We start from the raw sequence: 144,179 nt of genomic DNA on the forward strand, positions 1-144,179 counted from the left end.
AGCTGGTGCGAGACGAGATGAAATGCGTGCGAGACGAAATATGTGAGAGATCCAAAAGTGTGAGAGATGTGTAAACACGCTACTGTCCCCTTATGAACTGTCCAAATCGGTTCCTAAACACCACAGAATATTTCATACCAGGTCACGGTAAACCGGAAGTTTACACACAAAACTAGTATCTAAATATAGTAGCTTCCTGACGACTGCTTAGATGAAATAGTACTACATTCCTGAGGACTATCACTTCCGAAATATATTGTAATTAGCGGCTACCGAATCTCTACAGAAACGAGGTAAAACCACTGTTAAACAACAAAATAAACTGCAATATAACAGCGTGATGAACCAAACTACATAAGATTTGTAAGATGTAAATGATGCAAGCACCGTTTCGTGTCCCGACATACTCAGGTAACCGCGACACTGCTGTCAGTGTAAAAGCCGCTTTGAAAAAAGAATTTTTTGGCAGTGTTAATGAATGAACAAGACTGAATGAGCAGATTCCCCGAACAGAACATTTTGGATAAAGCCTCAGGAGTCTGACTGCCGAACGCCGTCACCCACCCAACTACACTCTACTAAAGTCACACCATGTTCCTCAGGAGTCTGACTGCCGAACGCCGTCACCCACCCAACTACACTCTACTAACGTCACACCATGTTCCTCATGTGTCAGGCTGCCGAGCGCTGTCACCCACCCAACTACACTCTACTAACGATACACCATGTTCCTCAGGAGTCAGGCTGCCGAACGCCGTCATCCACTCAACTACACTCTACTAAAGATACACCATGTCCCTCAGGTGTCAGCCTGCCAAACGCAGTCACCCACTCAACTACACTCTACTAACGTCAATCCATGTCCCTCGGGAGTCGGGCTGCCGAACGCCGTCACCCACCCAACTACACTCTACTAACGTTACACCATGTCCCTCAGGTGTCAGGCTGCCGCACGCAGTCACCCATCCAACTACACTCTTCTAACGTTACACCATGTCCCTCAGGTGTCAGGCTGCCGCACGCAGTCACCCATCCAACTACACTCTTCTAACGATACACCATGTCCCTCAGGTGTCAGGCTGCCGAACGCGGTCACCCATCCAACTACACTCTTCTAACGATACACCATGTCCCTCGGATGTCAGGCTGTCGAACGCGGTCACCCATCCAAATACACTGCGCAACTAACGTTGCTTACTTTCACCTGGTTTGTACCTATGTGCTGTACACAGGACCACAGGGTTCCTCCACGTCCAGAATGTATTCCTCTGAACCACATTGAGGAGAAGATGAGGAACTCGGGCTCCCGCTGCCAAGGACATATCCCTATACAGAAGAAGTACCCGGTCCGTGATAGCGTTGTTCACAGACATCAGTCTAACAGTAGACAGAACAGTAAAGTGTATCCACTCGTCTCTCAGGAAGTTCTCTGTAAGCACGATAACAATCTTCCAGCTTCTCGGCAAAGTATCAATGGTCACTTCAGCCTGGGAACACCCTACAGGGTCATGTTAGTCGGGCAGGTACAGTTTTATACCAGGGGAGACTTTTTGGAGCTGCTTGAAGAGATAATGACATGGCCATTGATACTCAGCACTTTCATAGCATATGTAGGTATCATAATCGAAATCCTCCCTTTGTGGTCGGCGTCCTGGATTAAAACTAAGCATGTGTAATACGTGGTGTTCTATTTTGGGGAAATATTTCTTGAAGAGAAATCGAACCCGGGTCTTTGGCGTGACGAGCGAACGCTTCAACCACTAGGCTACCCAATCGCCCCGCCCCTTGTTAAGAAGTTATCGTATGACACATGATATCACGTACCAGTAGATTTGGCCTAATAACGTGCAGATAAATGAAAACAAACCTGCTTCGGTGCTTGTTGTTTTAGAATTCAATTATATCAAATTTTGACAAGATATATCATTGTTTCTACAATAACAACCACGTCAAAAGCATGCAACATTGTAAGAAGTTGTCTTCTTGTTAAACTCCATTCAAATATCAACGTATATCTTAAATTTGCTTCATACACACCAGACGTTGAAGGCCGCATTCTCGGTTTGCTGTTTGTAAACATTTTAATTCTAAGCATTTTGTTTCTTCCTTTTTGTTGAATAAAGTCACGTAATACCAAATCGTCTTCCTGCTTGAATACGCCATTGTCAATAACCCACTAGTTTGTATACCCCCGGGAATACAAGTTTCAGTTAGACGGTGAAGTAGTGGCTCATGTAAAATTAATGACATGAATCTGTTTAAAACACATGGAAGGAATCCCACTCTGTCTGAAGCTTTGTGAGAACCTGTTCGGTGTCTACCATTAAAGCAATGTCCAGAGCAGACACCCAGAAGACCATGTCTCTATACAAATGATGTCAGGCGACATACGGTTGCCGTCTGTGCTATGTAAGCTGAGCGTTTATTGGCCGCTGAAACCAGGTCTTTGTTTGATGACTTTGGCAACAGAGGAGTTACAGCATCAGTTCGCGGGTGATCGAGGAATGAAGGGCATTCAACCTCCTAAAGTATTGGCAGGATAGAATTTCCCTTGTGTACTCAATATATGAGTGAATACACCAATTAGAGCTTACACTCACCAATCATTTTAATTTACAGGAAGAATACCAGGAGATCGAAAAAGGGGGAAGCGTTTCTAAATTGGTTCCACTGTTTGTGTGCGACGCAAGCTTATCGCTTTTAACCAACAGGCGGTGGCTGAAAAATGGTTCAAATCTGTACCATGTCCGGTTACGAGTGAGCAAGAGTAGCGTCCTTGTATCACTTTCAACATCACTACGCAATCTATCCATTTGTTTGTGGAGATAATAAGTACAGCAACCTCCTCTGCTGATGCTACTTGTTGCGAGAGCTATTTTACCATCACAAACAAACTAAATATAGATATTAGCAACAGATCATGTCCGCATTCAAAAGAAACCTCTGCCAAAAGCAGGTTCGATTAAGACGCATTTTGTTTACTTTCAGTAGCTCTAACTGAGGATAAACCAGCACTTTCTGTAGCCAACGTTGTGAGTGACGTTTAATTATTAAGAACTTGACATCCATATCTTCTCTTCCTTAACTATGATCTACATGAAATCTACTTATCATCCCATTTTGGATACCATAAGAACACTCAGAACACTAGAGATGAATCAGTGCATTCTCATCTCCCTGATGAGTATACAACCAAAGTTGACTGAGGAGCTTGAAGGTTAACAGTTATATTAAGGTTAACATTACCATCTCATTCTACCGGAGACCCATTCACTGCTGGATGAAAAAGGCATGTGAACCAAGACACACTTGCCTAAGCCTGCACAATGTACTTCAGGAGTCAAGCTGCCGAGCGCAATCACCCATCCAACTACTCTCCGCCACCAACGTTGCTTAACTTCAGTTGATTTGTGACCTGTACGCTGTCCACAATACCACGTGCCACCTTAATATGTTGTATGTTCGTCGCGGTTATCCATTCTTATTTCGACCGTGACGTTGCTCTATTGTTTGAAGCCGTCACTGACACAATATCCAAGCAGAATTTGCTTGTTTGGCACTTCATAGGTACAGTGTCATACATTTTATATGAATTTCCTTGGCGACCACAGTGATCTCTTTGTTAACAAAAACGGTAAGTTCAGGATTAAATTTTGCAGAAAGGTTAAGAAAACTGAACGATGTTGATTGTAAAACGTTTATTTAAGTGTCACATGCACAACATGTACAATATAAAATTGACGCATAGCACAAAAGGTGTATGGAGTGCGTCCATCCAGACAAAGACACTTTATACAACATAAACAAATTATATACATACATACAATGTGAGAGGTGGGAAATTTAGCTACGAATTCAGAAGACTCACAGGACAATAAAGAACGAGAGAGCAATTAAATAATCATGGTGACAACTGTCGTCTCTTAAACATTTTCAAAAGCGTTGCGGCAAGCAACTTTGGTAAAACGTTTGAATTCATAAAATGAATAAATTTCTCTTCTTCGCATATCACATTAAACTTCAGGTTTTTTTTTCAGCTGGGCAGTATAAATCATACCGTAAATCTTCATAAAACAGCTTTGTAGTTAAAAGTGACATTTATCTCCCACCAAATCACAATCGCAATATTTACATAACCTTTCCGATAATTGTATAGAAGGTTTGGAACATCTACCTGTCTCAACAAACAAAGGTAAAATTGAACATCTAAACTTGGCTAAAAGACGGCGGTGGTCTCTATACACAATATTTTTAACATAGAAATCAACAGCAGGTGTAAACTTATATTTTCTGTAAGTACGTAACTTATTTCCATTTACATTACACTTAACATTCCAAAACGAAGTGTGAAAATTAACTACGTCATCCTGAAATAAAACGTTTTTAATATACCCAACACAGCATTTAACACCCAATCTGATTTCGAGTAAGAAGTGGTAAAACATCCAAAGAATCGGTGAATAATATCAGGCAGAAGCTCTTGCTGCATAGATATAAGTCTGAAACATTCTGTTTTCTGAGTAAACGTAACTGAGCACCAGCCCATATTCCCTCTACTTGCAAGAACAGGTGCACGTTTACTTAAACCAAGAAACATTCAGGCAGCCTTATTTTGCACAACTTCAGCTTCTTTAAAACTATGAAAGACCCATATACTGGCACCATAAAACAAAACTGGTTGTACCAGCGATTTATACAACTTCGTAAAAACATAATGTGACATTCCAACAGCATAAATATACTTAGTGTACAGAGCAGTTAACTCTCTACTAGCGGACTAACAAAGCTCTTTCAAAGGCTTGTGCATGTCTAAATATTCTTTTAGACACAATCCTAAATGACGATAAGCGCTGTCATAAGAAATGTGAGTATTGTAACAAGAAGACATATAACAAGATCTAAAAATAGATCCCCCCCCGAAAACAGACAATTTCGATTTTTCTCATTAATACTAATACACCATTTTAAACACCAAGTACATACAATATCTAACATATGTTGCAGATATTTTGTATTTTGAGCTAACAACGCATTATCATCAGCGTATAACAAAAATGGGTAACATTTCATTATCCAATGGTACACCCATTTGAGAGTCGTTATCAGCTTGGCAACATCATTTATATATAGAGAAAATAGAGTTGGTGACAATTTGCAACCTTGCTTAGTACCCATGGAAACGTTAAAAGAGTCTGTTATGTAGTCAATCACGCGTACTGCAACCTCACATCTTGATGTAGGGCTTCATTCACTCCTCAGGGGTTGTGCAATGTTCAGTATAAATATCCCTATGTTTACGAGAGTCTTTCAGCGTAGATTTAGCCTTCATAACTTCAGCTTTTGCTTCCAAAGAATCCATAGTTGCTCTGACTAAACGTGGGTTTATTTCCTCTAGGCCTCTTCCTTTTATTTTAACATTGTTTGCGTAGTTCCTGATCGTCAGGCAGAAGCGCCAACACCTTGTTCTTTGTCACTCGCGAATCCTTATCCTCGTGCGTGTGAACATTCAGGTTCTTTATGACTAAAGAATTATCAACAGCATTATACATTTGTTTCCTTTTTATAACCCCTCAGTATATTTGTTGGAAATCTTGTACCTTTCTTTCATATGCTTCGAACTTTCAGTCAATTTCATCATGAACAGAACTCATCTCACTTTTGACATTCTCGTAAAGATATTAAATATATTGTATTAAACATCAAATGTTAAGTTTTAGAATAAGGCTGCGGGATCAGCGTTGAGGATACGCTGACACAGATGTGTCCAGAACTGGGGGTGTTCCTCCACGTCCAGAATGTGTTCCTCTGAAACCACGTTGAGGAGAAAATGAGGAACTCGAGCTCTCGCTGCCAAGGACATATCCCTGTACAGAAGCAGGACCCGGTCCGTGATTGCGTTGTTCACGGACATCAGTTTGACAATAGACAGGACAGTAAAGTGTATCCATTCGTCTCTCAGGAAGTTCTCTGTAAGCACGATAACAATCTTCCAACTTCTCGACAAAGCATCAATGGTCGCTTCAGCATGGGAATACCCTACAGGTTCATGTACGTCGGGCAGGTACAGTCTTATACCAGGGGGGACCTTTTGGAGCTCCTTGAAGAGACAATGACATGGCCAATGATACTCAGCACTTTCATAGCATATGTAGGCATCATAATCAAAATCCTCCCTTTGTGGTCGGCGTCTTGGGTTATAACCAAGGATATCCAATTCGCGGTATTCTATTATGGGGAAATATTTCTTGAAAAGAAAAGCTACAAGTAAAGACAACAGTGCAATTAAGTTTCCAACTATGGCCATCGCCAACCAGAACTGACCAACACATGTTCTCCACTGTAATGTCCTGCTTGCATAAAAGGTAGCTGTATCAGACAACGTTCCATCACCAAGGATGCAGCTGTAGTTACCATGGTGATCTAAAGTGACATCAGTTTCAAGTAACCATTGTATGAAGTGAAGAGTTCCACAGCTACAGCTGAAGATGTTGCCTGTTAGGTAGAGGTAGAACGAACCGTTATTCACAACAAAGTCATCGAGCATTGTCTGTTGCTGTTTACTGATGACTGACAGGGAATTCGATGTCATATCCAAATGTTTGAGCCTAGCCATCATCAGGATTTCTTCTGGTACGTCATCCAGTCGATTTCGTGCAAGAGAAAGGTTTTCCAATTTGTTAAAGTTTCTCAATGTATTTTTGTTGATAAGCTGTAGATTATTGCCTGACAAATCGAGTCTTGTTAGTTTGGGCATGACATGGAAAAAAGGTTCAGATGGGGACACAAACATGTCTTCATCTGACGTCACATCATGAACAAGCAATGTTTGGAGATTCGTCACCATGTTGGTGTTGTTGAATACATTCTGACTGATCTTCATATGGGATATGTCCAAGAGTTTCAGGTTTTTACAGCATTCTAAATATGACGGAATGTCTAAAAGATCATTTCTAGAGAAATCTAACACAGATAGAGGATCGCTTTGTGTCAGTGTTAAACTGATATACAAATGGTAAGAACTGGAACATCTGCTGAGGTTTAAATAACTTAGATTAGGAGGTATGGGAAAATACACCCCTCCTCGTTTTGTGGTATTATATTTGTTACTGAGAGAAAAGATCAATTTTGTACCCCGAGACAAATCCAGATATTTCAGATTTACCATCATGTACATATTTTTTGCAGCAGGGGGCAATTTATCATTCAACAAGTTTTGAGACAAGTCTAGATATTCGATACATCTGAAGAAAGTCGAATTGGTTATGGCATTATCATTAATTTGTGTAATCTTATTATGAGACATGTCTAGCTTTTTCACACATATATCTGCAAGATAACCGAACATCTCCTCTGTTAGAGTCACACTGCTTTCTCCTGTGGTAACAACTCGAGACAGTATTATTTCCTCCATATGTCTTCCAGCCAAACACTGAAGAGCTCTTGTTATGGAGACGAACTTGGTCGTGCTTCCATGCGAGAGGCCAATTAGCAAATTGGTTAGGTTCTTAAAAGGACAAAATGCTCCTGCTTCTATATTTCTAACAACACCGTTGAAATTTAATATTTTAAGTGGAATATCACGCAAAGCTTGAAAGGTTGTGTTTCCAATAACAGGTATACCTATGGTATTGATATTCAGAAGTGTGAGGGTGTCTTTCAACTGTTCTAGTTGAGGCCATTTTCCGTCTTTAGGCCAGGAGTTAATACGGATCTCTTCTAGACTTTTTAGACCTTGGACGATATCAGTAGGGAATTGTCCTTCGTTATTTATACTTCCTAACAGAACCAATTGCCTCAGACTAACCAAATACTGGAACAGTCCATCTGGGTATGTTGTCGTGTCCAATGAAAGCGTGTCACAAGACATTTCCAAGACTTCCAGTTTACCAAGACCTTTGAAAGCATCTCTCTGCAGTATCTTTAGCGGATTGGCACTCAGATAAAGGAATCTGAGGTTACTTAAAGTGCTAAAACTGTTGTTGGATATTCGGGTGAGAAGATTATCTTGTAAATCCAAACCTACAATGTCCTTTGGAAGATCTGATGGCACTTGAGTGAGATTCTGTCTTTGACAGTCGGTGACGTTACCCTGGTAGGCTGCACTAAAACTGGTGTGACAGCCACTGACAGAGATGCATGTTGCATCCGTCATCAGCAGGAGAAACATAAACATTTCCACGTGCATTATTTCTGAAACACAATGACAGCACATCAAGAGGAAGAAAGTTAACTGTATGGACACATTTATTATGGATTAATGAATTAATTTGACTTTAGATCACGTTAAACTTGCATGTTAAGGGAGTGAGCGAGTTGGGTTTAAGGCCCCTTTGAACAGTCTTACAGCTATATAATGGCGTGTCAGCTTGATGTGGGGATTGGAACCCATGATCATTGTTTTTGTAGGTGTTTTTGTTTGTTTGTTGCTTAGCACCGCACTCAGCAATAGACCAGCTATAGTCCAGCTATATGATGTCGGTCTGTAAATAATCGAGTCGGGACCAGACAACCCTGTGATTGTTTTGGGGTGTCACAAAGGGACTCAATTCAATTGCGGTGCCTCAGACGACTGCATGTTACATGTTGCGCGTTACATGTTGTGCGTTGCATGTTAAGAAGTTACATGATCACATAAAATACCAATCAAAACAAATAACATTAAACTGAGCTTGTGAAAAACTTGCAGATAAACGAAAACAAATTTTGTCAGTGATTGTTTTCTAAAATTTAATGATTTAAAATTCTGACAAGAAATACCATTATTACAAAATTGTTAAAATTCAAAAAAAAAACCCACACAAACATTACACGTTGTTAGGATTCGCCTACTGATTTTAACGTATTTCCAAAATCAACGAATATATCTAAAATTTACTTCGTGCTAAACAAACTTAGTTTTTATTTGATATTCACATTCTTTTAATTCTATATGTTTCGGTATCCTTTTTGTTTAATAAAGTCAAACGTTATAAAATTGCCTTCCTTCTGGAACCACTTCACCATCAATACACCACTGGTTTGTATGACCTGTTAAAATCCGGTGTGTCTTTATATAATTCAAGGGAATTCAAAACATAAACGCTTGAGAAGATATTCTACAAATGCTGTCAAGCGAGAAACATTTCTCTTTTGCTATGTAAGTTGAGCGCCCATTGTTCGCACCTGAAACCAGGTCACATAACAACTTGACGGGTGCTCGATGAATGTTGCCCATACAAAACTCTTAAGAGTTGTATGAATAGATCTTCTCAAGGCATGCTGGTCAACTCATGTGTTTTCCCCGCAATGCAACAAAATATACTAGCGTGACCTTCAATATACTTGAGAAAATACACCAGTTCAAACCTAGGATCACCAATCATTCTAAATTGACAAGAGTTCGTAAAATATTAGAGCATGTCCAGTATTTCTGTCTATCTCCGTCACTCAGTGTATCTGTCTTCCTGACTCTGTGTCTCTCTGTACCTACATGTGGCTGTCTCCCACTTCAAATATTTCGTACGATCTATTATGTTGCTTTATAACATGTTACGTATATTACGTTACGAGCCGATGTTCATCACACTGATCATGATGTACTACGCAATTAGGGCACATATATTTGACACAGACACATGCATATACACTCACTGATACAGCGTACAGGTAACTGGCTATTTAGCTCTCTTTGTCTACCTATTAATGAATAATAAGTTTTTGTAAAAATCGTGACCTTTTACTTAATATCTATATCATCATTACCAAAACATGTTTAAATGATTTTTCATATAAATATCGTTTAGATGAGCAAACACTAACCTAATGTTTAGTAAATATATCATTTGTCTACTTACCAAACTTGTCCAGTATTTCAGACCGATAATTATCATGATAATAGGCATCACTAGGTGATCATGGTTCCAGGAATGCTGACTTATTTGTCTGATTGGCTAATGATGTCGGCTAAAGAATATCACGCTGAAAATAACACCACAATGCTTGACGTCATGCTTGGAGACAGGATAGACAGGATAGACACGAGTCTCGTCAACTGGCTCGGCTAATATACAATGAAATGTTTGAAAGGGATGACTGGAGCTGCTACACTGTGTGTGAAGGAAATACCTGTAGTAAGTAGATATTTTATCGTTTGTTGAATGTCGATATGACATGGACTTGGCTGATGTGTAACAATGACGGTGTATGTGTTGGTGGTCATGAACGTATGTACACGATATTTAAGGGTGGAGCCCGAGACAAATATAACACCCGACACTATAATTAAGACATCGGAGAAGATATTTGGAACAACAACTTTACCCAAGACCAGATAATCCAGTGATTAATATCATGAGCATCAATCCACGCAATTGGGATTGATGACATGCATCGACCAAGTCAGCAAGCCTGACCACCCGATCCCAGTAGTCGCGTCTTACGACAAGCATAGTCGCCTTTTACAGCAAGCATGGGTTGCTGAAGACCTGTTCTTCCCCGGATCTTCACGGGTCAAGACGAAAATGAAGGGATATTTAAAGCGAAAGGGTATCCCCTGTCTCCCTTAATTAGACCAAAGCTTCCTGTCCTGGACGTGTGATTCGTACTCTCATTATCTCTACCTGGATGAACTACAAGATCTTGTCAGTGATTATAACCACATTACACGTTAGTCGCACCTTCGCCGTTGTAGGGGATTTATTCTTGAATATCTAAAGGGTCATGGTAACAGTTTATGTGGATTTTCATCAGACGATTTCACATTAAAGGAAACTGACAGACTGCGAATGAACCAAAACAAATATATCCAGGAGAAGGCGGCTGTTTCAAATGTCATAGTCAGCTACCGTAAGATTCAAACATTAGTTCCCTGAGAATGGGAATTGTAATATTAGGATTTCCCGACATTCCGTAGTAATAAAGTAGTACGCCTCGGTGGGCATGGCTTAGTATTTCACATTCATTGGGAAATGAATGCAATAACACGTGACCAAATCAGCTTATCAGAATGCAGGATTTACTATGAACACAATTTTTTTTTAATATTAGCACATTACAACCTACAGATGACAATGCTTCTGGCTCTGATAATGCCATAGCGGAGTTTACTTTGTAAATGATAAGCAGCCATGCTATATTGTGAACTTATTTTCTATATTCTGTTTGAAAGATCCTATTTTCTTGGGAATTTGATGACTGGTTTTCTTGTTTCGATTTACAAACAGGTGGCCGCAAATGTTGTAAATAGTTGTAGTGGAATAACTCTTCTTACCATATTTTGTAAATTATTTACAGACATCGTCAAGAAGAGGTTTGTAGTCTAGGCAGATACCTTCGAAAATATAAGTGTGTCACAAGCTGGGTTTTGAAAGGGTATTTTACAAATGGCGACGGTTTAATCCTAACCCTACTAAAATACAGAGATATTTATCAGTAAAGGGAAATAATGTAGTTGACTCTGTGAAAAGAATCAATATGTGATTACTTTATCAAAGACATTTTGGAAAATAGGATTCTTTTGTATGCGTATAATAATGAGAGGTTAGGTTTTCGAAGTGTATCAGAAATGTTTACAGGCAACATCGGTGTCCGCCAGGGATGTATACTATGTCTTTTTCTATTTCCATTTTTCATGACTGATTTAGTATATCAAATTCATAGTAATTGCATAGATAGTAATTAATAACACCCCGAAGCTATTATATTATTTTGCCTCTCCTTTCTGATGGCATAGCATATGGTCTCGAGCACGATACCTTGTTTACAAAGGTAAATACATGCATTAGAGCGTTATTGTGAAGAAGCGAAAACTACTGTCCATACAGAAAGAAACCAATGTAGAAGTCCTTGAAAGTGGTGCTAACTCATATAGAAAGAGAAAGGGTGTTGTGGAGGGCCACCTTTGGAAAAATAAGTCCTCGTATTTTTAAATACCTCGGACATTTGAGACTTAGACAATTTTGATGTTATTGAAAATAGGTACACTTATTCACAAGTGAAAAAAGGTTTTGACTGTGAAACCTAGAACTCAAATAACAATGGTACATGGCAAGTGTGGAAGGTTGTTGATGTATGAATGAAGTTACATTACATACTGGGTCAACATATTAAATGTGTTACCTAGAAGATATTCATATGTCATAAAATAAATATTATGTTTAATTATTATGAATGACAGAACAATGTACTAGGCCCTCGCTCTCATCAATGTCAGGAATAAATATTGACTGTAAATTACGACTGTCTGTTATTAATCGAGTCTGGAACAAACAGTCCATTGATTGACATTATGAACATCGATCTACGCTTTTGGAATACGATGTCAGCGAGCTTGATCACCCGATTCCGTTTGTATGCTCTTAGGACAAGCATGGCGATTTTAACCCGGATCTTCACGTGGTTCAATGACAATATTTACTCATCATGAACTTTATTCCTTGAATATGTATCTGGGGCCAAGTATCACAGCAAATTAAGTGTCACGTGAGATCTGACCTTCTTATGCCTGACCAATCAATTGAATAGGTTTTGTGGTCCATAAAAAATCTGTAGTCAGTATAGTTACAGGATCGTTGATCCACATAATATGAACAGTTTGTGATAGATTTGTGATTTCAAACCTTTATTCTTATTTCCATTCCAATGTATATTTGTCAGAGTTATTGGCTCAAAAGTAGTGGAGTCACATTGGAATTTGATTAGGTATTGTGTGCAGTTAAAATTAGCGGAATCAGTGGTTGGTTATCCAATGTACAGGTTCAATGCCATCGGTCTGATATTTAGTTCATATTACATGTAAAAACCGTGAAAGGACAGCATTGCGACGCGAATGAGGTTAAATCTCACATCAAACATCATCGACGTTCTTCTCGTGGAAGGTGGACCACTTAATAGGGCACATGGGAGGCAGGTAAGCAGGATTAGTGGGGGATTTCAGCTGGAGGGGTTAGGACGCTCGGAAGCTTGATTCCAAGAGATTCCAGGTTCCGGTCGACAGAAAACACAGCTTCACAGTTTACAAAACGCTTCTGTTCACACATCGGCGTATGGGTACCCGGAAGGATGATATTGTCAACTGATTGATGTCTGCCATACATCGTTGGTTGTAGACTTATGTGGAAGCAAGAGAAGAAATTTGTATTCTCACTGACCCACTGATGCGTCGACAGAAGTAATAACCCTTTGTGCTATATTAACAGTAGATAGAAAGTAATACCTTCCGGACAAAAGCATTCCTGTGGAGCGTGGAGTACCAACAAAAGCATTCCTGTGGAGCATAGAATTTCCAACAAATTCCTGTGGAGCATAGACTTTCCAACAAAAGCATTCCTGGGGAGCATAGAATTTCCAACAAAAGCATTCCTGTTACCTTCCGGACAAAAGCATTCCTGTGGAGCGTGGAATTTCCAACAAAAGCATTCCTGTGGAGCGTGGAATTTCCAACAAAAGCATTCCTGTTGAGCGTCGAATTTCCAACAAAAGCATTCCTGTGGAGCAGCATTTCTATGGAGCGTAGAGTAAAAAAACAAACAAAAGCATTCTTGTGAAGCATACCACAGTGGCCAGTCAATACCTTTCACACAATAGAAGTTAACAATAACATTCCAGGATCAACGTTTCAACCACTAATAAAATGTATGTTGCGACGATTACTCAGTAACCAATGAAACGCTAAAGGAAGTCAAAGTACACTAATGAAATTCAACTTTATAGAAGTTAAGCAGTGTTTAACTGTTGAAGCTTTCATTCGAGCTTAAACAGCGATCTTGTCAACAAGACGAAATCTTCACGCCAGTATACATCTTGAATCTGATCATGGGAACCCGAACAACTGACAAGTTTGTATTTTTTTACACCAGAACTTCAGTGTTTAGTCAACATTTTTCTACTGAGATTGTTATCCAAGGAATAGCATTTAACTGTGCTGAGCAGTATTACATGTATAAAAAAGCTTGTATGTTCAGAGATTGGGAAACTGCGCATACGATTTTAAAGTGTGTTTCTGCCACCGAACAAAAACGTTTAGGTAGAAGTGTGAGATGTTTTAATCAACGCCAATGGGATGCTGTGAGTTCCAGTGTGGTGTATGCAGCGTCTTCAGCTAAATTCACACCGTCTGTTTTTCTGAAGAAACAACTGTTAGACACGAGTCCGTATGATCGTGTGTGGGGTGTGGGTCTATCACTGCATGACCCTAATATTCTTAATCCATCTAAATGGAAAGGCAGTAATAGACTTGGTCAGATCTTAATGATGGTTAGAAATGAAATAATGAACACAGAGCCAAGTGAAAACTTATGACTTTAAATGTGTTACAGTGATGTAACTTGCTATTTTGAACAGAGGCAAGAAAACTACATTCTACTCGTGGAAGCAGGTCATGCGGATGCCACACACTCTAAATGAGCCAGTCATAACAAGATCACCTGAGTGGTTAGGGAAGAATGCGCGAAAGATACAAAGAGAAAATTTAAAGACGCTGATAAAGTGGATATGGCTACAAAACTGAAACATGCAGAGGATCTTCTCACGTTGAGTTACTCTTTAGAAGTGAGTAAAACGATCAGCCAGCTCGTGTGTGTAATGTGTATTCCTTGTCTGTTTAATGAAGAAGGTGATCCAATCTTTTTGGGAGAACATTCTTGTCGCATGACGGAGCAGGAGCAGGTGGATAAATACTTCAACGCGGCACTTGAGGATGCGGACAATGAACTGGTAATAGGAAAATGGATGAAACTTGTGACTGATGCTCCAGATCTGTGCACAATGGCTGCTTTCCATTTAGTACCTTACCAGTGTAAGGACTATCGTGACAATACATTCAAATCACCCGAATGGGTGAATGGTTTGAAGCAATGCGTTGTAAAAATGTTGAAGTTGCAAAAACGCTTGTAGACTGTTTCCATGTCATATTATTCTATCAGTACCAAATGAAATGTGTGTGTGTACGTTAGCAATGTCCATACTATGAATAAAACATAAATTATGCTTACATCTTTGTTTGTCTTCTTTTGATAGTTATCAAATGGTTGTTCTTTAATAGGTGTCTGTTGTCGGAGCTTCTCTCATTTCAACATGAAGCCACAACAGAGAAAGGTGGTAACAAAGAAACAGGAGAAGATGTTAGAAAGTTACTATTTTAACCCGCTTGAACCGTGGGCTTTTTATGGTCCTGAGAAACTTCATAGCGTTCTGAAATAAGCTCGTCAGCCAGATCTCAGACCGAGCACTGTGAAACGTTTTCTGAACAAACAGGACGCCTACAGTTTACACAAGCCACCCAAACAGAGATTCAAGAGGCTGAGAGTTCGGGTGAATTCTATAAATGAAATGTTTGATGTAGATTTGACCGACATGACTCGTTACAGCAAGGAGAATAATGGTGTGCGCTATTTACTGGTGGCTATTGACATACTGAGTAGGTTTGCTTTCGCCCTGCCTTTAACAAATAAGAGACAGAGACAATACTGAAAGCTTTCAAAGAAATAATTCAGGAACGAAATCCAATGGAATTGCGTGTGGATGGTGGTTCAGAGTTTAAAGGAGTATTTAAAGATTTTTTAGAAAAACACAATATCACTCTGACTGTTGCACATAACGAAAATATCAAAAGTAATTATGTGGAACGATTCAACAGAACACTGAAATCACTTATTACGCGTTACTTGACCCGTAATAACACCAAGTATTATTTAGATGCACTGCCCAAATTGATGGACAATTATAATAACACCTTACATTCTTCTTTGCCCAACCTTTCTCCAGTTCAAGTCAAGAAGAAGAATGAACTGAAAGTATGGGAACATTTGTATGTGAAGCCGTTGTTACTTAAAAAAAGCTCCAAGCACAACAGGTCAAAGTCATTTGTATTTAAAGTAGGGGACCTTGTTCGCATTCCATACCTCCGGAGACCTTTCAGTAAGGAACTTGATCTGAAGTGGACTCAGGAGCTGTTTAAGGTGGCTAGGCGATACAAGAGACAAGAGATAGCACAGTATAAGATCCAAGACTTTCCCGATAAACTGATAGAAGGTATGTTTTATGCCAACGAGCTACAAAAGGTGGAGAAAAAGGAAACTGTCTTGTGGCAGGTAGAGAAGATTTTAAAGAGAAAACGTGTGAAAGGGAAGACCTATCTGTTAGTGAGGTGGTTGGGCTGGCAGAGTTCCTTCGATTCTTATGTGGAGGAAAGTGAACTAAAAGATATCTGATTGAAAGGTACATATTTATCAAAAACTCAGACTCCAAACAATCTTATTTTAACGAGAATACGCCTTATCATTTTCGTGTCAAACTATATCAAAGGTTGATTTTTGATGGATTCTGGGTTGTGTCTTTAACGGAGATTAATTTTGGTAAACTTGACATCACCCACCTGAATGATCCATATGTGAACGTGTTATGCAATCTGTGTGATAGTTCTTTGGCAGGTGAACAGCAGTTGCCTTTATTGAGACGGCTTGATCTCAGACAAGGTCCTTACTATAGCTTTGCCCATGATTACAATATTCCGATTAAAGTCAAAGAATCTCCACACATAGAGGTGCGTATAAAGGCCAGTAACGGCATGTCACCCTCATTTCTAAAGGAAGTGACATATGTGACAATGCACTTGAGACGGTATCCCTTCGTTGATTAACCATGGAGTCCACACCTTTGTATGTTCCCGATTATGTCAAATGGACCCACTATTTCAAGAAACACATGAAAGGAACATCTGCCTTAGTGAATGGTAAACCAAAGGTGAAAGTGATCCCGACACGACTTCAAGTGAAGACCGAAGAACCCAAGATCAAACTGGAAGTGACATCAGAGATGCAGAATATTGTTGAGAGAGCCAATGCCAAAGAAAAGCGACGGAAATCTTTAAAACGAGCTGCAGGTGATCGAATCACCACTTCAAAGAAGATCCGTCAGACAGATAACATTCCATCCAAGACCGCTAAGGTTCTCCAGTGTATCCCTGTTTGAGAAAACAACGTTTTCAGTTAATCATGTCACTATTGAATGATAAAGACTTTGAGGAACTGATACCGCCCTCTCTCAATCTGTTTATTTTATCACCATACGAGACCAGCATCCATCAACATTATTTTGATGAAGTGCGACCACTCAGCCAAATCAATGATTCTTCACCGTTGGAATTTCAAGTAACGAATGCTGGAAGTGATTACATTGACCTGAACCGTACCCGCCTACATGTGAAGCTCAAGGTGAAACATGCAGATGGCACTGATCTTGTTGACAAGGAACATATTGTCCCTGTCAACTTGTTTCTGCAGGCCCTCTTTTCCCAGGTGTCAGTGTACCTGCAGAATCAGTTGGTATCTTCTACAAACAACCATTATGCTTACAAGAGCTTGATAAAAACTCTACTCAACTATGGAACAGAAGCAAAAACTTCACAGCTGTCATCTCAACTCTTCTACAAAGATGTGTCTGAATCCAACAATGATGTGGAATCGACTGATCCCTACACTGGTCTCAATACAGGAGTGCAATCTCGTGGCGGTTTCATTAATACTAGTAAAGTCTTGACCATGTCGGGGCCATTGTATGAAGATATCTTTCACATGAACAGACATTTGGTCAATGGAGTGGATTTGACAATGAAGCTGTACCGCTCCTCGCCCCAGTTCTGTTTGATGAGTGGCAAAACAGGTCAAGATTACAAGGTGGAAATTCTGGATACCTACCTGAAGGTGTGTAAACTGAAAGTCAATCCAGCTCTTATTTTGGCACACAACACCTTGTTTCAAGACAGCAATGCTTTGTATCCTTACACCAAAAGTGAGGGTCAAGGTGACAAGCATCCCCACCACTCAACTGACACATACCATTGACAATCTGTCGAATCCTATTGCTAATCGTTACATCGTAGGCTTTGTACTCAGCAACAGCTTGAATGGATCTTACACTGGTAACCCCTACAACTTCCAATCTAGTATGGTGAAAAACATCAGCCTGTACATCAATGGTGCCAGTGTCCCCGGACGCCCCATGCAGGCAGATGACGTTGAGTCCTATGTGCAGATGTTCGATGGGATGTGTCTGTGGAAAGAAAATACAGGAAACGGAATCACTCGGAGCGACTTTTTGCTCGGGAGTGCCCTGTTCGTCTTCGACATTGATAAAGTATGCAGTGAATCCGACTATCTGAATCTGTTGAAATCCGGTAGCACCCGACTAGAAATCGAGTTCAAATCCGCCCTCACCGAAACACTCAGTTGTGTTGTTCTGAGTGAAAGAAGTTCCCTCATCGAAATTGACAAGACCAGGAACGTGTTTGTGAAGTAAAAAACATGAAAGCCTCTGACCTTGCATGTGCTATTCAAAGCGACTCCATCTTAAAGTACCATGTCTTAGGTGTGTTTGCCAAAGATACCTCACCTGTGCTAACTAGAGTCATGCTTGCACGTGGAGTGGGTCTCATTGTCAATACTGAACCATCTGGAAGACCGGGTCGTCACTGGGTGGCTATGTACTTCAAAGGAAATACAGGGGAACTGTTTGACAGTCTGGGTTAGCCAGTGAATTCCGTTTTTGATTTGTACTTAAAAACCTATGTCAATCAATACCAGCACAACGGAAGACAGTTACAGTCCTCATCATCCAACCTTTGTGGTCATTATTGTTTATATTATTTGTTGTATAAATGCAAAACAGATCTTACCCTTCAAACCCTTGTGCAGATATTTGATGTGCAAGTCCGTTTTAACAATGATGAGCATGTGTCAAAGTTTATCTGTAATTATTTTAGATATTGTTTGTAATCTTGTCATACCTGTGTCATGTAATATACTACTGTACTTGTGTAACCCATTAAAAAAATGAAATAAAAAAATTAGAGTAGTCATTCGAGTTTGTATTGTCACAGTTGAATTATTGTGCTCAGAGTGAGATCATGGAACGTAAGTGTCTCTTACCAATACAAACACCTACCAACATATCTGTGATTGGTGGATCTTCCTCAGGGAAAACAGTTTGGGTGAAAAGGTTGTTAGAGCAAGCTAATCTGATGTTTGACAAACCTCCCAACCTTATTGTGTACTGCTATGCCGTATGGCAAGACATCTACAGTGACATGCAGCAAAACATTTCTAACATTCTTTTTATGGATTCCCTTCCAACTGAGAATGATTTGAAAATGTGGTCTGAGCAATCTGAAAAGAACATGGTGTTGGTCATGGATGACTTGATGATGAATATATGTAAAAGTCCACTGATGTTAAATCTCTATCTATACTACATTGTCTCATCATTGGGGAATCAGTGTTATAAATATTCAACAGTCTGCTTATCCTAAGGGGGATTGTAACCGAACTATTTCCTTGAATACACACTACTTCATTTTGCTATCTAACCTACGTTCTGCACATGAATATAAAATCTTGGCATCTCAAATATTTCCAGGACAAGTCAAATATTTTACTGAATCATTTCGTGATGCAGTGGAGGGAAAGAAATTTCAATATTTAATGATTGACGTATCACCCTATTCCGATCCTCAGTATGGGCGTCTGCGCAGTGGTGTCTTTCCAGATGAAGTATGTATTGTGTACCAACCCAAATAAAAGCTACTGCTGAAAGTTATACCCACCAGTTGCCCGTATTACCAATGAACAGATCAGTTGCTGAATGAGGTCATCATGGATGTTTGCGGACGATTTAAAGATATTGCTAACGATTGTTCAGTGATTTCAACCAATGCTGAAGTGTATGGGGATAGATTTTGTGAGAGATTAAAGTCCTTCGCCAGTTGGCCCGTGCAAATGAAACAGTCTCTGAAGACTATGGCAAAAGCAGGATTCATTTACACGGGTCAATCAGATAAAGTCTACTGTTTCATGTGTCGATTGCGTGTAAATAAATGGATGCCAGAAGATGAACCACTAACTGAACATTTCAGGTTATCACCTCAGTGTAGTTACATAAACATGATAGCTTCTAATACCAAATGAGAGACATCGGCTATGGTGTATGAGGAATATTAGGGTCTAAGCATACATATATAAAAGTCACAATAACCTAGTTAGATCATTTCACATCGTGATCTCTTCACATCAATATGGGTGATTTACTGGAAAAATATCTGTCTTTTCTTCAGACACTACTGCAGGCTAATGTGAAGCAGGGAAAAGCTTTACTTCAATATGTGTCATGTGAACAAATGCATGCTATTAATACCATGATGTTAAACATTTTGAAAGGGAATATTCCGCTCTCACTGATGGATAAAACTCGCTTGCACCGTCATAGGTTTCACATTAGAACAGTGGCTGCCAAAGAAGGTTTTCCCAATCGGATTAAAAAGGAGGTGTTGATAAGACATCCTTCGATCTTGCCTATTTGCATTGCTGCACTGTTAGATTACCTACATCATGAGCAGACCTATGGTTCTCCTGAACAGGAACACATACCAACGCCTGATAGACAACCAGGAAAAGGAGAAAACAGCGACTCAGGAACAACACAACAACAACAACAGATAATGACAGTGACTCCGGATCGGGAGACGAGTCCTCTGAGACTGAATGAGACCCCTGAAGAAATCACCCATGATGAAGCACAGATTAAAGCAAATGCGAACTTGAATCTGGATCTACTTCTTAAGGATGTGTCATTAACTAAAAAGATTGGCAAACTCACCAAACTATGGTACTTTATCAGGGATCAGATCAGAAACGCTCACTTCAGACTGAATGATCAGTTAGAAATTGTGTTAGATAATGAGAATGTGTGGATCGGAACTAACGTTATTGACCTCATTCGTTTTACTGTGATGCATCGTGGGGCTGTTCCTACAGGCTACCGCGACTTTCTCAAACTTTTAAAAATGCTCCATGTACCAAAGCGGCTTTTGTATAAGCCAGATGCAAAGAAACAGAACGACAAAATAAAGAAGGCAAAATCATCTTTATATCTAAAACGACAAGCACAACATGGTGTGCCCGGTGCTAACACTACTGCAAAATTAAGAAAAGTAGAGTCTTTCTAACTGTACATGCACATTCATTCATTCATGACATGTATTCTATGTAACTTTCTGATTGTAAAGCAATAAAATAATGCTAACACATGCGTCTTTAATTATTACTATCTTCCATGTTCATGAGGACTCTGAGCTGCATCTCAAGTCTTTCTTTTCTGTCATCACAGAAGAAATGCCTATGCATATAATCAGAGTCACTGTAACGCACAGTGTGCTGGTCCTGAAACTCTAGCCCAAGGCTTACCCTCTGTTGCTTGGGTTTTTCCAAGATGGTATGAAGGGGCAGCTCATTCACTGCACAATCAAAGTATTGAGTAATACACTCGTCACAAACTGTACATTTTGGAGCTCTATAGAAATATAAGTTCAAACTTAAGTGCAAACAGCTGCACACAATGAACATGAGTGGTGTGGCTGCTATTCAAAACAGTTTCAGATTGCTTCAAGACAGATGTATCAAGCGGGTGTATAATAGGGTAGTACTAAGAACTGCTGAATCACCTTGACCGAGTACACAAGCTATACAATATTTTTGAGAAAATGTTTACCATGGGATGGTACTGAAAACGTGACACTTTAAAAGCACATGTGTTCCATTATGAAAGACTACATAAAAGGGATACACTTAATGAAAGAGCCGTATAGAGAGGTGGTGAGGTGAGGTGAAATTGGGTTTAACGTCGCGTCCAAGATTATTGCACTTATATAGCGACGTGCATGCACGTGTGTGTGTGTGTGTGTGTGTGTGTGTGTGTGGCTGCTTGTACTAGTCCGGACTGATGCCGATTTATAGTGCTAGCTCACTGAGATACCATGCCCCAGTTTAACATGAATACCCCACTCAGACACAGTATACTGACTCAGAGCCGACCAGATTTACACTTTATTACACCGAACAAGCACGTCACACACTTCAATTTCGCTATGCATCTCACTGTGTTTTCTAAAATAAAAGCATATTTTTAATCAGAATGTGTGTATGTTTTATGTTTCAATTCGCAGTTATTCGCTCTCTTGGTCTATCAATGTGATATGAGCCACTAGTGTGATACGAGTTACCTCCCTTGGATCACGAGGGCAGGCCGCTCGCTTCACCCGTCTTTCGGTGTATGTATTCATGCCAACCAGCGTTCATTGTTTCCTCACTGTCAATAGTGTATTACCTCCCTTACACCGGTAAGCCTTTCGTTTACAGGCATCTGGTGTAGCCGAACGGTTTGACCGTTGTTTTTCCAGCTAAGTTTACTACATGATGATATATAAGAAGAAATTAAATCCAGCCATGTACAATTGATGGAATAAATATGATTAAACCAAATATGAACTGAGCGAATGGTTAATTCAAACGGAATATATGGAGGAATGATTAATGAAACAGTGTTGTACAGTCATAAGGTAAGTTCACTTATTTTCATTATTACTATTACATCAATTAGTTATATGTCATAAAGCAGAAAACATACGAATTACACATCTGCAGATGGGTATAATGTATACTTTCTACTCAAGTTCTAATATAATGGCGAAAACAAGTAACAGCGATATTATCTAGTTGGTGATCGTCTAAAAGCAACATTTAACCCTTAATGTTACGTTAGCACACTGAAACAGATAAAAAGTTAAAGAGTGATAGAAATGTTAATAGATAAAGGTTGATAGATAAAGGTTAATGAATACCGCTATGAACAATAACATAATATTTTAACACTTAGTGAAACGTGAATGCAGTAGAGAAAAATGTTTATAAATGAATTGACATCGTTTAAAGGGTTAACAGGTTTAGCGGCTAAAACCCACACACGAATAGATTCACTCTTGCGTGTAAAGAGTGGGTGAGAGAGAGCTACCCCTAGTGTATTGATACTAATGTGCGGTGACATAGTTACATGTTTGAACAGAGCGAATATATACAGAGCCAGCCTTACTGCTAGTCTCCTTTAGCAAAATTTGCTTCTATTGTGTGACTTGACTGGCCTCTGTGGTATGCTCCACAAGAATGCTTTTGTTTGTTTCTTTACTCTACGCTCCATAGGAATGCTTTTGTTTGTTTCTTTACTCTACGCTCCACAGAAATGCTTTTGTTAGAAATTCCACGCTCCACAGGAATGCTTTTGATGGAAATTCCATGCTCCACAGGAATTTGTTGAAATTCTATGCTCCACAGGAATGCTTTTGTTGGTACTCCACGCTCCACAGGAATGCTTTTGTCCGGAAGGTACTACTTTCTATCTACTATTAACCACAAGGTGTAAGGGACAGATGGTGAAATGATCAATGTGTTCACTTCATTTAAATTGATGAGTGCATATCTAAAAGGTCAGGTCGGTACTTTGTTTTCATTTATAAAAAAATCAGAGACTTCTTCGTGACTTACACTTCATTACACCGAACAAGCACGTCACACACTTCAATTTCGCTATGCATTCTGTATTAGTCATATTAACTGCAGACACACTACACAATCGAACTATATGCATGTGCTATGTACAGATACAGTTATGTCAACAGCTATAACGGTATAAGGTATAAAGGTCCATTGGTCATGGAAGGTCTATGAGCACTGTTACGTGTCTATTCCCAAATTGAAACGATAGGCTAATCCAGAAATCTGAATCTAAAACATCTTAGTGTGAAACCAACAAACAACTAACAAGTGGTATTCAATCAACGAATGAATTATACTATTAACTTAGTTAACAAATCAATATAAATTACAGCACAGCAATTACAATGGCAGAAAACAAAAGAGTGGTTGTACAATATTCAATGGCAATAACTAATACGATGGCAGTGGTCAGAATCAAATAGAAAATTACAGTGGTGATGGAAAAAGTCAGTGATACTAATATATATTCACCCAGCGGCCACGGTGGTCAAGTTTCCAAGATGGGCTAGGCAGGGAATCGGGGATAATGAGCGATCCTCACATGAAAGCTGATGCGAGACGAGATGAAATGCGTGCGAGACGAAATATGTGAGAGATCCAAAAGTGTGAGAGATGTGTAAAGACGCTACTGTCCCCTTATGAACTGTCCAAATCGCTTCCTAAACACCACAGAATATTTCATACCAGGTCACGGTAAACCGGAAGTTTACACACAAAACTAGTATCTAAATATAGTAGCTTCCTGACGACTGCTTAGATGAAATAGTACTACATTCCTGAGGACTAATCACTTCCGAAATACATTGTAATTAGCGGCTACCGAATCTCTACAGAAACGAGGTAAAACCACTGTTAAACAACAAAATAAACTGCAATATAACAGCGTGATGAACCAAACTACATAAGATTTGTAAGATGTAAATGATGCAAGCACCGTTTCGTGTCCCGAGATACTCAGGTAACCGCGACACTGCTGTCAGTGTAAAAGCCGCTTTTAAAACAATTTTTTGGCAGTGTTAATGAATGAACAAGACTAAATGAGCAGATTCCCCGAACAGAACATTTTGGATAAAGCCTCAGGAGTCTGACTGCCGAACGCAGTCACCCACCCAACCACACTCTACTAACGTTACACCATGTTCCACAGGAGTCGGGCTGCCGAACGCCGTCACCCACTCAACTACACTCTACTAACGTTACACCATGTTTCTCGGGTGTCAGGCTGCCGAACGCAGTCACCCATCCAACTACACTCTACTAACGTTACACCATGTTCCTCAGGTGTCAGGCTGCCGAACGCAGTCACCAATCCAACTACACTCTACTAACGATACACCATGTCCCTCAGGTGTCAGGCTGCCGAACGCCGTCACCCACCCAACTACACTCCACTAACGTTACACCATGTTTCTCGGGTGTCAGGCTGCCGAACGCAGTCACCCATCCAACTACACTCTACTAACGTCAATCCATGTTCCTCAGGTGTCAGGCTGCCGAACGCTGTCACCCATCCAACTGCACTCTACTAACGTTACACCATGTTCCTCAGGTGTCAGGCTGCCGAACGCCGTCACCCATCCAACTACACTCTACTAACGTTACACCATGTTTCTCGGGTGTCAGACTGCCGAACGCAGTCACCCATCCAACTACACTCTACTAACGTTACACCATGTTTTTCGGGTGTCAGGCTGGCGAACGCAGTCACCCATCCAACTACACTCTACTAACGTTACACCATGTTTCTCGGGTGTCAGGCTGCCGAACGCAGTCACCCATCCAACTACACTCTACTAACGTTACACCATGTTCCTCAGGTGTCGGGCTGCCGAACGCAGTCACCAATCCAACTACACTCTACTAACGATACACCATGTCCCTCATGTGTCAGGCTGCCGAACGCGGTCACCCACCCAACTACACTCCACTAACGTTACACCCTGTTACTCGGGTGTCAGGCTGCCGAACGCAGTCACCCATCCAACTACACTCTACTAACGTCAATCCATGTTCCTCAGGTGTCAGGCTGCCGAACGCTGTCACCCATCCAACTGCACTCTACTAACGTTACACCATGTTCCTCAGGTGTCAGGCTGCCGAACGCCGTCACCCATCCAACTACACTCTACTAACGTTACACCATGTTTCTCGGGTGTCAGACTGCCGAACGCAGTCACCCATCCAACTACACTCTACTAACGTTACACCATGTTTTTCGGGTGTCAGGCTGGCGAACGCAGTCACCCATCCAACTACACTCTACTAACGTTACACCATGTTTCTCGGGTGTCAGGCTGCCGAACGCAGTCACCCATCCAACTACACTCTACTAACGTTACACCATGTTCCTCAGGTGTCGGGCTGCCGAACGCAGTCACCAATCCAACTACACTCTACTAACGATACACCATGTCCCTCATGTGTCAGGCTGCCGAACGCCGTCACCCACCCAACTACACTCCACTAACGTTACACAATGTTTCTCGGGTGTCAGGCTGCCGAACGCAGTCACCCATCCAACTACACTCTACTAACGTCAATCCATGTTCCTCAGGTGTCAGGCTGCCGAACGCCGTCACCCATCCAACTGCACTCTACTAACGTTACACCATGTTCCTCAGGTGTCAGGCTGCCGAACGCCGTCACCCATCCAACTACACTCTACTAACGTTACACCATGTTTCTCGGGTGTCAGGCTGCCGAACGCAGTCACCCATCCAACTACACTCTACTAACGTTACACCATGTTCCTCAGGTGTCAGGCTGCCGAACGCCGTCACCCATCCAACTACACTCTACTAACGTTACACCATGTTTTTCGGGTGTCAGGCTGGCGAACGCAGTCACCCATCCAACTACACTCTACTAACGTTACACCATGTTTCTCGGGTGTCAGGCTGCCGAACGCAGTCACCCATCCAACTACACTCTACTAACGTTACACCATGTTCCTCAGGAGTCGGGCTGCCGAACGCAGTCACCCACCCAACTACACTCTACTAACGATACACCATGTTCCTCAGGAGTCGGGCTGCCGAACGCCGTCACCCACCCAACTTCACTCTACTAACGTTACACCGTGTTCCTCAGGAGTCAGGCTGCCGAACGCGGTCACTCACCCAACTACACTCTACTAACGATACACCATGTCCCTCAGGTGTCGGGCTGCCGAACGCAGTCACCCATCCAATTACACTCTACTAACGATACACCATGTCCCTCAGGTGTCAGGCTGCCGAACGCCGTCACCCATCTAAATACACTGCGCAACTAACGTTGCTTACTTTCACCTGGTTTGTACCTATGTGCTGTACACAAGACCACGTTCCACCATAATATGTTGTATGTTCGTCGCGGTTAACCACAATAATTATGACAGTGATATTATCCTAGTGTTTGAATCCGCCACTGACACAATATCCAATCAATATTTGTATGTTTGCACTTCGTAGGTACAGTGATACATTTAACTTAAATTTTCTTGGCGATCAGGGTGATTTCTCCACAAAAAGACCTGGTAAGGACGAGATTAATGTATGCAGATAAATCAAGGAAACTAAAAGATTTGGATTGATGTTGTCTGTGAAACAGTCTAGGTATTCCATCGCCAGTTCATTTTCAAATGGGATACGTATGCTACAACAAATAACTCCCAGGTCACATAAAAGGCAATGAATTGACATGTATTTGTATTAACAATAAGAGCATTGTTACACGTCAGAATAAGGCTGCGGGATCAGCGTTGAGGATAAGCTGACACAGACGTGTCCAGAACTGGGTGTGTTCCTCAACGTCCAGAATGTATTCCTCTGAACCACATTGAGGAGAAGATGAGGAACTGGGGCTCCCGCTGCAAAGGACATATCCCTGTACAGAAGAAGGACCCGGTCCGTGATAGCGTTGTTCACAGACATCAGTCTGACAGTAGACAGAACAGTAAAGTGTATCCATTCGTCTCTCAGGAAGTTCTCTGTAAGCACGATAACAATCTTCCAGCTTCTCGGCAAAGTATCAATGGTCACTTCAGCCTGGGAACACCCTACAGGGTCATGTAAGTCGGGCAGGTACAGTTTTATACCAGAGGAGACTTTTTGGAGCTGCTTGAAGAGATAATGACATGGCCATTGATACACAGCACTTTCATAGCATATGTAGGTATCATAATCGAAATCCTCCCTTTGTGGTCGGCGTCCTGGATTAAAACTAAGCATGTGTAATACGTGGGGTTTCTATTTTGGGGAAATATTTCTTGAAGAGAAATCGAACCCGGGTCTTTGGCGTGACGAGCGAACGCTTCAACCACTAGGCTACCCAATCGCCCCGCCCCTTGTTAAGAAGTTATCGTATGACACATGATATCACGTACCAGTAGATTTGGCCTAATAACGTGCAGATAAATGAAAACAAACCTGCTTCGGTGCTTGTTGTTTTAGAATTCAATTATATCAAATTTTGACAAGATATATCATTGTTTCTACAATAACAACCACGTCAAAAGCATGCAACATTGTAAGAAGTTGTCTTTTTGTTAAACTCCATTCAAATATCAACGTATATCTTAAATTTGCTTCATACACACCAAACGTTGAAGGCCGTATTTTCGGTTTGCTGTTTGTAATTTTTTTAATTCTAAGCATTTTGTTTCTTCCTTTTTGTTGAATAAAGTCACGTAATACCAAATCGTCTTCCTGCTTGAACACGCCATTCTCAATAACCCACTAGTTTGTATACCCCCGGGAATACAAGTGTTAGTTAGACGGTGAAGTAGTGGCTCATGTAAAATTAATGACATGAATCTGTTTAAAACACATGGAAGGAATCCCACTCTGTCTGAAGCTTTGTGAGAACCTGTTCGGTGTCTACCATTAAAGCAATGTCCAGAGCAGACACCCAGAAGACCATGTCTCTATACAAATGATGTCAGGCGACATACGGTTGCCGTCTGTGCTATGTAAGCTGAGCTCTTATTGGCCGCTGAAACCAGGTCTTTGTTTGATGACTTTGGCAACAGAGGAGTTACAGCATCAGTTCGCGGGTAATCGAGGAATGTAGCGCATACAACCTCCTAAAGTATTGGCAGGATAGAATTTCCCTTGTGTACTCAATATATGAGTGAATACACCAATTAGAGCTTACACTCACCAATCATTTTAATTTACAGGAAGAATACCAGGAGATCGAAAAAGGGGGAAGCGTTTCTAAATTGGTTCCACTGTTTGTGTGCGACGCAAGCTTATCGCTTTTAACCAACAGGCGGTGGCTGAAAAATGGTTCAAATCTGTACCATGTCCGGTTACGAGTGAGCAAGAGTAGCGTCCTTGTATCACTTTCAACATCACTATGCAAGCTATCTATTTGTCGTGGAGATAATAAGTATAGCAACCTTCTCTGCTGATGCTACTTGTTGCGAGAGCTATTTTACCATCACAAACAAACTAAATATAGATATAAACAACAGATCATGTCCGCATTCAAAAGTAACCTCTGCCAAAAGCAGATTCGATTAAGACGCATTTTGTTTACTTTCAGTAGCTCTAATTGAGGATAAACCAGCACTTTCTGTAGCCAACGTTGTGAGTGACGTTTAATTATTAAGAACTTGACATCCATATATTCTCTTCCTTAACTATGATCTACATGAAATCTCCTTATCATCCCATTTTGGATACCATAAGTACACTCAGAACACTAGAGATGAATCAGTGCATTCTCATCTCCCTGATGAGTATACAACCTAAGTTGACTGAGGAGCTTGAAAGTTAACAGTTATATTAAGGTTAACATTACCATCTCATTCTACCGGAGACCCATTAACTGCTGGATGAAAAAGGCATGTGAATCAAGACACACTTGCCTAAGCCTGCACAATGTACTTCAGGAGTCAAGCTGCCGAACGCAATCACCCATCCAACTACTCTCCGCCACCAACGTTGCTTAACTTCAGTTGGTTTGTGACCTGTACGCTGTCCACAAGACCATGTGCCACCTTAATGCATTGTATGTTCGTCGCGGTTATCAATTCTTATTTCGACCGTGACGTTGCTCTATTGTTTGAAGCCGTCACTGACACAATATCCAAGCAGAATTTGCTTGTTTTGCACTTCGTAGGTACAGTGATGCATTTTATAAGAATTTCCTTTGCGACCACAGTGATCTCTCTGTTAAGAAAAACGGTAAGGTCAGGATTAAATTTTACAGAACGGTTAAGAGTGAGTGAGTGAGTGAGTATGGTTTTACGCCGCTTTTAGCAATATTCCAGCAATATCACGGCGGGGGACACCAGAAATGGGCTTCAAGAAAGGTTAAGAAAACTGAACGATGTTGATTGTAAAACGTTTATTAAAGTGTCACATGTACAACATGTACAATATAAAATTGACGCATAGCACAAAAGGTGTATGGAGTGCGTCCAGCCAGACAAAGACACTATATACAACATAAACAAAATATATACATACATATAATGTGAGAGGTTGAAAATCTAGCTACGAATTCAGAAGACTCACAGGACACAATAAAGAACGAGAGAGCAAATTAAATAATCATGGTGACAACTGTCGTCTCTTAAACATTTTCAAAGGCGTTGCGGCAAGCAACTTTGGTAAAACGTTTGAATTCATTAAATGAATAAATTTCTCTTCTTCGCATATCACATTAAACTTCAGGTGTTTTTTTTCATCTGCGCAATATAAATCATACCGGAAATGATCATAAAACTGCTTTGTAGTAAAAAGTGACATTTATCTCCCACCAAATCACAATCGCAATATTTACATAACCTTTTCGATAGAAGGTTTGGAACATCGACCTGTCTCAACAAACAAAGTGAGTGAGTGAGTGAGTTGGGTTTAACGCCGCTTTTAACAGTATTCCAGTTATATCACGGCGTGTCAGCTTAATGTGGGAGGAAAGCCCGAAGTGATGCAGGTCTCAGACGTTTTCCACTTTGGTGAAATCCTCGAGCACGGGTATGGTGCTGACAAACCTAGAAAAACATAATTTGGGCGAACCCGGATTCGAACCCTCAATCATAGGTTTCTGGCGTGCCCAAGGGACGCAACTCTGCACAGCGAATCGCGGCGCCTTTGACGACTTGGCCACCCGTGCCCCCCTCAACAAACAAAGGTAAAATTCACCATCTAAACTTGGCTAAAAGACGGCGGTGGTCTCTATACATAATATTTTTAACATAGAATTCAACAACAGGTGTAAACTTAAATTTTCTGCAAGTACTTAACTTATTTCCATTTACATTACACTTAACATTCCAAAACGAAGTGTGAAAATTAACTACGTCATCCTGAAATAAAACGTTTTTAATATACCAAAAAACAGCATTTAACACCCAATCTGATGTCGAGTAAGAAGTGGTAAAACATCCAAACAATCGGTGAATAATATCAGGCAGAAGCTCTTGCTCCATAGATATAAGTCTGAAACATTCTGTTTTCTGAGTAACAGTAACTGAGCACCAGCCCATATCCCCTCTACTTGCAAGAACAGGTGCATGTTTACTTAAACCAAGATACATTCAGGCAGCCTTATTTTGCACAACGTCAGCTTCTTCAAAACTATGAAAGACCTATATAATGGCACCATAAAACAAAACTGGTTGTACCAGCGATTTATACAACTTCGTAAAAACATAATGTGACATTCCAACACCATAAATATACTTAGTGTACAGAGCAGATAACGCTCTACTAGCACACTAACAAAGCTCTTTCAAAAGCTTGTGCATGTCTAAATATTCTTTTAAACACAATCCTAAATGACGACGAGCGCTGTCATAAGAAATGTGAGTATTGTAACAAGAAGACATACAACAAGATCTAAAAATAGATTTTTTTCCCCGAAAACAGACAATTTCGATTTTTCTCATTAATACTAATACACCATTTTAAACACCAAGTACTTACAATATCTAACATATGTTGCAGATATTTTTTATTTTGAGCTAACAACGCATTATCATCAGCGTATAACAAAAATGGGTAACATTTCATTATCCAATGGTACACCCCATTTGAGAGTCGTTATCAACTTGGCAACATCATTTATATAGAGAGAAAATAGAGTTGGTGACAATTTGCAACCTTGCTCAGTACCCATGGAAACGTTAAAATAGTCTGTTATGTAGTCAATCACGCGTACTGCAACCTCACATCTTGATGTAGGGCTTCATTCACTCCTCAGGTATTGTGCAATGTTCAGTATAATAACCCTATGTTTACGAGAGTCTTTCAGCGTAGATTTAGCCTTCATAACTTCAGCTTTTGCTTCCAAAGAATCCATAGTTGCTCTGACCAAATGTCTAGGCCTCTTCCTTTCATTTTAACATTGTTTGCGTAGTTCCAGATCGTCAGGCAGAAGCTCCAACACCTTGTTTTTTGTCACTCGCGAATCCTTTTCCTCGTGCGTGTGAACATTCAGGTTCTTTATGACTACAGAATTGTCAACAGCATTATACATTTGTTTTCCTTTTATAACCCTCAGTATATTTGTTGGAAATCTTGTACCTTTTTTTCATATGCTTCGAACTTTCAGTCAATTTCCTCATGAACAGAACTAATCTCACTTTTGACATTCTCGTAAAGATATAAAATATATTGTATTAAACATGAAATGTTCAACTTTAGAATAAGGCTGCGGGATCAGCGTTGTGGATACGCTGACACAGATGTGTCCAGAACTGGGGGTGTTCCTCCACGTCCAGAATGAGTTCCTCTGAAACCACGTTGAGGAGAAGACGAGGAACTCGAGCTCTCGCTGCCAAGGACATATCCCTGTACAGAAGCAGGACCCGGTCCGCGATTGCGTTGTTCACGGACATCAGTCTGACAGTAGACAGAACAGTAAAGTGTATCCATTCGTCTCTCAGGAAGTTCTCTGTCAGCACGATAACAATCTTCCAGCTTCTCGACAAAGCATCAATGGTCACTTCAGCCTGGGAACACCCTGCAGGGTCATGTAAGTCGGGCAGGTACAGTCTTATACCAGGGGAGACTTTGGGGAGCTCCTTGAAGAGACAGTGACATGGCCATTGATACTCAGCATTTTCATAGCATATGTAGGCATCATAATCAAAATCCTCCCTTTGTGGTCGGCGTCTTGGGTTATAACCAAGCATATCCAATACATGGTGTTCTATTTTGGGGAAATATTTCTTGAAAAGAAATGCTACAAGTAAAGACAACAGTGCAATCAAGTTCCCAACTATGGCCACCGCCAACCAGAACTGACCAACACATGTTCTCCAATGAAATGTCCTGCTTGCATAAAAGGTAGCTGTATCAGACAACGTTCCATCACCAAGGATGCAGCTGTAGTTACCATGGTGATCTAAAGTGACATCAGTTTCCAGTAACCATTGTATAAAGTGGAGAGTTCCACAGCTGCAGCTGAAGATGTTGCCTGTTAGGTAGAGGTAGAACGAACCGTTATTCACAACAAAGTCATCGAGCATTGTCTGTTGCTGTTTACTGATGACTGACAGGGAATTCGATGTCATATCCAAATGTTTGAGCCTAGCCATCATCAGGATTTCTTCTGGTACGTCATCCAGTCGATTTCGTGCAAGAGAAAGGTTTTCCAATTTGTTAAAGTTTCTCAATGTATTTTGTTGATAAGCTGTAGATTATTGCCTGACAAATCGAGTCTTGTTAGTTTTGGCATGACATGGAAAAAAGGTTCAGATGGGGACACAAACATGTCTTCATCTGACGTCACATCGTGAACAAGCAATATTTGGAGATTCGTCACCATGTTGGTGTTGTTGAATACATTCTGACTGATCTTCATATGGGATATGTCCAAGAGTTTCAGGTTTTTACAGCATTCTAAATATGACGGAATGTCTAAAAGATCATTTCTAGAGAAATCTAACACAGATAGATGATCGCTTTGTGTCAGTGTTAAACTGATATACAAATAGTTAGAACTGAAACATCTGCTGAGGTTTAAATAACTTAGATTAGGAGGTATGGGAAAATACACACCTCCTCGTTTTGTGGTATTATATTTGTTACTGTGAGAAAAGCTCAATTTTGTACCCCGAGACAAATCCAGATATTTCAGATTTACCATCATGTACATATTTTTTGCAGCAGGGGGCAATTTCCCATTCAACAAGTTTTGAGACAAGTCTAGATATTCGATACATCTGAAGAAAGTCGAATTGGTTATGGCATTATCATTAACTTGTGTAATCTTATTATGAGACATGTCTAGCTTTTTCACACATATATCTGCAAGATAACCGAACATCTCCTCTGTTAGAGTCACACTGCTTTCTCCTGTGGTAACAACTCGAGACAGTATTATTTCCTCCATATGTCTTCCAGCCAAACACTGAAGAGCTCTTGTTATGGAGACGAACTTGGTCGTGCTTCCATGCGGGAGGCCAATTAGCAAATTGGTTAGGTTCTTAAAAGGTCAAAATGCTCCTGCTTCTATATTTCTAACAACACCGTTGAAATTTAATATTTTAAGTGGAATATCACGCAAAGCTTGAAAGGTTGTGTTTCCAATAACAGGTATACCTATGGTATTGATATTCAGAAGTGTGAGGGTGTCTTTCAACTGTTCTAGTTGAGGCCATTTTCCGTCTTTAGGCCAGGAGTTAATACGAAGCTCTTCTAGACTTTTTAGACCTTGGACGATATCAGTAGGGAATTGTCCTTCGTTATTTATACTTCCTAACAGAACCAATTGCCTCAGACTAACCAAATACTGGAACAGTCCATCTGGGTATGTTGTCGTGTCCAATGAAAGCGTGTCACAAGACATTTCCAAGACTTCCAGTTTACCAAGACCTTTGAAAGCATTTCTCTGCAGTATCTTTAGCGGATTGGCACTCAGATAAAGGAATCTGAGGTTACTTAAAGTGCTAAAACTGTTGTTATATATTCGGGTGAGAAGATTATCTTGTAAATCCAAACCTACAATGTCCTTTGGAAGATCTGATGGCATTTGAGTGAGATTCTGTCTTTGACAGTCGGTGACGTTACCCTGGTAGGCTGCACTATAACTGGTGTGACAGCCACTGACAGAGATGCATGTTGCATCCGTCATCAGCAGGAGAAACATAAACATTTCCACGTGCATTATTTCTGAAACACAATGACAGCACATCAAGAGGAAGAAAGTTAACTGTATAGACACATTTATTATGGATTAATGATTAATTTGACTTAAGATCACGTTAAAACTTGCATGTTAAGGGAGTGAGCGAGTTGGGTTTAAGGCCGCTTTGAACAGTCTTACAGCTATATAATGGCGTGTCAGCTTGATGTGGTGATTGGAACCCATGATCATTGTTTTTGTAGGTGTTTTTGTTTGTTTGTTGCTTAGCACCGCACTCAGAAATAGTCCAGCTATAGTCCAGCTATATGATGTCGGTCTGTAAATAATCGAGTCGGGACCAGACAACCCTGTGATTGTTTTGGGGTGTCACAAAGGGACTCAACTCAATTGCGATGCCTCAGACGACTGCATGTTACATGTTGCACGTTGCATGTTAAGAAGTTACATGATCACATAAAATACCAATCAAAACAAATAACATTGAACTGAGCTTGTGAAAAACTTGCAGATAAACGAAAACAAATTTTGTCAGTGATTGTTTTCTAAAATTTAATGATTTAAAATTCTGACAAGAAATACCATTATTACAAAATTGTTAAAATTTAAAAAAAATCACACAAACATTACACGTTGTTAGGATTCGCCTACTGATTTTAACGTATTTCCAATATCAACGAATATATCTAAAATTTACTTCGTGCTAAACAAACTTAGTTTTTATTTGATATTCACATTCTTTTAATTCTATATGTTTCGGTATCCTTTTTGTTTAATAAAGTCAAACGTTATAAAATTGCCTTCCTTCTGGAACCGCTTCACCATCAATACACCACTGGTTTGTATGACCTGTTAAAATCCGGTGTGTCTTTATATAATTCAAGGGAATTCAAAACATAAACGCTTGAGAAGATATTCTACAAATGCTGTCAAGCGAGAAACATTTCTCTTTTGCTATGTAAGTTGAGCGCCCATCGTTCGCACCTGAAACCAGGTCACATAACAACTTGACGGGTGCTCGATTAATGTTGCCCATACAAAACTCTTAAGAGTTGTAAGAATAGATCTTCTCAAGGCATGCTGGTCAACTCATGTGTTTTCCCCGCAATACACCAAAATATACTAGCGTGACCTTCAATATACTTGAGAAAATACACCAATTCAAACCTAGGATCACCAATCATTCTAAATTGACAGGAGTTCGTAAAATATTAGAGCATGTCCAGTATTTCTGTCTATCTCCGTCACTCAGTGTATCTGTCTTCCTGACTCTGTGTCTCTCTGTACCTACATGTGGCTGTCTCTCACTTCAAATATTTCGTACGATCTCTTATGTTGCTTTATAACATGTTACGTATATTACGTTACGAGCTGATGTTCATCACACTGATGTACTACGCAATTAGGGCACATATATTTGACACAGACACATGCATATACACTCACTGATACAGCGTACAGGTAACTGGCTATTTAGCTCTCTTTGTCTACCTATTAATGAATAATGAGTTTTGGTAAAAATCGTGACCTTTTACTTAATATCTATATCATCATTACCAAAACATGTTCAAATGATTTTTCATATAAATATCGTTTAGATGAGCAAACACTAACCTAATGTTTAGTAAATATATCATTTGTCTACTTACCAAACTTGTCCAGTATTTCAGACGGATAATTATCATGATAATAGGCATCACTAGGTGATCATGGTTCCAGGAATGCTGACTTGTTTGTCTGATTGGCTAATGATGTCGGCTAAAGAATATCACGCTGAAAATAACACCACAATGTTTGAGGTCATGCTTGGAGACAGGATAGACAGGATAGACACGAGTCTCGTCAACTGGCTCGGCTAATATACAATGAAATGTTTGAAAGGGTGTGTGAAGGAAATACGATCTGTACCTGTAGTAAGTAGATATTTTATCGTTTGTTGAATGTCGATATGACATGGACTTAGCTTATGTGTAACAATGACGGTGTATGTGTTGGTGGTCATGAATGTATGTACACGATATTTAAGGGTGGAGCCCGTGACAAATATAACACCCGACACTATAATTAAGACACCGGAGAAGATATTTGGAACAACAACTTTACCCAAGACCAGATAATCCAGTGATTAATATCATGAGCATCGATCCACGCAATTGGGATTGATGACATGCATCGACCAAGTCAGCAAGCCTGACCACCCGATCTCAGTAGTCGCGTCTTACGACAAGCATAGTCGCCTTTTACAGCGAGCATGGTTGCTGAAGACCTGTTCTTCCCCGGATCTTCACGGGTCAAGACGAAAATGAAGGGATATTTAAAGCGAAAGGGTATCCCCTGTCTCCCTTAATTAGACCAAGGCTTCCTGTGCTGGACGTGTGATTCGTACTCTCACTATCTCTACCTGAATGAACTACAAGATCTGGTCAGTGATTATAACCACATTATACGTTAGTCGAACCTTCGCCTCCTGATATTAATAAAAACAAAAGCGAGAAAAAGAAAAATGAAGTTGTATGGAAAAGACAGTAAATTGATCTTTTCGTGAAATCTAAAACTCTGAAGCCAAAAGCTAAGCAAAGAAGAAAGTAGACAAATCAGTTGAAACTATGTGGAGGATGGAGAATATTCTGGCATGGACACGCTTTGCCCTTTTGTGAATATCTAGTGACATCACTGATTTTCAGTGATTCATTCATGTAATGTTCACCTTTCTTTTGCCTTGATGCCAAATGGAATCTATTTAGGTGGGTAATATTGAGACTGGTTATTCTCTGGCGTGGTCATTTTAATTTGTGTAGTGATTGGAGATTTGAATGCAAGATATTTGGACTGATCCAGCCGTTGTAGAGGATTTATTCTTGAATATCTAAACGGTCTTGGTAACAGTTTATGTGGATTTTCATCAGACGATTTCACATTAAAGGAAACTGACAGACTGCGAATGAACCAGAACAAATAGATCCAGGAGAAGGCGGCTGTTTCAAATGCCATAGTCAACTACCGTAAGATTCAAACATTAGTTCCCTGAGAATGGTAATTGTAATATTAGGATTTCCCGACATTCCGCAGTAATAAAGTAGTATGCCTCGGCTTAATATTTCACATTCATGAAATGAATGCAATAACACGTGACCAAATCTAGCTAATCAGAATGCAGAAATTACTAGGAACACAACAAAAAATTAATATTAGCACATTACAACCTACAGATGACAATGCTTCTGGCTCTGATAATGTCATAGCGGAGTTTACTTTGTAAATGTTAAGCAGCCATGCTATATTGTGAACTTATTTTCAATATTCTGTTTTGAAAGATCCTATTTTCTTGGGAATTTGATGACTGGTTCTTGTTTCGATTTACAAACAGGTGGCCGCAAATGTTGTAAATAGTTATTGTGGAATAACTCTTCTTACAATGTTTAGTAAATTATTTACAGACATCGTCAAGAAGAGGTTTGTAGTCCAGGCAGATACCTTCGAAAATATGTGTGTCACAAGCTGGGTTTTGAAAGGGTATTCTACAAATGGCGACGGTATAATCCTAACCCTACTAAAATACAGAGATATTTATCAGTAAAGGGAAATAATGTAGTTGACTCTGTGAAAAGAATCAATATGTGATAACTTTATCAAAGACATTTTGGAAAATAAATTATTTTGTATGTGTGAAATAATGAGAGGCTAGGTTTTCGAAGTATATCAGAAATGTTTATAGGCAACATCGGTGTCCGCCAGTGATGTATACTATGTCCTTTCTATTTCCATTTTTCATGAATGAATTAGAATATCAAATTCATAGTAATTGCATAGATAGTAATTAATAACACCTCGAAGCTATTATATTGTTTTGCCTCTCCTTTCGGGTGGCATAGGATATGGTCTCGAGCACGATACCTTGTTTACAAAGGTAAATACATGCATGAGAACGTTATAGTGAAGAAGCGAAACCTACTGTCCATACAGAAAGAAACCAATGTAGTAGTCCTTGAAAGTGGTGCTAACTCATATAGAAAGAGAAATGGTAATCTATTTTGGAGCGTCAACTTTGGAAATTGTTGTATATACCTGGACATTTGGGACTTAGACAGTTTTGATGTTATTGAAAATAGGTACGCTTATTCACAAGTATAAAAGGGTTTGACTGTTAAACCTAGTACTCAAATTGCAGTGGTAGATGGCAAATGTGGAAGGTTGTCGATGTATGCATGAGGTTGTTTACACTACATACTGGGTCAACATATTAAATGTACAAGATATTCATATGTCATAAAACAAAGATTATGTGTGGTGAATTGCAACACATTGTACCAGGCCTTCGCCCTCATCAAAAACACGAAAACATATTGACTGTCAATGACGGCCGTCTGTAAATAATCGAGTCTGGAACAAACAATCCATTGATTGACATTATGAGCATCGATCTACGCTTTTGGAATACGATGACATGCATCACGTCAGCGAGCTTGACCACCCGATACTGTTCGTATGCTCTTAGGACACGCATGTGTTGCTGAAGATTTTAACCCGGATCTTCATGGGGTTCAATGACAATATTTACTCATAATGTCAGGTGAGATCTGACCTTCTTATGCCTGACCAATCAACTGAATACGTTTTGTGGTCCATAACAAATCTGTAGTCAGTTTGATTATAGTTACAGGATCGTTGGTCCCCATAATATGATCAGTTTGTGACGTCATGCCTATATTCTTATTTCCATTCCATTATTTGTCAGAGTTATTGTCTCAAAAGTAGCGCAGTCACATTGAAATTCGGATCGGTATTGTTTGAAGTTAAAATTAGAGAAATCAGTGGTTTGTTATCCAATGCACAGGTTCAATGCCAACGGTCTGATATTACGTTCATATTACATGTAAAACCCGTGACAGGACAGCATTACGACGCCAGCGAGGTTCAACCTCTCGTGAAACATCATCGACGTTCTTCTTGCAGAAGATGGACCACTTAATAGGGCACATGGGAGGAAGGTAAGCAGTATGAGCGGGAGATTTCAGCTGGAGGGGTTAGGACGCTCGGAAGCTTGATTCCAAGAAATTCCAGGTTCCGGTCGACAGAAAACACAGCTTCACAGTTTACAAAAATCATTTTGTTCACACATCGGCGTATGGGTACCCGGAAGGATGATATTGTCAACTGATTGATGTCTGCCATACAGCGTTGGTTGTAGACTTATGTGGAAGAGAAGAAATTTGCATCCTCACTGACCCACTGATGCGTGAACAGAAGTTATAACTCTTTGTGCTATATTAACCACAAGGTGTAAGAGACAGGTGGTGAAATGGTCAGTGTGTTCACTTCATTTAAATTGATGAGTTCATATCTGAAAGGTCAGGTCGGTACTTTGTTGTCATTTATAAAAAATCAGACTTCTTCATGATTTACACTTTATTACACCGAACACACACGTCAAACACTTCAATTCCGCTATGTATTCTGTATTAGTCATATCAACTGCAGACACACTACACAATCGAACTATATGCGTGTGCTATGTACATATACAGTTATGTCAACAGGTATAATGAGGTCTGCCTGGCACAGAGCGTGATGAATCAAACTTGATATCTTTTGTTGATTTAATGTACATAATGTTAGTATCGAATCGTATTTCGAAGTACTTTGCGACCCAAATTGTACCGTCAATGCGAAAAGTGCGAAAGTGTTAATGAATGAACGTGCCTAAACGAGCAGATCACTCGAACAGGACATTTTGGATACCAATCATAAGAACACTCCATGAAAGTGTGTCTGACTCAAAAGTGTGCAGCCTAAATATAAGGTATAAAGGTCTGTTGGTCATGGAAGGTCGATGGGCATTGTTACGTGTCGATTCCCAGATTGAAACGACACGTTAATCCAGAAAACTGAAGCTAAAAGACAACCAACCAACAAACAACAAGTGGTATACAATCAACCAATGAATTATAGAATTAACTTCGTTTACATATCTATACAAATTTCAGCACAGCAATTACAATGGCAGAAAACAAAAGAGTGGATGTCCAATGTTCAATGTCAATAACTAGCATGATAGAAAATTACAGTGGTGATGGAAAAAGTCAGTGATACTAATACATATTCACCCAACGGCCACGGTGGACAAGTTTCCAAGATGGGCTAGGCAGGGAATCGGGGATGATGAGCAATCCTGACATGAAAGCTGGTGCGAGACGAGATGAAATGCACGCGAGACGAAATGTGTGAGATCCAAAAGTGTGAGAGATGCGTAAACACGCTACTGTCCCCTTATGTACAGTCAAATTCGCTTCCTAAACAGCTAAACACCACAGAATATTTCATACCAGGTCACGGTAAACCGGAAGTTTACACACAACACTAGTATCTAAATCTAGTAGCTTCCTGACGACTGCTTAGATTAAATAGTACTACATTCCTGAGGACTAATCACTGCCGAAATACATTGCAATTAGCGGCTACCGAATCTCTACAGAAACGAGGTAAAACTACTGTTAAACAAAAATACACTGCAATATAACAGCGTGATGAAATTAACTACATAAGACTTGTAACATGTAAATTATGCAAGTACCGTTTCGTGTCCCGAGATACTCAGGTAACCGCGACACTGCCGTCAGTGTAAAAGCCGTCAAAATGTGTCTGACTCAAAAGTGTGCAGCCCAAGATGAATCTTGAATCCCCCATCCACTCTTCTAATGATACATCATGTCCCCCAACGCGGTCACCAATTCAACTTCTTCCTACTAACGGTGCTTACTTTCACCTGGTTTGTGATCTGTACGCTCTCCACAGGACCACTTGCCATCTTAATATATTGTATGTTCGTCGCGGTTAACCAATCTTATTATGACAGTGACGTTATCCTAAGGTTTGAAGCCGGCACTGACACAATATCCAAGCAGAATTTGTGTGTTTGCACTTCGTAGGTACTGTCATACACTTAACATGAATTTCCTTGACGATCACAGTGAATTCTCCACAAAAAGACCCTGTAACGACGGGATTAAATTATGCAGATAAATCAAGAAAACTGAAAGATGTTGATTGATGTTGTCTGCGAAACATTTTAAGTGTTCCATCGCCAGTTCATTTCCAAATGGGATACGTATGTTGCAACTCCAATGTCATATGAAAGACATTTTTTATAGTTGATATATGTCAGGTATTTGTGATTACCATCAGAGAAAGGTCACACTTCAGAATAAGGCTGCGGGATCAGCGTTGAGGATACGCTGACACAGATGTGTCCAGAACTGGGGGTGTTCCTCCACGTCCAGAATATGTTCCTCTGAAACCACGTTGAGGAGAAGATGAGGAACTCGAGCTCTCGCTGCCAAGGACATATCCCTGTACAGAAGCAGGACCCGGTCCGTGATTGCGTTGTTCACGGACATCAGTCTGACAGTAGACAGAACAGTAAAGTGTATCCATTCGTCTCTCAGGAAGTTCTCTGTAAGCACGATAACAATCTTCCAGCTTCTCGACAAAGCATCAATGGTCACTTCAGCCCGAGAACATCCTACAGGGTCATGTAAGTCGGGCAGGTACAGTCTTATACCAGGGGAGACTTTGGGGAGCTCCTTGAAGAGACAATGACATGGCCAATAATACTCAGCACTTTCATAGCATATGTAGGCATCATAATCAAAATCCTCCCTTTGTGGTCGGCGTCTTGGATTATAACCAAGCATATGTAATACATGGTGTTCTATTTTGGGGAAATATTTCTTGAAAAGAAAAGCTGCAAATAGAGACAACATCGCGATCAAGTTTCCAACTATGGCAGCCGCCAACCAGAACTGACCAACACATGTTCTCCACTGAAATGTCCTACTTGCATAAAAGGTAGCTGTATCAGACAACGTTCCATCACCAAGGATGCAGCTGTAGTTGCCATGGTGATCTAAAGTGACATCAGTTTCCAGTAACCATTGTATGAAGTGAAGAGTTCCACAGCTGCAGCTGAAGATATTGCCTGTTAGGTAGAGGTAGAACGATCCGTTATTCACAACAAAGTCATCGAGCATTGTCTGTTGCTGTTTACTGATGACTAACAGGGAATTCGATGTCATATCCAAATGTTTAAGCCTAGCCATCATAAGGATTTCTTCTGGTACGTCATCCAGTCGGTTTCGTGCAAGAGAAATGATTTCCAATTTGTTAAATTTTCTCAATGTATTTTTGTTGATAAGCTGCAGATTATTGCCTGATAAATCGAGTCTTTTAAGTTTGGGCATGACATTGAAAAAAGGTTCAGATGGGGACACAAACATGTCTTCATCTGACGTCACATCGTGAACAAGCAATGTTTGGAGATTCGTCACCATGTTGGTGTTGTTGAAAACATTCTGACTGATCTTCATATGGGATATGTCCAAGAGTTTCAGGTTTTTACAACATTCCAAATATGACGGAATGTCTAACTTATCATTTCTAGAGAAATCTAACACAGATAGATGATCGCTTTGTGTCAGTGTTAAACTAATATACACATGGTTAGCAATGGAAGATCTGCTGAGGTTTACATAACTTAGATTAGGAGGTATGGGAAAATATAACCCCCCTCGTTTTGTGGTATCATATTTGTGGCTGATAGAAAAGCTCAATTGGTTATTCTGAGACACATCGAGATATTTCAGATTTTCCATGATGTACGTGTCTCTTAATGTAGGCATCATCATCTCAATTATGTTTTTGGACAAGTCCAGATATTCGAGACATCTGAATAAGGTGGAACTGGTTATGGCATTTGTTTGAATCGAAATAATCTTATTGTTAGACAAGTCTAGCTTTTTCACACATATATCTGCAAGATAACCGAACATCTCCTCTGTTAGAGTCACACAACTTTCTCCTGTGGTAACAACTCGAGTCAGTATTATTTCCTCCATATTTCTTCCAGCTAAACACTGAAGGGCTCTTGTTATGGAGACGAACTTGGTCGTGCTTCCATGCGATTGAGAAAGAACCAGCTTGGTTAGGTTCTTAAAAGGGCAAAATACTCCTGGTTCTAGTTTTGTTAGAACACCATTAAGATTAAATATTTTAAGTGGGATATCCCGCAAAGCTTGAAAGGATGTGTTTCCAAGAACAGGTGTACCAATGGTTTGGATATTCAGAAGTGTGAGGGTGTCTTTCAACTGTTCTAGTTGAGGCCATTTTCCGTCTTTAGGCCAGGAGTTAATCTGAAGCTGTTCTAGGCTGTGTAGACCTTGTACAATGTCAGTAGGAAATTGTCCTTCGTTATTTATACTTCCTAACAGAACCAACTGCCTCAGACTAACCAAATACTGGAACAGTCCATCTGGGTATGTTGTCTTGTCCAATGAAAGCGTGTCACAATTCATTTCCAAGACTTCCAGTTTACCAAGACCCTTGAAGGCATCTCTCTGCAATTTCTTTAACGGATTGGCACTCAGATAAAGGAATCTCAGGTCACGTAAAGCGCTAAAACTGTTGTTGGATATTCGGGTGAGAAGATTATCTTGTAAATCCAAACCTACAATGTCCTTTGGAAGATCTGATGGCACTTGAGTGAGATTCTGTCTTTGACAGTCGGTGACGTTACCCTGGTAGGCTGCACTAAAACTGGTGTGACAGCCACTGACAGAGATGCATGTTGCATCCGTCATCAGCAGGAGAAACATCAACATTTCCACGTGCATTATTTCTGAAACACAATGACAGCACATCAAGAGGAAGAAAGTTAACTGTATGGACACATTTATTATGGATTAATGAATTAATTTGACTTTAGATCACGTTAAAACTTGCATGTTGCATCCGTCATCAGAAGGAGAAATATAAATATTTCGACGTGCATTGTTTCTGAAACACAATAACAGTTGACACAGCCACACAGAATATTTGTATAAATCCATGAATTCTGATTCTGGAATAATTCAAAAAACGTAGGAAGGCACCTCGCTGTTTGACATTTGTAAAAGTTTCGAAATAATACCAATCAAATCAAACAGTTTTGAGTAGAACTGACCAAAACATTTGCAGATAAATAATAAACAAAGCTGTTTCTGTCTATTTTCATGGTATAAAATGTAATATAAATACCTTTGTTTCCAGCATCTGCAAGTGCCGCGTCAAACATATAAGGGTGTTAGGATTTGTCAACTGTTTCAGACGACTTGCAACTTATACTTTGAAAAAACATCGTACTTACCAAACGTAAACTGCCACCTTTGCCGTATGATTTGTGTCAACATTCTGTTCCCCTTACTCATTTCCTTTCCTCCTTTCCCTTTATAGTGTCACGTGTTACTAAAGCATAATACTTCTTAAACTGCCTTATATAAACAGTCGCCTGTTTTCCTTATAATAAACAGTGTATGAGTGGATTGGCTCAACCAGGATCAACCAACATGATGACATCTTTTGATTCAATGTAAGACGAATCAAGGTCTGAAAGAAGCCTTGAAGATACAAGTATTCATTTCAGTGAACTTGTAGACCTTCTCTTCAGTCTATAGGGGTTATTTCCTCATGTTTTTATGACGCTGCTTGTCACTGATTTCTTCCTTCTACTGAACTGATTTATAACTTCAGTTTGTATTCCTTCAACACACTGTTTCCTCATAACGGTTATAAGCTAACAAAGCTAACAAAGGGGTAAACCTGTGCACAAAGACATTTAATTCTCCAATTGTTGTCCCATATCCTTCAGTGAGTGGCTGAGGTGTAACACGGCTTTGAACAATATCCCAGTGATATAAGGGTGTGTCAGCTCACTGAGAACGGAAAGTCCGAAATGATGCATGTATTTGACGTTTACCACTTTGGGGAAACCCACGAGTACGGAAGACACTACATCGAGCCCATGATGTGATAAGGGACGCAACTCATCACGACGAACACGGCTTTGGTTACCCATGCATCCATTAATAAAAGAAAAGTCTTGCTTGTCAAACAATTATAGTTGTATTGGGCCTTCCGATTGCTTTCAGAAGAGTTGTGGCATAATTTTGAAGCCTTTTCAACCTCACCAAAGAATGTTCCAGACAAATATATTTTCTTTTCTAGTCGCTAAAGTAACCGTCGGAGAACGACAGCGTATTTCATCTAGGTACTATGACTGTAAAAGGTAATGTTTTGTTTGGTTGGTTGGTTGTTATTCTCAGCAATATTCCAGCTAAACCAATGTCCAAAAGAAACGATACCACGTGTTTGAAAGGACATTACAAAAAAACTAAACGATACAGACATATCAAATACAATTTGGTATATGACTTGTGAGTAATGTTTTCACAGTATGTGTACACAAATTAATTGTAATCAATCCCTTACAATCATGAGGACAGACATGTAAAGACGCGGGGGGGGGGGGGGGGGGGGGGGGGGGCAAAATGAAAATTTCATTTGAACACAGTTGATGAGACACACGTCTCAAAGTCACGTTAGTACCGGGTACGTCCACCGTGAGCGTCAATGCACGCTAGTACACGTCTACGGGCTGATGACGTTGGGGGGGGGGGGGGGGGGGGGGGGGGGGGTGCGTTGCCATTCACGGAGGAGGCATTGTTCCAACTCCTGGAGGTTAACTGGAGGCACAGGGCGATTCCTGACTTTGCGGCCGAGAATGTCCCGCATGTGTTCGATTGGGTTCATATCCGGTGAACATGCCGGCCATGGTAAAACGTGAATGTTGGCGTTTGCTGGGAAGTTCTGGGTCAGCCTTGTCGTGTGAGGCCTGGCATTTTCGTGCTGGAAAATGATACCATTAGGCTGTTGTTAAATGAATGGCACCACAACTGGCTGTAAGATGTCATCACGATAACGCTGCGCATTCAGGTTTCCTCGAATAACGACGAGTGTCGTTTTGACGTCACCGCATATTCCACCCCAAACCATTAAACCTCCATATGGCCTGACTTGATCGATGCAGCTCGGTGCCAAACGTTCACCTACTCTTCGGTACACACGCTGCCGGCCGTCGTTCCTGAAGATGCAAAATCTGCTTTCGTCAGAAAACATGACACGTGCTCAGTTCCACCGTTGCCACCGTCGAAGTCGCCTGGCCCATATCCGTCTGTTGAGTCGGTGTTGAGGTGTCAGGAACGCTCCGCGGTAGGGGCGACGTGCTCGGATACCATGTGCCCTGAGTCTCCTGTACACGGTTTGTCGACTTATCACGTGTCCCAGTGCCGTCCGTGCCGTTAACGTCGCCGTTACGAAGCGGTTCCGAAGGTGAAGTACCCGGATGTGGCGGTCTTCAATAGGCGTGGTCACCCGTGGTCTCCCGGTTCTCGGTCTGTCTGCTGTTTGACGCTACCGCTCCATTAACCTGGTGACGGTTATGCGCGCGCATCCTAACCTTCTGGCGACGTCGCGGTGCGTAGCTCCCTGTTGGAGCATTCCTACGGCTCTCTCTCTCTCAATCGCTGTCAAACGTGGCATTTCTTTTGTGTGCTTTTTGTTGCTGTGATCCCAACGTGTCGGGTCAGCAGTTTTATACAGAAGACATGTACGTGCATTTCGTGTTACGGGACGGAATCTCATTTGGGCAAATTGTACGCTTTTTTCTCAATTGATCAAATGTTCCCGGTTTTATCGACCGAATACGTTTGGTTTGGAACGTAGGATACGCAAAAGTACCTTTTCAGACGAAAATTAACTCTTCATAATAAATTATTTAGAAAAATGTGTGGTATCGTTTCTTTTGGACATTAGTTTATATGACGGCGGTCTGGAAATAATCGAGTCTGGACAGACAATCCAGTGCTTGATATCATGAGCATCGTTCCAAGCAATTGAGATACGATGACATACAGCAACCAAGTCAACGAGTCTGACCACCCGATTCCGTTAGTCGCCTCTTACAAGGGTTTCTCAAGACCTATTATAACCCGGATTTTCACGTGTCGTAATAGGTAATGCCCCTCATTACCACAAAGATGGGTGTCCCGACACTCTTTGTCGGGGGCTTCACCAAAGTAGGAACACTACCCTGACCGGACCAGACATACAGTTCAATCACAACCGACTCACTCATTTGATGCATGTGACTGAAGTAACTCTGGAACATATAGTACAAGACAAAATAGGCAATTGGATCTGACATCATTATTGTCACTGATGCATCAAATTTGGAGATGTCCTCCACATATCTGCCACTCACTCACTTGTTGCACTGGAGTGAGTGAGTGTGAGTGAGTTGGGTTTAACGCCGCTTTTAACAGTATTCCAGTCATATCGCAGCGTGTCAGTCTAATGTGGGAGGAAAGCCCGAAGGGATGCAGGTCTCAGATATTTACCACTTGGGTGAAACCCACGAGCACGGGTATGGTGCTGACAAACCTAGAAACATAATCGGTGTGAACCGGGATTCGAACATCAATCATAGGTTTCTGGCGTGCCCAAGGGACGCAACTCTGCACAGCGAATCGCGGCACCTTAGACGACTGGGCCACCCGTGCCCCCTTTATTGCACTGGACCTGCATATTCAAATATTTAAATGTATGATTAAAGCCACATAATTATCGAAATATTTAGAATGGGATTAATGGTTTGGGCTGTCTTCAATCAAAGTTACACAAAACAACCCTTTGCAAAATCCTAAGGAAACATTTTCCTGTTATGTTAACGTAGACAGACTCAAATTACGGAACATGAGCGTATTTCCATTGCTGCTTTGAGAGGCACGTTATAAGCTCAACAAATACGATCCTTTCTGATATTGCATTTTCAATTGTGGTTTAACTTCTGACACCGAAATAAAGTTTGTTTTGATAGATATGTTTGATATAAAATAAAAGCGACAAAAACAATTTCATAATGATAAGAAATTTCATTGTACGATTCCGACTTTGCATCTGTTTCATGTTTCATAAGATAGTGATGCATTAACACATTTGTTTGATATACAGTAAACTACGGTTATAACGAACTCAAAGGGACCACTAACTTTTGTTCGTTATAACCGTAGTTCGTTATAAGCATATATACAGTATAACAATAGCAAATAGTCGGGACAAAAAAATCAGTTCGTTATATCCGTCAGTTCGTTATAAGCGTGTTCGTTATAAACGTACTTTACTTTAAAACATAGGGAACTGTACCTGACATAATTTTTGTCACGGATGCTTCAAATTGGGAAATATCCCCCACACCTGTACTGTAAAACATTTTGAAAGCTTTACAAAGGCCTTGAAAGTTGTATTACTGATGAAACAACTTTTGATTAAGATCATGCTCGGTTATACCTGAAACTTTGTGAAATGTTAACACCATAGGCTGGGGCTGCTGGAATATTGCTCGACAAGGGGAGAGTTGACTATTGGAAAGTTTGATACTTTGTGTCCTGCTCTATAAGACATGGATGGCCCCACCTAATCAACACAGCCCGTCGTATCCAGGTGCACAGTTGGGCTACTATAAAACTATAAAACAAACACTTCAGATCAACATGGATTGAGTGGCATCGACTTGGTAGAGCATGGTTGTGTAAATAAATTCTTCCTTGGACTTAATTCTCAATCTCACATCCAACGATGAACAAACTTTCCCACAGGGAACGAAAGTTTTACACAGTTGATATATAAGATATATTATATAAAAATATAGATGTATGCGTGTTTTTGTTTGTTTGTGTTTGCAGTTGTGTGTGATTTTTGTTTGTTTGTTTGTTTGTGTGTGTGTGTGTGTGTGTGTGTGTGTGTGTGTGTGTGTGTGTGTGTGTGTGTGTGTGTGTGTGTGTGTGTGTGTGTGTGTGTGTGTGTGTGTGTGTGTGTTCGTGTGTGTGTGTGTGTGTGTTCGTGTGTGTGTGTGTGCGTGTACAACTGTTTAAAAGATCCTGTTTTAGCGTGATAATTACCATGGCGAAACATGAACGATAGTATCATATATCACACATTCTTGGGAAGGGACACTCCTTAAACAAAAAGAACAATGATAAATGGATACGACAATCCGAGTATAAAGGCCCAAACCCTCCGTAAAAACAGGAAAACAGGTTTGTTGTTTAGATAATGTGGATAATTAGGGGGGGGGGGGGGGGGGGTATAGCAAATGTTGTCAGCTCGTAGGGCACGAAATATGATTTATTACCCCTGACAGACAAAATACCCGCACACTAACAACGAATGATTAACACACTGTGTCCCAGCAATAAATCACCACTGCCACTGGGTGCAGGTTTTATCTCACGGCTATCTACTCGGCTTCTTAGTGCTGGAAGTGCAAACTGGCGTGCTGGCGTACAAACTAAACATGGGGCAGGTTCAGGCGGCGTTCCTATCGGATTATTTTTTGCACTGGTACTCAAATCTCTGATACGGTTGTATGGCCTTACGGAAGCCGGTAAACCTTGACATGTCGTGTTTCGACACTCCTAACTGTGCGTACACAAGGAGCCACTTGTCCTTGAAACGGGTCGAAATGCACAGTGAATTCCCGTTTGAACTTTTCGGGACGATATTAATAAGGAAACTAGCGTTCAAATTATGTACAAACGTTATCTGAAATGTAACCATGTTAAAAAATACAATAACTCAAGATCGTGAATAACCTGATCCTTTTTATTTGAGTGTAAAGGTGGGATAGCCGAGTGGTTGGCTCCTTTAGGGCAGCGACCTGGGTTCCATTCCCAACACGGATACAAGATGTGGAGCTCATATCTGTCACATCCCCCTCCCTCCCCCACAGCCCTCCCTCACTCACTCTTCTAATGCACATCTGCTGTATCTTGCATGTATAAATAGTGTCCATATATCATAGATTAAGGCTTCAGTATAAAAAAACCCTACAGAAGTGGAAACTCATTTAAAATGTTTAGGGGCGTGCCGCTGTTATGAAATGCCCCAACACTTGACCCTGTAAGGTTGGAGTGCACAGTGGGTTATATCAACAGCAACTTGTATATTATTGGCGGAACCTTACATGGGATATGTTGTGCAGGTGTGCAGTTCTACATTTCCCTTAAAACAGCCAGACTGTCAATGAAGGATGAACCAACTGACTCTAAACCAACTGCAGATATACACCAGAATGTTTAAAGAAGTCGATCTGAATCATGATGGACGTTTAAACAAATCCGAGGTCAAAGGCTTGTGTGTGGAGTTGGGCTTTGACTATGATGACTCCCAGGTGAAGGTAAGACGCGACAATCTACCGTACGACAAACAAGTCATGACGACACGTGTCCAACTCATGTGTTGCTAGGAGTGAGTGAGTGAGTGAGTGAGTTGGGTTTATCGACGCTATTAACAGTGTTCCAGTTATATCACGGCGTGTCAGCTTAATATGGGAGGAAAGCCCGAAGTGATGAAGGTCTTAGACGTCTACCACCTCGGTGAAACCCATGAGCACGGGTATGGTGCTGACAAAGCTAGAAACATAATCGGGTAAAACCGGGATTCGAACCCACAATCATAGGTTTCTGGCTTGCCAAACGGACGCAACTCTGCAAAGCGACTGGGCCACCCTTGCCCCCCTGTGTTGCTAGGAACTGTGGCACACTTTACTTGGGAACACTGACTTACACTTGAGGACGTGAAGGTGTAATGACACGCCACTGAAGCGGAAGTTTGTTTGATTGTTTGTTTGTTGTTTAACGCCGGACTTAGCAATATCCCAGCCATATGACAGCGGTCGGTAAGTAATCGAGTCTGGACCAGACGATCCAGTGATCGACATCATGAACATCTATCCACGCAATTGAGATCGATGACATGCTTCAACCAAGTCAGGGAGCCTGACCACCCGACCGCGTTAGTCGCCTTTTACGGCAAGTATGGGTTGCTGAAGGCCTATGCTACCCCGGATTTTCACGGATCTGAAGCATAAGAAAATGTGTCAATGTCTTTTCTTCATGGATAATATCGTTATGGGGTGTTAACTTGTGTTTCCCGATTTTGTTTTTACGTTATTATAATACACAAGTTTGCTGTTATGTACTGAAATCGAATCTTCAACCAAGCAAGTGCCCCTTACGTTTGTATATAGAAAAACTATCGTAATAAACGTATACTTCCTGGTTTGACGTTCACTGTACACACGGTGTTATACATACTTTGTCAAGCCGCCGCCGCTACCGACTGCGCATGCCCATGCTGAAAACAAACAGGACCCGGAAGTAATTCAAACCAGCCAGTATTAGACTTTTAAATGTTCATCTGTTAGATACTTTTTAACAGTTCGCTGTACACAAATCTCATACTGCCACCATCCCTTTTATTAAAGTTTACTATTGCTGTGATATAAATACATATACTTTAAGATATCATTCCTTGTCGTCACTGTGATAGTGTGCATTTCTCTACATGTTTTACCCGACTTTATATTTGTAAGTGTCTTTTTTTCTTATGTACATAGTTTAATATGATACATTCTTTTCATATTTTAGTGCTAATCAACTGTGCAATATGAATTTCCATTGGGATAATTAAGTCTTATCTTATCTTATTTTATCTCTAAGCCCACTAGAACTGCCACATTTACAATATGGAAAACGATTAAAGTTCATGTAAGAGCTATTTGACATTTTTCTTTGGACAAGTTGACTGTGGTTTGGAGAGCATGTCAATAGAACAGCGTGACCACAACTTACTGAGCAAAAATCTCTGCATACATTTGATGGATCACAGTATTACGGTTATTCCTGGAAATTCAACATCAAATTTCATGCAACTTAACCACTGTGTTTGATGTTGTTGTTAGCCAAACTTATACCAGCAAGGAATTCCAGATATCAACCATTTGTTGTACTAAGACGTATAAATTTGAAATAAACAATAACATATTGCATATCATAATATTTTGTACTTCGAGAGTCTGTTATAACGGAAGCAAAAATGAAATGGATTCAGGAAATCACTGAATGTCTTGTCTCTATTTGTAGCAACTGTTTTCGGAGCTTGACAAGGATAAAAGTGGTGATGTGACCTTGGACGAGTTTCTTGCTGCTATGCAACCAATCAAAAAAGAGAAAAAACGGTAAAATGCCTGATGGATGCAGACCCATTGCTCATGCAAGATGTGTATGTACTTACATACATGGCACCGAATTGTGTTTAATATTTAGGAAGGCGCATTAACCAGTAAACATCCAAATCCTTTGCTTATTCAGAAGGTATCCGCCATAGCACATGTACTTTTGACATCAATATTACAAGAAAGCAGGTTTAAATGATGTTAGTGTTGTTTTCTATGTTTACATTGGCTATTTCAGAATTTGGGAGAATTATCTACAACAAAGTGCTTCACAGATGACTTCCGGGTCCCGTAACTGTGCTGATCGAACAAGATGATATGAAACCACGTGGTTGTTGTCATTAGACCGTTTAAAACAAAACGGTACCGAAAACAAAAATGAAACACGATAAAACAATCAGTTGTGGTGTCATATTTACCCGACAATTACAAATAAAGCGACAAAACCTTTACAATGTCCAATAGCAAAAGGAGAGAGTCGCATGTGTTTATGAATCACTATCAAATAGTGATGATACCAGGTGTTCGCGAAAAGATGAGCGTATCCTGCCCCACCGGTGGCACCGGTCACAAACACATGCAAACGCGCGACAATTGTTCGCCTGAAAAAAACACGGGTTCTAAAAATTGAAAAAGAGTTCTATTGAAAAATATATGAATCTGTTTTTGTACAATGACTTTCTACTGTAATACAAGCCGGATTATGCTTCTCATAAACTCCCCCATGGGGATCACTTGGCCCAAAACTACTTAATGACAAATGCGAATTTAGTGTTCTGGAGGCCCGGTGGTGTTTGTCGAGGGAGGATCCCAATGTCGTGTCTGCTTCACAATGGACTAAGTCCGGCTCGTGGCGGTTTGTTGAAATACCCAGCTCTCCTTCCTCTTCCAGATGCGCCACTTTCAGACGGATGTTTAGGAGGATGGACCTAAACAAAGATGGCTTTCTGTCGGTATCCGAGCTCCACCGGTCTCTGTCGTCTGCTGTGAATGAGGGTGAACAGCCGCTGTCTGCACAAGAGGTCAAGGACATCATAGCCCAAGTTGACGTCAATGGCGACGGCAAACTGGACTATGAAGAGTTTCTGTTGCTGATGAAGCCTTGAAGTTTGACTGAATGTCAATCCTTCATGGCCAAGTCGGATAATGGAACAGGCCAACCCACTAATAACAGTAGCTATTGACTATTGTGCATGTGAAAAGCAAATATTTGACCTTAACGACCTGTTTAAGTCGTTCCTTAAAATTTGTGTCTTGGCAATATTATAATTATAAAATAATTATTGTTGTAGAACTTCTAACATCAGAAGGACCTGTACCGATTCAGGTGAACCAATAAGGATACCAATTTAGGTAAACTATGAGCCATAAAAGGACTTACTTAAAATACGGTTAAATATTTGTTTTTGATTTGCACAATTGACCGCACGCTGGACTGTTATTGGATATGGGTTAGATAGGACTGCGGGTCCAAACTGGCTGCCGAAAAAGGATACACACTGGATCCGTGACGACACATTGGTTGAATTAGTGTCGGAGATCTAAACCTTATTACTTTTCCATGCAATAAAATAATACATAAGTCGACTTCCTTGAATTATTAAGCCTATACTAGAAATGCCCACAGTAATATGGATACAATACATAGAGCTAATAGTGGCCTACTCCCTCTCTAGCCACTACTCCCTCGCCAGTGAGTGAGTGCGTGCGTGCGTGCTAGCGTGCGTGCTAGCGTGCGTTAGTGAGTGAAGGAGTGAGTGAAGGAGTGAGTGAAGGAGTGAGTGGAGGAGTGAGTGAAGGAGTGAGTGAGTGACATTAGTTGGAGGTAAGACACATTATAGTTGTGTTTGAAGGCTATTCAGAAGATACTTTCCCTGCAATGTCGAATACATATTTTCGAAGTTAAGGAACACAATCTTCCTCTGCATTCACAGACAAGTTTATGGCTTGAAAACACACAGGTCACGCTAGCACTGGTGCAATCTTTGTGTCCCCGCGTACACGTGCAGGCACGGACACAAAAACGCACGTACAGAAACACACACACACACACACACACGCACGCACGCACGCACGCACGCGCGCACACATACACACACACACACGCACACACACACACGCGCGCGCACACGCACACACGCACACACTTCCAGATTATCAATTATTGTTTGTCACGTACACAAATGCAAAATACACTGTCTCAGCATATAGCCATTCCTCGGAATCTGCGTGATATACCGACTACGTTGGAAGGGATACATGCACTTCTTTCCATGTAAGCTAACGTAATACATTAGATGGTGTTAAGAAAACAAGATAGACTACAGAGTGCTTGTGCATAACCTGATAACAGATATCACATTTAGTGGTTGCTTTTTTGGAAGAATATTATTCAATCCACGAACAAAACAAGTAAGGTGATTACAAGGCATACAAGCATAGACACGAAAGGGAATCACTCCCTAATATCATAGTTGTGCACACGCATACACACACACGAACACACTGTTAATGACACTAGACCCATGGACCAGGAAGTCTTGTATATGTATTTATTCTATTTAAGATATAATTAACTATACATGCTATTGATTATAACGTTGTGACTCCGGTCATATTGATTACTGTTGAGAACTTTTATCAGTCGAGGGTATCACGTTTCTAAACGCTTGTATCTCTGCAATATATAAACCTCTTGTGTTTGCCCAAGACTCTACAACCCAGGAATCGATCATGTTTGCGTGCCCACTGTGCAATGTTTTACGTATGGACAAGAAGGAAGTAACTGTTTAATCCCAGATATCGTATACCCCTGCATGACAAGCACGACGACACACTAACGCTGGCCCTCGCACCGGCGACATGAGCCACTTAGACGACGACGAACTTGCTGTATATACCAAGGCGTTTCACGACTTTGACGCCAACCATGATGGCTACATGACGTTGTCCGAGTTCTCACGAGCGTGTGTAGCCCTGGGCTTTACCTATGGCGAGGAGACGATACAGGTATGTGTGACTCAATCACGTAGTTTAGGGGAATATGTACATTTATTTTTTAAAAAAGATGTACACATGTACATTGTTTTGCTTTGAAAGGTAAACGATCGAAATTAGCGATAGCTGCACATAGGTATTACATGCCGTGTATCGTTGGTTCAGCTTGGATCGTGGAGAATAAATGAGTGAATGGGTGAGTGGATATTGTTCTGCGCCGCATTAGCAATTTTGCAGCCATTCGCGGCGATGATAGTATTTGCGAAAGTCGACTCAATGAGAATATGAGTGCATCAATGCACGATGTTGACGGTGCAGATAGCAATGATATTGTTATATCACGGCGACTTGCAGACACTGATACTAATAATGTTATATAATAAATATAACGATGATTGTCGCATTATACTTAGAGATATGGTCTATATTACATGGAATCCTTTGCAAAATAAAATTGCAATTGATTTCAACAACACAGGCATTGCAATACACTATGGCTGACCATATACCTCTTAGTTAAGGAAGAGCATGTTAAAGTTCCGTATGAACCAATACCACCTTTGTCCGAATATACCCCTTTCCTCTCTCAGCGGAAATAATGGTCCAACACGTTTTGTTGGCCATCCTTTTTATTTTTACTGAGTGTACATGTAGATCTCAACTTTAGGGAGAGGCTGACAATGGCGGGTGGTTTTATGTAAATCCTGAAATGAAACTCGACTGTTGTGCTAATGGGTTTGGTTGGGCAGGCGTAGACAGACAGCTACGGCCACATGTAAACTCTGCCCATCGCCAACTATAGCTGATGAATTTTATTTTCCTATTTAGATGTGAAGCGTATACGGAACATAGAACCTCTCTCATAGCCGATAAATTCACGACCGCCTCCGTGGTCTAGTGGTAGAGCGTCCGCCCGGAGAGCGGAAGGTCCGATCCCCGGCCGCGTCATACCAAAAGACGTTAAAAGATGGTACTTGTTGTTACCCTGTCTGGCGCTCGGCATTAAGGGGATAAAACAAGGACTGCTCGGCTCGGAGTCAGTATACTGTGTCTGAGTGGGGTATTTATTTTAATCAGCGGCATGGTATCTCAGTGGGCTAGCACTATAAATCGGCAACAGTCCGGACTAGTACAAGCAGCCACACACACACATATATAAGTGAAATCATCTTTAAACCGTTAAACGTTAAACCCAATTTCAATTCACTGAAAATGTCACACATTTTTCTCACATCACTAGATTTAAACACTTCCTTTCCTCCAAAACAGATCCAATTAATAGTCCTGAAGAAGCTCGCAAATTCCTCTCAATCATTGATAGGAATATGAGAAGAATAACTAATCTATTTATAGTCATGTATACCTTTATGGTATACGAACTAGTGTGTCCCCATGTACACTAGCTTGATTTTTCATATGATTTATTGTTATCCTGATACATTGTAAATAATTATGTGTGAAATTATCATAAATTATTACGTATGTGTGCATGATCATTGTACGACATGTATGTGATATTCAAATGTGCATCACATTATGTGTGTATATTCATGTAATATTGCGTATCCTGCCATCTTGCTTTATATTTATGTATTTTATTGAAATTAATACTTTTCCTTTTGTACCACCGTGGTTGTTTTTCGAGAATACACCTGAGTTGAGTTGAGGCAGCAGAGTCGTACGATGGCGACTGTCCATCCGTTCTCACATTCAGAACAATGTTCAGATCCAACGAATAAACAAATCTCACTGACAGACAGCAATTGGTTTTGAGTCATTCCTTTGTGTCCGAGTATATCTGCAGAATTCAATAAAAAATTCTTTCAAAGCATTTTGCTCAGTCTGTTGTGGGTCAATTACATGTATACTTACAAGAACCTGGCATCAAAGGTGCGTGACGCACGATCCGTGTTATATCCTTTGGACCCTCACAATTTGTATATCACGGTAATCAACACGGATCTGGACTTTGCGGTCCCTGTCCCGCCTATATCCAACATGCCAGCAACACTATAGCCAGCCATACGTGAATGTTCAATGTCATATAAGAATCTCAGTTTGTTAATATAAATCTGAACACTTTGCGCATCGTGTAAATCCTCGTAGCGGCACATCAGTTTTTAACGTTTATACCTCCAAACACATTATCAAATTCATATCTAAGAAATAAATAAGTCAACAAAGATTACTTCACAGACTTGTCATGCAGTCCTGAACACAAAACAACTGCCGATAACCATACGAAAACAGCGCCGTCGCTGAGCGCAATAATGCAACACAAGGCCAATCCTCTCTATCAGCCAATCAGTTATACGTGTCCCAAGTCCCTGGTTGGCTTGTTCGGGTTTATGGAAACCAGTTGCTTGCTTGGGATTATTTGCAAATTATATTACATGGCGACTGATTCGTTATCTTTAAAATGTGCAGCTATCTAAAAATACTAGAGACGTGACTCACACATATTTGAGACGTGACTCACACATACTTGAGACGTGACTCACACATACTTGAGACGTGACTCACACATACTTGAGACGTGACTCACACATACTTGGGACTGACTCCCACATACTAGACGAATGACTCAAACATACTAGAGACGTGATTCACACATACCAGACACGTGACTCAGACATACCAGACACGTGACTCATACATACTAGACACGTGACTCATACATACTAGACACGTTACTCACACATACTAAAGACGTGACTCGCACATACCAGACACGTGACCCATACATAATAGATACGTGACTCACACATACCAGACACGTGACTCACACATACTAGACACGTGACTCACGCATACCAGACACGTGACTCACACATACTAGAGACGTGATTCACACATACTAGACACGTGACTCACACATACTAGAGACGTGATTCACACATATAAAACACGTGAATCACACATACCAGACACGTGACTCACACATATAAGACACGTGACTCACACAAACTAGACATGTGACTCACACATACCAGAGACGTGATTCACACATAACAGACACGTGACTCACACATACCAGAGACGTGACTCACACATACTAGACACGTGACTCACACATACCAGACACGTGACTGACACATACCAGACACGTGACTCACACATACCAGACACGTGACTCACACATACTAGACACGTGACTCACACATACTAGAGACGTGAATCATACATATTAGACACGTGACTCACACATACCAGACACGTGACTCACACATATTAGACACGAGACTCACACAAACTAGACATGTGACTCACACATACCAGAGACGTGATTCACACATAACAGACACGTGACTCACACATACCAGAGACGTGACTCACACATACTAGACACGTGACTCACACATACCAGACACGTGACTCACACATATTAGACTCATGATTCACACATACTAGACACGTGATTCACACATATTAGACACGTGATTCACACATATTAGACACGTGACTAACACATATTAGACACGTGATTCACACATATTAGACACGTGACTTACACATATTAGACACGTGATTCACACATATTAGACACGTGACTTACACATATTAGACACGTGATTCACACATACTAGACACGTGACTCACACATGCCAGAGACGTGACTCACACATATTAGACACGTGACTCACACTGAGCTGGATCAAGTTGAAATGTGCATAAAGAGCCGTGAACCAGCTTAGACTTCCACATACAAGGGCGTAACTTCCACACACCAGGGCGTGATAACCCTTTAAAGACCGAAAGCAAAGACTTCGATATAGATGTAAGTCGTAGCATGCTAACCCTTTAAACACCGAAAGCAAAGACTTCGATATAGATGTAAGTCGTAGCATGCTGACCCGTTAAAGACCGAAAGCAAAGACTTCGATATAGATGTAAGTCGTAGCATGCTTACCCTTTAAAGACCGAAAGCAAAGACTTCGATATAGATGTAAGTCGTAGCATGCTAACCCTTTAAAGACCGAAAGCAAAGACTTCGATATAGATGTCAGTCGTAGCATGCTTACCCTTTAAAGACCGAAAGTAAATACTTCAATTTAGATGTAAGTCGTAGCATGCTAACCCGTTAAAGACCGAAAGCAAAGACTTCGATATAGATGTCAGTCGTAGCATGCTTACCCTTTAAAGACCGAAAGTAAATACTTCAATTTAGATGTAAGTCGTAGCATGCTAACCCGTTAAAGACCGAAAGCAAAGACTTCAATATAGATGTCAGTCGTAGCATGCTTACCCTATAAAGACCGAAAGTAAATACTTCAATTTAGATGTAAGTCGTAGCATGCTAACCCTTTAAAGACCGAAAGTAAAGACTTCAATATAGATGTCAGTCGTAGCATGCTAACCCTATAAAGACCGAAAGTAAATACTTCAATATAGATGTCAGTCGTAGCATGCTAACCCTTTAAAGACCGAAAGTAAAGACTTCAATTTAGATGTAAGTCGTAGCATGCTAACCCTTTAAAGACCGAAAGTAAAGACTTCAATATAGATGTCAGTCGTAGCATGCTAACCCTTTAAAGACCGAAAGTAAAGACTTCGATATAGATGTAAGTCGTAGCATGCTAACCCGTTGAAGACCGAAAGCAAAGTCGGTTTAGTTTATTGTCGCTGTGTGCTGCCACAATGAACAGTTTTGATTCATTCAATTGAAATGTTCAAATAGTACGGAATTATGACATAACTGATCCTCCCATTTGGGACAAGCAATGTAATATAATTACAGATCGATCCGATATAGACGGAGTATTGCTGAATAATTACAGAACGACCTGATATAGACGGACTATTGCTGAATAATCACAGATCGATCTGATATAGACAGGCTATTGCTGAATAATTATACATCGACATGTTATAGACGGACTATTGCTGAATAATTACAGATCGGCCTTGATATAGCTGGACTATTGCTGAATAATCACAGAACGACCTGATGTATCTAGGTTATTGCTTGTTAATTACAGATCGACCTGATATAGCCCGACTATTGCTGACTAGTCACAGATCGACCTGATGTAGACGGACTATTGCTGAATGCGGCTTACAACAATATTCACTCACTGTTGTATCGATGTTTTCAGACCCTGTTCTGTGAAATGGACGCCGACAAGAACGAGAAAGTGACACTGGAGGAGTTTCTGGCCTTCATGGGTCCCGACAGCGAGGAGAAGTTGTAAGTAGCATCTTACTTGAGATTATACTACACTCTTGCCACGTACAGAATCGTTCTACTCCCTTAAACACCGCCATAGGCAAGGTGAATTGGTGATAAAGGATGTGAATTGTATACCGTCATAAAGGATGTTGACCGTACACCTCAGTTAAGGATACAGGTTGTGTACTTGAGGATGTAGGTTGAATGCTTTCATTGAGGAAGTAGGTTGAATGTTATCATTTTGGATGTAGGTTGAACAACGCCATTTGGGGATGAAGGTTATACCACGCCGTTGGGGATGTAGGTTAAATGCCGTCATTTAGGATGTAGGGTGAATGCCGTCATTTGGGATGTAGGTTGTCATTGATGGTACTTGTTTAATTTTGTTATTGAGGATGTTGGTTGAATGCTGTCATTGAGGATGTATGTTGAATTCTTTCATTGGGGATGTAGGTTGAATTCTTTCATTAGGAATGTAGGTTGTCATTGATGATGCTGGTTTAATATTGTTATTGAGGATGTAGGTTGAACAACGCCATTGAGGTTGTAGGCTGAATGCTTTTACTGAGGATGTAGGTTGAATGTTATCATTGGGAATGTAATTTTAATGCTGTCATTAAGGATGTAGGTGAATAACGCAATTGAGGATGTAGGTTGAACAACGTCATTGAGGATGTAGGTTGAAGGCTGCCATAAAGGATGAAGGTTGAATGCTTTCACTGAGGATGTAGGTTGAATGTTATCATTTGGGATGTAGATTGAACAACGTCATTGGGGATGTAGGTTGAATGCTGTCGTTGGGGATGGAAAATGACATTTAGTAAGTTGTACACAGACATAACGTAATTAGAACACCACATGGTGGACGGATTTCTTTGTACGTAATGTCATACTGAAAGAATATACTGACAGATTGTCAACACGTTCGCACACGACGAAAGCAAAGAAACCGACTGTAGTAGTGGTTGAGTTGGGAATGCAGATTATGCTGACACAAATTTTATGAATTATTTCAATCCAACAGTTGATAGTTCCCTTCATGTATTACCAATTCCAACCTGTCGACCTATGCTAAGGGTGCAGTTCATATTAACGACAACTAAAAGTATTACTGTCAAATCACACAACTATATCTTTCAGAATGGCCAGTGTCAGGCGGATATTCAATGAATATGATACAAACAAAGATGGCTTCCTAACAGCAGACGAGATCCAGAGCGCTTGGTTCTCGGGGGAACGTGGAACAAAGAGACTTTCGAAGAGTGAGGTTGCAGAACTTATGGCACCGGTAGACATCAATGGAGACGGCAAACTGAACTACGAAGAATTTCTCCAACTGGTGTTGTCGGCAATGGGAAATGATGATAGCAAAACGTTTGACAAAGTCTGAATTATGTACACTAGCTCGTTCTCAGCAGAATAGGCCATTTGTTGAATTTTGTACATATATTTGTTATGTTCATAAGATCAGCATTAGCATCACAATTATGTCGATAAGGACCAATAACTAAAATCTATCTCCCACTTGATTCTTGTCCAAACTCTTCGTGACATTTAACCACCAAACCTGTATAAAACATAACTCTGCGTAAAGCGTTCTTTTTTCCTGAAAGTACATCGTTACATCTTACTTTTATACTGATACCCATGGTGCATACAGAGAAACTCTTTAAAGAGCTGGCACCAAGGAATACATACGGGGAGTTTTGTTGTAGATGTGGTATCCAGGATACTTACAGGGGACCTCGTTGTAGAGTTCGTACCCATGGTGCATACAGAGAAACTCTTTAAAGAGCTGGCACCAAGGAATACATACGGGGAGTTTTGTTGTAGATGTGGTATCCAGGATACTTACAGGGGACCTCGTTGTAGAGTTCGTACCCATGGTGCATACAGAGAAACTCTTTAAAGAGCTGGCACCAAGGAATACATACGGGGAGTTTTGTTGTAGATGTGGTATCCAGGATACTTACAGGGGACCTCGTTGTAGAGTTCGTACCCATGGTGCATACAGAGAAACTCTTTAAAGAGCTGGCACCAAGGAATACATACGGGGAGTTTTGTTGTAGATGTGGTATCCAGGATACTTACAGGGGACCTCGATGTAGAGTTCGTACCCACGGTGCATACAGAGAAACTCTTTAAAGAGCTGGTACACAGGGTACATACAAGAGACCTCGTTGAAGTGCGGGTATATATGTCATACACCAAGGGAATTGTTGGGATTTCGTTGTGGTTTTCGTACCCGTGATATATACGGCGGTCCTCGTTCTAGTGCTGTTACCTTGGCTCAGTCACACAAACACCAGGCTCAGCCACACAAACACCAGGCTCAGCCACACAAACCCCAGGCTCAGTCACACAAACACCAAGCTCAGTCACGCAAACCCCAGGCTCAGTCACACTAACACCAGGCTCAGTCACACTAACTCCAGGCTCAGTCACACTAACACCAGGCTCAGTCACACTAACTCCAGTCTGGTCACACAAACACCAGGCTCAGCCACACAAACACCAGTCCGGTCACACAAACACCAGTCCGGTCACACAAACACCAGGCTCAGTCACACAAACACCGGTCCGGTCACACAAACACCGGTCCGGTCACACAAACACCAGGCTCAGCCACACAAACACCAGGCTCAGCCACACAAACACCAGTCCGGTCACACAAACACCAGTCCGGTCACACAAACACCAGGCTCAGTCACACAAACACCGGTCCGGTCACACAAACACCAGGCTCAGTCACACAAACACCAGTCTGGTCACACAAAAACCAGGCTCAGTCACACAAACACCAGTCTGGTCACACAAACACCAGGCTCAATCACACAAACACCAGTCCGGTCACAGAAACACCAGGCTCAGTCACACAAACACCGGTCCGGTCACACAAACACCAGGCTCAGTCACACAAACACCGGTCCGGTCACACAAACACCAGGCTCAGTCACACAAACACCAGTCTGGTCACACAAAAACCAGGCTCAGTCACAGAAACACCAGGCTCAGTCACAGAAACACCAAGCCCCAGTCACACAAACACCAAGCCCCAGTCATACAAACACCAGGCTCAGTCACAAAAACACCAGTCTGGTCACACAAACACCAGGCTCAATCACACAAACACCAGTCTGGTCACACAAACACCAGGCTCAGCCACACAAACACCAGTCCGGTCACACAAACACCAGGCTCAGTCACACAAACACCGGTCCGGTCACACAAACACCAGGCTCAGTCACACAAACACCGGTCCGGTCACACAAACACCAGGCTCAGTCACACAAACACCAGTCTGGTCACACAAAAAACAGGCTCAGTCACAGAAACACCAGGCTCAGTCACAGAAACACCAAGCCCCAGTCACACAAACACCAAGCCCCAGTCATACAAACACCAGGCTCAGTCACACAAACATCAAGCTCAGTCACACTAACTCCAGTCTGGTCACACAAACACCAGGCTCAGTCACACTAACACCAAGCTCAGTCACACTAACACCAAGCTCAGTCACACAAACACCAAGCTCAGTCACACAAACACCAGGCTCAGTCACACAAACATCAAGCCCCAGTCACAGAAACACCAGGCTCAGTCACACAAACATCAAGCTCAGTCACACAAACACCAAGCTCAGTCACACAAACACCAAGCTCAGTCACACAAACACCAAGCCCCAGTCACAGAAACTCCAGTCTGGCCACAACTATAAATGACTGCAGATATACTTAAACTGCCTTTGCATGAGTATGCTGTTCCTGAATCGGATCATTGAAGCTGAGGGAACGAACACTACATCGATAAAGTAAAATATTCATCGGACATTACAGTGACAGTACACATATACAAACCAGTCACGGCGATTGAGCGAATGTACAGCTTGTACACATGGGCCCCACTTGGGGTTAATGTGAGCTGGGAACTGGCCCTAAATGGGCAGCCCATCGGGGCCCCGTTCGACTTTGTCCAAGGGTTCCCACAGGGTTCTGAGTTGGCATTATGAGTTGTCAACCGATCCCTCGGGGCATGTGGTGTGATGTACCGTGTGTGAGCCTACGTGTGAGGTACGTCACACCGTATGCCCCAAGGGATCGGTTGACAAGGAATGTATGTAACCGACATATATTTATACACACCATAATTATGTCCAAAGCTTCACTGAGAAAAAACGCTTTGATTCAGCTATTTTGACAGCTCCAGACGACGCTAATGAACGGAGTTACTTCCCTTTAACGAATGCATTTGAATAAACATCGGCTCATTTCTGCTTAACGATGCTTATGCGAGATATGCAAGTTACCTACGGTCTGTTCCGATTGATTTCTCAGCAGACTACATGATACAATGTTAAACTGGCGAAATATGAAATATGACTTTGCAGTGACTTGCAAGTTCCGTTTCTTCAGACCTATGCACGTCACATCCCTTTTACAGCAGGAAAAAGGACGCCCCTTCATGTGGCACGTGTGGTCACATACTTCACTGGACAAGGGAATATCTTCATACTTTTTCGATCTGCTGTTTCCATAGACCTCACGTCCATATAATTGTTGGGGAACACCCGTTACTCCTGTATAGTTAAATTGTATGGAAACACCCTTTACTCCTGTGTAGTTAAATTGTTTAGTAACACATGTTACTCCTGTATAGTTGAATTGTTTGGGAACACCCGTTACTCCTGTATAGTTGAATTGTTTGGGAACACCCGTTACTCCTGTATAGTTGAATTGTTTGGGGAACCCCCACCGTTACTCCTGTATAGTTGAAGTGCATGGGAACACCCGTTACTCCTGTATAGTTGAATTGTTTGGGAACACCCGTTACTCCTGTATAGTTGAATTGTTTGGGGAACCCTCACCGTTACTCCTGTATAGTTGAAGTGCATGGGAACACCCGTTACTCCTGTATAGTTGAATTGTTTGGGAACACCCGTTACTCCTGTATAGTTAAATTGTATGGAAACACCCTTTACTCCTGTGTAGTTGAATTGTTTGGGAACACATGTTACTCCTGTATAGTTGAATCGTTTGGGAACACCCGTTACTCCTGTATAGTTGAAGTGTTTGGGAACACCCGTTACTCCTGTAAAGTTGAAGTGTATGGAAACACCCGTTACTCCTGTATAGTTGAAGTGTTTGGGAACACCCGTTACCCCTGTATAGTTGAATTGTTTGGGAACACCCGTTAGCCCTGTATACTTGAATTGTTTGGGAACACCCGTTACTCCTGTATAGTTGAATTGTTTGGGAACACCCATTACTCCTGTATAGTTGAATTGTTTGGGAACACCCGTTACTCCTGTATAGTTGAATTGTTTGGGAACCCCCACCGTTACTCCTGTATAGTTGAAGTGCATGGGAACACCCGTTACTCCTGTATAGTTGAATTGTATGGAAACACCCGTTACTCCTGTATAGTTGAATCGTTTGGGAACACCCGTTACTCCTGTATAGTTGAAGTGTTTGGGAACACCCGTTACTCCTGTATAGTTGAATTGTTTGGGAACCCCCACCGTTACTCCTGTATAGTTGAAGTGCATGGGAACACCCGTTACTCCTGTAAAGCTGAATTGTTTGGGAACCCCCGTTACTCCTGTAAAGCTGAATTGTTTGGGAACACCCGTTACTCCTGTATAGTTGAATTGTTTGGGAACACCCGTTACTCCTGTATAGTTGAAGTGTTTGGGAACACCCGTTACTCCTGTAAAGTTGAAGTGTATGGAAACACCCGTTACTCCTGTATAGTTGAAGTGTTTGGGAACACCCGTTACTCCTGTATAGTTGAATTGTTTGGGAACACATGCCATTACTCCTGTATAATTGAATTTGTTTGAGAACACCCGTTACTCCTGTATAGTTGAATTGTTTGGGATCCTTACTGCCCTTATGTCCCCAAAGCAAACAAATACGCTAAAAACAATTGTTGCATGTTCTGAGAGGTTGCACTTGTATCTACAAAGTCCTGATAAATACAGGTTTAGTTTGGGAAGAGTACATTCATGAACAAACCTCTGCCCATTAACAACGCTGGGAGGATCTTTAGCAGCCAGATGACATCAAGTATCTGAAAGACTTCTTGATAGATGGTCACACATTCAATTACACCAGGATGCCTGGACTGGCCCATGAGAGAACAAAAAACAACAACTGAACGTTCCAATGTGAGTGTTTTAAAGCACGAGTTGATGTGTAGATACAAAATTACAGAAGTAAATATGCCATGGCCCCGTTCCACAAAGCGATCGTAGCACTAAGACAATTGTAACTCACATACTTTAACATAGACTTACGACAATCGTAGCGCTACGATCGCTTTGTGGAACGGGCCCCAGGTTGTTATGCTTAATACGGCTGATTCACACTCCACGTGCTATCTACTGTCCTGTTTAAGTTGGACGTATTTCTCCCCCTTTACTATTATATTATTGAATGCAGCCACGCCACTTTACTGTTAAATCAACAATATTAATATTTGGCAGACCTTATCTTGCGTCGCTTGATGTCACATTTTACAGATGCTTCTGGAAGTGTCTGGCCGCGTATCGAACTTTCCACGTGCACGACAAATCACACAAACACTAGAGGAATCTAAACAGGAAGGTACAAAGGGCCCACGGACCGAAGATTCTAGATAAACCCAAGGAGGAGCATCTTGTCTCAGTTTTAATCTGACAAATAACCATCACAGACATCAGAATGAATTCAGAACATATGTCCACTTTGAGCCAAAAGGAATACTGGAGATCCTTGTCCCTCATACAGATGTAGACTCGACAGGCGCCTTATCAGTTTTAAACATGTACATGCAGCCAAATTGCTCGTGACAACAACGTACAGGACAGAATTGTGATCTTAGTACATGTCAATACACTAAATGGATATGTAAGAACGAAAAACCTTAACAAAGGAAAATTCATGGGCAAATAAAAATATCTAAGCTCTTACGGATTAGCATCAAAGATTGATTCCAAAACTCTCAAAAAACAGCCCAAACGAAAGAAACATATTCTGTTTTTCAAAACAAATTCACTATCGATTATTATTAAAACAAATGAAATCAAATATGCATAGTACAACAATAAACCGACTCAACTCAACACAAAACATAAGAAAAAACAAATACCTTTACATACTCTCCAAACAAAGTAGGGGATGTTCTAAATTATCACATACCTATCAAGGATATGAGTCATTTTGCACGTGCGATAGAGCCAAGATGGAGACGGACATACCACAAGGGGTATAATAACCAGCCCCGTATTACACCCCCTGCAGGGCTGATACGACTTGTCAATGCATTTTGAAAGGGCGATCGCTATCAGCCCGGGTGGTAAGAAATAAGAGTTACGTCCCTTAGCGTGTCGTCTGCTCGTCTGCTCAGCTGGCTTTCCCGGGACAATGACTTCCAAACAAGGTGAAATTTGTTTGTGGTTACTTGCAAAGAGATACATTTTACAGTTTTATGTCATGGTGTGTAATACCTTTGCGCTCGTTTTCTTCAAGCCTGGGTTCTGATAAATCGATCCTGCAGGGCCCCGTTCCACAAAGCGAACGCAGCGCTAAGATGACCGTAATTCCCATTCTTTAGCATAGGCTTACGACAGTCGTAGCCCTACGATCGCTTTGTGGAACGGGGCCCAGTGTGCGGGGTCGATAATTAACCATTTGTGTCTGCAGAAACCTGTTCCAAAGTCTGCAAAGCACAGACTGGGACACATTGAACATACTAGCTACCGACTAAAATGCTATTTTTCATGATACTGTAACAGTGCTAAAATTGCTATATTTTATTCAACTTTTTGTGAAATTCGCCTTCAATTCATAAGTTGTCGATTAACCATTTAAGACCTGTTGGTACATACTAGCAATAAGAAATTGCATAACAACATCTGGCACTTCAGATTTACGCCGCCACAATCAGGTCGGCGGGCGAGACTTTAATTACATGTTGAATAACAACTGGTAGTGGTCAGCGCGTTCGGCACTTACCAGTGTACCGTTATCAGCTATTTAGCGTCAACTGACCAAACTAGAAAATTGAAAACGCGAAACCAAACACGAGCTGAGTGATTCTATCGGCATTTATAATCTTCTATTACGCAACTTTCCAAACTGACCGTGGGCTTTGGCTATTAACAGACCAAACCCATCATACAAAATTGTATAACATGTCCAGTCTTTATTAGTCCAAAGTCTCAAATTTCAAACTGGACATGCACGTGTAGACTTGCCTTCAGATTAACAAAGGAGGTCTCAGGTATAAATATAGGGGGAAATCGACTGTTAGTCATTCCTGCTTTGCCTGAGAACCTCTCTCTGTTTGTCTTTGAAGGTAAGTCACTTTTACTTGTTACTTTGGCATTTAGGTTGAACTTTGCTTAAAATTGTCTTTAATTTTGTATGAATATCTTGCTTGAACAATGAACTTATACTCTATGTATTCGAAATGCCGTGCGAATCTAAGCTGCATATTATTCAAGTTTTACTGACACAAATTAACTACAGTAATTTATATGCATGCGTCGCATGTAGAAATATTACTATTCCACAATCAGCGTTCGTATCCCACATGTTTATTTATCGGGTTAAAACTACTAGGCAAATACATTTGTAATTATTAATCACAGGTGTCGTGGATGCTTCATAATTATCATGTTTTAATGTGAATAGCGTGCATTATAATAATGTATGAATTATTTGTCCATGTATCGGTAGGACCACTATTCATATGTGTGTCGTGTTATTTACCTTATTGTATGCTGTATCGTTAGTAGAGTGGTTTTATAATGCAACAACGTTAAATGCGTCAGTATGCATTAACATGATCCAGTTTCTCGATATAAATTACGTTATGTATATTTGTTTGCGTTCTTATGCCTGATAAATACGGTTCAAGAATATAACTTATATCCGATGTTCATGCATCAAATATATTCTTTATATACAAAACCAGATCAGTGCAAGTACAGCAAAGTATATTATTCTTATCTGTAGCCCAAAATATATTTCTCATTAGGTAACTACTTTGTGAGGGCATATCACTAGACTACAATACTTGAACGTAACTTTTTGTTCTAGATAAATGCACGCAAATTAAGCAATGCCTGATAAATTTATGTTTTCCAATTTATGCATATTATTTCCATTCGGTAAGATGAATGGACGCTGTATAGAATATCTCAGATACTATACTTTTAGCATAATTTGGACGCTACAGATAACGTAGTAGTTTTATGTTGTAGAATAGTTATAATGAAACAGGCTTTCCTATAGCAGTGTTTATATCCATTTCTAAATTACAGTTCACAAGCAATTTCTCTGTTTGGCGAAATCTCCAATTAGGTTCATAAACATTCACAATAGAATATACGTTCACAAATAATCAGTCTTAATTCATATATATTTCAAGTTTCAAATACGGTATTCCTTCATGTGTGATTTGTATAAGCTCGGCCCGCATAGCGCGGCATGCACAGGCGGCACCGCTCATTGTTATATAACGGCACACTCACCAGCGCTCGGCAGTGACTTCACGTACCGTATTTAACCATGTTGCGCATAGCTGTTATCTGAATTTAGTATAATGTATTCAGTCATTGAATGCAGGTCCCATTATTATTTACCGTATTAAATCTTGTGTTCACTATTTAACTCTGGAGTGTACACCTGAATCAGCTATAGTTCATGACGTCACATTACCGTATTTAATGTAAAATAAGTCATTAGACATGTCATTGTTCAAGAAAGGTGTTGTTATAATCTTTCATATGAATGCTTTTTGTAAACATTGTTCAGATGTTATTTATGAGTACCTTAAATATATAGACCAAACATTATGAGTAATTATCAATGAGTAATTTAATGTGAATTGATTATAATGTCTGCATTATATCAAATGTTTACTGCTATAATATAAATGAATATCCAATGATTTGAGCTTACACTTTACACTTTGTTATTATTTTACAAATGGTATTTTAATTATAAATGTGTTACGTAATCTTATGCAATGTTATATTAGGCTGTAACTTGAATAGGTACTGATACGTCTCTGAAGTTAAGACATTGTTCTCAAAGTGAGATCACATAACAAGCAATTGTTTATTAACTCATGCCTATTATATAACAAAGAATATCTTAACAGTTTTGGTATCACTGCTTAATTATTTGTCTGATTATGTCTTTGTGTTTGATGATGATGAAGGAGATTGTCTATCTATGTCTATATGTTTGATGATGATGAAAACATTTAATAAAAAAAGATTCCTGCTTTGCCTGAGAACCTCTCTCTGTTTGTCTTTGAAGGTGTGTTGATCCCGTGGCTAATTCCCCGAAAGCATTCTAGGTTTTGATCAGTTTTAGTGTAAAAACTAACTCTGTTTCAATTGGTGGAGCTTAAATCCTAGATGACCGGTGCCACACCTCAGAACTACAGGGAGAAGCTTCGAAGGCCCGAGCCAAGGTCGATCCTGACCAGTTTGCTTAAACAGGTTTCACCTCTACCATCCTCACCGTCACTGACAACACCATCAGCACCAAGCCAAAGGTCATCAGTGGCTGTGACAAGAGTATCCTCCTCCTCCTCATCATCATCATCACCACCATCAATCTCATCTTCCTCTGCTGAAGCTGATTGGAGTGAAATGGCAGCTCCACATGTCAAACTCCGGCCGTTCACTGGGCAAGAAGAGGCAACGTCCTGGTGGTAGGATTTCCAAGATTAAAACCTCACATTGCCTACACACATCCCAACAATAGACTGTCCAAGACCAAAGATGTCAACCTCCGGTTCCAAGCAATGATGTTGACACATATCCTGACACACAGATGGTCCAGTCACAGCCATATATCTCTGATCAAGGCAGTACACCATCTACATCTCAGTCAGATACCGGCTTCTCACAGCAGCCAGACACCACATCTCAAGATGACCAAACATATACTGTTGACAAGATTCTTGAATGCAAAGTTGTCAACGGCACCAAACACTATCACATCAAATGGTTAGGTTACTCCAAAACCACTTGGGAACCATCCCGCAATCTCAGTCAGGACCTAATCCAACACTTCCATAGATCTAGAACCATGTCCGGGAAAAAGGCACAAAAATGGGCGAAAATACTTTAACTAATACACCAAGGTTTCATCAGCTCCCACCTATCTTTGAGAAGTTTCTAACTGTTGCCTTAGATGTTGAATGACCACCCCTTCTTACAGTTACGTCGTTTCTGTGTCTCATAGTGCTAGGTTGTTCAGATGTTGCTGGCCAGAACATCATGCTCAACCAGGTCGTCTCATCTAATGGTCCCATGTTCTCTTTCGTTTCTCTAAGGTTCATCATGGAGTCTGATTATCCTGAGGCTATTCTCGTTTATTGCCCACTCTGTCAGTTGATTGGACAGACTTAATGGTAACAAATAAACTTACTAGCACATCCCTTACCGTTCCCTCAACCATTCAGATATCATTCTTTACAGCCCAAAAGCTGCAGCGACTCTTTAAACAGCCATTCACTGCCTATGTCCTTCTAGTTCACAATGGATATTATAAGGTAGTGGACCCGACATCACTTCTACCTCAATTTTAGTTGTTGCAATATGTATTTCTATACTTATTGAATGTACATATTAGATTTGGGCATTCTGAACAGTACGTATCATTGTTGTCATGTTCTTAGATGTGATCATATCTTATGCTTGTACACTTAGACTTTAACTACCATTATTTTACCTGATGTTACTTCAAGCTTTTGAGGTCAAAAGCTCCACGACGCACAGGGATATTGTAACAGTGCTAAAATTGCTATATTTTATTCAACTTTTTGTGAAATTCGCCTTCAATTCATAAGTTGTCGATTAACCATTTAAGACCTGTTGGTACATACTAGCAATAAGAAATTGCATAACAACATCTGGCACTTCAGATTTACGCCGCCACAATCAGGTCGGCGGGCGAGACTTTAATTACATGTTGAATAACAACTGGTAGTGGTCAGCGCGTTCGGCACTTACCAGTGTACCGTTATCAGCTATTTAGCGTCAACTGACCAAACTAGAAAATTGAAAACGCGAAACCAAACACGAGCTGAGTGATTCTATCGGCATTTATAATCTTCTATTACGCAACTTTCCAAACTGACCGTGGGCTTTGGCTATTAACAGACCAAACCCATCATACAAAATTGTATAACATGTCCAGTCTTTATTAGTCCAAAGTCTCAAATTTCAAACTGGACATGCACGTGTAGACTTGCCTTCAGATTAACAAAGGAGGTCTCAGGTATAAATATAGGGGGAAATCGACTGTTAGTCATTCCTGCTTTGCCTGAGAACCTCTCTCTGTTTGTCTTTGAAGGTAAGTCACTTTTACTTGTTACTTTGGCATTTAGGTTGAACTTTGCTTAAAATTGTCTTTAATTTTGTATGAATATCTTGCTTGAACAATGAACTTATACTCTATGTATTCGAAATGCCGTGCGAATCTAAGCTGCATATTATTCAAGTTTTACTGACACAAATTAACTACAGTAATTTATATGCGTGCGTCGCATGTAGAAATATTACTATTCCACAATCAGCGTTCGTATCCCACATGTTTATTTATCGGGTTAAAACTACTAGGCAAATACATTTGTAATTATTAATCACAGGTGTCGTGGATGCTTCATAATTATCATGTTTTAATGTGAATAGCGTGCATTATAATAATGTATGAATTATTTGTCCATGTATCGGTAGGACCACTATTCATATGTGTGTCGTGTTATTTACCTTATTGTATGCTGTATCGTTAGTAGAGTGGTTTTATAATGCAACAACGTTAAATGCGTCAGTATGCATTAACATGATCCAGTTACTCGATATAAATTACGTTATGTATATTTGTTTGCGTTCTTATGCCTGATAAATACGGTTCAAGAATATAACTTATATCCGATGTTCATGCATCAAATATATTCTTTATATACAAAACCAGATCAGTGCAAGTACAGCAAAGTATATTATTCTTATCTGTAGCCCAAAATATATTTCTGGCGGACGCTCTACCACTAGACCACGGAGGCGGTCTTGGGATGTGCTGGGGATGGAGAGGTAGGGTGGAATCCGACTCTGTTGTCTGCAGTGGACTGCTACGAGTTCCATGCGAAATCTGGGAGCAATCGTAAAAGAATGACAGCATATATTCGGAAAAAGATGTTCTATCTTAACATTATTGTACCAGTAATCGAAACTGAAGTGTCAATACTTCCACCGAACATGAACATGTCACATACAAATAGAGAATACTACACTCATTCTCGTTAGATACCATTTTTACGAAACGAGTGGACTTTCTATGGTATCTGACCGAGCGACGAGTTTCGTTAAAATGGTATCTAACGAGAATGAGTGTGGTATTTTATTTATTACCCACGTTAAATATATATTTAAGTGTAAATACATAACAACTTTCGTTCGTTGACAGACCAAACTGAAAGCGTTTGCCAATTCTGGTTGCGCATGAATATTGATATTTGACCAAATATGGGCATTGTTGACATGTTTATGCATACGCATTAACAACATGCGCCTGCTGTTCTGTTTGCAAACAAACCAGCACCGACGCTCAAGATCCTTTTGGAAGAAAGTCTTCAACTTATGGTAATATTCAAGCGCCATGTTGTTGGTACGCAGGACAGCGATAAGAAAATTTGAAATGTCACATTAGCGCCGCGCTTTGAATATCGGACCAACAGTAACACGCATCACACTGCCGGGGTCCCGTCTGTGCAATCAAAATGGTTCGGTTTCCTTGATCTATCAGCTGAATTTATATCATGTCCGTACCATTTTGGAAGAGGGAAATCAGACTGTTCGCCAAAGACATTCATGTTAACTGTACCAACCTATATACTGAAGACGTGAAAATCAACAAACTCAAATCTGCTTGCATGTCAGTGACAGCTTCGAACGATCGAAGGGCAAGGTCGCCACCGGAATAAGAAAAGACAACCGCGATCCACTCAAGCGTTTTACGCTAGAGATAGGGAATGTTACTGTTCACATTTGGGATGTTTGGGGCCACAAAATCAGAAGTCAAGCACACTTCCACGGAGTTTTCGAATGATTTGTATCGGAACTGTGAACTTTAAGTGATCTGGTCGTGCTGTCGTGTTCGTTCATTCATGAACAACACCTCCCGAAACAGCGCCACAAAATACGCTTCAAAGGGGACACCGATGGCACAACCGGATCATCCCAAGTAAGTCTAGATATCTGTCCAGATAGTTTAAACAGACTTCATTTCACCACGCTTATCCTTTTACGTTAAATCAAATTGAAAGTTGCGAAAATGGTCGGGTGCGTCACGCTCAAGGGACGCGCTGGATCGGCAGTCGTACATTGTAAATCGATTTATAGATCTAGCTCGATTATATGTCTGTAGGAGCTCTATGCATAACTTATATAGAATGCAAATCGAATTTGATGCGTGTGACTATCTTGTTTGGTTTAATAAGGTGTTTATAAATATCTCTCGTTCTCATGAATTTCTTCAGTTCTGCCTTGTAATCGCAAAATGAATGACGTCTCGCGATTTTTTATGAATGAAAAAAGTAGTCCCGGTGTGACAGGTCACGGTTATCCAATCAAAACGAATAAAACAAGGTCAACCTTGTACGACGCACGTCACACTCCGTCGCAGTGGTGACTCTGCATAACACGAGGTACTATGCTAGCTGGCTGCCGGCCGCATGGAACTCTGGGTAGGAGAGTGGACACACGTGTGACGTACGGATTTAGTATCTTACCACCTGTATCTTCACCATGTGGGTAATAATGATGAATACCCTTTAAAGATTAAAACTGAACATTGGCGAATATGTACCACAATAAAAAGTTAGTGTGGTGAAAGTGTGAATGAAAAGATATGATCTGCTGACAACAAGACCTTTTTTATATGTAAGTAGCCTCAGAAACCTCTTACGCAAACACTTACTCTTGCAGGATCTGGACGGCCTTTTGGTCTTGCATGTAGATCGTTTCGACTTACAGCAGTGAGAGTGGCAGGATATCGACTTTATCACAGTTATAACATTAGCAGGATATAAATTTTGTCAAATACTGTTATAGCAGGATATCAAATCGCGTTGTGGCATTAGAGTGAGAGGGGTTCCACTCTATCAGATATACACGCAAGATTTGCAGGATATCGACGTAATCAGACAGCTTGTGAGAGTAGGAATTAGATGATATTTGGCATTAAAGTATAGTCAACATATAAGTTGGAAGTGAGCCTTTAAGTATGGATGGATAGGCCGGCGGAAAGTAGTAGTATACTATGTATCCCGCCATGGGGGAAAATAAATTTCTCAGCGGTTCAATAAATCCCTTTTACCTCGCCTCGTGCAAGTCAGGCTGCATTTGGATTTCTGAGGTAGACTAAATCCCTTATACCCCGCTTCGATTTCAAAAGCTTTTTTCCTCGAGTCAATACAAGAGACGTAACATAGCACAAATTAACCGAAGCTCAATCGAACAGCTGTTTTCTATCAATTTGATTTTGTTTTAATTCTTTTACAATGTCATATTAAAACATGTTCGTAAGATAAATGCATTGCAGCAGGCTCATAGTATAAAACCTAACCCATGTATCCCACTACAACTAGGGACGATATACTCAAAAAGTCCAAAATGAAAGCGTCCAATGGAAATTCGGGGCAAAGCATAGAATGTATAGTTCTTATTATTGATAACAATAATTGTATTTTGTATGTAAATGAATGTATTAGCGTTAAGTTATCTATAAGGTTGAGCAATTACTACATTGTTTAATCCTACATGAAAGTAGGTTATTATAGTATCTACTAGTGTCTACTTTAACCCATGGGACCGCCTCCATGGTCTAGTGGTAGAGTGTCCGCCCGGAGAGCGGAAGATCCGGGGTTCGATCCCCGGCCGCGTCATACCAAAAGACGTTAAAAGATGGTAATGTCTGGCGCTCAGCATTAAGGGGCTATTTTTACAAGGACTGGTCGGCTCGAAGTCAGTATACTGTGTCTGAGTGGGGTATTCATGTTAAACTGTGGCATGGTATCTCAGTGAGCTAGCACTATAAATCGGCATCAGTCTGGACTAGTACAAGCAGACACACACACACGTACATGCACGTCGCTATATAAGTGCAATAATCTTCGACGTTAAATCCAACGGCTCTAGGGGTTGTTGTTTCCTGTCTATAAGATCATTTGCCCTTTCAGCAAAACGATTGAGTTTGGGGCATATCATTGTAAGAACGTTTTTTTTAAGATTTGCCAAGAGCTATTATCTCCAGCCAGTGTTCCCTGGAACCATTGTGATGCCTGTGAGGATAGGTATAGAGGAAATAGTTATCGTTTTTCCTCATCTACAACCCTCACATCTCTTTAACCAAACCTCGGCTGCCAGTGGGTCTCTTCTGTATTAATGAGCCATGGGTAATATTGTAAGGAAACTGTTTTTGTAATTGTCTGAGCTTGGTTTCCATTCACTGAGTAACTGGAATGTGTACTGGAACCGGTGTAATGCTAGATTGGTTTGCTGGTGGGAGAGGGCAACTTTGCCCTATAGTTGCTGTGTGAGTGGGTGGGGTGTAAAAAATATCGGTTTGCAACAGGTACCGGTGTGAGTTTGTTGCAGGGGAAGTGAATGGTGACCATTCGAAGGGTAGTGGGGGTGGCCAATACTAGAGCTACTGGATGTTGTGGTCGTAGTAGTAGCCGACATTATCTGATTGGTTAAGAATCTCTGGCCCGACACGACCACTCCCCACAATGTCTAGCACGCTCATGATCCCGCTGCTCTCTGTGCAGTCGCCCATTTGGTGGTCTCCGGTTGTCTGTTGTCACCACCCAACGCCCTTGCCGGCACGCCAACTGCTTTCCTGCTATTCGATTCCCGACATGGGTACAATGTGTGAATACCATTTCTGGTGTCCCCCGCCGTGATATTGCTGGAATATTGCTACAAGCGGCGTAAAACCATACCCACTCACTCACTCACTTTCCTGCTACCATGCAGTCAAATGTGCTTTCTTTGTCGTTTTTTGCTGTTGTTTTTGCAGTCAATTGTGCAACCGCCACACAGTCAACTCACAACCCCTGCTGGAACCCTCACAGCCTCACAGTCAATCGTAGCTCACAGGGGAAATCTTACCCGCATCAATCCACCACGTGTCCAAGGTGTTTTAACATTAATTAACGGTAATTTGAAGGTCATTTGCGTTCTGGTTTAATCGCCGACATCTGGATTGACGTACCTTCACCTGAGTATATACATATACCCTTGTTCTTTAATCCTGACTATTCGTGATGTGGGATTTTACTCAAATCCCTTATTTGGCCCTCTGTTAGGTTTCCAGGAATTTGAACGTCACTTCCCAAGACCCATTTATATTCGATACTACGAACGGTACCTGGCTGGCTCTTAAGATATTTCGAAGACGTATTACTCTCATCATGTTTTGTGGCCTGAGTTTCCACCTATGCCCTCACCTAAGAGCGCTGTATACCTACTCACAATATCGCCAATACATACACACACACACACACACACACACACACACACGCACACGCACACGCACACACGCACACACACACACATATATATTGTTTGACAGTCAACCGTTTGTTCATGCACTTGATTATCTTCCTGGTTTCTCAACACCATACCCGTTCTCATGATTTTTCTGGAATACCGTTCCAGGTGGCGTTAAACCCAACTCACTCACTCACTTTGTGAATATGACTATGTCTACAGTGTATTTTAGCTGTATGTCATTGTGATAATGACATTAAATTCATGTATTTAAGTTTGTGACAAATATTTGTTTGTTAGGGAAATACACTTACAGGCAAAAGAAACTTTACGAAGCAAGGAGTGACGATCATTGAAAGAAGAGACAAGGACATATGAATTTGTTAAATGGCACGTTCATAAAATAACGCATATAGGGGCACAATCATGAGAGTGGGGTAAGTTGTCCGGCATTCGATCATTCACGAACGCATTTATAAACCGTTGAAGGTCTCTAACGTGTAATCAACCTATAGTGATTGTCGTGTGTTTACAACCGAAACCCTTGACATCATACCTATTAAACTTTCTTTCTATTCGTTTGATGATAGCCTTTGCAGGGCCGTTTGGTTTTTTACGCTGATTTGTTAGTATGGTTAAACGTTTTGATACATTCCGAATGCGTTACACGAACAATTCCGAATGACAGACCGGATATTGAGGGGGCCGACGGGAGTTAGATCAAGGAAACACGCATGTCCGTCTGGGTGGAATAAAGGTGTCAACATTAATAGACGACTTGAGATGATATGTCCTTTCCTGATGGTCATCAGGGCACTGATTTGGGTGAAACAGAAGACAGCTACACTACCCTTATTCCCTGATTATCCAAATAACATCGTGTTGCACGTGCATAAAACGTTTACGGTTAATGTCATTTTTCACGAATTCACGTGACCAGATTGTGGCTTTCAGATCGAAACATTCGTTTAGGTAATTAATTTACAGCGGTCTTTAACTACATTTTGATTTGAATTAAGACACACTTTATAAAGTTTCATTTCCTGAATTGTTGAACCGTGAAGATCCGGGGTAGAATGGGTCTTCAGCATGCCATGTTTGCCGTAAAAGGCTTCTCTGCTTGGCGTAAAAGGCGACTAACGGGATCGGGTGGTCAGGCTCACTGACTTGGTTGATGCATGTGATCGTAGCCCAATTTCGTGGATCGATGCTCATGATGTCAATCACTGGATTGTCTGGTCCAGACTCGATTATTTACATACCACCGTCACATGGTTGGAATATTGCCGAGTGGGGCGTTAAGAACAAACAAACAAACGAACAAATCTTATTCACCCAGGAAATATGTGCATAATCCTGAAAGTTAAAGAGATTTAACGTAATTCCTTGAAATCGTGTTGCTGTTGTTTTAAGTTTAAGGTCTAGTTTATCTGTATTATATAAAAAAGTGCATTTTACTGCTAAAATATATTCACGCCTGCAACCAAAATGGGTCATGCGATTTTTATTTAATCAAAGACTTCTCCTGAGATCTCAACCTTCCTGTTAGCTTTGCTTCGTGATGTGTACTGATATACTGTAAAAACGTCAGCGCATTTCAAACGCAATACCAACTATTGATGCTAGCTTCACCTCAGCACGTGTCGCGTGACATGTAACACAAAGCTCATCACAGCGATAACCCTTTTGTGGGTCCCTCTATAATATGATATCTGGAGGGTAAAGAATGTGTCACGCGCTGGGAAGGAGCTTGCATGCATTGCATATTGCTGCATGGAGCTATATGAATGACGCCCCCTGATAAAGTCGAACATTTCCTGAGAAAAGAATATTTCCCTCTGTGAATAGCGTGGATGAACGAGTAAGTGAGACGTGGGAAGCAATCGTCATGAAGTTATATACGAACTAATTTGAAGTTAAACTGACAGTGCTGGGCGCTGGTGAGTATGACGTCAGTTTGCTTCATTACTGTTAATCCTTCAAGGGGATATCGTCTTCTGTACCCACCACTCCAGAAGCACGTAATCATTCCAGTCGACGTGGCTAGTTTCACTTATAGTTTGGAGACAGGTATGGTTATTTACCTTTGTCTAATTGAAAGACAAATTAAGACCACTGCACAACATACACATTCGAGCGGAATAACTTTAACAATAACTCTACAAATTAACTTTCCAAAGTTTACACGAGAGCCGCGTACTACAAAATCGTAGCCTTTTTTAACTAAATATTTTTGGATCATAGTTTACAAGCAGAATATCTACTCCACAAGTATTTGGTCTGAAGCCGGATTGCAGATAACGTTATTTTTATCACACCACAACTCTATTGTCTTTTCCAAAACAGAGTATTTTACAAAATTAGTCAATGAGGGATATTCGTTTTTAATTATGAGGCTTCCTTCCTTGTGTAGTGGTCATATAACACTGTTTCCCCACTGGAGAGGGAATGTTCCACGTCAAACAATGTATTAAACAGTTTTGTTAGCGTTCGATTTACACTACCGTTCAATTGATATAGTCATGGTTATTTTATGACTACTTCTTCCTCTTTTTATGATTTTCCGATAACACCTAGCGTCCTATCTTGCATTTTTAATAGGGACTGTTCTTTTCAGTTCCAAATACTCTTTTATTTTTTTTCAGAAAGACAGCTTTTTCAAATAATTTCATGAACTCCTAAAGCATCAAAGTTTGTATTGGTAGCTCTACAAGCCCTCAAGGTCTTCTGTTTTAGACACTCTTGTGCTTTGTGATGTGTTAAATGTTGGGTAGCCATGTAAATAATCTGACAAGTCATTATCATAATGATCGAAAGAGTCACATAAACCAATAAACTCATAATTGGCACATCATTGGTTAAGATCTGAAACTATGGTTTATAGATTTCTTTAACATTCTTAAATAATATTTTGCAATGAAACAAGCCCTGACCAATACATTACATATTTTTGCCTGTGTTTACATCCTCAGTGTCAGAGTTTGATGATCGGATGGGAGTTGTCTCCCCTGAAGAGTGTTCATCATATGTAAACAAGGTTGAATCAGCTGCTTTGTCAATTTTTTGTCCTCTCAGCTGCTCCCGGGCGATCATTTACACACATATCACAGTGTCTGATTTCCGATCACATAAATAAACAACCAGTGAATAGCTTCTTGTGTCTTATCCTTGTTTGACCCCCCATTTTAGCGCTTCTGAAAAAACGAGACAGGGGATGTCGTTCACACTTTTGTTGTTGTATTCTCAGTCACTAAATAGTCTTCTCCTTGCAGACAAGTGTAAATTGGCGTGATCCCATTACCAAAAGCTTTGAATACACAATGCCATTTAGAAAGTGGTCAAATGTAACCAATGTTATACTTGGGATAACACTTTCTTAGTAAAGTACAGATCTACACTACCATGAATATGACCTTCCAATGGCAGTGGACAAATAATACAGAAAATGAGAATGTGTTTAACCATGGTAACAGATATTTATCATCCAAAACTGGCTCCCACAGGAGATATTGCTTGGGTGAGATCAAGTGATATCTACAGTGTAGATATCGCTGCAATAAAATTACATCACAATGCTTTGCAGACCATTGTGACGTCACTGGTAACCATGACATCACTAATGGCTCTGCTACTGAAGCTGTTTGCAGTACTTTTTACACCGAAGACACTGCTAATTACTGTCTACAAATTGAAAAAGTTGAAAGAATGATGTTGGATGATAAAAAAAATCTCACCCTCGTGTCTTTTGATATCAAATATATCAACACTCGTTGATAAAAGTGGCAAAACTCCTTGGTAAGCCTCAGAACTTTCCCACTTTTATCAACTCGTGTTGATATATTGGATATCAAAAGACACTTGGGTGAGATTCTCTATATATAAAAAATGTTTTAATGAATTTGTTATTTTTTTCAAAATGTTAACAAAAATGTCAAATAGGAATTTTCACACATGGAGTATTTGTTCTGATGGGAATTGCAAGTATTTGTGCCAAAATTCATGTATCCCTCTCTCTGCAGATCATAGGGAATGCAAGTAACACATACATCGCTTGTTGTTACTCTCTATCCAGGTCCCCATACAACCATGGTTCTCATTCTGGTTATAGTAGTAAGTCCCTTTAGCCCCCATTTGTTGTCTTTCTGTGTAGCAAAAACATTTGAATTAGAGATCATTCTGGTTTGGGGCCCAAATACTGCAGTCTTCCCGGGTCATATACCGTATTCGACGTAACAAGCGCCCCGCTCTAATAAGCGCCCACGGCGATATTTGCTAATATATTGGCTAGTGAATAATCCCAATTAGCACCCCTTCCGATTGATCGATGTACACAAGACTTATTTATTCGCGGATAATAATGTGTTATATGCACCCTTAATTATGGGCAATTAAATTCTGGAAAAATATATCTGTCGTATATAAACATTTCAGGCTGTCAGCGTAAACCACGACATTTACGATCTTTAAACTCTGTTTTTTTCTCACCAAAATAATATTCTAATAAGATCCCGCTATTTCTTATTTTGAGAGCGCCCTGGGCGCTTATTACATCGAATACGGTAGTTTCCGGAGTAGAGAAAATTCATATGGGAAAATATTCCAGTGTTAGTAAGATAGAGGCTGTGGAAGTTATATCCTTGGTAAACTTTTCCTCTGGAAAGAAACTCAAGGGGGGAATAGATACCCTGTGACACATGTTCCATACACCCCCATCAAATAATCAGGAGCTAATTCCTCTTAATCATTCAGAGTTTCTCAGTTGGGATGGAGGGGAAAAGGAAGAGCTGTGATAATGATGGACAACCTGAAACAAAGCAAGCCAGATCAGAAACCACAAGGACATCAGATGTTTCTTCAGGTTTGTATATACATACAATTAAAGATCATACATTATCATATGAATATGCAGGTCCACAGTTGCAGGACTCTGTTAAACCAGAGTTGATTCTAAATATACTTGCTACCTTTTCACATTGTTATAGTTTGCTTAAAGGCAAAATGCTTAATTACCGACGACCATGCCTTCCACTTGTTCGTGTTGCTCCGGTAATGTTTTAGATTTTCATTCATCCATTTCCTGTAATAACTATAAAAGCTCAGTGCGCGTGCAGTCCACACTTTCAACTTCAAAATGAAGAGTCAACAATAATTTTCATCTGCAACATTTAATTATCCGAACTTGTGACGCGCCCCCAACTTTTATTGTGTGGGAAAACTGTTTAAATGCGAAATTTGTCACAGATACTAGTCAACTATAAACATTTTACTCCAAAGGTGAACACTCTGTTGAAATGGACACTGCAGAGATCGGTGAGACGGGCGATCTGTCGGCGGGGATCATATCCAAAGGAAGTCAGAGGGAGCATGCCAGCGACTCAACAGAGAGTTCTAGTTCAGAATCAGAGTTGGAGAGGGAAAAGGAACGTCTCCTCGCTGAAGACAAGCGCCTGACTAGATCCTGCAGAAAACAACAACTCCGGGCTGAAATCAATGAGCTACAAGCTTCAGTAGAGAATAAAAAGGTCAAGAAACAGGCAAGTGTGAAACACAGGTTCCTGACGGAAATAGTTTCAACTAAAGAGGTAAACCCAGATGGTGTAAATAATAGTGAACATGGGTAACACACACACACACACACACACACACACACACACATGCCTTCACCACCCACCTACACCTACCCCCCCCCCCAACACACGCCAGCGACCCGTGAAGATCCGGGCTAGAATAGGTCTTCAGCAACCCATGCTTGCCATTAAAGGTGACTATGCTAGTAAACTATAAACATTTTACTCCAAAGGTGAACACTCTGTTGAAATGGACACTGTAGAGATCGGTGAGACGGGGAGAGATCGGTATGACGGCGGGGATCATATATAAAGGAAGTCAGAGGGAGCATGCCAGCGACGCAACAGAGATCCCAATTGCTTGGATCGTTGCTCATGATGTCAATCACTGCATTGTTTTGTCCAGACTCGATTCTTTACAGACTGCCGTCATATTGCTGGAATATTGCTGAGTGCAGTTTTAACCAACAAACCAACCAACCAACCAACTACACACGCCAGCACACACGCACGGACGCACGCACGCAGGCACGCACACCCACACCCACATGCCAGCACCCACCCACGCACACACACACACACACACACACACACACACACACACACACACACACACACACACACACACACACACACACACACACACACGCCAGCACACACACAGAGGTAACACACACCCACACACAGACAGACACACACTTTGTGGTGACAATATTTAAAGTTGGCAGATTGCTGAATGTTCCATAAACTCCAATCAAATAATATCTCATTCCTCTTCAATATTCAGAGTTTCTTATTTGGGATGGAGGTGAAAAGCAAGAGGAGTGACATTGACAAACGACCTGAAACAACACCAGCCAGATTAGATAGCCTGCCAGAAGCCATCAGGACATCATATGTTTCTTCAGGTGTGTATACGTAGTTATGTAGTGTACATATAATAAAGCCATGTCTTGTAGCTGGCTTCATAAGTGTACATATAATAATGCTGTGTCTTGTAGCTGGCTACATAAGTGTACATATAATAATGCTGTATCTTGTAGCTGGCTACATAGGTGTACATATAATAATGCCCTGTCTTGTAGCTGGCTACATAAGTGTACATATAATAATGCTGTGTCTTGTAGCTGGCTACATAAGTGTACATATAATAATGCTGTGTCTTGTAGCTGGCTACATAAGTGTACATATAATAATGCTGTGTCTTGTAGCTGGCTACATAAGTGTACATATAATAATGCTGTGTCTTGTAGCTGGCTACATAAGTGTACATATAATAATGCTGTGTCTTGTAGCTGGCTACATAAGTGTACATATAATAATGCTGTATCTTGAAGCTGGCTACATAAGTGTACATATAATAATGCTGTGTCTTGTAGCTGGCTACATAAGTGTACATATAATAATGCTGTGTCTTGTAGCTGGCTACATAAGTGTACATATAATAATGCCCTGTCTTGTAGATGGCTTTATAAGTGTACATATAATAATGCCGTGTCTTGTAGATGGCTACATAAGTGTACATATAATAATGCCGTGTCTTGTAGCTGGCTACATAAGTGTACATATAATAATGCTGTGTCTTGTAGCTGGCTACATAAGTGTACATATAATAATGTCCTGTCTTGTAGCTGGCTACATAAGTGTACATATAATAATACTGTGTCTTGTAGCTGGCTACATAAGAGTACACATAATAATGCCATGTCTTGTAGCTGGCTACATAAGTGTACATATAATAATGCTGTGTCTTGTAGCTGGCTACATAAGTGTACATATAATAATGCTGCGTCTTGTAGCTAGCTACATAAGTGTACATATAATAATGCCGTGTCTTGTAGCTAGCTACATAAGTGTACATATAATAATGCCATGTCTTGTAGCTAGCTACATAAGTGTACATATAATAATGCTGCGTCTTGTAGCTAGCTACATAAGTGTACATATAATAATGCTGTGTCTTGTAGCTAGCTACATAGGTGTACATATAATAATGCTGTGTCTTGTAGCTGGCTACATAAGTGTACATATAATAATGCTGTGTCTTGTAGCTGGCTACATAAGTGTACATATAATAATGTCCTGTCTTGTAGCTGGCTACATCAGGCCACAAAGTTAAAAAAAATTCAAAGGAGCCAATTGGCTCCTAAATTTTTTTTTCAAGAAGCCAAATAGAATTTCAATGAGCCAAGGCAAAATGTAAGGAGCCAAAAGTAATGACTTTAATCTAACTGAGCTTCTGCATAACAAAACACAAAGAAAATCCATTAGTTTGAATAATCAGTTTTATATCATGAACAACAACTGTGGTTGAAGCTTTTAAGTTTTTCAGACAAACAAGCTTTAGAACATTGTGTCAGTAACATCATCAGACAAGCTTTAGGACATTGTGTCAGTAAATCCATCAGATAAGCTTAAGAACATTGTGTCAGTAACATCATCTGACAGTTTACCGGTGCCAGTTGCAGGTTTTGTTTCATTGAACGTGTCGACAGACGATGAAACTTCCGTGTCAGCTTCGCCATTCAAAGCATTCCATATTTTCTTGAGTATACTGCGCATTTTTAAAAAAACAAACCCACAGCTGTGTAGATGGGGGTGCGCATTATACACAAAATAAGGAGTTTTGGTGTTTTCCCCCCATGGAAAGACATTACCGTGAGCACGTAACACCGGAAATACCATGTCAACAAATCCATACTGAAGTACGCAAATTAATTATGTAACTACACTGTCTGACTATAAAAAGTGTTCTTTGTATATCTGGACTTATGTAACTTATTTCATTAATTTTATTCAAAATTACTTTTAATGTTGATGGTAATTGGATATTTTAGTTTGTGCAACAACAACAGTACTTAAGCGTTCATATTTAATATGCCAATTACAGGTCAATCACCTCATTACGTTTATATTCAACACGATTTCTTAACTCTGTCACCCGATTGTGCTTTTTATGCCGTCTGGATCATGTTACAGTAATTACATCCCACAATGCACTTCTAGACAGTCTGCACATGCCCAGTAAGACGGACATGACGTCACAGTGTTTACCTTTATTAACCCTGCAGCCCCGCACGAGGTTACTTTCTACATTGTCGCAAGCCACTCAACTGCGTTACTGTTATATGCTTCGGTGCTAAATCACGAGTCAAGTCAAGCCATCCGATCTCGGGTTTCGCGATACTCAGCTAACCAAGACTAATAATGGCGGAGAGGAGACATAGACAAGCCAGAAGTCAGTTAATGATCTCGACTCCGCACAGCCTGAAGAAAACCCCGATAGCCTCGAACCCCGCGCCACTGCTGCCAGTGCCAGTCGTACTACAGGGAGAATCAGCAGTCAATCGTATCTGACCGTGGCCCAGCTACGCAAACAACTGGCAGAACGGGGCGTGAGGGTTCCAAATAATTGGCCTAGGAAAAGCTTGCTGCAGTTGTTCCAAGAAAACTAACAACAACGGCCAGTAGCAGCGACGGTGACCTCGTCGGACAGTTACGACCCGAGTGCCATTTCGTCTCCGGCGGCCACACTTCCGGGGGTGGTCGAAGCCAGCATACATCACAGGAACCCAGATGCCCTCGTTAGTGGGACCACGCTACCCTACAGTGTCATATCGGACTTCGGGGACGATGTTACCAATTCCGTGTCACCTGTTAGTGTTGCCAGCCTACAAAGCGAACTTGCAGAGCTAAAACACATGATAGCGAACATGACCAGCCATAACGCAGTGCCCACCGAGTACGCAGCTACAAGCCTACCGGATCACCTCAGCCATGATGTGCCGTCGGATTCGTTGCCCCACATCCACACAGTCGCGCCAGCGCTCAAGAAGAAGATTAAAGATGGCAAGTACTGTAACCTGGCCTTGCTATTGATACCTAATCAAGACACTCTAGACGCTAGAATGGCCGAATATGATGGCAATGTATATCATTTAAAGGAGGATGCTAGGCTAAATCGCACTCTTACACTAGCAGAATTCATACAGGCCTTTGGCATTTACAAGGACATTCTTTGTGACATCAATAACGCCAAACGGAAACAATTGGACGGACACGAGCAAACTGTCATCGAACTGGCTACGTTGTATGGGGGCTCTGCGCACTATGTCTACCACAAGTTATTTGCTGCCAGAGTGGCGTCCTATGCAGAACAAGGTTGCAGCATTCGCTGGGATATGAGGGACACACGTCTGTACGGGACAAAAACGACACCAGGGGACGACCTAGAGTTAGGTCAAACGGAAGGGAGGTCTGCAATAATTTCAATCACCAGGGCTGTGTGAGAGTGAACTGTGCATACCTTCATGTATGTCTCAATTGTCATGCCCCAAACCACGGACAGGCAACTCGCGCCAAGGCTCCCAAATCGAGACGGGACAACCAAGCTTGACTAACTTTCCCGGATATAACCAGAGAAGAGGACGTAGGCACCTTAACAGTCCAACTCACTCCCATCAATGTTCAGGCTATACAGGCAGAACTCGCCTCTCATCCCCATCCTCCATTTGCTACATATCTCGTCAACGGCTTGCAACATGGCTTCGACCCCTTAATGTCGGATGTTCCACAGTCCACAACGGAATGTAAAAACAATCGTAGTGCTACATTGGATCCAATAGTTGTGACTAAGGCAGTGCAAACAGAAGTCGATAAAGGGTACGTTATAGGACCTTTCCAGCGGGCTCCATACCCTGTTTACAGAATTAACCCCTTAGGAGTTGCCACGGGCAAGTACTCGGGCAAGAAGAGGCTAATCCTTGATCTGTCAGCCCCACATAACTCGGAACATACCGCAAGTATCAATGATCTCATTAGTAAAGAATCTGACCATAGACTATGCTATTGCAGTTATTAGGCAACTGGGACATGGTGCACAAATGTGTAAGGTGGACATTACCGACGCATTCAAACAGATTCCGCTGCACCCCAGGTACTGGCCGTTCTTTGGTTTCCGATGGGACGATAGGTACTACTTCTACACTAGATTGGCGTTCGGGTGCAGATCCAGTCCAAAGATTTTCGATACCCTATCACAAGCCGTGTGCTGGATATTGCAATACAACTATGGCGTTAAAAACATTCTGCATCTGTTAGATGATTTCCTGACTATTGATCCTCCCGGTTATGAAGCTAGCACAACTATGGATGCCATCTTAACCTTGTTCGACAAACTACAAATTCCACTCGCTGTTCACAAGACTGATGGACCTGTAACTTGTTTAGAATACCTTGGCATCATCTTGGACTCAGTCTCGATGACGGCGAGCTTACCAGAGAACAAGTTGAAAAGGATAGCAGATATGTTAACATCATTTTCTACTCGGACTAAGTGTACGAAAAGAGAGTTGCTGTCTTTGTTAGGGCATTTAAACTATGCTTGTCGAGTGGTAGTACCAGGCAGATCCTTCCTATCTTATCTGATTCGACTGTCGGCCACTGTGGTCAATTTGCACCACCATATCAGACTATCTAAGCAATGTCGGATGGGGATGCACATGTGGAGAAAATTTCTGAACCAGTGGAATGGCATCTCGTTTTTCCATGACGACCATATCACATCAGCTCCGGATCTCAATCTGTATACGGATGCAGCTGGAAGTGTAGGACACGGGGGATATTTTGATGGGGCATGGTTCGCCCAGGCGTGGCCTCAGGACGTTATAAACAGTCGAGACTCAGCACAATCAATTGCTTGGTTGGAACTTTATCCTATTGTGGTGTTGGCCATTCTCTGGGGACGACATTGGACACGGAAGAGAGTACTGTTTCATTGTGACAATATAGCTACTGTGGGTATTATCAAAAAGGGTAGATCAAAATGTATGGACATTATGGCTCTGATGCGGACCCTTACATGGCAAGCAGCTATAAATAACTTTATTGTGTTAGCTGAACATGTTCCAGGCGTACAAAATAACATTGCAGATGCACTTTCCCGTTTGCAGTTCAGGAAATTCCGAGCCCTGGCGCCCCACGCAGACCTCCATCCAACGCCTTGCCCACCAAGCTCACAAGTGACGTGGACCTGAATCGTCACCTGGACACCCTGTGGTCAGCTGCGATCAGTCGACAAACAAGAACAGCATATTCTACAGGATTTCAGTGCAACCTAAAGTTCATGTTTAAGTTCAGTTTGTTCAACACACTGGGTGCCAGCAGCGGCCTGCCACCAGTTAACGACGCCTACCTTCAGTACTTTCTTGCACATTGCTTCCGCTTCCTCAAACTCTCACATGACACTGTGAAGACTTATCTGGCGGGAATCAGATTTACGTACCTACAAGCGGGCATCAGGACACTGTTTGACGATGTCTCAACCGGTGCCCTAATCGGATTCAAACTCTACTCAGAGGATACAAACGGGCCCACACACCAGAGCGGAGGAAGAGACTCCCCATCACTTACCATGTGCTACGTAACATCATCAAGCGGCTCAGGGATGGCGTGTTCGGCCTTTCAACGATTTGGTAATGGAATGTATGTGTCTTGCAGCGTTCTTCGGATTCTTGAGATGCGGTGAACTCACATGTTCAGCCAACTTTGATCCCAGTAGGAACATAACTATGAGCGACATTAGTTTCGTACATCATAAAAGAACATGTGTTATAACCTTAAAAGTGTCTAAGACTGATCCCTTCCGACTAGGCGTTCGCATTGCCTTATTCGCTACTGACACTATGACATGTCCCTACTCGGCCTTGTCCAAACTGTATTCCATTAGAACGCAGTGCAGGGCTGCATACCAGGATCCGCTGTTCGTCAATCGGGACTATCTACCAATATCCAGGACTGTGTTTTTGTCATGGTTAGATAGGGTCCTCACGTTGGCTGGCTACAACTCCGCCGACTACTCCGGGCACTCATTCCGGATAGGAGCAGCTACCACGGCGGCCACCGTTCACATCGAGAATCACCTCATTAAGACTATGGGCAGGTGGACGTCGGACTGTTACGCCAAGTATATCAGAACGTCCGATTCCACCTTAGGGCAAGCCCACAAGGCTATGTGTCACCATCACTAAGGACCATATTCATGTTATTTACCTATATTCTTAATTCTTTGGGGGCTCTCGGTTGCTAACCTCGTTTGGGCGTCATAAGCCACTCCATACTCAGAGCATGGAAGGCTTGTGGTCCCCAAAGAACTTACGCTATTTCGGTACTGTCCGGTCAGCACGACCAGTACTAGCTTAACTCTAGGGATCGTCCGGGTCATCGGACCCCAGGACCGGCATATCCCTCTCACAGCTACACAGTCCGGGTCCATAAGACCCCAGGACATTGTCATCTTACCCGGGTCTCCATGACCCCAGGGTGTCAACCCGGGTCACTTCGACCCCAGGGTCTCTTAGGCAACCGAGGCAGCCCCCATGTTGTGCCAAATGTTTATGTAAATATATGTATGTAATAAAACTTCCTGCAATGTAATACATTTCATGTTGTTTGTGGCACAAATTTTAATTAATTTTGGCGAAATTGTGTGTGAAGCGATCGGAAGATCGCACAACTCGCCGTTATTAACGGAAACCATGGTCAGATTACCGCTATTGACGCCTTGAAACAAACTTTAGTTGACAGAGAATGGATACCCCGGTACATATGTCATAAATATAGAATACTAAACGAGCTCCCGTGTAATACCAATTTTATGAAACGAGTGAATAGTTGTGGTATCTGACGAGCGAAAGCGAGTCAGATACCACAACTATTCACGAGTTTCATAAAATTGGTTTTACACGGGAGCGACTTTAGTATTTTATTTATTACTTGCCATTTATAACGTTTTTTGAATTATATATTGAGTATGAATAGGCTGACACCTACACGATCCACGGCATATTCCAATTGAGTTTAACAGAATAATTCTTCAAACACGTCAAAAGTTGAAACGTAGGAATTTAATACCATACAACGGTCCACCTTTAGAATTCACAAAATTATCGTAGGGCTAAGACTATCGCAACTCACATACTTTAACTAAGACTTACGACTGTCGTTGCGCTACAATAGATCGCCTTGTGGAACGGGCCTTGCACCTCAAAGTTTACAATAACGTCACAATACCCGATGACGTAATTTGTGGAATTTTGTTGCAAGATCCATCGGCGAAACAATGCCATGTGACGTCAGCCTAGCAACAAGGTTGCTGGGGTCATCGAGTGTGCATAAGCTCCTCTCAGTGATCTATCAACTCCACACGCAATATCGTTGAATAAGCCAAGGGATGTTGAGAGCTTTCAATATTTGTTCGTGAAACGTGTTCCGAGAGTACAGAAGCACGCGTTTTGGTATTACACAATGTGTAATACAGCTGTATGTTTATTAAACGGGTGATCTCTTCACGGGCAAGTAATAAATGCCATACTTTGACTCGTTAAAAGGTCATATTTGTTTTTGTTGGACGATTCTATGTCAACATGTAATTCTCGGGATCATGTGCGTGGGAGCCTTGACAGTGACTGGTCAGACTGGTTCCATGTAAAACCATGTAATACCTGGTAATAGCAATCTGCTGCTTCGCTTTGGGTTATTATTTTTTCAAATATGTTTAGTAAAAGCTGCCTCTAAGTTAACAAGATATTGGAATATATTATTCCTGATAAAAAAATAGTTTCAGATACAATTTTTGCCGATCCTTGCATTAAAACCCTGTAAAGTTATATCATTGGGTGTGTCTTGACTGAATCACTGGTAAATTCCAAGAAAATATGTGTACAGCTGATTGCTGTGTCCGGCTTAGTTTATAAGAAGATACACATGGTAATCTTAATCCCTGGATATAAAACAATGCCTAGCAGGACAAAAAACACAATTTAAATGGTAAATCAACATGTCTGGTGATTTTTTATCTCAAATTTCGAATTTGTACTGACCAAGTTTCTCATCACCCGTTCGTTTGCCAGACTTCGCTAAAGGGGTAGATATATCTAAGGTGTAATTTTTTTTCTGCGCTTGGTAGATCTATTCGAATTTATTTCCCCCAAAAATACTGTATCTGCTAGAGAGGGGTGCGCACTATACTAAAGAAAATACGGTATTCATCATTTGCCGATTGACAACAATTTGTTGTTGTTTTGACTTGTGCAAATATGGAAAAATAATTTCGTGTTTTTAAACGGTGAAACGACCGCCGCAGTTGTCACCTGGGCGGATGTCGTACAGCGCATGCGTGGGTACTAAACTCTTAACATCGTTAGTGCATTACTTAATAACGGAAAGTGCTTTCTTCATTCCAGGTATGGAGCTTCATATCGAAAGCGAAAACAGTACACATGGCCTAGCAGTGATCTAGTCGATGTTATTATGTTCTGATACCGATTTTTTTCAATGCAGTTACCGCACTTGTATTAAAAACAATCTTTTTTAATATCTTATGACAAGAGATATCTTAGCTAAAGACAAGAAGCCAGTTGGCGACTGACATGAAAATACCAGTCACAAAATACAAAACTAGATCGCCATGGCGACCAATTTAGTCGCAACTTTGTACATTAGTGTACATATAATAATGCCGTGTCTTGTAGCTGGCTACATAAGTGTACATGTAATAATGCTTTGTATTGTAGCTGGCTACATAAGTGTACATATAATAATGCTGTGTCTTGTAGCTAGCTACATAAGTGTACATATAATAATGCTGTATCTTGTAGCTGGCTACACAAGTGTACATATAATAATGCCATGTCTTTTAGCTGGCTACACAAGTGTACATATAATAATGCTGTGTCTTGTAGCTGGCTACATAAGTGTACATATAATAATGCTGTGTCTTGTAGCTAGCTACATAAGTGTACATATAACAATGCTGTATCTTGTAGCTGGCTACACAAGTGTACATATAATAATGCCATGTCTTGTAGCTAGCTACATAAGTGTACATATAACAATGCTGTATCTTGTAGCTGGCTACACAAGTGTACATATAATAATGCTGTGTCTTGTAGCTGGCTACACAAGTGTACATATAATAATGCTGTGTCTTGTAGCTGGCTACATAAGTGTACATATAATAATGCTGTGTCTTGTAGCTGGCTGCATACGTGAACACATGATAATGCCCTGTCTTGTAGCTGGCTACATCAGTGTACATATAATAATGCCATGTCTTGTAGCTGGCTACAAAAGTGTACATATAATAATGCCATGTCTTTTAGCTGGCTACACAAGTGTACATATAATAATGCTGTGTCTTGTAGCTGGCTACATAGGTGTACATATAATAATGCTGTGTCTTGTAGCTGGCTACATAAGTGTACATATAATAATGCTGTGTCTTGTAGCTGGCTACATAAGTGTACATATAATAATGCTGTGTCTTGTAGCTGGCTACACAAGTGTACATATAATAATGCTGTATCTTGTAGCTGGCTACACAAGTGTACATATAATAATGCTGTATCTTGTAGCTGGCTACACAAGTGTACATATAATAATGCTGTGTCTTGTAGCTGGGTACACAAGTGTACATATAATAATGCTGTATCTTGTAGCTGGCTACATAAGTGTTCATATAATAATGCTGTGTCTTGTAGCTGGCTACACAAGTGTACATATAATAATGCTGTATCTTGTAGCTGGCTACACAAGTGTACATATAATAATGCTGTGTCTTGTAGCTGGCTACATAAGTGTACATATAACAATGCTGTATCTTGTAGCTGGCTACACAAGTGTACATATAATAATGCTGTGTCTTGTAGCTGGCTACATAAGTGTACATATAATAATGCTGTGTCTTGTAGCTGGCTGCATACGTGAACACATGATAATGCCCTGTCTTGTAGCTGGCTACATCAGTGTACATATAATAATGCCATGTCTTGTAGCTGGCTACAAAAGTGTACATATAATAATGCCATGTCTTGTAGCTGGCTACATAAGTGAACACATGATAATGCTTTGTCTTGTAGCTGGCTACATAAGTGTACATATAATAATGCTGTGTCTTGTAGCTGGCTACATAAGTGTACATATAATAATGCTGTGTCTTGTAGCTGGCTACACAAGTGTACATATAATAATGCTGTGTCTTGTAGCGGGCTACATAAGTGTACATATAATAGTGCCTCATCTTGTAGCTGGTTATATAAGGTTACCCAAGTACAAAATTTGTAATCATTTCAAAACTTCACAGAACAAACTCCCAAAAATCAATAAACCTCAAAATATATTGAGCTATCTCATGGTTTCCACTACTCACTAATTAAATGTTCTTCCTTGGTTTCAGTGACTGGTATGAGTGGCGGAAATGCAGAGAACTGTAACATTACTGGTCAGAGCATACAGGAATATCGTAAGTAAAATTACTGTAAACAGGGAATTTTTTGCGACCGTTTTTATTATTGCAAGTTTTGTGAACAAGACTCAATCGCAAAAATTAAAAACGCAAAAATAAGTATAAATAATACATACATACTTTATTCATTGCAACACGTCATCATATGTTGAAATCATCAACCAAAACCACAAGTTACTCAATAAGTTAAAAACACAAATGAATGCAGAATGGTCACACAATACATCACAAATGACAGTGTAAACAGACCAATTAGTGTCACTGTTACCCCTTGCAATCTCTTCCGGTCAACTTTCTGGCCAACTCAGATTAACTAGCTTCGGAGAGAAGCTGTCTATTGTTTGGTAATCGAGGGGTCATCTCAACAAGGCAACTTGCAAAAATATCTTGTCGCAGTATTGTCTTTGGTGTGGTATTCGCAATATTTTAACGGCGCAGAAATATAGCTGTTTACAGTATATAAATTGAATTATGAGGATGCCATGTTTTGTTTTGTAAGGTCCACAGGTACAGAAACTCGACTCAGGCACATAAAATTTGAAGGGTGATGTTGTGCTAAGCTAGCCATTTATACTTATCCTGTCTCACACATTTCATTTTGTCTCTTTTTCCAAATAAAATATGGAAACTTTGCTCACAGACACAACCATTTGTAACTTCAAACACCCACCCAAATGTCTCAATTGCCATGTGATTTTGCTCCCCATTACACTTCATCACGAAACAGAGGAATGACCTGGAGAAGCTTGCTGTTTGCCAACTACACTACTGCCTAGAAGTTCATTCCCCTTACACGCATGGGCAACGCGTTACGCAACCAGTGTGCATCGGGTTGGTCACGCGTGTGATACCCGTGTGCAACGCGTTGCACACGGGTGTGCACCCCGTCCGCCACTCGTGTGCAACGCGTGACACACTCATTAGAGGGGGAACAAACTTTTGACCAAAGGAGGACCCGTCTTAAGCTGAACCTGGAGGTGGTAACAAGGAGAGAGAAATTTGTTATCCTGACGAAAAATGATAATACACATGTATTTGCTAATGTCTCCTTTCTTTATGTGATTTTGTGGGAATAACATGAATACTGTTGTGTTTAAATAGATCTGTCTTGTTTTATACGACCATTGCTTTCATTCCGATGGTGTTAGGAGAATACATGGTCCTGGAACATGTTATTGCAATTGAAATGCTTTTATTGTGATTTGACATTAACCGTCTGTAGTACGACTTTCAGTGATAATATGTATGAGGTTTGGCGGCGCATTGTTTTTATTGGACCCTAATTACTTTATGATGGCTTGGACTCTTTATCTCAGCTCCATAGGCGTGAGGCTGGGAAAGAGCAGCATGTAATTAATGAGGGTGGGTTATATCATTGAGGATACACTTGAGGGAGAGAATACTAATTACCGTACTACAGGAAGAGACCTGTAGACGTAAGCGCGGGGTTGTGTTTTAGCTGGCCGTTCGATAATGGCCGCCAGGAGAAGTGAGCTTTGACTGCGTCATCTAAAATAAATAGTAAGAAACAGCAGTGTTATTTTCACGGGTCTGTTGAATAAACTCCTAGCGCTACGGTCAATGTATCTTCTACTTGATCCTTGATACATCATTTTGGCATTCACAATATATAGTAATTCAACGTACAAAGGAGCACTGATCTAAAGCAATTCCGCGGGAGTAGTTGTTCCCTGTGCATTACTGTATTTTCCCAGTGAGTACCCGGATGATATAGCAGAAATCTAGACTTGTTCGCGACCTGTGCTCGCCATTCGTAAGCGCATTTTTATTGAAAGTAGAAGGACGTATGGTCACATTGATCAACAAAAATGAAATACAGTTTTGGAAATGTAGGTATATTTGTGGGGAGCATCGGTAATGGTGATGCAGTTTTGGTAAGTCACTTGCTTGGTAATTGTGCGATCTTTGTGTACACTATTTTGACTTGCAACACAAAGTAAATATTTCATCTGAACATTGCTTATTTTACCGTGTGTATATGTTTACATTCAAAATGTAAACATATTTCACTAAGGAAATTTATTAAATATTAAATATTCAGTTTATTTTACAAATTAACTGAAAAATATGTCCATCGTTATTAATATGATAACGAATTCCGAATATTTGTTTATGTTTAATATCATCACCACGTGCGTATCACATAACTCACATTCCACCTCACTTCAACCTGGATTTAGATTGAATAATTACCCCAGGTACAAGAAAGACCAAGTTTGAACCTTTATAATCTGAGTGGTGCTACAACTAAGTATACATGTTATAAATTCATTAACTGAGCAGCAAGTGAATTACGACAAATACACAAGTGTAGGGTTATACCAGAAAATGTGGATGACAACAAGGGAGTAGTAATTGTATCATCCACGCAATCCTAAATCCGCAAATGCTTTCACTCAGGGATACTTTTATTATTAAACTGTAACCATCAGGGGTATTTCCAAATAACGACATCCGATGAGCTTTCGCCGTTATTTGTCTGTTTGTTTAGGCTGAAGAAATTAATTACCATGCGCCCTTTGTTGAAATCTTCATAGATCACGGGTAACCAATCAGTTTTCAAAAATGCGTAAGCTTATTTAGCTGTCCTTGCAGACCCAGTCTCTTGTCACGCTCGGTTGCGTTAACGAGCAAATTGACTCACGGCAGCTAGAAAGCCCAAGCGGATATCCAAAGGTCGTATTACCTGAAGAATCAACCTTCATTTGCGAAATATCTACTGCTCTCAAAATTAAAGTCAGAACTTTCTAACCAAGGATTACCAGTTGAAACAGGTCGATGGCTGAACATTCCCAGGGAAGACAGCCAGTGTCCACTCTGTGAATCTATCGCTATGGGAGATGAATTGCATTATTTATTCCAATGTGAAGCTTTTCACCAACGGCGATATGAACTCTTAAATAAGCAATATCTGAAGTTTCCAAACATTTAAGAAAATTATGACCACTAACAGTGTAAGAAATCTAAAAGTCCTATCTAAATTCCTTAACAATGTGTACAATACAATTGGTAAATTGTATTAGTATCCACGTATCCTATTTTTATTATTTTTGTTAAATTGTACATAATAAAAATTGTAGATAATTGTATGTCATGTTATTCTAAGAATAAATGAGTTTGAGTTTGAGTCCGACACCCGAGAAGAAGCCAGAGATTAGTGCCCCTTTTTGAATAGTTTACAATCATGTGTTTTAGGGTTAGCTGTGTTGGCTTAAACGTATTTTTATTTCAAAAGAAATCTGGATCGGTAAACAAGCAAAACTTGCTTATGTAATACCACTCCAGGTAACAACTTAACAACAGCTGGATATATATAAGAGAGTGATGAACATAAACATACAAAATGCACAAATGAAATACACGAAGCCAATACACTGAAGCAAGTGGTGTCTGTGAAATAAGGTAATGCAGTTTTCCTTTACTACATGCATAAAATTAAGCTACTCAAACCTTTTGCTTTTGACAATGATGTCGTGAACTGATTTAAGAAGAGTCATGTTTGTAGAACTGCTTAACTACTGCCACGTAATATCATTTTTAGACCATACCCATGTGTGTAGAAATACACAGTGTTTCTGATATTATCGTATTTTTTGACAGTTATAGAAAAAGTGAATTGCATCTTCAAGGTGATATCCACAAGTGCAGTCTGGTATGTCTGATACATGTCGTCTAAACTTATCAGCGTTTAAGTCACTGCAGCCGAGCCTAAGGCGACAGTGGACAATTTGGCATGATCTATGAAAATATTTGAAGTCAAAATTATTAGTAATTGCATCAGAACGATTAATTAAGGATTTGATTTCTTTTAATGAGCGAGCATTAGTTACTTCATCGGATAGAGAGTTCCGCAGGTTGATCATATCCAGAAGAAATTATTATTAAGCATAGGTCTGTGTTCTACATTTGATTGTGTGTATGTTGAATCTATTTCTAAGGTTATATTTGCTGTTATCAGAGAATTGAATATACACTTTTCAAATATTTTGGCTGAGCAACTTGTGAGTGCTACAGGTCTATAATTTGAGCATTCATGTTCATCGCTGACACTGACACCGCATCAGCCCGGCAGTGGACTTGACACAGTTAATTGCGCACCGATTATATAACTCCTACAGACAGGGTGGGGTGGTTGTTTAAAGCGAAACGGACGACCCCGTCTGTTATCTAATAAATGCTGTGCGGCGCCTTTGATCTTGCCTCAAAACATACACCTTATAGTAGTAAACGACGATCAGGATGGCCTGGAAATAAACACAATTCTGTCTGCCCAGTGTATCCACAATTAACTAGAATGCTTCATATCCACAAATATATATATAGAAAATAGATATTTGCCCACAGCAAATATTCATTTGCTTAATTGCATCAGTATGGTTTATCAGAACATGTACAATGCTTTCTTACGCTTGGTGAGGCAGACTGAAATTGAACATTAGGATAACGTCAGCAGGGATAAAAGAGGTCATACCAAAGAGCTTTAATTACTAATGGAAAAGTCAGACATTCCGATCAACCACTACCAGGCCCGGCCGGATCTCAAGGTTGACCAGATCAACACCGCCAAACAAGGAGTCCCTTTCGTCATGGTGCACAAGAAGGGGGGACAGGACATCGAGTACAACATCACAAACTACACAGACTTGTACCACTTCTTCCAGAGTAGTGGCGTACCGACCTCAAACCACTTCGTCGCCAATACCGCCGCCCTCCTTCTAGCCAAACATGCTCGCCAGCCGACGCCGTGCCTTCCCACGCTTGCACCACCCCCCGGCCCAAACATTTCCATATTATTGAATATTCTTTTATCACCCACCCCCACCCAGCCAAACCCCCACCCCTTTAACTTTATTAGAATAGGCTGTAAACTTATATTATTATTTTATTTTATTTTTTTTTGGGGGGGGGGGGGGGGGGGGTGCACTTCTTTATTTAATCATTACGCTTTTTTTACCCTAATAGTATAAGTGCTTCCCCCGTGTGCGAGATAGGCTTAAGTCGGAAAGTGCACGTTAAATCTCCGAGGTACCTATCTACCAGAACTTTATTTGCTGTTCTGGTCATACATAAATATATGTAAGTTACGTACATGGGGAGGATAGATTATTTACAACTAACAGCAATATAGTGCAAATATTATATTCAATAAAAGAAAGGTCAGTTTTGACTTGCCAAGCACCTTAAGGTGAGTTTATTTTTAAACTGTCAAAAGCGATTGTCCCTTCAATACTAGTATATGGCTGGAAGCTGTTTCTCGGACTGTTATGAGTTATGATGTATTTTATGATATTACTGGGGAATGTTCAAATTAGTTACTGTCATTTAATCCAACGTTCTAACTGTCAACTGTCTCAACAGGACCATAGGTTTGGTTATATATCTCCTCCCTGTCTCTATGTCTTAAGTTGTTAATCGGTAACTGCGGTCCAAATGTATGAACTTATTCATCTATTGTTGCAAACTTGACTGATTTAAACTTATCTAATTGATCATGAACTACTCAGTCAGTCAAGCACCTGTATCAGAAATGTAAAACCAGCCATGTTTCATGTAGTCCCAATATCACTGAAAAATGCCGATGAAACGTGACATATAAATTTACTCACAGACAATATATTTTTCGTGAGAGTGAAGCACAATTTTATTAAAGTTTTATTAACAATTTCATAAACTATAATAATATTAATATTAAAATTCATCATCACTTGCCAAGTTTATGAACATGTCCCCATTTGGGAGATGTCACATATAAACAAGGATTCGAACTAAGTTTGATCGTCTTTGACACTGAGGTTTATCCCCACTTTGCCAGCAAACTGCAGAAGATTAACAGTGAGTGAGCATCGTTTCTATGTTTATACAAGAAAAGATGTTATGCCAAAAACGCTCACAGTAGTTAGTGAGTAAACTCATGACCTGTCATGACCTGGTTGAGTGACTTCCTCCAATCAACGTGAAAGGATTACCCACAGAGAAAGAAAGGATTAAAGTCACCCATAAATCTTATCCTAACTTCTAAATGCCTCTCAAAGAAGGATTAAAATCCTAAATATATCCTATCTACGTGGTATAGGTACTCACAACCTCTAATAATAAACTGTTACGTTTGGTATCCCCAGCAATACTCACTATGGTCATTGGGCAAATGTAAAAATCACAAACCCTAACGAGACTCTGTCTACATGGTCACACCCGGTGATTGTGAAGATCTCAAATTCTATCAACAGTCAGACAGCATGGTTGTTCATATTCATTTACAACATCCTCTTATAATTAGTATAAAAGTGTCCCACACAAAACCTTCTTTTATTTATTCTTTCAAAATACAAAACAGAAAGTGGGATGTGGGGAAATGGGACATATTCCTACGTGAAATAATGAGACATTAGTAGTGGTGACGGCTATATCATAATTGTACTGTCTAAAGCATAAATTTGGTGAACGAAAAACGTTATATTTGCAATCAAATGGAATGACTCGTGTGGGCAAATGAATATGTTCGCAAATCCACAAACAATCATTTTATTAATGGCGAACATTTACCAACCCGCGACAATCGTGTCAACACGGGGGTTCCCCTAGCAATAAACTCGCATCTAACTTCACTACTGTTCTACTGTCGGCTAGCCACAATGGCTAGACGGGACCCTAGTGGAATGGTTCATGCCATAAAAGTCTAACAACCGAACACTAATTAAGACGGGCCGACCTTGTATTTACGGTCTGGTGAACACAGCTCAATGGCCGCTCATTAACTCAAATTTCACATCTCACTGTTTTGTTTTATCTCACTATTCATTTGATAATTTTGTCAACTTCAACTGGAACTCGGTCCCGTGTTACACGCGTGGCACACGCGTGTGCAACGGGTTGCACACGCGCTGCACACCCGTTGCACACCCGTGTGCAAAGGGTGCTCACCCCGTGTGCAACCCGTTGAGCACCCGTGTCACATGCGTGTTACACGCGTTCTCAACGCGTGTTAGGGGAATGAACTTTTAGGCAGTAGTGTATGTGGGTGTTTTTGACATTTTATCAACCTGTATTTTGCAGTAGATCAATATTCTACCTTGGCCAAAGTGAGTTTTACGTCATATTTCACTTCGACATTGACTGACGACCTGTTCGACCTTGGACGTATCAGTTGAGAAAGCTGTTTTCTACCTCATATTTCGTCTCCATGGATCATAGACTGAAAAGACAGAGCTGGCACGTATGCTTTATGCTTTCTCCCTCTTTTGGACTTTACAACAGTCGACTTTTACCTCAACTCCTCGACCCAAAGGCCGTTCCCGTACCTGACGAGATGGTTCCATTCGCCACACCATTCTCCATGGGACAATCGATATCGTCCGCTGTCATACCCTGCATGTCCACCTCTATGGGATGCCAGTGTGCCTCAACGTCATCACCTCATGCAACCACCCGTATAGGACAAGTACCTTCCCGCCCTCTGGTGTATTTGCTGTCTCCCTCACACAGTTATATGATGTAAGACGATTTTCTCGTAGTCAAGGCTGGGTACACATTGGGGTTACACAGACGTAAATCAATTTGCGTGACTCACTTGAGAGGTATTTGTTACAGTCTTGACTGTCGCTTAACATTTGAAATGTGTGAGACAGGACAAGTAATTTTTAAAAGTTTTCCAAAAATTTAATATCTTATACTTATCCCGTCTCACTGGATATATTTCTGGATGTAGTTTAACCCTTCTCTGGATCGACTCATCTGATTGGACCATGTGGACTTCAGCTTCAGAAGACAAGAATGAAGGCTTAGGCCTCATGTGACAAAAAAAGAGACAATTGCAATGTATGAGACAGGATAATTATTAAATATTAATGTAAAATAAACAATTTCAGATACAAAGCATTTTGTAATAGCATTATGAAGGAACAATTTAAGAATTGACTTATAATTTTAAATATCACTATTTTCGGCATCTGGAACATCTGCCAGATCACATTCCATAGTGTGTAAAAGGCAAATTAGTGATGAAAACTATATGAATGGATCACTGAAAATTGGTTATGACTTCAGATGTTTGCGAAATAGGGTAAGTATGTCCTGCTCTACTGGTGGTGATTGGCACCACCGTTTTAATCAGCCCGAAATCACCGGATGCCAGTTAGCGTCAGCTACTCAACAAACTGGGCTTCAGTTCAGCAAGGGGGAAATTGACAGCGAGGGGGAATCCCCTTGAATCCTTGCATTTGATTGGACGAGGCTTACTTTTACCTTTCACCTTGCAAAATCTGTCTGCATGTGTAAAAGTATATGTAAAAAACGGCAAAACCCTTCTTAAATTCCATATAATACAACAATTACTACTCCCTTCTTGTCATCCATGTTTAGGGGCGGTCGGGTAGCCTCGTGGTTAAAGCGTTCGCTCGTCACGCCGAAGACGATTCCCGACATGTGTACAATGTGTGAAGCCCATTTCTGGTGTCCCCCGCTGTGATATTGCTGGCGTAAAAGCGGCGTAAAACCATACTCACTCACTCATCCATGTTTCATGGTTTAAGCCTACACTTATGTATTTGTTATTTAAATGATGCTCAGTTAATGACTTTATTAGAGGTATAATTAGTGGTGGAACTACTCAGATTACCTGACAAAGACTTTGCAAAATATCTCATTAACATCCACCCCTGCCTCTGAGGGTGTCAAGGATATGTAGCAATGAGTGGCTGTATTTGGAATTTCTCATTGTCTTGGGTAACAATTCAATCTAAGATTGGGTTATAAATCCAGGTCTGATGTGGTGAATTTATTTCATGTTATGTAATATGTACTGGCAGCGCAAGAGAGAAATGATCAGTTGATCAAAGGATTAACTGATAATGTGTTGATTGGTTATTCACTATTATCTTACATGGTGGATTTGGCAAAACAAAGTGTTTATATATGTAGGTTTACTAAAGCAGACATCAAACTTTTGAACTGGTCTCTAACATTTCTAGACCGCCTCCGTGGTCTTGTGGTAGAGCGTCCGCCCGGAGAGCGGAAGGTCCAGGGTTCAATCCCGGGCCGCGTCATACAAAAAGACGTTAAAAGATTGTACTTGTTGTTACCCTGTCTGGCGCTCGACATTAAGGGGCTAAAACAAGGACTGGTCGGCTTGGAGTCAGTATACTGTGTCTGAGTGGGGTATTCATGTTAAACTGCGGCATGGTATCTCAGTGAGCTGGCACTATAAATCGGCATCAGTCCGGACTAGTACAAGCAGCCACACACACACATACACGTGCATGCACGTCGCTATATAAGTGCAATAATCTTGGACGCGACGTTAAACCCAATTTCACCTCACCTCACCTCTAACATTTCTAAAGTACTTCCCTTGTTTATATGACACAAGCTTTATTTTTATTGCAGATACATGCAATCATCTGCAAGATCTTTTTTGTGAGTATTTTCTGTATCCCTTAAAGTGTATATTGTTCTTTTGACGAACATGTCAGGTTAAATTGTTTTCTTCTGTATAAAAGTGTGGATAATCAACAAACGAATGTACATGGACAAATAAACAGCTGACACCTACAACCAGTCACAAATATAGGGAATGATTCAGCACACTTCATTCACATCAATCAATCATATCTGTTGATGTAGGTCCCGGGACTAATACACACAGTAAACACTTCAAGCACATTCATTCATCTGAAACGGCATGTTATTTGTTGACTGCCAACAGCTAACACTTCATGCTCATATTACTGGAAAGGCAAGTGAGGAAAGGAACCCAAAAGTACTGTGGGAAATGCTAGAAATGTGCTTACCTGACTTCATTTAATAAATTTGTATCACAGGGTTATGTAAATGAAATTTATCCCGCGATATGCCAAGGAGAGGCACGGGCCACCGAGCTGTGGATGCCTGTGCCTATAATAAAAACAGAAGATGAGATTGGGTTAAATGGCCAAGAGTGTGCAGGTACTAGTGGGCTACTTAGCTGCTAATTGGGTGTACCAAAATGCTACCGTTGCCATGGCCACTAGCGTGGCCAACGGCGATTGCAGCTAGTGCTGCTGGCCTGAGACTGCTACCGCTGTCCGGCCCCCACGGTAGCATATTTAAAAGCTACCATTGCTTGGCAACACCCACGCTGCCAAAAGCAGCTCCACGCTGCTGGCCTAAGTCAGACTACCGCTGCCCGGCCCCAGGTAGCCGGCCAAAGCAGATCCCACTGCCCGGCCCCATTAGCAAAACCATTGTGCGGCTCCCGCCGCGGACCCAACTGTCAGCTACCGCTTGACAAGACGACTTCCGCCGCCGGGCCCATATACGTGGCAATTGTTTGCCCCAACGTATGTTATTTTACGATTCCCCGGCTGAAAAGTCGGGAAAGACAAGGTTCCCACTGAGAAGCATGTAACCCCGGAAAGGTTCCCGCTGAAAAGCAGGTAGCCTTAAGCACGAGTATTAATTTGGAAGCAAGTTAATTTGTTACTAGCAGTGTAGCCCACAAGAACCCCGCACACCTCGACATAGTTTATTGTTGCAACAGGTATTGCATATATAAATATATACAGCTCTTAAGAAGTCATGTTTATTTACATATATCAGAATGGTTTAAAAGTATGTACATATATACAAGCGCCCTGAAAACCTATTCTACATATGTACAGGTTTATTTACATATATACAATCTGCTCTGCTGGTACCTGTAATAGAATAAACGCTGAAGAAAAGAAGTGATTAGCATTCCAGGTGAAGAGGACACATCATGCTGAAAAGGAATGGCAAGCTGGGTGGGTGGGTGGGAAAGCGATTAGCTACAGTGACACGCGTGTGTACTTGGAGAAGGACTGTTCGCGAATGATGGACTAACAAAAGGTGGGATGATGCTTGCGCAGGATTATTCCCCAGCCATGGTGCAGAGTGGTGACCCGCGGATGATCCACCGAGCCGTGGATGCCCGTGCCTTTAATAAAAACAGAAGATGAGATATGGTTAAATGGCCGAGGGTGTGCAGGTACTAGTTGGCTACTTAGCTGCTTATTGTGAATACCAAAATGCAACCGTTGCCATGGCCACTAGCGTGGCCAACGGCGATTGCAGCTAGAGCTGCTGGCCTGAGAGCTCCAGAGTGCTACCCCACACCCACGGCCACGCGATACGCGGAGATAGCATTGTTGCCCAGCTTGCCTATGTACTGAAAGGAAACACTAACCTGTGGAGATAATATCCTTACTGGCGCAAAACAAGCGCCAGGGCATGCAATAAATTGTCCTTAAACACACACAGTCCTTTGTCACTGAGGTGGACGCTCTCCCAGGCGTACCATGTCTTGTCTGATGCCAGGATCTGGGGATGTGGCACCATTGTACCGCCGAGCTCTTTGACTCGGTTGGCCAGTCAGCGGTTGATATTCTTCCGCATTCCCTCGATCTTTAGTGGATCCCTGGCATCGTGCCAGTAGCGCCTGGGCAGCATTGAGGATACGATGATCTTGGTGTCAGGAAGCTGGAGTTGTATCCGAAGGATTGATGCCACCATGTCCAGGTAGAGTTGGCTGCCCTTGACCGAGCACAGGTCGTTTGAGCCAAGGTGAATGATGAGGGCTCTGGGCTGCGCTGTGTCGCCTTGACCTGTGCATCCAGAATGGTGTCCAGCTCCTTCCACCTCATCCCCCCTCGTGCCAGCCATAGCATCCTCGGTTGGTTCGGACTGGTGCCCTTCAGGAGCAAGTACTGCAGTGCCCTGGCCATGTAGCTGGATCCCACCTTCCAAACTGTAAACAATAAGAAGTGTAGTAAGTACCATGAAAGACTATTTGAATTAATTGTGCAACATTGAATTTGTTGGTAAGCGTATGTAAGCATTGTAGCAATCTGATTTCCACCTGCCGTATTGTTGTATGAGGTGTTCGGGCACCCCGTTCATGGCTGCTGATGTGGCTGCCCCAATGCGGGAGGAGTGTGAAGAATAGCAGGCCGTGTTTATGTTGTGGTGTGCTAAGGCCTTTTTTTAGGAGTGCCTGGAATTGGTACCTTGTAACGGGGGAATGGTCGAAGTGAACGAAAGCATGTTGTGGGCCGGAGGGGCGCGCCTCCAGGTAGTGCTTGATGGCGACTACCGGACATAGCGGATTACCTGGTATAGATGACATTGTAACTGTTGTCCCCGTCCTGTACTGTTCAGACTTTGAGTGTGGTAGATGGATTGAAAGCTGCTGGGGGTTGCCCGAGAAGCTTAAATTCTGGATGGCGTAACCTGTTTTTGAGGGTCCAGTTTGGACCAGTTCGCTAACCCTAAAGAAACCAAAGAAGGCTGTGCAGTAGACTGCCTTGAACAGTCTGGCTTCATATGCTGATGAGCATACGTGACGCAGATTGTTGGTTACTACCTGCAGCAGATCTGCAGTGATCGGTTTTGGTGTCTGGTCGGCCCGCTGATTTGTGTAAGCCTGTTAATATCTTGCCTATCAGGAAATGGTTTGTACAGTCGGTGAGCCCGTGGAATTTGTGGTGTGAAGACAGCGCTGCAATGTAAGTCTTGACTGTGTTAGGGGAGTGGTGAGCGACTGACAGATAAGCAATAAAGTTTACGACCTGATCCAGCGGGACTGTCCACACCTCTTGTAGCTGGTGTGCGGACCGGAACTGGTGCAAGGCATTAATGCCTGTTTGGTAAGTGGCCCATGTATTTGTAGACAGAGATTGTTGTAGGAGTCTGCAGGCTTCCTGCCTCAGATCAGCCACATGTTGCACGGGATAGGTGTGGGGTTCTGGTCCGCGGCTGGTGCTGCCTCTCGGAAGCGTTTGAGCTGAAACCTCGAGAGAGCATCGGCAATAGTGTTAGCAGTGGAACATACATACTTTGCCTTAAACATAATATTATATCGGAGACACTGCAGGATTAGGCGACGGAGTAGGCTCATCACTCTGGGGGCCTTGGTTGACTGCTTTTTGATTATTGCTACGACGCCTTGGTTGTCGCAGTAAAAGAGGACCTTTTTGTTTGCGAGTTGCTTGCCCCAGAGTTGGATGGCCAGTGTGATGGGGAACAGCTCCAGGAGCGTCAAGTCCTGTGTAGTTCCATCCATCGCCCACTGGGGTGGTCATGGGCCGTTAAACCATTTGCCCTGCATGTAGGCCCCAAAGCCGGCACCACCCTCTGCATCTGAAAAAAGCTGGAGGAAATCGCTGTCTACCCATAGTTGGTCCTGAAACACTGAAATGCCGTTATAACTCGTAAGAAATGTTAACCACATTTGTAGGTCTTCCTTGACCCAGCTGGTAATCCTAATGTGGTGAAATGGTTGCTTACCTTTGCTAAGCAGATCGATTAGCCTGCGGCTGAATGCCCTTGCCATTGGTATAGCCCTGCACATAAAGTTAAGCTTGCCTATGAGGGACTGAAGGGCCCTTTTTGTGACCTTGATGTTATCTGTTGACAGGATGTCTTGGATTTCCCTTGTTGCCTCCTTGATCTATGACTCTGGGATTCTGATCTGCATTGCAATGGTGTCGATTTCCAGCCCTAGGAATGTCAGTTTGGTCGTGGGGCCCACCGTCTTGTCGTGCGCAATAGGGACCCCAAGCTGTTCTAGTGTATTCACGAATCCGTTGAGGTTGTCTGAGCAGTGGCTGGTGCCTGCTGTGCCCCCTGTTAGGAAGTCATCCAGGTAATGCATGATCTGATACGTTGGAAGATGCGATTGCATGCACCATTGCAAGAAGGTACTAAACGTTTCAAATCTGGCACGAGATAGATGGTGAATTAGACGGAATTCCTCCACATGCTTACCCAGGTGCTGACCATAGCCTGGCTGCTTCTTGGGCACCAGTCCTATTAGGGATACTTGGAGGTTGTCAAGGGGGGTGTCCTTGAAGGGGCCCGCCATCCTGCCAAGGTCGACTTCCTTTTGTAGTTTTTGTTTCACGTAGCCTGCCGTGTCTTGGTGCGTGGCTGATCGCAAGTTTCGTGCCAGGCGACGCGTGCGGCTTCCCTGGAACTCGAGCTTAAAGCCAAAGCTAAAACCTACCCATAAATAATTTGCATCTCTGTAATTGACCCTAGCATATTGGCGTAACCAGGTTGCCCTTACATTGAGATCCACGGGGGAAGGGGCCATTAAATTTACCTGCCTTTACCTACCTTTTTTTTTATGTTAGGGAAAGGCTGATTGGGCTTGTATGGGGTCGGTTGGACCCCATTCCCTCGAAAGCAGGTCCTAGAGCTGTGGGAATGTTTGCCACAGTTACCGCATTTGTGAGTGTACTTACAGTTGACCCTGCTACAGCCTAATTTATTGATGTCCCCCTGTACGCGTGTCATTGCGCCCCGTCCGCCTGATTCTGGTTGTCGTACCGGCTGTGTTACCATGTACTTCAGCCACAGCTCCCCGTCGATGTTGTCCCAGCGTCGTGAGGGGTCCCTTGACATTCTGTGTCGGAATTGTTGGTCGTAGGTTGACCAGGCATCCCCCCGAATCGAAGTGCCACCGTTCTTATGGTTTCCATGTAGGATGGCAACCCCTGGGTTGTGCGGACCTCGGAGTGCCTACTAACATAGATATACATGAAAATGTGGAAAGCTGAAGTCCAGCTTGCCAGGGACAGGCGCTTTGGTTGCTGCTTTATTGGTTTAAAAATTATCCTACCTGAGGAGTCATACGCCATGGTAATCGTACCGTCCTCGTGACTTCCCTCGGTGTTTGGTAGGATTGTGCCGAGGTCGACATACTCGCCACGCCAGATTTTTTTCCCTCACCTTTTGTTTGACGTGTGGGTCTTTTCCATCCTCACGGAAGGATAGGGAATCCCCGTATCCTGCGTTGTGATTGGCTGGCCAAGCCGCTTCACCGTCGGCCTCGTTGTAAGCATCGGGGATTCTCCCTATGTTGGGCGAAATGGCGGGAGAACTAAAACCAAGCCTTACCTGTTGGTTTTCGCTAACCTGGCCGGGCGCTGAATGTTCCAGCAACTGGGGTATTTTTCCCAGTTGCTCGTTTACATGGGTAGCCGAGTTGGCAGCCGGCGCGGCATTTACAAGCTGCGCCGATTGCACGTTAATTCCGTAATTGGCAGACTCACCATCAGCTGCTGCCTCTTGCGTTATGTGTATTCCCGGGGTTTTTCTTCTGGTTGTCCTGGCCTGCTTGGCTCCCCTCACCAGCTTGTGGTTGACGGCTGCTCTTCTCTTGGGAGGCATGACGAAAGGTCGAGGTGGTGAGTTGGTATTCCACAAGCGTAAAATTGTCCCGAGGGTGAAGTTCGAGAGTAGAACGGAATAAATGCGATATGGCGAGTGCTGAAATAGGTGGTATTCAAAGCGTAATCGGCGAAACAGTCGCGATTGTGTCAATGGTCGCGACTGGGTACAAAGGAAACGTACAAAGCGAAAGCGATTAGCTACAGTGACACGCGTGTGTACTTGGAGAAGGACTGTTCGCGAATGACGGACTAACAAAAGGCGGGATGATGCTTGCGCGGGATTATTCCCCGGGCACGGTGCAGAGTGGTGCCCCGGGGGTGATTGAGTTACGAGGGGTGATTGGGTTACAGACGTAGTTAGCCAATGGTTTGGATACGCGCGATAAAGTCATTTAGTAGTTAGTACTAAATGTAAATATCTAAATAATGAAAATCTACCTAATCTAGCCTATCCTAACACCACGAATAGCCTTCAAAGATACTTTCATGGGTAAAATGATAAATAAAATAAGTGTTTTCTTGCATGTATGGCACTTTCTGTTTGTGTAATATACACAAGAAAATGCGGACCGTCACATGCAGTCTTAGTAAGGGGTGCATATATAGATTATTTACAGATTGGTCTGGAAGTTGGTCAGGAGGTGCTTATTGGAGCAGGGTGCTTAACATGCTTAATCTAGTGAATACAGTATATTAAACAATTTAAGTTGTAGCAGTATCACGAGGGATACATGTGGTTTTATGTGTCCCGCGTCAGACTTTTTACCAAGAGCTGGAGGCAAGTTGTATAAAACCTAACGAAGAATGCTTAAAACCCCATGTACAACTCGTGATCCTGCTACAACAAATATTTCTAACCAGACATGTTTTAATATGACATTGTAAAAGAATTCAAACAAATTCAAAATTGATAGAAAACAGCTGTCGATTGAGGTGAAGTTAGCTTGTGGTTAGCTTATGAATAGCATGCATTGTTTTGCTTTGAAGCGGGGTATAAGGGATTTATTCTCCCGCTGAGAAATTATTTCCCTCCTAATAGGATTACACAGTATTTTATCAAGATCACTTGGGACCAATCAGATCTCATCATTCTGACATTGAGGTATGATAAATTATTTTTATCAAGATCACGTGAACCAATCATTCTGACATGAAGGTATGATAATGGGCTGTATTACATGAGGTACATAACATGTACAGATAAGCAGCTGTAAGCATACATCAAGTACATATAGTGTGCAGACCAAACTATGACAATGCATAGTTTTACGTTACATCATACTCCAGTTGAGTGAGTGAGTTAAAATTTAACGTCACATCGGCAGTATCTCAGCCATATAGTGACGAATATTCCAGTTGAACTACAGTAGCTTGTGAATGCATTTTATCAATTGTTTGGTTTCCAGCTGAAACAGAACTGAAAATCAACTCAATGGATGCCAGCAAGCACGTGTCAACACATGCACAGGATGCTGCCTACAAACATCTGAAGGAACAAGGCTGTGTGATCATCAAAGGGAGATCAGGATCTGGGAAGACCCACATGGGATACACTCTGTTACAGAGGGCATCAAAGCAATTCACACGGAAACCAGTAAAGATCTCCTCACCCCATGAATGGAACTATCTTCCCAAATTAAGTAGTCCTAAATCTGATCTTGCTATTGACAAATACGTTGTCATGATTGACGATATTTTCGGATCCACTAATCTGATCCAACACAATTTGGACCAGTGGAGACAGAAATTTGACCTTGTGTGGCCTCAGGTAGAATCTGGACAAATATGGTTAGTCATAACATCAAGACCAGAAATAATTGGCCAAATAGAATCAAGCTTTCGTAGGTATGACATATTTACATCTTCAAGAAGTATCCTATTGGATGAAAAGTTACACTGTCTCACAGAGGACGAAAAATTGGAATTTTTGGACAAACTGTGTGGTAAATATATAGCATATAAGGAAAGAATTGGGATAGCAAGGACAGAAACTGCTCTGGGCTTTCCACAATGTTGTATGTATTTTGCTTCTCATAAACACATACGGGAAAGAGGCTTAGTCTTTTTCCACCAGCCCTTTGAATTTATCAAACAAGAGATTGACTCTGTGAAAAGGAGTCAAAAGGATAGCTATTGTGTGTTGCTCATGGTTCTTGCATATGATGGCTGTCTTAAAAAAAGACTTGTGAAAACCAGTAGTCCTTCTGAAGAGTTTACAAGTCGATGTAAGCAAATGATGAGAGTTTCTGGTTTGAAGGAGGAACCAAATATGAAGGAGATTCTTCAATCTTTGTGTGGTGCTTACCTTGTCAGTGATGGGAATTGTTACCAGTTCTCACACAGGTCAATACATGATGTCTTGTTTGTGGATTTATGTGAGTCATGCCCAGATTTGGGAATAACCATGGGCACGCCATCTATGTTAGTTGAATATATTCGGACGACAGGTTTGAAATCTGATATGCTAAATGTGGTTGTTTTGGATAAAGAAGATTATCCAACATTGGCCAACAAACTGAGAGAATATCTGTCAAACAAGGACAGTCGATACGTTGTATTGTCCCATCCTTCACTGAATGATAAAAAAATTGTAGATCTATTTCTAGGATGGGATACTAGGAGGATATCATTGCAAAGGGGAAAGAATATGTATTCTGGTCTGAAAAAATGTCAATATAGGTCCAGTGAAATATGTTATAAGGATGCTAAGAGTTCTGAAAAGCTTGCAGAAGTTATGTATAGTTATTTCCTCTCTCGTGTCATAATGAATGGAATGGCAAGGTTTGCTGAATACATCATGGACCAATTCAGTGCTGGCACTGATGCTGAAACCCAGCCTATGCTTGACGAAGCCTTAGTGTGTGCTGTGTTCATTGGCCACAACCACATAGTTAACCTATTGCTTAAAAAGGGAGCACAGCCATCACGAAAAGCTTTTGATGTTCTCAGTGTTTCACCAGAATTGGATTTTGGTACCAACTCAAAGTTGGTAAAAATGGTCAATCCAAAAGAAGATTGCCTGAAACCACCTTTCCTAATGGCAGTAATGTTTTGCAATGTGACTTTCCTCCGAAGTGTTATTGGAATGTGCACTAAAAATATGAAACATCACAAATATTTTTACAGCAAATCCATTTCATATCTAATCACAGAGCTAAATGAATTGTCAACATTAACTGAATATAATTTGTTCAAAGCAGTGGATGTCATGTCACTTCTTCACAATGCAGGCGGAAGCATGGATCTCGATGACATGTTGATACTTGCATCTCATAAGGATGCCCAAGATAAATTGATAGCATTTATCCATACGGTTTTTCAGATTCCCTCTTCTTGTCACGATGATATGCAATCCAGTGTGTGTCACAGTAAGAAGTTCCATCAACTATTAGAATCTTTGATTGACAAACTAGCTCCAGTACAAATGAAAGACAAAACTGTGAAAACTCTTCTGCATAAAGCAGCAAGGTATCAGTGTAAGGAATGTATAAACATATTGCTCTCAGATGATGTGGAAGAAACTGACAGTGATGGTAACACAGCCTTACACTGCATGATAAAATCTCTTGAAAATCACGACCATGAAGTGTTAGAATTATTGATGGATAAGACAAATCACAGACACATAAAGAACAAAAGGGGTGAGTTACCTCTCCACATTGCAGCAAGAAGACAGTGTCAGGAGTGTATTAGTCATTTGCTCATGGAGACTGATGTAAGTAAGGATCATGCAGGTATCCCTGTACACTGTACATGTGATGAGGGAGCTTCATACCAAAGAGATGAATCACATGAACATGTTTGCAAGAAGTCTCCTGTTAGGAAGGGGTCAGATGTTACTATCAAGACCAACACGGGACAGACAACAAAGATACAATGTAAAAAATCAGGGGAACATGATTTTCATGTGAAAGATCAGGATGAAACAGGGAACACTGCTCTACACTATCTCACTCATGGGAAATCATGTTTTGATGAAACAAAAGAACATATAGACCATGAAACATATCAGCTCTTTATTGACAAGGGGGCAGATGTTGGCATCAAGAACATGGAAGGACAGACAGTTCTGCACATGGCAGCAAAGGCAAATTGTAAACAATGTGTGGAAACATTGCTTCCAAAGTCTGATGTAAATTCTCAGGATGAGGCAGGGAACACACCTGTACACTATCTCACTCACAATGAATCATATGATGGAAGGAAGGAATGTTTAGTCCATGAAACATTTCAGCTCTTTATTGACAAGAAGGCAGATGTTGGCATCAAGAACAAGGAAGGACAGACAGTTCTGCATGTGGCAGCAAATGCAAATTGTAAAATATGTGTGGAAACGTTGATTCCAAAGTCTGATGTAAATTGTCAGGATGAGGCAGGGGACACACCTCTACACTATCTCACTCACAAGGAATCATATGATGAGAGGAAGGAATGTTTAGTCCATGAAACATATCAGCTCTTTATTGACAAGGGGGCAGATGTTGGCATCAAGAACATGGAAGGACAGACAGTTCTGCACATGGCAGCATATGCAGATTGTAAAATATGTGTGGAAACGTTGCTTCCAAAGTCTGATGTAAATTCTCAGGATGAGGCAGGGAACACACCTCTACACTATCTCACTCACAATGAATCATATGATGGAAGGAATAAATGTTTAGTCCATGAAACATATCAGCTCTTTATTGACAAGGGTGCAGATGTACACATCAAGAACAAGGAAAGACAGACAGTTCTGCACATGGCAGCAAAAGCACATTGTAAACAATGTGTGGAAACATTGCTACCACTGTTTGATGTACAAATCAATGCTCAGGATGAGATGGGGAACACACCTCTACACGCTCTCATGCACAATGAATCATATGATGGAAGGAAGGAATGTTTAGTCCATGAAACATATCAGCTCTTTATTGACAAGGGGGCAGATGTACACATCAAGAACAAGAAAGGACAAACAGTTCTGCACATGGCAGCAAAGGCAAATTGTAAACAATGTGTGGAAACATTGCTACCACTGTTTGATGTACATATAAATGCTCAAGATGAGATGGGGAACACACCTCTACACGCTCTCATGCACAAAGATACATATCATGATCAATTATGTGATGTTGGAAGTGAGGAATGTTTAGCCCATGAAACATATCGGCTCTTTATTGACAAGGGTGCAGATGTACACATCAAGAACAAGGAAGGACAGACAGTTCTGCACATGGCAGCAAAGGCAAATTGTAAACAATGTGTGGAAATGTTGCTACGACTGTTGTATGTACATATAAATGCTCAAGATGAGATGGGGAACACACCTCTACATTCTCTCAAGCACAATGAATCATATGATGGAAGGAAGGAATGTTTAGCCCATGAAACATATCAGCTCTTTATTGACAAGGGGGCAGATGTTGGCATCAAGAACAAGAAAGGACAAACAGTTCTCCACATGGCAGCAAAGGCAAATTGTAAAAAATGTTTTGAATTCTTGCTACCAAAGTTAGATAGAAATTGTCAGGATGTGGACGGGAACACTGCTCTACACTATCTACACCATGACTTATGTCTTGTGAGAAAGAATGAATGTTTAATTCATGAAACATATCGGCTCTTTATTGACAAGGGGGCAGGTGTTGGCATCAAGAACAAGGAAGGACAGACAGTTCTGCACATGGCAGCAAAGGCAAATTGTAAACATTGTGTGGAAAGGTTGCTACCACTGTTTGATGTACAAATCAATGCTCAGGATGAGATGGGGAACACACCTCTACACGCTCTCATGCACAAAGAAACATATCATGATCAGTTATGTGATGTTGGAAGTGAGGAATGTTTAGACCATGAAACATATCAGCTCTTTATTGACAACGGGGCAGATGTTGGCATCAAGAACAAGAAAGGACAGACAGTTCTGCACATGGCAGCTGAGGCAAATTGTAAAAAAGTTGTGGAAAGGCTGCTACCACTGTTGGATGTAAATTCTCAGGATGAGGCAGGGAACACACCTCTACACTCTTTCACTCACAAGGAATCATATGATGGAAGGAAGGAATGTTTAGCTCATGAAACATATCAGCTCTTTATTGTCAAGGGTGCAGATGTACACATCAAGAACAAGGAAGGACAAACACTTCTGCACATGGCAGCTAAGGCAAATTGTAAAAAATGTGTGAAAATGTTGCTACCACTGTTGGATGTAAATGCTAAGGATGAGATGGGGAACACTGTTCTTCACTCTCTCAGTCACAACAAATCATTATTTTGTTTCCAAATGGGTCATGAAAGGATGGAATGTTTAGCCCATGAAACATGTCAGCTGTTTCTTAAACATAAGGGTGATGTACACATAAAAAACGAGAAAGGACAAACAGTTCTGCACATGGCAGCAAAGGCATATTGTCAAACATGCGTGGAAACATTGCTACCAATGTTTGATATAAACTGTCAGGATGAGAATGGGAACACTGCTCTTCATCATCTCACTCACAATTCTGAATCATTCAGGGTTTTAAAATGTCATGAATGTGAGGAATGTTTAGCCTTTGACATATGTCAGCTCTTTATTGACAAGGGGGCAGATGTACACATCAAGAACAAGAAAGGACAGACAGTTCTGCACATGGCAGCAACAGCACATTGTAAAAAATGTGTGGAAAAGTGGTTACCACTGTCTGACGTAAATTGTCAGGATGGGCTGGGGAACACTGCTCTTCACAATCTCACTCAAGAAGAACCATTATTTTATGAATTATGTAATTATGGAGAGAGGAATAGTTTCGCCCATGAAACATGTCAGCTCTTTATTGACAAGGGGGCAAATGTACACATCAAGAACAAGGAAGGACAGACAGTTCTGCACATGGCAGCAAAAGTACATTGTAGAAAATGTGTGGAAAAGTTGCTACCACTGTCTGATGTAAATTGTCAGGATGGGGTTGGTAACACTGCTCTTCACCATTTCACTCAAAATAAATCATATTTTTATGAAAAATATGATGTTGGAAGTGAGATATGTTTAGACAATGAAATATATCAGCTCTTTATTGACAAGGGGGCAGATATACACATGAAGAACAAGGAAGGAAAGACAGTTCTGCACATGGCAACAAAGGCAAATTGTTTAAAATGTTTGGAAACTTTGCTTGCAAAGTCTGATGTAAATGCTCAGGATGAGGCAGGGAACACACCTCTACACTCTCTCACTCACAAGGAATTGTATGATGGAAGGAAGGAATGTTTAGTCCATGAAACATATCAGCTCTTTATTGACAATGGGGCTGATGTTGGCATCAAGAACATGGAAGGACAGACAGTTCTGCACATGGCAGCAGAAGCAAATTGTAAAAGATGTGTGGAAACGTTGCTTCCAAAGTCTGATGTGAATTCTCAGGATGAGGCAGGGAACACACCTCTACACTCTTTCACTCACAATGAATCATATGATGGAAGGAAGGAATGTTTAGTCCATGAAACATTTCAGCTCTTTATTGACAAGGGGGCAGATGTTGGCATCAAGAACATGGAAGGAGAGACAGTTCTGCACATGGCAGCAGAAGCAAATTGTAAAATATGTGTTGAAACGTTGCTTCCAAAGTCTGATGTAAATTCTCAGGATGAGGCAGGGAACACACCTCTACACTCTTTCACTCACAATGAATCATATGATGGAAGAAAGGAATGTTTAGTCCATGAAACATATCAGCTCTTTATTGTCAAGGGTGCAGATGTACACATCAAGAACAAGAAAGGACAAACAGTTCTGCACATGGCAGCTAAGGCAAATTGTAAACAATGTGTGGAAATGTTGCTACGACTGTTGTATGTACATATAAATGCTCAAGATGAGATGGGGAACACACCTCTACACACTCTCAAGCACAAAAAATCATATGATGGAAGGAAGGAATGTTTAATTTATGAAACATATCAGCTCTTTATTGACAAGGGGGCAGATGTTGGCATCAAGAACAAGAAAGGACAAACAGTTCTGCACATGGCAGCTAAGGCAAATTGTAAACAATGTGTGGAAATGTTGCTACCACTGTTGTATGTACATATAAATGCTCAAGATGAGATGGGGAACACACCTCTACACACTCTCAAGCACAAAAAATCATATGATGGAAGGAAGGAATGTTTAATTTATGAAACATATCAGCTCTTTATTGACAAGGGGGCAGATGTTGGCATCAAGAACAAGAAAGGACAAACAGTTCTGCACATGGCAGCAAAGGGAAATTGTAAACAATGTGTGGAAATGTTGCTACCACTGTTTTATGTACATATAAATGCTCAAGATGAGATGGGGAACACACCTCTACACTCTCTCAAGCACAAAAAATCATATGATGGAAGGAATAAATGTTTAGCCCATGAAACATATCGGCTCTTTATTGACAAGGGGGCAGATGTTGGCATCAAGAACAAGAAAGGACAGACAGTTCTGCACATGGCAGCAAAGGCAAATTGTAAACAATGTGCTGAAAGGTTGCTACCACTGTTTGATGTACAAATCAATGCTCAGGATGAGATGGGGAACACACCTCTACACGCTCTCATGCACAAAGAAACATATCATGATCAGTTATGTGATGTTGGAAGTGAGGAATGTTTAGACCATGAAACATATCAGCTCTTTATTGACAACGGGGCAGATGTTGGCATCAAGAACAAGAAAGGACAGACAGTTCTGCACATGGCAGCTGAGGCAAATTGTAAAAAAGTTGTGGAAAGGCTGCTACCACTGTTGGATGTAAATTCTCAGGATGAGGCAGGGAACACACCTCTACACTCTTTCACTCACAAGGAATCATATGATGGAAGGAAGGAATGTTTAGCTCATGAAACATATCAGCTCTTTATTGTCAAGGGTGCAGATGTACACATCAAGAACAAGAAAGGACAAACACTTCTGCACATGGCAGCTAAGGCAAATTGTAAAAAATGTGTGAAAATGTTGCTACCACTGTTGGATGTAAATGCTAAGGATGAGATGGGGAACACTGTTCTTCACTCTCTCACTCACAACGAATCATTATTTTGTTTCCAAATGGGTCATGAAAGGATGGAATGTTTAGCCCATGAAACATGTCAGCTGTTTCTTAAACATAAGGGTGATGTACACATAAAAAACGAGAAAGGACAAACAGTTCTGCACATGGCAGCAAAGGCATATTGTCAAACTTGCGTGGAAACATTGCTACCAATGTTTGATATAAACTGTAAGGATGAAATGGGGAACACTGCTCTTCATCATCTCACTCACAATTCTGAATCATTCAGGGTTTTAAAATGTCATGAATGTGAGGAATGTTTAGCCTTTGACATATGTCAGCTCTTTATTGACAAGGGGGCAGATGTACACATCAAGAACAAGGAAGGACAGACAGTTCTGCACATGGCAGCAACAGCACATTGTAAAAAATGTGTGGAAAAGTGGTTACCACTGTCTGACGTAAATTGTCAGGATGGGCTGGGGAACACTGCTCTTCACAATCTCACTCAAGAAGAGCCATCATTTTATGAATTATGTAATTATGGAGAGAAGAATAGTTTCGCCCATGGAACATGTCAGCTCTTTATTGACAAGGGGGCAAATGTACACATCAAGAACAAGGAAGGACAGACAGTTCTGCACATGGCAGCAAAAGTACATTGTAGAAAATGTGTGGAAAAGTTGCTACCACTGTCTGATGTAAATTGTCAGGATGGGGTTGGTAACACTGCTCTTCACCATTTCACTCAAACAAAAACTTATTTTTATGAAAAATATGATGTTGGAAGTGAGAAATGTTTAGACAATGACATATATCAGCTCTTTATTGACAAGGGGGCAGATATACACATGAAGAACAAGGAAGGAAAGACAGTTCTGCACATGGCAACAAAGGCAAATTGTTTAAAATGTTTGGAAACTTTGCTTGCAAAGTCTGATGTAAATGCTCAGGATGAGGCAGGGAACACACCTCTACACTCTCTCACTCACAAGGAATCGTATGATGGAAGGAAGGAATGTTTAGTCCATGAAACATATCAGCTCTTTATTGACAATGGGGCTGATGTTGGCATCAAGAACATGGAAGGACAGACAGTTCTGCACATGGCAGCAAAGGCAAATTGTAAACAATGTGTGGAAAAATTGCTACCACTGTTTGATGTACATATAAATGCTGAAGATGAGATGGCGAACACACCTCTACACTCTCTCAAGCACAATAACCGACTGACTGACTGAGTATGGCTTTACGCCGCTTTTAGCAATATTCCAGCAATATCATGGCGGGCGACACCAGAAATTGGCTTCACACATTGTACCCATGTCCAACCACAATAAATCATATGATGGAAGGAAGGAATGTTTAGTCCATGAAACATATCAGCGCTTTATTGACAAGGGTGCAGATGTACACATCAAGAACAAGAAAGGACAGACAGTTCTGCACATGGCAGCAAATGCAAATTGTAAAAAATGTTTTGAATTCTTGCTACCAAAGTTAGATAGAAATTGTCAGGATGTGGACAGTTCTGCACATGGCAGCTAAGGCAAATTGTAAAAAATGTGTAGAAACGTTGCTTCCAATGTCTGACAAAGGATCAGGATGTGGTGTGGAACACTGCTCTACACTATCTCACTCACAATGAATCATTTTTTTGAAAGGTTTAAATGCTTAGAACATGACACATATCATCTCTTTAATGACAAGGAAGTAGATGTACGCATCAAGAACAAGAACAGAGAGACAAAAAATATGTACCTATTAGGCATTTCCTGATATTCATTTCATTGTAGCAAGAGGTCACCTGACAAGCAGGAAGTCTGAGAGAAAAATAATCAAAATTAATCTTGGCAGTCATATTTACTTTCTATCAAAACAAATTGTTAAATGTAACCGTATAAGATGTTTGATAGTTATTTCAACAGAATTTAGAATACGATTCTTTTCACTTGTTGTCAAAAATGATTTCCAGTTAACCAATTCATCTTATTTTCATCATAGGTTTGACTTTTGCTCCCAGTGGAACCTGTTTTAGTGGATAATCAATTATTCTCTGGAATGGAGTTTTCAATTTCAAGCGTTTTGACACTTTCTCAGGTTATAAGCACATTTTTCAGACAACATAATTGTATAATATGGATTATTAGCTTTATTAATTATATAATATATATACCATAAAACTTTTGTAAAGCTTCATTGAATCCTTGAATGTTGTAACCATGACCAAACAACCATTTTGAAATGGTAGAAAGAGCATGCTTGATTGTAAACTCCAAATGCTGGAGCTGCTGGCATACTGATGATGGGAAAGTTGGGAAAGTTGAAGTCATCCCTCTTGTTATATACAGTCTTGTGGAGAGTGTTTTGTCACTCTGAATCTTTGTGCATGGATCTAAATATGAAACAGATCAGGCGGTCTCATTGGTCTCCATTACTTTTCAGGTCTCCATTTCTTTTCAGGTAGGTAAAACAGTGGAAGGGGACTGGCTATTTGATTGTTATTGAACGATATCAGATCATCGATATCCCTACCTTAAGCTTAAGTTAAACTTCTTGGCCAAATTACCTTGTTTTGACTTTGCCAATTCGAACTGAAAATTTTGATTCATATGCGTAAAGAAACAAATTCACAAGAAGGGGAGCACAATTGGTGCCCATGGGGATGCCCACTTCTTGCCTAAATGTCTTACCCCCAACCTTTACGTATCAATGAGAAAGTCAAGCATTTCACTTATTCTTTTCTCAGTAAACTTCAAATAGCATTTACTTTCTTTTTCTACAAATTGTCCTAAACCTCTAAATATAGATGCGTAACTGTATCTGTAGTCACCAGGATTTGCGAAAAAAGCCCCATGGATCAAGGAATGAAGTGTTTATTTCAGTTTGTCATGTGGGATAGTTTAGTACAAAGTTGAAAAATTAAATGTTTTAACAGAATGGAACTTGGTTCTTTTCAGGGATTGCAAAACAAAGCAAATCCTGTGATTTTTCGAGAATCCACATAGTATGAATTCCACTTTCAAATACATTCTGTGAATTTTGTATAAAGAAAGAATTTCTTTGATTGCATTGAGGATTGTGGTTTGTCTTAGAGGTGACATTTTATTTATTACTTTTTACAGTTGCGCCGCTCTTTCAAAGTCCAAATGATCAACACAAATAAAAATACAAATTACTCCTTTTTTTATTACCGCCGATCTTCACATAAAAAATATTTCATTTGCTCTGCGAGTTTAAAGAATAGGAACTCTGATATTTCTCACTGGGATCCTTCTCTAATACCATCAAAGCTTGTCAACGCAAAGCGCAGTGGTGACCAGTTTAACTCTTTCAACACTGTTGGCCTGGGCAAGGGCCAAGAAGCCACGAGTCACCGCAGGGTAGACGGTCCAAGTCACGTCAAAATAGTTTATAATTTTATTAAACCTACCTGTCATATCATTCATTTATTGAATCTATCACATTTCGCAATGTCTGAAATACGTATTCCTTTTCATTTTATCATTTTCTATCAATAGATTACAACAATATTCACTATTCCCCGCAATCTTATTGAAAATAAAAATCTCAGACACACTTCGAACACGGGTCCTCATCGAACATGTCCAACAAAATAAAGACGTTTCAAACAAATTTTAAATATATTATACAAAGTAATAAAATCAACAAAAGTATATCTAAAAGTTGCCAAACTTATGTCAAAGTTATCATTTCTATCTTTTCGTGCGATCGTGTGTAATGTTAAGTTAAATGACATCATGGCTTTCGTCGCCTCGATTTCTCGGCTTAGACACGATGTCTTTAATGCCAAAATATATACATAAGAAATCATTGTCACAGCTCGTAACCTGGCACTATACATCCAGGAAGTTCCATATGTTTAATATAAGTCGCAATTTCATATGACTTAACCCAAACCATTTGTCAAATCTGAATTTATCATAAACGAGGACGGTGACGTTGCTGTACTGTTGGCTGCCTTAGGTCACGTGCTGAAATTTGACCAATCACGAACCTTGTAGCAGATTATGTCGGTGAAACAATGTTTCTTTAATGTTTACTGACATGGCAGGCTTCGATCTACGTGTTAATCATACGAAGCTTAAAAAACTGTGGTATTTCCTCATGTTAGTGAGCGGACAGCTACTATCATCGGGAAATGGGTAATGGCAGATATTATTTGTAATTCTTTTAAAAATAATGTTCCGATTACGTAAACCAATGAAAATAAAAAAGAAATAGGTTAGTGGATTTTATGAAATCCTATATTTACTGAAAATCATCAAGTTTTCAATTCATTGGTCCTTAATTTGGACCTTGTGAAAGTTTTAACTCACAATATTTTATTTTAAAACGACTTAATTAAGTTATAAATGAATTATTTAAATAATGTGATACACATAACTTTCATATTTATAAAGAGTTGATTAATTAGACCTTTCAAACAGTGTATAGCCAAACATGTAGCAGCAAAGATGTTTTACAAGCAGATAATTTCTTTGATAAATGTTGGCTTCATCTATCACACAAGAGTCCCTGGGAAGTCTTCTGGTTGGCTGGTGTTGAAAAAGTTAATCGTCGCCCATGCACCCAAATTATTGGCGTCTTTCATGCATTTCCACCCATGACATGAATTTATATAATACTAAGTGAGCTCCCGTGTAATACCAATTTAATGAAACAAATGAAAAGTTCTGGTATCTAACGAACAAAAGCGAGTCAGATACTACAACTATTCACAAGTTTCATAAAATTGGTTTTACACGGGAGCGAGTTTAGTATTTTATTTTTTACTTGCCATTTATAACGTTTTTAGAATTATACTGTTGAGTGTAAATAGGCTGACACCTCCACTATCCACGGCATAATCCAATTGAGTTTAACAGAATAATACTTCAAACACGTCAAAAGTTGAAACGTATGAATTTAATACCATACAACGGTCCACCTTTAGAATTCAGGCGTCCGTAGCGCTGAGGTTTTGCAACTCACATAGTCTACTAACTGTCGTTGCGCTGCAATACGATCGCCTTGTGGAACGGGGCCGTGCACCTCAAAGTTTACAATCACGTCACAATACCCGATGACGTAATTTGTTGAAATTTGTTGCAAGACCCATCGGCAAAACAATGCCATGTGACGTCAGCCTAGCAACAAGGTTGCTGGGGTCATCGAGTGTGCATAAGCTCCTCTCAGTGATCTCCACACGCAATGTCGTTAAATAAGGGATGTTGAGAGCTTTCAATATTTGTTCGTGAAACGTGTTCCGAGTGTACATAAGCACACGTTTTGGTGTTACACAATGTGTATGTTTATCAAACGGGTGATCTCTTCACGGCAAGTAATAAATTGTTATATTGCCATTTATGCACAAGCTGAGTGCAAGGGATATTAATGAAAATTTTATTTTTTTTAAATTGAGTTTTTTTTCAGTTGTTACTCTGGAATATTTTTTTTATACCTACCTAACATTTTGGAGCAAAGTTCAAGGGAAAAAATCTCTGAGGCTTTATAAAAAAAATGAAACCTGCAAACCAAGAAAAGTGTCGCCTGAGGCAGGGATTATGAAATAATAAGGTTATATGAGGTTTGAAAATAATTTTCTTCCAATTTATGTCCAACATTGATTATACAGGCAACAGACTGTGAACATATTCAGTGAGCAAGAGTTGAATGATGCTTTTTGAAATCTTAGAAAGAGCAAGCTCGATTTTACCGCAAAAGTTGTAAAAAGTTGAAAAAATTCGGGTTTAGGGTATTGACTAACCACCCAGTTTATGCCTAGTATTTTTATTTTAAAAACGTGATAATACCGGTTAATATACACTGTGGTAAGAGTGGTTCCTTGGCACTGTAGCTCACCTGGATAAGTAGAAACAATTTTAAATGTTGGCAAGGAAAGTCACTTTAATAACGAAAGTATTGACAAATATATAACCAGTATCAAATTTTAAGTACATTGTATCATGCTTATCAAAATACGATATGTTTGAATTTGGAACAATGAATGTAATAGTGTATCAACTCTGTCTGTGACTTCTGAGATTTACTCTTCTTATGCCAAAAAATCTTTCCAGTCTTTTAATTAAATAATTAAAAATCATTGCTGAGTTTGAAAACATTTAGTGGAATATGTATTTTGAGAAAAAGAAAAAGGACTGCTCTACAACACAATAGTTGAGTGCCGATCATGATGCCTTGAAAAAACTTGAATCTTCTTATGACCATTACTCTGCTGCCAAATCCCAAACATTATGTGACAGATTTGGTACATGGCGTAGACATCAATCCATTTCATCCACACATGCTCAATAGGAAAGAAATACTGTGAATTTGCAGGCCAAGGCAGTACCTGAACATTGTGCTGTTGAAGAAAAGTTATAGCAAACCTAGCCGTGTGAGGATGGGCATTATCCTGTTTGAATTTCAATCCTCGGCCATGATGTTGAAGAAATGGATTTGCCACTTGTCCAAGAATATGATCTCTCTAGCCCACACCTGTCAAATTGCCCTAAAGTTAAGGGGTTCTCTGACGTGCACTTATCCCACCCTAAATCATCACTGAACCACCCTCAAAGCAATTTCTCTCCATGATACAGACTTGAGCGTGATGCTCCTCCCCAAGACATCTGTACACATGTTGATGTCTGACACAATGGAAAATGTTATATCAGGACCCGTCTGTAAAAACAACCGTCCTCCACCACAACCGAAGTAGACATGTAATTTCAGCACCAACATTGACGGTTTTGTTAATGTCATTGCGTACATGATGTGTTGTTCAAACAATTAAGCCTCCCAAATTGACAGCAGTTTTTGGCACTCATGTGCTCCAGAGCAGCTTATCGACATGCACATGCACAAACATGTAGCACATGCCCATGCCGAAAACACTGATGTCACAAAACAGCAAACGCATGTGTTCAATTCATTTCACTAATCACTATGGTTATTTTGACATCTGTATTTGTGTACACAAGTAGTTCCAATATACATGTACCGCCTCCATGGTCTAGTGGTAGAGGGTCCGCCCGGAGAGCGGAAGGTAGGGGTTCGATCCCCGGCCGCGTCATACCAAAAGAGGTTAAAAAATGGTACTTGTTGTTACGCTGGGGCAAAAACATTAAGGGGCAAAAACAAGGACTGGTCGGCTCGGAGTCAGTATACTGTGTCTGAATGGGGTATTCATTTTAAATTGCGGCACGGTATCTCAGTGAACTAGCACTATAAATCGGCATCAGTCCGGACCAGAACAAGCAGCCACACACACGTGCATGCACGTCGCTATGTAAGTGCAATAATCGTGGAAGCGACGTTAATCCCCATTTCATCTCCCCTCCAATATACATTTTGATTTCAAATGTGCAACAGTTTTTTTTTGTGGCTAGTATATTTAGATCTATGCACAAAGATTCAGAGTGACAAAAAATATCCACTAAACTATATATCATGAGGAATGACTTCAACTTTGCAACAGTCAACTTTAGTCAAATTTCAGCTGCTCCTGGTTAGGGTGTCTACGTTTCACAGCTTTTGAAGTAGAATCGAGCATAAAAGTTGTTTGATCACTTTGTACATAGAAGTAGTGTAGCTGTAATGACAGAAGTAAAGTTGACAGTTTGTTCCTGGATGCATTGTTACTTTATTGACAGGATTAACGTTGACACTTTGTACTGGTACATGGATGCATTGTAACTGTGTTCACAGGAGTAAAGTTGACACTTTGTACATAGATGTATTGTATATTTATTGACAGGAGGGACGGTCGGGTAGCCTAGTTGTTAAAGAGTTCGCTTGTCACGCCGAACAACTGGGTTCGATCCCCGACTTGGATACGATGTGTGAAGCCCATTTCTAGTGTCCCCCGCCATGATATTGCTGGAATATTGCTACAAGCGGCGTAAAACCATACTCACTCACTCAATTATTGACAGGAGTAAAGCTGACACTTTGTACAAGGATGCATTGTAACTGTATTGACAGGAGAAAAGTTGACACTTTGTATATGGATGCATTGTAACTGTATTGACAGGAGAAAAGTTGACACTTTGTATATGGATGTATCGTAACTGTATTGACAGGAGTAAAGTTGACACTTTGTACATATATGCATTGTAACTGAATAGACAGGACTAAAATTGAGACTTTGTACATGGATCCATTGTAGCTGTATTGACTGAATTAAAGTTGACACTTTGTACATAGATGTATTGTAACTGTATTGACAGGAGTAAAGTTGACACATTGTACATGAATGCATTGTGACTGTATAGACAGTAGTAATATTAACACTTTGTACATGGATGCATTGAAACTGAATAGACAGTAGTAAAGTTGACGCTTTGTACATAGATCTATTGTAACTGTATAGACAGTAGTAAAACTGACACTTTGTACATAGATCAATTGTAGCTGTATTGACTGAATTAAAGTGGACACTTTTTACATAGATGCATTGTAACTGTATTGACAGTAATAAAATTGACACTTTGTACATGGATGCATTGTAGCTCTAATGACTGAATTAAAGTGGACATTTTGTATAGATGCATTGTAACTGTATTAACAGGAGTAAAGTTAACACTTTGTACATAGATGTATTGTATATTTATTGACAGGAGTAACGTTGACACTTTGTACATGGATGCATTGTAACTGTGTTCACAGGAGTAAAGTTGACACTTTGTACATTGTTGCATTGTAACTGTGTCCAAAGGAGTAAAGTTGACACTATGTACATGGATGCATTGTTACTGTATTGACAGGAGTAACGTTGACACTTTGTACATAGATCTATTGTAACTGTTTTGACAGGAGAAAAGTTGACACTTTGTACATAGATGTATTGTAACTGTATTGACAGGAGTAAAGTTAACACTTTGTACATGAATGCATTGTGACTGTATAGACAGTAGTAAAATTGACACTTTGTACATGGATGCATTGTAAATGTATTGACAGTAGTAAAGTTGACATTTTGTACATAGATCTATTGTATCTGAATAGACAGGAGAAAAGTTGACACTTTGTACATAGATCTATTGTAACTGAATAGACAGTAGTAAAGTTGACATTTTGTACATAGATCTATTGTATCTGAATAGACAGTAGTAAAATTGACACCTTGTACATGGATGCATTGTAGCTGTATTGACTGAATTAAAGTGGACTCATTGTACATGGATGCATTGTAACTGTATTGACAGTAGTAAAATTTACATTTTGTACATAGTTGTATTGTTACTGTATAGAGAGGAGTAAAGTTGACACTTAGTACATGGATGCATTGTGACTGTATTGACAGTAGTGAAATTGACACTCTGTACATGGATGCCTTGTAACTGTAATGACAGGAGAAAAGTTGACACTTTGTACATGGATGCATTGTAGCTGTATTGACTGAATTAAAGTTGACACTTTGTACATGGATGCATTGTAACTGTATTGACAGGAGAAAAGTTGACACTTTGTACATAGTTGTATTGTAACTGTATTAACAGGAGTAAAGTTGACACTTTGTACATGGATGCATTGTAACTGAAAAGACAGGAGTAAAATTGACGCTTTGTACATGGATCCATTGTAGCTGTATTGACTGAATTAAAGTGGACGCTTTGTACATAGATCTATTGTAACTGAATAGACTGAATTAAAGTGGACGCTTTGTACATAGATCTATTGTAACTGAATAGACATGAGTAAAATTGACACTTTGTACATGGATGCATTGTAACTGTATAGACAGTAGTAAAGTTGACACTTTGTACATGGATGCATTGTAACTGTATAGACAGGAGTAAAATTAACACTTTGTACATAGATCCATTGTGACTGTATAGACAGTAGTAAAGTTGACACGTTGTACATGGATGCATTGTAACTGTATAAACAGAGGTAAAGTTGACACTTTGTACATGGATCCGTTGTTACTGTATTGACAGGAGAAATGTTGACACTTTGTACATAGATGTATTGTAACTGTATTGACAGGAGTAAAGTTAACACTTTGTACATGAAGGCATTGTGACTGTATAGACAGTAGTAAAATTGACACTTTGTAACATAGGTCTATTGTAACTGTATAGACAGTAGTAAAGTTGACACTTTGTACATGGATGCATTGTAATGTAACCTTAGGTTCCGGGTACTTTACCCTTCTACCTATGGTCACTTCTACCTATCAACTACTCCTTGGTTCTAGGGATGATGTAGCTCTCTTGAAAATCACAAGTCCGATGGTTTGCTCCAGCCTCTTTTTATTTATGATAGAATTAATCATAAACATGTACACATGGTCCTCAGATTAGTTCTTGTTGTTGCCTGATATAAATACAACACATACCTATATGATGGTTGAAGAGCCTGATGGTTTTTCTGATGAACGTTACCTCTACTTCTTTTCTGACTCGGGATCCCAAAATCACAGTGAACCTTTCTGTTCAGCTGTCTCCTCCCGACTCCCCGCACCACTCTCGGACAACTCCCTAAATACTATCCATGATAATTTTTGCTCCCCACACCGAAATAGTATTTGACGTCATGTGAAATGAGTCCTAACGCTCCCCTCCATATGAACCCCAATTTCCGTTCCAATCAGTTCTTCTATCAAGCCCTTCTAAACCAAACCTTCAGCTAATTTCCTAACTCATTGGTCAACCGATAAACTCTTAATAACATACTCATAATTCAACCTCTTTATGACAAAAATCCAACACTCTGTCAGACTGGAAAGCGTCTTAAAGATGCTTAATCATGTTAATCAGACATTCCAATCAAGCAGTAGTAGTGAGAAATATTCGATCATTTCAAGACTGACAGTTTGTTCCATCCATTCATTTCCCCTCTGATACTTATATTGCAAGACCAGATTCTGCTAATTTCATTGTACTAATGAAAATGTTATCTCTATCACTAAGAGAAGTAAAATCGATAATCATTTGCCCTGGGGGTTATGCCCTCACCCCGTACGGTCACTTCTCTCATATGCATCCATATTTTACCCAAAAGCTCAATTTAGTAAACTACATTTTAAGTAAATATTAAAAACCCCTTTTCCAAAATACCCTGGTTACAGTAACTGTATAGACAGGAGTAAAATTGACACTTTGTACATAGATCTATTGTAGCTGTATTGACTGAATTAAAGTGGACCCTTTGTACATAGATCTATTGTAACTGTATTGACAGGAGTAAAGTTAAGACTTTGTACATGAAGGCATTGTGACTTTATAGACAGTAGTAAAATTGACACTTTGTAACATAGGTCTATTGTAAGTTTATTGACAGGAGTAAAATTGACACTTTGTACATAGGTCTATTGTAACTGCATAGACAGTAGAAAAATTGACACTTTGTTCATAGATCTATTGTAACTGTATAGACTGTAGTAAAGTTGACACTTTGTACATGGATGCATTGTAACTGTATAGACAGGAGTAAAATTAACACTTTGTACATAGATCCATTGTGACTGTATAGACAGTAGTAAAGTTGACACGTTGTACATGGATGCATTGTAACTGTATAAACAGAGGTAAAGTTGACACTTTGTACAAAGATCCGTTGTTACTGTATTGACAGGAGAAATGTTGACACTTTGTACATAGATGTATTGTAACTGTATTGACAGGAGTAAAGTTAACACTTTGTACATGAAGGCATTGTGACTGTACAGACAGTAGTAAAATTGACACTTTGTAACATAGGTCTATTGTAACTGTATTGACAGGAGAAAAGTTGACACTTTGTACATGGATGCATTTAAAATGTATTGACAGTAGTAAAGTTGACGCTTTGTACATAGATCTATTGTAACTGTATTGACAGGAGAAAAGGTGACACTTTGTATATAGATCTATTGTAACTGAATAGACAGTAGTAAAGTTGACATTTTGTACATAGATCTATTGTAACTGAATAGACAGGAGTAAAGTTGACACGTTGTACATGAATGCATTGTGACTGTATATAGACCGTAGTAAAGTTGACACTTTGTACATGGATGCATTGTACCTGTATAAACAGAGGTAAAGTTGACACTTTGTACATAGATCTATTGTTACTGTATTGACAGGAGAAATGTTGACACTTTGTACATAGATCTATTGTAACTGAATAGACATGAGTAAAATTGACACTTTGTACATGGATGCATTGTAACTGTATAGACAGTAGTAAAGTTGACACTTTGTACATGGATGCATTGTAACTGTATAGACAGGAGTAAAATTGACACTTTGTACATAGATCTATTGTAGCTGTATTGACTGAATTAAAGTGGACCCTTTGTACATAGATCTATTGTAACTGTATTGACAGGAGTAAAGTTAAGACTTTGTACATGAAGGCATTGTGACTTTATAGACAGTAGTAAAATTGACACTTTGTAACATAGGTCTATTGTAAGTTTATTGACAGTAGTAAAATTGACACTTTGTACATAGGTCTATTGTAACTGCATAGACAGTAGAAAAATTGACACTTTGTTCATAGATCTATTGTAACTGTATAGACTGTAGTAAAGTTGACACTTTGTACATGGATGCATTGTAACTGTATAGACAGGAGTAAAATTAACACTTTGTACATAGATCCATTGTGACTGTATAGACAGTAGTAAAGTTGACACGTTGTACATGGATGCATTGTAACTGTATAAACAGAGGTAAAGTTGACACTTTGTACAAAGATCTATTGTTACTGTATTGACAGGAGAAATGTTGACACTTTGTACATAGATGTATTGTAACTGTATTGACAGGAGTAAAGTTAACACTTTGTACATGAAGGCATTGTGACTGTATAGACAGTAGTAAAATTGACACTTTGTAACATAGGTCTATTGTAACTGTATTGACAGGAGAAAAGTTGACACTTTGTACATGGATGCATTTAAAATGTATTGACAGTAGTAAAGTTGCGCTTTGTACATAGATCTATTGTAACTGTATTGACAGGAGAAAAGGTGACACTTTGTACATAGATCTATTGTAACTGAATAGACAGTAGTAAAGTTGACATTTTGTACATAGATCTATTGTAACTGAATAGACAGGAGTAAAGTTGACACGTTGTACATGAATGCATTGTGACTGTATATAGACCGTAGTAAAGTTGACACTTTGTACATGGATGCATTGTAACTGTATAAACAGAGGTAAAGTTGACACTTTGTACATAGATCTATTGTTACTGTATTGACAGGAGAAATGTTGACACTTTGTACATAGATGTATTGTAACTGTATTGACAGGAGTAAAGTTAACACTTTGTACATGAAGGCATTGTGACTGTACAGACAGTAGCAAAATTGACACTTTGTAACATAGGTCTATTGTAACTGTATTTACAGGAGAAAAGGTGACACTTTGTACATAGATCTATTGTAACTGAATAGACAGTAGTAAATTTGACACTTTGTACATGGATGCATTGTAACTGTGTTGACAGGGATAAAGTTGACACTTTGTAAATAAATATATTGTAACCGATGTAATGTTTTCACAGGTTCTTATAATTAGATGTATTGTGGCTGTACATGTATGACACTATGTAAATCAATGTAATTGTAATGTACAAGAGTGGATACTGTCCTGTATTGACCACTTTGTGAATATTGACTGTAATTATTGTAGTGTTGATATTGACACACTGGAAACGTATTGACTGTAAAAAGATACAATCCTACTGTACTGACTGCAGTAAAGTTTACGCTTTCCTAATAGACACATAGTACATGAAACTACATGTACCGACTGTAGTAAAATTGATACGTCTGGTTTAGACTCTCAAGTCACAACTTGACTGTTTTAAACATACAGGTCATCAGTCCATCGATCACAGGAGCAAACTTGACTGTTGGTACATAGACTCCTTGTACTTAAACTGTCACTTTGCATTTGTAGCAGGGAGTTGTGTCATCCAAAAGATCCTTACCTTGTTAGATGCTGACGGGGTAAACCTCTTTGGTCATGTGGACAAGGCGTCTGACCTCTGATCTGAAGGTCTGTGGTTCGAATTCCACCACAGGACTCGAAACTTTTAGGGCCGCAACATTGGCGCCCAACGTGGAGCTGAGCACTTTCATATTAAATAAGCCTCAGTAGCCTACTATGTGGCCCGGGACATGCCTTCTGTTGACTGGGGAGTATATAGCAGGGTGTGGAGACATCCCACAGATGACATCCTTACCTTGTCAGCATGCTGACAGGGTTAACCTCTTTGGTCATGTGGACAAGGCGTCAGACCTCTGATCTTAATGGTTATTTGATTGGACTTGCCTGACTGGAGTAAAATTGATACTTTGAGACAATATTAATATTCACTGATAATCATGGATTAATTCTTTACCAATATTAGACATAATTTGTAATGTGTACATTTCTCTGTAATTGTCTTTGTCCACCCTCTTTGACAAGATACATATTCCTGGGTTTTTTCTCACTTGATTGTTTGTCATTTTCTTGAACTCCACGTGCACTTGGTGATAATAAACAAACTATACTCAGTAACACAAGTTTAGCAACACCCAAATCTTGAGCATTTTTGAAAATGAGAAAATATCAGAAACGGACTAATGCACTGACTTCATGGAGAGAACATATCGCACCAACACACCAAGTTACGCTGATTTTTAGTGACATCTTAATTTACATGTGCATTGCACATGATTCTATTCACATCGGGACTCCCGTGAATCTCGTCACATGAATCGTTATAAAACCTCGATGAAACGTTAGTGGCACTCATTATTGAAAGGAAAACACTGGACGTTACACGATTTAAATTGCCTCAAAATGCCAGACATGAAGCCATTGGCATGTTAAGGGCGGAGATGAGCTTGAGACAAGTTGGGAGACACTTTAATATGCTTTACAGCATCATTTCCTGTCTACAGACACGTGTTGCACAGACTGGGACCGTGAAAGATCGAGCCCGCAGAGGTAGACCCCGTAAAACCACAGCAAGGGAAGATCGCTACATTGTGACGTCATCACGACGTAACCGACTAAACAGTGCACCAGAACTTGCTCAGGCACTTCATCGCGCAACTGGAACACGTGTACATGCACAGCTTGTCCGTAATCACCGGTTTGCGGGCTCGACGTCCACTTCGACGCATCCCCTTAACGCCACGTCATATCCAAGACAGAGTCGCCTGGACACGGATCCACCAAAGATGGCGCCATGCACAATGAAGACAAGTGTTATTCACAGATGAATCCTGCTTCTGCCTTCGGTTTACGGATGGAAGAGCCCGCGTATGGCGACGACGTGGAGAGAGATTTGACCCTAATAACGTCATTCAGCATGATCGATATGGTGGAGGAAGTGGAATGGTTTGGGAAAACAGACCTCATTGTGCTGAACAACACTGTGACTGCCCAACGGTACTGCGATCAGGTGATAACGCCAGTGGTTCTACCGTTCATGAGAGCTCACCCTGGACACATCTTCCAACAAGACTATGCGCACCCCCAGACAGCTCGACTGACTCAAAATCTGTTGCAACACAACGTTGACGTCCTTGATTGGTCGGCTAGATCTCCAGATCTTGCGCCCATTGAACACGTCTGGGATATCCTTGGGAGACGTTTAAGAAGGAGCCATCCTAACGTCAACAACATTCGTGACCTTGGCCTTGCCCTCCAACAAGCATGGGCAACCATCACTCTTGGTGAGATCAGGAAGCTCATTAGAGGAATGCGTAAACGTTGTGTGGTGGTACAACAGGCCGGTGGGCGTCACACTCGCTACTGAGGGATAGCAACAGTCATGTGTAAAAATGGTCAACAAACCCCCATGTCCTTTGAGTGACTTTTCCTAATCTCTCCTATTGCTATCACAACTGTGTCGAACATTCATGAATGTCACATTGAACAACACAATGGTCAAGATAATAAAAAAAACGTTTCTCTGTTGAGTTTACTTATTTTGTGTATTTAAATAGGGTGTTGCTAAACTTTTGCTACTGAGTATATTTATGGTTTGTCTAATTACTTTATGATTTGTCTCTTACGAACTCTAACGATTAACGATAAGAAATATACATGGTCGAACCATTTTACCAAATTTGATTTCAGGCAAGAGAGAGTGATATCATAGCATGTCAGGTTTATGTGTCAGAAAAAGCCTTAAGCCACATTGGTAAAACCCACAAGCTAGCAAACAAAGACATATAATCAGGGTTTAGACATGCGTTCATTGTAAACAACGCCGTGTTTTCGTTTGCTGGTTAGCTTTTACAGGTGAAGGCTATCTCTTGAAATCAAATTAACAAAGCAGATTTTAGTCAATGACACATCTCTTGGTGTAGAAGTTCATCTCTGCCACCATGCTATGGTATTTCTGGAAAGGAAAGTTAACTTACAAATTTGTAATATACGTGAAAGGCTTAATGTTGCTGATTAAGCGCAAAAATATAAACTCTAACTGACTGCTCAGGAACATTCCTGTAATATTAGTAATATTCAAATAAGTGTACTTGTTCTAGGTGTGTGTGACGTGGATACATATATATATAAGCGTATAGAAGAAACGTCAACAAACTTGTAACTATGTATAAAATAATAAATAAGCTATGTCCTTCATATGTAACTGATCTTATACCACAAACTGTGTCACAGAAGGTCAGTTATAATCTCAGAAACCGCCATGATTTTGTAGTTCCATTTGCACGGACATCTACGTTTAAAAGGTCTTATATTATAGATACATTAGGCCAACGGAATAATCTATCATCAGGAATCAGGGATAGTCCGTCAATATCTTATTTTAAAGCTGTCGCATCTGAGCAGCCTACATCACCACCTATGCGCTATAATTGCGGTTCTACAAACATATGCACACTAGATTGAGACACGATTATAGCACACAAAATTCCAACTTGTTTCGTGTCAATTATCTGATACTATTTCCTGTAAATGCGGAGCTCCTTGTGAAAATTATTTCTATTTCTTCTTCCAATGTACCTTATATGATGATATTAGGGAGACATTACTGACAGCTATCGATAATCTTGGAGGACAAAAAACTCTAAATAGTATTTTTTTGTGATCCAAACTTAGATGTTTTCCTGAATACAAAAATATTCTTGTCTGTACACAAATTTATAGAAACGACTAACAGATTCATTAGCTAGCATATTATTGTTTCCAAACTGTTAATCATTAATACTGTTAAATCTATATACAACACTAACATGTATAATATTAGCATATGTATGAGATGCACACTGTCTTCACTTTCCAGCACATTGTACATATCCTTCATATGAGCACTGTATATAAATTTATATTGCGAACTATGTTTCCACAATGTGATGCTTCAACTGTAAATTGTTAATTTTCATTATGCAATATTATGTATAACTATATATAGGGAGAAGGTGGTAAAAAGTGCTGCACTTGTGCCCAATCCCTTTGTCTTTTTGGCCAATACAATATGTTTAATGATAATAATAATAATAATAATAATAAGCAACCAATGTATTATGATCAGGGTACATTGGTATCCCTTCAGCAAGTGCGAATCAGGCCTTAACACATCTGTTTTGTCTTGTATCACGCGCTATACAGTCGAACCTCGCTTATCCGGACAATTGCTTTTTCTAAAATGTTGTCCGGATAAACGAGTTTCTGGATATCTGAATACCTTGTTATCTGACCAGAAGTCCTTCCCCTACCACAATTCTACGGAGGCATATGTGAAATGAATGGCAAAAATATGATTTATGAAGGATCGACCAATTACTAATAAAATACATTGTGCTGTACAGACCTACGCAGCATGCCGTGACAGCGCACTGCATTATTGAAACGGCTGAAGAAATGCATATGTAGCCTAGTTTAGACTATGCACTTGTTTTGTGTACAGATACGACGGCGAGGTTGGGGCAACCTGACACACATGAGCATTAATAGCCATGTTTACCTGTACTAGTTGAGAGCCAAGGTTGAAGTCATTCATGTGTGATAAATGTTGTCGAGGCATCTGTAAACGGCTAAAGAAATGCAAATGTAGCCTAGTTTAGACTATGCACTTGCTTTGTGTACAGATATGACGGCGAGGTAAGGGCAACCTGACACACATGAGCATTAATAGCCATATTTATCTATCTATCTATCTGGTTATGCTGAGGAATCTTACCACCGCAATCATTTCAAACATGATACGTTCATTTGGCAGAGTGTCGAGAACAGCCTTCATAGTTCCTGAAGATATAAACTGAACAAGAAAAGTTATGTTTTTTACCATATCTGAAACAATTTGGGTTTGCAACAGATAAAAGACTCCTGTAAGTGTTCAAATGGATTAATTTGCCATACATACTTCAGAAAATGCGTGATTAAATAAAAAAAACCCTGAACATGCCAAAATGTCAATTTACAAATCAATAGCGTGTGTGTCCACCTCTGGTTGCGATGCAAGCAACACATCTCATGGAATGGACCAGGCGTCGCACAAAGTCCTGTGGGATATAGATTTGCCAAGAACTATTATCTCCAGCCGATGTTCCCTGGAACCATTGTGATGCCTGTGCGGATAGGTATAGAGGAAATAGTTATCGTTTTTCCTCATCTGAACAGCCATATACTCTACAACAGCGCTCACATTTCTTTAACCAAACCTCGGCTGCCAGTGGGTCTCTTACATCATAATGAGCCATGGGTAATGTTGTAAAGAAACTGTTTTTGTAATTGTCTGAGCTGGGTTCCTATTTACTTAGGAACTGGAATGTGTACTGGAACCGGTGTAATGCTAGATTGGTTTGCTGGTGGGGGAGGGCAACCGCCACACAGTCAACTCACAACCCCTGCTGGCACCCTCACAGTAGACTAACACTTAGTCTCTGAAATCTTATATTACACAATATCCTTCTTGACTCTAAAAATATTAAAAAAACAATTCCCTATGCTGATTTAGAGTTAGCTTGAGCTGGCTAGACCTGCTTTTGTATGCGTTTCTAGATTATTATTTTTCATAAAATAAATATATTCCACGGTCATGGTGCAGGGTCTACCCTCACGGGTTCTCTGTTTATGCAATCGCCACGCCTGTGATGTCAATCGTAGCTCACGGGTGATATCTTACCCGCATCAATCCACCATGTGTCCAAGGTGTTTTAAAAGATGGTAATTAAGGGTAATTCGAAGGTCATTTGCGGGTTTAGTTGCCGACATCTGGATTGACGTTCCTTTACCTGAACGTTATATACCCTCGTTCTTTAATCCTGGCGATTTGAGATGTGCGAGAGGAACAGTGTCAGTATTCGAAGGCCCTTTCGACATTTACCGTAGTTTCCCCAGCAACAACAAGAGGATGTCCTTTGTCAACAGCTTTGTTGTGCTGGTCCAACCCTTCTATTTGTCACTTAATAAGAGACTTCAGCAGCAAATCGTCAATCTCGGTCTAAACTCTGGTGCTGAGACCAGTTTCTGGTTCCAAAGGTAGTGACAACAAGACGAGAGCAAGGGACCTGCCTAGCTCTGATGCTATTTCCCTGCCGTATTACTCTCATCATGTTTTGTGATATTCCCGTTGGCCCGAGTCCCCCTTTGGCCCTCACCTAAAAGCGATGTATACCTACTCACAATAACGCCAATCCGTATTGTAATTCGTAATACATTCCCTCTTAATTACATGGATTATTGATACAACTTCATACTCATTACATAAATAAATATTCTAACGTTATATATAAGAAATGTGTCAATGGTACGTTCATAAAATAACGCATAAAGGGGCACAATGATGATGATTGGGAGAATTGTCCGGTATTCGATCATTCAACCATGCATAAGTACAAAAGAAAGTACACCCCCCTAAAATATCATATATTACGCATATGGTTGAAAAAGTTGTTACATTTTTGGCGCTATCGTAATGTAATGAACAAAACCATTGAGAGCATATCGCAGAAACGTTACCTTGACATTATGATAGGCAACAAAAGCACACATTGTGAAAATGGCAATTTTCTCCATTTGCACGTGCAATGTGCGTAGAAACAGTATAAAAGGCAGTGGATTCTATCGTTCATTACACATTCAACGAAAAAAACACAAGACAAATGCCACGTTTAACAGCAGCGGAGCGAGAGAGAGCCGTGGGAATGTCCCAAGTGGGGGCGTCGAACAGTCACATCGCAAGGACCCTTGGCTGCACCAGGCAAACCATTATCAGACTCCTTCGTCGTGTGAACCAGACTGGCCAGACATCCGACCGCCCAAGAAGAGGAAGACCGAGAGTGACGACCCCTGCAGAAGACCGGTACATACGCACATTACACCTGCGCAACAGGTTCCTCACCATGGCATCAACAGCGTCGACAGCGTTAGGTCACCACATCAGCAGGAACACAGTCATGAGACGACTACGAGCTGCCGGTATCCGGGCTTATCGACCATTCCGTGGGATGACCTTGACCGCTCAACACCGTATCAGCCGTCTTCGCTGGGCAAGAAGAGTCAGACGCTGGCAACGTCGTGACTGGTCACGAGTCCTCTTTACCGATGAAAGTCGATTCAACCTCTACCATGCTAACGGTAGAGTGAGAGTCTACCGACGTAGAGGCGAGCGACTGGCTGGAGCATGTGTCCAACAAGTTCATCCTTTTGGCGGGGGCAGCGTTATGGTTTGGGGAGGCATTTGCGGCGAACAGAAGACGGATTTGGTCATTCTCCACCAGACCCTGACAGCCCAGAGGTACAGGGACCAAGTGTTACAGCCGGTGGTGATCCCCTTCATGCAGGGGCAAAGGCAGGGGTTTCTTTTTCAGCAAGATAACGCCCGACCACACACCGCTAGACTCACTATGGACTTCCTGAACCGTCAGAACATTCAGCTTTTGCCTTGGCCGTCACGCTCTCCGGACTTGTCACCCATTGAACACCTGTGGGACCATCTCGGTAGACAGTTGCGACGACGTGCACAGCCACCAACCACCATACCACAGCTGGAACAGGCTCTGCGAGAAGAGTGGTAGCGGATCCCTAATGACGTCATCCGACGGTTGACCTTTTCCATGAGAAGGCGTGTCCTGGCTTGCATTAACTCAAATGGGGGTCATACGAGGTACTGAGACCACTCGCATGGCCTTCATACCTGGGACTGTCATCATTTCTACAAGTGTGATTTTTGATGAGTGACCGCCTATGGACGTTATTGTCAACTGAAAAGTTTTTTGTGGCCACAAATCTTTAAATCCATTCTAAACATGTTTGAAAATGACTCAACAATGACATTAAACATTACAATCACAATAAAGTTTGCCCTGTCTTCTTTTACTGTCAGAATAGTGGGGTGTGTACTTTCTTTTGTACTTCAGTTTATTTAGACTGTATAAAAACCTGTCGTCGAAGGACAGTAAAATAACCAGATTTATCATCCAAAACTGGCTCCCACTGGCGATATCGCTTGGATTAGATCAAGCGATATCTACTCTTTAGATATCGCTGCAATGAAATTACATTACAATGCTTTGCAGACCATTGTGACGTCACTGGTTACCATGACGTCACGATCAAATGACATCACTAATGGCTCTGCTACTGAAGCTGTTAGCAGTACTTTTACACTGAAGACACTGCTAATTACTGTCTACAAATTGAAAAAGTTGGAAGAATGATGTTGGATGATAAATAAAATCTCACCCTCGTGTCTTTTGATATCAAATATATCAACACGAGTTGATAAAAGTGGAAAAATTCCGAGGCTTGATATCAAAAGACACTCGGGTGAGATTCTCTATTTATCACAGATTAATATTTAAAACTAGCAGACAATCATAAAAAGATATCACTAAATGAAACAGAACAATATAAAAAAAGGGCTAAAGATCGCCAGCATCTGAAGGTAGATCACCATGCTAGGGTCCATGGGGACTTTTGCTACATGCATGGACCCCAGCCGGATTTACATCATCCCCTCAGCTGTTGGCGATTATTGACAAATTTAGCCACAATTTAAAAGAACATATGTACTACTATTAAAAACGTGGCCGAAATAAATATACTTTGAAAGACGTGGTCTTACATGCATAAATGATTAAACCGTTGAAGGTCAGTCATAGTGACAGGGTTATCACAAATGTTGTTAATATCGTGTGTGCCCACCAGATACAGTCATCAATGCAAAACTCACACAGGCTCTCACTCGACGGCGAGAGGAGTACATCAGACGTCGAATGACTTGAGGTGAAATGCGGCGCCATTCCTCTACTAGCATTAAGCGTGCCTGTGTCATCAACCTACAGCGCTTGTAGTGCGTTTACAACCGAAAACTCTTGACATCATACCTATTACCCTTTCTTTCTATTCTTTTGATAGCCATTGCAGGGCCGTTTGTTTTTTTACGCTAATTTGTTAGTATGGTTAAACGTTTTGATACATTCCGAATGCTCAACACGAACAGGGGGCTGACGGGAATTAGATCATGGCAACCCGCATGTCCGTCTGGATGGAATAAAGGTGACCACATTAACAGACGACTTGAGATGATTTATCCTTTCCTGGTGGTCAGGAAACTGATTTGGTTGCCACGGATAACAGCTACATTACTTTTATACCCTAATTGTCCAAATAACATCGTGGTGTACATGCATCAAACTTTCAGGGTTAAGGTCATTTTTGCACGAGATCACGTGACCAGATTCTAGCTTTCAGATCGAAGTATTCGTTTCGGTGATTATTTACAACATTTTGATTTGAATTAAGACAAACTTCATAAAGTTTCTTTCCTGAATTGTGCACCCGTGAAGATCCGGGGTTGAATAGGTCTTCAGCATCCCATGTTTGCTGTAAAAGGCGACTATGGGATCGGGTGGTCAGGCTGGCTGACTTAGTTTGATGCATATGTCATCGATCCCAATTGCGTGGATCGATTTTCATGATGCCAGTCATTGGATTGTCTGTTAAGACTCGATTATTTACAGACCGCCGTCATATAGTTGGAATAATTTATTGCTGAATGTGGCATTAAACAACAAACAAACAAACACATCTTGTTCACCAAGGAAATATGTGCATAATCCTGAAAGTTAGAGAGATTTTAATTAATTAATTCCTTGAAATCGTGGGTTTTTAACACGATGGTAGCCCTTATCTGTAAGTTTAAGGTCTAGTATATATATGTATTATATGTATTATATCTAAAATATATTCACGCCTGCAACAAATGTGGGTCATGCGATTTCTTTTCAATCAAAGACTTCTGCTCAGATCTAACGTGTTTCTGTCTCAACCTTTCCGTTAGCTTTGCTTCTCGCTGTGTACTGGTGTACTGTAAACGCGTCAGCGCATTTCAAACGCAATACCAACGTTACTGTTGATGCTTATTTCACCTCAGCACATGTCGTTTGACGGGTAACACAAAGCTCATCACAGCGATAGCCCTTTTGTGGGTCCCTCTATAATATGATATCTGGAGCGTAAAGAAGGTGTCACGCACTGGGAAGGAGCTTGCATGTAACTATTGCATATTGCTACATGGAGCTATGAATGACGCCCAATGAAAAAGCCGAACGTTTCCGGAGAAAAGGGTATTCCCCTATGTGAATAGCGTGGATGAACGAGGAAGGAGACGTGGGAAGCAATCGTCATGAAGTTATACGAATTAATTTGAAGTTAAACTGTCAGTGCTAGGCGCTGGTGAGTATGACGTCAGTTTGCTTCATTACTGTTGATCCTTCAAGGGGATATTCTTCTATATCCCCCACCTCCTACGCATGCTTAAGCACTAATCAAACCAGTTGGTAGGCCTAGTTTCACTTTCAGTTTGGAGACAGGTGTGGTTACTTACCTTTGTCTAATTGAACGACCAATTAAGACCACTGCACGGCATCAGAGACCATATGATGGTCTCTGACAACATACACATTCGAACTGAATAACTTCAACAATAACTCCACAAATTAACGTTACAAAGTTTACACAACAGCCGCGTACAACAAAATCTTCGCATTTTTCAGCTAGATATTTTTTGATCATTACATGGCCTACAAGCAGAAAATCTGGTCCACAGTTGAATAATCTGTCTGGCTTGGATTTCAGATAATGTGTTATTTTTATCAAACCACATCACTATAGTCTTTTCTTCCATACAAGACAGTGTATTTCACAAAATGAGTCTATGATATTCTTTTATAATTATTAGGTGCTTGAATATTTCCTTCCTTGTGCAGTTGACAAATAATATTGTTTACCCACTGGGGACGGAATGTTCCACGTTAAACAATTTATTAAACACTTTTGTAAGAGTTAGTCTTACACCACCGTTCAATTGATATAGTCATGGTGATTTTATGACTACTTCTTCCTCATTTTATGATTTTCCGATTTCACCTAGGGTCCTTTCTTACATTTTTAATAGAGACTGTTCTTTTCAGTTCCAAATTTTCTTTTGTTTCCTGAAAGACAGCTTCTTCAAATAATTTCATGACCTCCTAAAGCATCAAAGTTAGTATTGGTAGCTCCACAAGCCCTCAAGGTTGCATATGTCTTCTGTTTTAGACACTCTAGTGCTTTATGATGTATTAAATGTTGGGTAGCCATGTAAATAATCTGACAAGTCATTACCATAATGATCGAAAGAGTCACATAAACCAATAAATTCATAATTGGCTTATCATTGGTTAAGATCTGAAACAAATGAACTAATGAAATCCATGGTTTATGGATTTCTTTAATATTTTTAAATGATATTTTGCAATGCGCCAACGCAGGTTTGCTTGGCATGTATTAATGTCAGCTCCCCTTGGTGGCTTGCCTGTCTTTAGATGTTCGCTTGGGTTTCACGCTCGTTTCGAGGGTTGCCAATAAATGTCATCAAGTGTTTACCTGTGTCCTGTCGATGTGTGACAATTGTACAGTTCCTTCTAACCTAACTGGTGTGGTGGCAGCGGGTTTGAACACACATCTAACGAAGCAGGATTCACATCGAACTGTAGTACATGTACTTGCATACTTTCACTGAACGTGATCAACAGGTCAGAGTGCCTAGACAACGCGGAGTAAACAAGACTGTCATTATGG

General features: G+C 40.6%; 6 protein-coding genes across 7 annotated transcripts; 3 read left to right on the plus strand and 3 right to left on the minus strand.

Moving 5' to 3' along the window:
- Window positions 1–3,683: 3,683 nt before the first annotated feature.
- LOC124127970 (toll-like receptor 4) lies at window positions 3,684–10,075 on the minus strand. The gene is made up of 2 exons (XM_046491378.2): window positions 9,834–10,075; window positions 3,684–8,190 (listed from the first exon to the last, which is right to left on the minus strand). The coding sequence occupies exon 2, from the start codon at window positions 8,183–8,185 to the stop codon at window positions 5,714–5,716; it is 2,472 nt and encodes an 823-aa protein (XP_046347334.2). The 5' UTR covers window positions 8,186–8,190; window positions 9,834–10,075; the 3' UTR covers window positions 3,684–5,713.
- A 12,093-nt stretch (window positions 10,076–22,168) lies between these two features.
- Window positions 22,169–53,962, plus strand: LOC124127974 (calmodulin-4-like). Of its 2 annotated transcripts, none has more exons than XM_048387638.1 (3): window positions 22,169–22,363; window positions 52,286–52,380; window positions 53,270–53,962. In XM_048387638.1, the coding sequence occupies exons 1-3, from the start codon at window positions 22,301–22,303 to the stop codon at window positions 53,481–53,483; spliced, it is 372 nt and encodes a 123-aa protein (XP_048243595.1). In that variant the 5' UTR covers window positions 22,169–22,300; the 3' UTR covers window positions 53,484–53,962. The 2 variants fall into 2 exon arrangements, with proteins under 2 accessions (XP_048243595.1, XP_046347339.2); XM_046491383.2 differs by lacking the exon at window positions 22,169–22,363 and adding an exon at window positions 50,286–50,538.
- On the minus strand, window positions 30,345–32,997 carry LOC124110484 (toll-like receptor 4). The gene has a single exon (XM_048387637.1). The coding sequence runs from the start codon at window positions 32,890–32,892 to the stop codon at window positions 31,990–31,992; it is 903 nt and encodes a 300-aa protein (XP_048243594.1). The 5' UTR covers window positions 32,893–32,997; the 3' UTR covers window positions 30,345–31,989.
- Window positions 41,590–43,818, minus strand: LOC124127973 (toll-like receptor 4). Its single transcript, XM_046491382.2, has one exon. The coding sequence runs from the start codon at window positions 43,781–43,783 to the stop codon at window positions 41,633–41,635; it is 2,151 nt and encodes a 716-aa protein (XP_046347338.2). The 5' UTR covers window positions 43,784–43,818; the 3' UTR covers window positions 41,590–41,632.
- Window positions 53,963–55,041: 1,079 nt separating the features above from the next.
- LOC124127975 (calmodulin-4-like) lies at window positions 55,042–62,156 on the plus strand. Its single transcript, XM_048388302.1, has 3 exons — window positions 55,042–55,386; window positions 60,471–60,562; window positions 61,685–62,156. The coding sequence occupies exons 1-3, from the start codon at window positions 55,240–55,242 to the stop codon at window positions 61,932–61,934; spliced, it is 489 nt and encodes a 162-aa protein (XP_048244259.1). The 5' UTR covers window positions 55,042–55,239; the 3' UTR covers window positions 61,935–62,156.
- Window positions 62,157–79,923: 17,767 nt separating this feature from the next.
- LOC124111217 lies at window positions 79,924–83,722 on the plus strand. Its single transcript, XM_048388198.1, has 3 exons — window positions 79,924–80,041; window positions 82,851–82,959; window positions 83,376–83,722. The coding sequence occupies exons 2-3, from the start codon at window positions 82,866–82,868 to the stop codon at window positions 83,720–83,722; spliced, it is 441 nt and encodes a 146-aa protein (XP_048244155.1). The 5' UTR covers window positions 79,924–80,041; window positions 82,851–82,865.
- Window positions 83,723–144,179: the final 60,457 nt, after the last annotated feature.

Source organism: Haliotis rufescens, unplaced genomic scaffold (assembly GCF_023055435.1).
Source record: "Haliotis rufescens isolate VD_foot unplaced genomic scaffold, xgHalRufe1.0.p SCAF_7, whole genome shotgun sequence".
NCBI classification, from domain to species: Eukaryota; Metazoa; Mollusca; class Gastropoda; order Lepetellida; family Haliotidae; genus Haliotis; species Haliotis rufescens.

Bases quoted from the DNA above. Each gene is read 5' to 3' on its own strand.
- LOC124127970 (XM_046491378.2), bottom strand. From the start codon at position 8,185: ATGCACGTGGAAATGTTTATGTTTCTCCTGCTGATGACGGATGCAACA.
- LOC124110484 (XM_048387637.1), bottom strand. From the start codon at position 32,892: ATGATGGCTAGGCTCAAACATTTGGATATGACATCGAATTCCCTGTCA.
- LOC124127973 (XM_046491382.2), bottom strand. From the start codon at position 43,783: ATGAATTGTGACACGCTTTCATTGGACAAGACAACATACCCAGATGGA.
- LOC124127974 (XM_046491383.2), top strand. From the start codon at position 50,392: ATGAACCAACTGACTCTAAACCAACTGCAGATATACACCAGAATGTTT. The intron at 50,539-52,285 runs GTAAGACGCGAC...CTCTATTTGTAG, and splicing joins ATGATGACTCCCAGGTGAAG to CAACTGTTTTCGGAGCTTGA. The intron at 52,381-53,269 runs GTAAAATGCCTG...TTCCTCTTCCAG, and splicing joins ATCAAAAAAGAGAAAAAACG to ATGCGCCACTTTCAGACGGA.
- LOC124127975 (XM_048388302.1), top strand. From the start codon at position 55,240: ATGAGCCACTTAGACGACGACGAACTTGCTGTATATACCAAGGCGTTT. The intron at 55,387-60,470 runs GTATGTGTGACT...CGATGTTTTCAG, and splicing joins ATGGCGAGGAGACGATACAG to ACCCTGTTCTGTGAAATGGA. The intron at 60,563-61,684 runs GTAAGTAGCATC...TATATCTTTCAG, and splicing joins CCCGACAGCGAGGAGAAGTT to AATGGCCAGTGTCAGGCGGA.
- LOC124111217 (XM_048388198.1), top strand. From the start codon at position 82,866: ATGGAGGGGAAAAGGAAGAGCTGTGATAATGATGGACAACCTGAAACA. The intron at 82,960-83,375 runs GTTTGTATATAC...TTTACTCCAAAG, and splicing joins GACATCAGATGTTTCTTCAG to GTGAACACTCTGTTGAAATG.